At 38.2% G+C, this 144,179-nt stretch overlaps 1 protein-coding gene and 1 long non-coding RNA gene across 2 annotated transcripts; both read left to right on the top strand.

The window, feature by feature from the left end:
- Positions 1–24,469: 24,469 nt before the first annotated feature.
- Positions 24,470–27,631, top strand: LOC135731094 (uncharacterized). Its single transcript, XR_012335125.1, has 3 exons — positions 24,470–24,650; positions 26,183–26,239; positions 26,381–27,631. It is a non-coding gene; the product is annotated as an uncharacterized lncRNA (long non-coding RNA).
- A 30,216-nt stretch (positions 27,632–57,847) lies between these two features.
- Positions 57,848–133,574, top strand: znf804a (zinc finger protein 804A). The gene is made up of 4 exons (XM_065292817.2): positions 57,848–58,490; positions 123,432–123,575; positions 126,681–126,811; positions 127,153–133,574. Exons 1-4 carry the CDS (start codon positions 58,380–58,382, stop codon positions 130,211–130,213), a joined length of 3,447 nt encoding a protein of 1,148 aa, XP_065148889.2. The 5' UTR covers positions 57,848–58,379; the 3' UTR covers positions 130,214–133,574.
- Positions 133,575–144,179: the final 10,605 nt, after the last annotated feature.

Raw genomic sequence — 144,179 nt, 5'->3', positions numbered from 1 at the left:
TAGGCAGGCTTCTTTAATATGGGCAACATTTCCTTGCTTTAAGTAGTAGGCTAATAGGATGTACATTAATCAAGCAAGTGTTAATGCAATGTCGTTTTTTATTATTAGGCAATTGGCGGTTTTCATTTGTATTAGGCTACCTTGATTTAATTTAATTAAATTCACGACTTTTCTTTTATATATGCATTTCGATGGCATTACTATTATTATTTTGTATAGGACACAGACATATTTCGATATTGTAATTCCATGATTTGGTGCGTCTGTGTTATGTTACGCATGACAGCCCTGTCATCTAACAACCAATCACTGTGGTCATTGCGAGTCAGCTCGTGCATGAGAATTGACGTCATCCGTAGCAACGAAAACTCACTCTTAGTTTAGGAGTTATCATTTTTCCTTACTAAAAGTAGGTCTGAAAGGCGTTGTGAATAACTTTTAAGAGAAAACTCCTAGCTAAAATCTTTTAGTGCGATTTAGGAGTACTCTTAGTGATAAGATAAAATGCTTTGTGAATACGGCCCCTGATTTGATTTTGTTTGATTATTAACTGCGGTATATCACCCCTGAGTTCAGTTTCTCTAGCCACACCCAGGCCTGATTACTGCCACACCTGTTCGCAATCAAGAAATAACTTAAATAAGACCTGCCTGACAAAGCGAAGTAGACAAATTATGAGCATTTATCCCACCAGGAGGGCTGATTGTGGACGGATGAGCTGAACATGCAGCTCTGTGAAGACTCTCTGGTGGGATAACAGGTGGGTCGGTAGAGTAGGATTAGATAAGAAAGTATGATAAAACACCCATTTAGATAACAAGAAAACAGAATCATCACTCATGTAGGCAGTGATAACGCTTCAAAGGAGTCAGTTACCATTAAAGAAGAAGAAGTAAACAAAAGGATCCTCAAAAGCTACACATCATGTTGAGATCCAGAGAAATTAAGAATAAATGAGAAAGAAAGTAAGTGAGATCTATCAGTCTGGAAAAGGTTATGAAGCCATTTCTAAAGCCATTATCCACAAATGGCAAAAACATGGAGCCCAAGAGCGCAGTGACGACTTATTCAAGAGGTTACAAAAGACACCACAACAACACCTTACTTGCCTGCAGTCCACCATAAGAAAGAGACTGGCCTGCAAAATGGCCTGAGTTGTAAGACGAAAACCGCTGCTTAGCAAAAAGAACATAAAGGCTCATCTTAGTTTTGCCAGAAAACATCCTGATGATCCCCAAGACTGTTGACAAGATACTCTGTGGACTGACGAGACAAAAGTTGAACTTTTTGGAAGGTGTGTGTCCCATTATGTCTGGCGTAAAAGTAACACAGCATTTCAGAAAAAGAAAATCATACCAACAGTAAAATATGGTGGCATTATTGTGATAGTCTGGGTCTGTTTTTTTGCTTCAGGACCTGGAAGAATTGCTGTGATAAATGGAACCATAAATTCTGCTGTCTACCAAAAAATCCTGAAGGACAAAATCCGGCAATCTGTTTATCACCTCGAGCTGGAGCAAACTTGGGTTCTGCAGAAGGACAATGATCCAAAACACACCAGTAAGTCCACCTCTGAATGGCTAAAAAAAGAAGACTTTGGAGAGCCTAATCAAAGTCCTGACCTGAGTCTTATTGAGATGATGTAGCATGACATTAAAAATGCAGTTCATGCTTGAAAACCATCCAATGTGGCTGGATTACAACAAATCTGCAAAGATGAGTGGGACAAAATCACTCATTGCAAGTTATCGCAAACGCTTCATTGCTATTGTTGCTGATAAGGGTGGCCCAACCAGTTAATAGGATAAGTGGGCAAGCACTTTTTTTTACACAGGGCCATGTGTGTTTGGATTTTGTTTTTCCTTCATTATAAAAACCGTCATTTAAAATTGCATGTTGTGTTTACTTGTGTTATCTTTGATTAATATTTAAATTTTTTTCATGATATGAAACATTAAAGATCATGCAAAAACACAAAATCAGGAAGGGGGGCTAACACTTTTTCACACCACTGCATACATCAAACACAAATGCACTGTAAAAAAAATCCGTAGAAATTTCAATGTTATTGCAGCTGGGTTGCCGCTAATTTACCGTAGATTTACATTTATGTTATTTACTGGCAAGAGCTTGTTCAAAGTTAAATACATTTTAAATATTAACAAGTCTTTATCTTTACAGAATAAAACTATACAATAACAGCCTCATGCAAAGCATTCTGGGAACCAGAAATCATCATCAACCTTTTTCTGTTTTTTGCTTCAGATTTTGTTTCCCAGAATGTTTGGCTTGATGCTGTTTTTTTAGTTTTACTCTGTAAAGACAAAGACTTGTAAATGTTTAATGTTCATTTAACTTTGAACAAACTCTTGCCAGTAAATAACATAAATGTAAATCTATGGTAAATTACCGGCAACCCAGCTGCGATTTCTACGGATTTTTTTTACAGTGTGCATTAATAATGAAAATTTAAGCATGATGTAAAATTATATTTAGTATGTTAACAGTATATGACTGTGTACCAAAATGTTTATTTTAATTCATCTTTACCATCATAACAAAGTATGTAAATCCAGTTTAATTTCATGTATTGGGGGTCCCTGCTTCTTCTCTCTAGTCTATCCATTAAGGGGTCTTTGGCCTGAAAAAGGTTGAATACATCAGGTCTTACTGTAGGTATAGTTTTAATCTAGAAAAAAACTGTGATGTATTCCAGACCTATTCCATGAGTCAAAGGTCCGGCTAAACAATACTACCTTATAAAAGTGAAATATGATTTTTTTTAAAGCCTCTTACCTTTGCAATATTGGCTCTTGGATGATATAAGGACAAAGATAACCGTGAGAAATGATGATGTGAGAAATAAGAGACCCTTCGTCACTAACGCAGGCTAGCAAATCAAAACAAACTAAACAATAATCTATTGTTTAACAGTACAGTGACTGCTCAGACCCACAGTATTTCACCTCCGCTCTTGTATTTTACCATGGCTTTTACCCCAAGGATACATTTTCTTAGACTTTCCTCTGTAGTGCAGACAGTAACTGAGCACTTTTGTTTTTGTGGAAGCATTAAACTTGTTAGTGGGCAGTGAGGCTTGGCAAGATATATGTCCTAACATTCCTCTCTCTCTCTCTCTCTCTCTCTCTCTCTCTCTCTCTCTCTCTCTCTCTCTCTCTCTCTTTCTTCCCTTTCTGTTCAAACACTATGGCGAGCCGAATGGTTGTTTTCTGCCGCTGCTGTAAATATTTATAAAGCATGAATTCTGAGATCAACACAAATCAAGGAGAGACAGAGACGGAGAGCGAGCAAAAAAGAGAGAGGAGAGAAAAAACGTGAGTTTTCAAGGTATTAATATTTAAGTGTGTCCTGCTGCATTAGGCCATCTACACACTGGAGTTTATAAGGCATCAGAAAAAGCTATAAATCCTTTGATTCCAATGGGTGCATTGCAAGGGAAATACACTGTAAGGAAAAGTGACTTTGCATCAAATTACATCGCAATTTGAAAATGCGTGCACTGTGACAGGTGTCATTGACCAATGGCAATTCCAGAGGGGTGGGTTTACTTACATTTAGTGAATGAATGTGGACTGGACTGCATTTTTTATATAGCGCTTTTAACAGACCTATTGCCATCCAAAGCGCTTTACAGGTTGCCTCACATTCACCCATTCACTCACTCATTCATACACCGACGGCGGTGTCAGCCATGCAAGGCGCCATCCAGCTCGTCGGGAGCAGCTGGGGTTAGGTGTCTTGCTCAAGGACACCTTGACACTTGGTCCAGTGGAGCCGGGGATTGAACCACCAACCTTCCGACATATTACAGGAATACTACAGGCATGTTCTCTGTGGATCGAACCCATGACCTTTGCACTATTAAAACAATGCTCTACCAACCAAGCTACAGTAACACTCAGCTCTGACACAAAGTGTGCTTTCCGAAATTTAATGTTCTGTGTTTCCGCTTGATTTCTTACTAACTCGGCTCTTTCCACACCCTTAAAATGAATCTTGCGCATTACTATCCATCAAACACTCCATCAGAACGGCTTTTTTCAACTCCCCAACTCTGCGACAAATCGAACAACCCTATCAATGTTCTTACTATTCATGTAAATCTGTTTAGTTCAGGAGTTCTGGAAATAACAATGTGCATTTCGGCATGTCTGGAAACACAACAACAATGTGAAGCACTATCATTTGGTTGCTAGCTGTGATGTTTTATATAATTGTTTGCCTTTCTTGGGTAATCTGTCATCGGAGTTGTGGGCTGAGATTGATGATATTCTGCAGGCTGTGAGAAGCCCATTCTGTGATCATTAGGATATTACTTGCCGCATGTCGTCATGCTACATTTGCCAAATTACACTGACGTCTTAATGAGGAAGAGGAGGGCCGAGTCTTCAGTGAATCCCTGCAGTTACAACATGGCTTGTAATGTAATGTATCATTTCTCCATTTGTTCCCCTCAGATTTTGCTCTGCCTTTCTGTTTCTCTCACCCACAGATGCACATACGAACTCACTCTCTCTTTTTTCTCCTCTTGCGGGCTCGCACACAAAGATGTGCCATTTGACTCCTACATCACATAACAGACAGCTTGTGCGAGGTTCTCGGTTCGGCCAGAGAGCCTGAGCAATTACTCACTCGGAGAGCCGGGTCCTTCACTCGGCCCCGCAGCTACGCAGCCAGACCAGTTATCACTCTCTTTGTGCTGTTTGTGGAAACTCTTTCGGCTGAATTGTCTTGACTTTTCATACCTCTGCTCTAAAAGCCTGTGAAGTGAGAGGAACAGAGATCGAAAAACAGCAGTACAATACTCTGGAAAAATACGAGCTTGCAGTGCGAAAACAACAGACTGCGCAAGGGAATGTGAGATTTTGGGTAAAAGGAGAAAGCTGGGGTGAGGAATAATGTACGGAGGGGAGAGAAAGCAAAAGAGATATTGTATAAATCGGCTGGGGATATAAATGCTGACAGAATGGCTGTATGAGACTATGGTGTCTAGCTGGAAGATGGTCACTATGGGAAATCTCAAACCGCTTTGAACTGTCCATCAGCGTGGTACAATTTAACAGGCCCTGAAAGATGAACCTCTACAGATTACAGCAGTCAAAGTTCAGAGGTCATCATTAAGTCTGACCATTGCTTATAACTCTGTAAACTGGACTGTTTTGGATGATATTACTAAAGTGGGTCTGTATTAAGATGTCTCTCACTGAGCATGCTCAGTGGAAACTTCTCCACTGTCATCAAATTCTTCTTAATGAAGCCCATTTTGCATCAAGCACTTGTGAATCTTGATTAGGGTGCAAAACTTCAAAGAGTGTGCCAGAAATAGCTTCAAAGACTTGTGAAAGAATCATTATAGCGGTAAAGCAACACAAGCATGTACTGACCAACATTTTAGCTATGCGTCCTAGAAAGGAATCAGACCGCTAGTGTCAATGTAATCCCAAAATTAACATCACTATAACTTAGAGCAGGGTTTCCCCAAAGTTTGCGGAGGAATTGCAGGAGGTGTGTGAGTTACATTTAATTAATTTATTGGACGATGCAAACTGTTAGTCAGTTTGTATACTGCATTGACTCTTCAGACTTTAACACATACGAGTATGAATGATGAACTATTGTTTAATGTAATGCTAGAGTCTGACTTTTTTAATGTACTGTATCTCATTTCCTTTTGATAAATTGTAAAAAAAAATGGGAGGGTATTCCTTTATGGGACGATACTAATTATGCATTATGTCAGTGATTGTGGTTGGTAATAATGTGTCATTTTGGTCATGTGCTGAGTTTGTGTATAGTTTTAACATCATGAAACATTGTTAATAAATACATTTTTGAAATTGTTGCAAGACTAATATTGTGCAAAATCTTTCTGTTTTTCAATTACGATTAAGTCATAAGATGCAAATAACTAATTTTAGAATAAAAAAAATCTCAATAAAACACTTAAAAACAAAATATATATGCGAATGTGTTTAAACTGCATGTCACTTGTCTGTTTTCCTTACCGTCTAACCCAATTATTCTCATCTGGACTATGGCTGAATCCGAAATACTGCCATACTATGCAGTAGGCAGAAAGCAGTAGGCGAACGAATAGTATGTCTGAAACCTCAGTATACGTAAAAGAGTAGGCGAGAATTTTCCGGGATTTTGGACTATTTCTCGCGAGATTCAGGGGCACATGTACTTAAGTATCGTCCGAAACCGCCTACTTTCCTAAAATGTAGTAGTGGAAACAGTACGTGAACAGAGTAGTATGTTCGAATCCTCAGTAGTCATTAAATCAGTAGAAGAGAAATCCTCAGATGCCCTACTGAGTTCACCCAGATTTGGAAGCAAGCATCGGACGGACACTTCTATTCCAGCTTTCCCATGATGCCACAGGAAAGCAAAGCAATCAACCGGAGACCATCCAATCAGGTGATTTCCATACACACACAGGGCTGTTCCAGCCATAGACATTATATACGTAGACAACTCATGACGTGCTGGAACGCATCAAGCGCCGGCGCCATATTGGATGGGTCTCCTCACTGTACGATAGCATCAGAGTCAATGGGAGTTCACGGAAAGAAAGCCATACTATGGCCGTATTTTGTGCAGCTTACGGTTGCAATAACCGGCGCAGTATTGATTCCAGATCACATGGGATTACATTTCACTAGTAAGATTGAACAATCATTTTGGTTATTTTACGTTATTATTTATAATATTATGTCAATGTTCAGCAGGAACGGGTACTCTCTCTCATGATCCCTCGCTGTTTTTTCTTCACATTTGAAGGTTTCCCAGTGATACAGGCATGAGGAGGCAATGGGACGTTGCTATAAACGGGAGGGTTTTGTTGTGACAAAGCTCATAGAAAAACAAGAGGGGAAACTCTGATTCGTTTTTGGAAACAGCCACTAGATGGCGCTTCAGTAGCGCAACCGCCATAGGAATGAAAATTCTCACAGCCAATTCATCCTCAATTCATTCAAATTAAAATTAATTTAATACCTAATTACATAAAATACCCAAATACGTAAAAATTACATAAACATTTTGTACTGAAGTATATTTTACTTAAGTAAAAGTAAAAAAAGTAGATGTTTAATGTACTTAAATATTAAATATAAACCAAAAAATTGAAATTATGAAATGTAGTGGAGTAAAAATTATGATAATATGCTTTGGAATATAAGTTTTCCAAAATAAACACTGATAAAATACAGATACTTGAAAATTTACTTTTATGTAGAAAGTAAAACACTTAAGTAGTGTCATAACTAAATCTCTGCCGCTTATAACAACTTAAACCGTGTGAAAATCCGGTAAAAATTAGGGGAGTTATGATTATTCCTCATTAGAAATGAATGCAAGAGAGCGCACTGGAGACCCATTCAAGATGGCGGCCGCCCGATACGTCAGCTCCAATAGGCAGCTCAGTCTACGAAGTGTCTACGTATATAATGTCTATGGTTCCAGCACCCTGACTTCACGCACAGACCCAGGATTTACCACAAAGTGCTCAGCTGATTCATGAAAATAAAGCTGCAGAATTGTCACAGCTGTGTTGAGATGGCAGTAAATATGTGATAGTTTGCTAGAAAAATACATTTGAATACAGTTTTGTTTCATATGGTATACACTTCTATATGTTTTCATTTATTGTGATGGTTTTATTCATTCATTTTTTTATTCATGTTTCCTGTTGTTTTAAGTAAATAAAAGAGCATAATTGCTTCACTAAAATGTATATCACATGGCCTGGATTGTCTAGTTTGTATTCAAGCACAGCTGTCATCTGACAATACATAGTAAATTACAATATGCTTGTTTTACTTATTTTTGTCCACTACAAAATAATGTGTATATAATATCTGTAACATTGACAGAGACCGTAGTACAGTTGTCAAATTACTGATGCAATCAGGTGTTAGTGCACCTGTCCCTCATAAAAAAGCATACATTTTTATGCCTGTTATTAGGTTTGTTCGAGTTTATGCACCGTTGCAAGAACCAACAGGTGGATGACATCAAAGTACCGTGAGAGCGATTCCAGAAATCATATGGAGAAGTCTGATTTCGAGTCGCTTGCAGTATTGTGATGTCATCCTCCTGTCAGTTCTTGTGGTTCCGCATGAACGCGAACAAGTCTACTACATCATAGGTCACATGATAACGTCAACATGGCCATAACGCGAACGTATGTATAGTACTGCTAAGTGAAATTCAGTACCTACTCAGTAAGTATGCGATTTCGGATTCAGCCATTATCCTCCATCATCCTCTTCAATCCTTAACTGAACTGTGTTTGTAATTATCCTCACCTGCAATCAATAATCATCATCATCATGTCTATATAAAGGGGAGAGCGGGGCACAACCTAATGCTTTTTGGTTTTGGCTCAATCATTCAAAAATATTTGAGTTTGATTAATTATGTTGTTACACAAGCAACACACACATCTCTGCTACTAATGAACATTTGAAGTTTGTTTCTATTGCTTGCCATTCTTAGACAATTACACCAAACATGACAGCAGTGAAAAAGTTACAACTTGCCCCTTAGATGGGGTTAATTGTAAGAGGCAGGGGGTTAGATGTAAAACTTATTTGTTGCAAATATTTCAATACTTTTTTGTCTACACTGTAAAAAAAAATACTTTGCTGCCTTAACATTTTTTGTTGAATCAACTCGGATTTACAAGTCATTTCAACTTACTATTATTTATCTTGACTTTGAGTTGTTATAACTACAGGTGAGTTGTTATAACTTATAAAATTAAGTTGACTTTTCTCAACTATATTTTTTAAGTTGTGACAACTCATCTCTGTTCACATGACTTGTAAATCTGAGTTGATTTAACAATAAATTTTAAGGCAGCAAAGTATTTTTTACAGTGTATATAATTGAAGTGGATATCGTTTATATATCTGTCCATAATAGACACGTATCTACACTATTCATACAGTACCTCATCTAACCATAGTTCAATTACAAATGGATACAAATGTCTAAATATGTAAGAAAACAAAGCACAAAAAAAACATTTTTATATGTGACCCAATCTGTAAAAAACATACCAAATTCCCAACATCAAATTATGAGATAATGAAAATCAAAGTCTGATTTTATTTTAATCTTTGACGTGACCTTAATCAATAAATATTAAAAATATAAACAAAAATACATTTTGACACACAATTTTTGAAAAGACAGCACATTTATTTTGTTGGCAGCCCGCAATCATTAGTTTGTAGCTGATTTAAAACAAATGCAAAAATTAGGCTAACATTTTCATATCGTGCTGAGGGGTTAGTTCTAACACAGCATTACAACTTACCTGTTGGGTGAAAATATTTTCAAGCCTACCAAAAAAGTTGCTAAGAGCTGCAGACATATTTTAAAATGATGCTATGTTTTAGTCAACAAGACACTGATTAATATGACATAACATTGGTTTTGGTATCTTACACACCCAACTCAGAAACCAAAAAAAAAAAAAAAAACCATATGTAATTACATGCCACCAAAACACTCATTTATCAATAACTCTCTGGAAAAACATTAAACCCTTCCATAAATTTGTGCGAGTGCGCCTTTTGGCGGCGTGAAAACAATACCAGAAAAACAACTTGCTTAAAGGAACACTTCACCCATTTGCATAAAGCTTTGTAACCCCAGTTATGTTTTTGAATGGTCATGATTCATTTTCTCAGTTTCCGCTGAGACAGGAGAAAAACAGATGTCAGTGTTGCACTTCCTTCTTTCAATGATGTAAAAATCATCATTTTGCATCATTGAAGAAGGAAGTCCAATATCTTTGTTGAGGGAGTGAGACTACAAACACCCCTTTTCTCTGTCAAATAGGCACCAAATTCCAAATGTATGTTACATTTCGACTACAAATATGATACACTTTCAATAAAGATTAATGTTTCCACGGGTGAAATGCTCCTTTAACCCCGTGCAACAATGTAAATGGTCCGTGTTACAACTAACACTCCTACTCTGTCTGTTCTCCCCATTGTTGTTTGTGATTGTCTAAAGCCCTTTTCATACAGAAATTCCGTAAAATACACGTAAAATGATTCCTGGATTTTTCCGGAATAGTTAGAGTTTTTGTTCGTTCACACTGCCAAGATTACACGGCATCTGATGGTCCCGGAAAGACACGTGACATGTTGAAAGTCCCGCCCTCTCTTCTACGCAGCGTCTGAAGTTTGCATATTATTTATTATTTCTCTCTCCAGAAACAACTCGCGTGCATTTTTGTTTATGATAAGACTACAAAGGAGCGCGTGAATGCACAGTTCTATTCTGGTGAATGATCTCAGCTTCAGAGTGTATATTTGACAAGCTCCCTGATTTCTGCTTTGATACAGTTTTCAGACATTTCTCATCGTGATTGTTTATATGCATTTAAAACCCGCATTTTGAGGAGCTGAACAATATATCTCGTTGGGATGACATGCGGGTATTTTCGTTTATTATAGCTCAAATGAGCACGTGACGCGATATTCTTTTATGCTGCTGAATGATCTCCGTTTCAACGCAGTAAGTAACGAGCTAACTTACCTGATATCCGCTTCAGTCCAGTTTGCTGACATTTCTCGTAGTGAATGTTGTAAATCCCTGATTTTAAAGAGTTGAACCAACTTCATGTTGCCATGACACGCGCGTCCTCACTACGGCACGTGCGTCATTGTTTATGCGTCTCATATATCATTTCCTGATAACTGCTTCAATCTAGTTTGCAACATTTCTCGTGGTGAATGTTTATATACATGTTATCTCTCGTTGTAAGGAGCTGAACCATAACTTGTGTTGTGATGATGACGCGCGCGTCCTCACTTCGACACGCCCTTTATGGCATTCTTGTTCACACAGAGGGTTACCCGCGTATCTTACTAGGTCCTCTTTCCGGCAACGATCCCAGAAGATTAACGGAACGAGTTTTTGTTCACACAGACGCTTGTCCGGCAATTTTACGGGTATTTTCTGGGACCAGAGGTCTGTGTGAATGAGGTTTAATGTTGCTTTATGTTAGTGTTTATAGTCATTGACTGTAGTTTATTTTATATATCCTCCTCTTCTTCTTCGTCCAACACCAGCATATCACTCTTAAAATAAATGTGTTAAATTAACACATCTTGTGTCTAGTTAAGGACAACACATCTAGTGTGTTGTCCTTAATTTACCACATCTCTGTGTTATTTTTGGAACAACACACTTTGTGTTGTTTTAACACATCTTGTGTTGTCCCTTTTATTTATATGAACTCAAAATCAACACGAAATGACACATAATGTGTTAAAAATAACACATAATGTGTTAAATAGTTTAACACAAAACAGTGTGTTAAAATTAACACATCCAGGATGTGTTGATTTTAACACATTATTTTGTGTTAAAATATTTAACACATTATGTGTTGTTTTTAACACATTATGTGTCATTTAAGTTCATAAAAAATAAAAGGGACAACACAAGATGTGTTAAAACAACACAACGTGTGTTGTTCCAAAAATAACACAGAGATGTGTTAAATTAAGGACAACACACTAGATGTGTTGTCCTTAACTAGACACAAGATGTGTTAATTTAACACATTCATTTTATGGGAACATTACACAACAGTACAATATATCAGAAAACTGAGAACAAAATGGACAGACATGTTTGTACCAATAACAGAAAATTACCAGATGATGGTCCAATAAGTAAGGGATAATGTAGAGGCAGCCGGTAGTTATTGGGAAATAAGCCCCGACAGTGTGATCAGGACCCGACGCGAAGCGGAGTGTCTTGTATCACACTGAAGGGGCTTATTTCCCGATAACTACCGGCTGCCTCTACATTATCCCGCTTATTACACGGCTACTTGTCACACAAGAAAAAAACCGGACATGAATATGATTTTGAAACATTTTATTGGCATATTGGTTTCAATTAATATTTTTATCCTTCCGCGAAACTTTGCACAGATGCATAAAATGATCGTAATACCTTATTAAGATCCTCTGCTTCATACTTGTCTGTCTCCATTTTTTTCTCTTTTAGCCAGTCTTTGAGAAGTTTTAATGCCCATTCTGTCTTTTTTTGTGTGTTGGCTTCGTAGCTGTAGTTTGTCAAGTTCAGTCTCAGTAAGCTCTCTGTGTCTTGTCGTTGTTCGTTCTTCTATCCACTGTTTAAATGTTTTGTTTTTTTCGTACATGTTAAAATTAATGTCAACATTTTCCATTCTTATTTGTGGTTGTCCAGTGTTTGTCACAAGATGGCGCCAAACAGTAATCTTTATTGGCGCGGAGCGATTTTAATCGTACAATTAGTACCGGCTATGCGTTATTACTTTGGAGCGGTTATTATTTGAAAAGAAAGAACCTGCAAATGTCTCAACTGACCAATCAGAATCAAGCATTCCAGAGAGCCGTGTAATAATAGGTAATAACAACAACAAGTTAAACATTCAAATGTGCTATTAAATGATTGAAATATTTACCATCGCCGGGGGAATTTCACTTAAAAATTTATTTCAAGGTGGTTCGACTGACAAAAAGTTTAGAGATACATTAAAGCAGTGGTTTTTAAACTGTGATCTGTTTATTATATTTTATAAAATACATTAATTTATCATAAAATCAGTGTAACTAAATCTCAATTATATACGGCTACCAACCAACAGCACTACATTGTATAATTTCATTTTTTTTATGATTAAGTTTAAGTTAATATGTTTTAGAATGTTTTGTGTCATCATTTTTCTCCGGTGGAGCCACAAGAGGATGCACCCTTCACACGGGGACACATGCACAACCACTGAATTAAAGCAAAGCCAATCAATGTCTTCTGTTGGAATCTGATAAAGGTACCTTTAAAATATCAAAGAAAGTGTGTACTGTATATTTTTCCTGTACATTTTAATTAACTACCTTTAATATCATGCTTGTGTTAGAGTGAAAATCAATGCTTTCCTTTATGTATGCATTTTAGATGGTTTTGATCATACTGAAGTCAGATCTGGGCTGTGCCTCTGTGCCTGAATCTGCTTAAATGCATGCCAGTATGAACAGATCTTGGCATCACACCAGGTTTGATGTTGTTTTGCCGCCCACATTGTGACTCTATCCTCTTTTGTGTCAGAAGGGGAAGCAGAGATAAAACAGAAAGCAACAGTTGAGGAAATCTTGTTTAAGAAGTGTATTGATTAAAAAATTAGAAATAAATACATGAATTCTCCCTTAGCTCAAAGTAGTCAATATGACCCGGCTCTCATCATGGTAAAAATAAAGCTGTATCTTGACCAGAGGGCACTGCGATGTGAAAATTTTAAGGATTTATGTTTCCTGATGAGAGGAAATATCTTGGAGAGTTCAAGTTCACGCTGAATATTGAATAAGTTCATCTTAACAGGCGGTAGCTGATAACACATACAGTAACAAAATATGGGAATCCAGAAATTCACATTTAGATGCAATCAAAATGTTTTCTTTTTCTGAGAATGATTAGTCCGACTTGCTGCCTCACCCGCTTGCAAAAATCCATCATGTTAAGTTTCATCAGTGACACTTCATTTGCTGAAGCCATAAAATCAAAGCTGTGTGTTAACCATTGATCATTACCATCAATCAATGGCTTTTATTAATTAAATCAGGACATGCACTGGCCCTCTGCGGGTCATTGGAGGAATTTCCTCTCTTAGCCGTTGCTTTAAGCCCCAAAACCGACATGCTGCTTTTAGCAGGTGTCACCGAAATGGATGATCTCGCTAAATAGGGACTTCATTAGCACTCTACCGAGAAGCAGGGGGAGGAACTCGGTGTAAACTTAATCTCAAAAGGAATGGATGTGTTTTAAGTGTCCGCACCTTGCCAATCTGCCTGAGTCGCTGGAGGCAGGATAACCTTTGGTCCTGTTAAAACTTAATGATGTGTCTGCCGCAGCCCACCTCCCGAATAATTAGCACATGTACAGAAATATAAACCGCTTCCATCTTGAACTCAGATGGGTTTGATATCATCGCAGGAGTTAAAGAGCACCTATTACGTTGCTTAAAACAACAATATTTGTGTATTTGCTGAATACCTATGACGTCAGCCGAAAATGTGACGCTTCTTGCCATGTTTGGAAGATTAGCTCCCAATGCATGTTGAAAACGACAACTCACGTACTAATATACACTTACACGCCAAAGTAAATATAAAATCATGAATTGGATAATAGGTGCTCTTTAGCTCTGAGTGCAACAACCACATTTTGCAAAGTGATGGAAATTATTGCTATTGACTAGGGATGGGATGATTACCGGTTTCACGATTAATCGTGATAAAATGTCCTGGCGGTTAGTATTATTGTTTAAAATTTAATTATCATAACAACCGTGTTTGATTACCGTGATTTTGACAACTCGCGGTAAATCCTGTCCAGCCAGAATCAGTTTGACGCAGGCGCGCGCATGCAACATTGTTTTTTGCAGGAGAAGGCGTGGCGGAAGCAGGGTCGTTGCTAGACATAAAGCTCTACTGGGGCACAGGCCCCCCATTTTTTGCTGACTTTTTTTTGAAAGCCTGCTGTGTGAAAGAGGTGTGCAACACTTCTATACAATGTCCTTTGCTTAACCCACTATTCTACAGTGCAACAGTTACTGCGAAAGATATATACAAGTGTATTCTTCATCATACCTAACATTATTAACATGTTTGGAGGCATAAATGGCATAACATGTTTGGAAATAATGACAGCAGAGAAATATTTTCTACATTATACAATGATAGCAATGATTAATTACTTATTTTTACAAGAATATTTTAAGAAACCAGTCATTTTATGACTGCTATACTATATAATCTCAGTCACAGTTACTGCTAACTGTTTGTGTTAGTGTCCTAGAGTTAAATATTAGTAAACTAAATATTAATTTCATATCTGAAAATACAGAACAGTATATCACATACATCTGTTGATTTTCTCAGCAACAATGCAATTCTTTAGACTTGACAAGAGGTTTTCCTGAGATTTTTCCTCTAATGTTTGAGACCTGACAGGGTCAGGATGTAGTTTGTCTAACCTCCCTTAAACGTTTCATCTCTCCTTTCTTCTTCTCTTTCCCTGCTTTGCACAAAACATTTCTGATGTCCATCTACAAAAGCCAATAATGATCGAGTCAAAATAATATTAGCATTATTATTTAGAAACTTACTTTAGTTTCGTTATGCTTTCATAAGCACTCGCGTGGCGTCACCTTTGAATGCGGTTGTGCGCGGTGAACGCAAACGCGCGCGGCCATGGATACGTGCGTGCACGCGTCAATGCGAATGCTTCGTCGCTTTTACAAGCCTAAATTGAATAACTACTTTGCATAAAGATCCGTTTTTGCCGCGATTGTCTTTGTAAAGGATTGCACTAGTTAACTGCTAAAATTTAAACTTGAGATTTACACCGGGGCACAAAAGATTTACACTGGGGCACGTGCCCCATTAAAAGGGGTCTAGCGACGCCCCTGGGCGGAAGGCAGTACCAGGTGCACTGTGTTTTATTGTTGCTACTATGTGTGCATTTGATGGTCTTATTTAAGGTACTGTTCATTAAAACAGGTTCATACATCTCAGGGCTCCATGTTAATGTTCATTTAATGCAGGGCTGTCCAATACGACCAGTCGATCGCAAATGCAATGCCGGTAGATCGCACATAAGTTAATAACTGTGTATGCTGCTCCACGCCTCCACGAGCTTCGGAAAACAAAGCGCTAAATTGGTATTATGGTCTTAGAAGCAAGTCTTTTGAGGTGCTGCGCATTTCTTCTCAAGTGTGTTTTTATAAATCTTATGCCTGCCCGCTGCAGCGGAGTCATCTAACTTCAGAAATTTGGATGCACATTCTTGCCTTCATGCAGGAGTTGAGCCACACACACGATGTATGTGCGCGCGATCGATCGACCGACCGAACGAGAGAGAGAGAGAGATGCTTCTGATAATGTTGTCATTTTCTAGTTTATTTCATCAAAACCGCATCTCCGCTATAAGGAGTACTCGGCATGTACTCAAGGATTTTTTTTTACTCCTCAAAAAGAATGGAGTAATGGTGACAGCCCTAAATTCAACGTAGATATAAATGCAGTATAGTCCTTACACGCATTTAAAGTGTTATTAAAAAATGTATTCAGTGTTTTGTTAAAAAATGTTTTTTAGCAGGTAGGTCTTGTCTGCGTTATCATTTTTAAAGTAGATTAGATTACCACACAAAAAGTCTGGACACCCCTGATTTAATGTTTATGCTTAATAAAGTGCATATAGCTGCTAATTGTATTTGTTGTTTGCTGACTTTCAAAAATAAAACTTGTAAAATGTTTTCAGTGTGTGTTTCAGTTCTTTTTCCAACATTTCCATCTCATTTTAAGAAAACCATGATAATATTGATAACCGTGATAACTTTGGTCACTATAATCATGATATGAAATTTTCTAACCGTCCCATCCCTACTACTGACATTCACCTAATCTGACTAAATGAGCCACTTTTTGAAGGGTGGCTGTAGGTGAGGGCATATTGGATCCTAAGACTGCTATTATACTGCGTTACATCATAAGCTTATAGCACCGTTGCTCCAAGCTATCATTTTCCGGTTGCGTTTTCGAATCGGTTATGGTTAGGTGCGGTATGATTGACACACACTGGAATTGCAATAGAGTAAAATAAGTAATGCACTGGCCTATAAATGAAAAGTTTCAGCACAGATAGCACATTTTATGCTAGCAACATGTTGATTAGCGAAGACAGGCTCCCTGGTGAGCAGCCTGGTACGATTTTTCTCGCACCTAAATCTCAAGGTGTCTCGGCTTGATGTAATGTGTGCAGAAGCCCCACTGAGTTTTCTCAAGCACTGCGCTGCAATGAACATACAGTAATTAGATTAAATCGTTCGGCCACGTCGCCCTGTTTCCTCCTCAGAAATGACCTTCTTTTAAAGCGCAACATGTACCCATGATTAAGACTCATTAAAATGCATTTAACCTCGACTGTAATTCTCATACATTCCCATTCACTTCTGTCTCAGGCCCCACAGATCTGCAGAAGTTGATGTACGCTGCTCCGAAGAAGGCGGACGCTTTTACAGTCACTTAATCACGCCGTTTTGTGAACGACACAAACTCATATTCGGGAGTGCAAATTGCTCATGCTTGGAGTTTACTACAAACCGGCCACTTTGCTCGAAATGAAAAACGGCCCGGCGTCTCCGGGGTGATTTATATGGCACTGATGGTTACTTGTGCAGCGGCAGGAGTGCGGGGGTGTGGATGCGCCAGCTGCTGATAGATCATGTGACCAGCTCTCATTTCTGTCTCCAAGAGATGATACCTGATAAATTGCTGTTATGCAATTTTGTGCCACACACCAGGAGCCTCTCGTATGAATTCAAAGTGCCTCACCTTCTTCCGCTGAGTTCAACTGAAGTGAAAAGGAGAACACGCTAGTCAATTTTCGCGAACTGCTTGAAAGCCTTTTGGAATGGCAGCGGAGCGCCACGTCTGTCACATCGTGATGTGTAAGAGGCTGAAAATAATACAAACTCATGTAGATGGATGTTCAGAAGCGGAACTGTTTCGCCTCACCTCAGAAACATACTCATGCAGCATTTATTTGGACAGGATTGTCACTTGCTCGGTTTTGATAGCTTTTCCTGTAGATTAGGTGGAAAAGCTTTCCTGTATTACAGCAAACACAAGATTTATGTTCAAATGGAGCCACAGAAAGGCTTTTGTTGTGCTGGAACACTTTGGCGAGTTTGTCATTGTAAAAATGTGCTTTACAAGGACTGAGAAAGCTTTCTGCATTGTCATTCATCTCAGTGACGCTTGCTTTCCCCTCCGAATAAACATGTGTATATATACATATATTTATGAACAAGCACATACGTATGTAAATGCAAATTTGTTCTTTACAACTATCATTTACAACAAAATTGTGTTTTTACAATAGCAACTACACTGAGCTTGAATCTGCATGGTCGTGGGTGAAATGGGATCAATAAAAGAGCAATATGCATTTATACTACACTGGTTTTCTGAACAGTTTTTCAGGTGTTACAAAGAGAAATGTCATTGGGGAGACAGTGCATTGATACCAGGTTATTGAATGCTGAAGAAATACATCATTTTAATGAAAAGAAGATGGAGGCAATGCAAGGCACAGACATTAAGTACTTCATCGGACTGTTTTATATCTTGAGAAAGTGTAATGGATCAGACTGCTTTACAGTCTGGATGACATCTTAACTGTGATCAAACTGTAGGGTATCTGGCTCTTTAGCCCGTGGGAACAAGGTAGGAAGATCATTTGCCCTGTTATCTTCTGAAAATGTTTTTATGATGGTTACACTATATGCACAGTTGGTTCATGTGTACGTTAATGAGTATTTATATTTTCATTTTTGCAGCTGCAAATGGATGGATGCTCTTAAAACACTTATGGTAGTTCCTGTAAATGGCAAGGAGATATATGAAAGAAGCTTCATCATCTCAAGAGCGCTGCATCAATAATAGACAATAATTGAAATAATTTTGAAAGTAATTGCTTAAGTGAAGATTTAAAGAGCCCCTATGACATCGCTACAAAGAGCGTTATTTTGTGTATTTGATGTAAGGCAATGTGGTTTATTTAAACACTTTATTTAAGCACATACCATACATTATTGTTGCTCCCCTATGTCCCACCTTTCTGACACACTTTGATTTGTACAAAGTTCTGAAAAGCACAGTGTGCTCTGATTGGCCAACTATTCAGAGGATTATGATTGGCCAATTACCTCAAGCGTGTGCTGGAAATGTGACACTCCTTAACATATTTGAAAGATCAGCTCCCAAAAGCAATACTTACAGGATTACTTACAATCTTATCAATACGTGCACGAATCTGATCTAGAAATGCAGATGACCAAGCTGATCGATCAACTTTGCCAGTGAGGCTTGAGCAAAACGTAACACATTGGTATGATAAGTATACTTTTTTATTTTTTTATTTATTTTGCAAACGGATTTTACATCATACTATTTACAGATTAGAAGTGAAATGCAAAATACAAATACATAGATCCACAAAACATACATAACAACCAGTAAGATGTGTGTGTGTGTGTGCGTGCATGCGTGCGTGCGTGCGTGCTGCGTGCGTGCGTGTGTGTGTATAACTGTAAATGTAATTGGATTTAAGAGTGGAATTTTTTTTAATAAAGGAGCATAAGTACAACAGACATAATTAGATGTAAATAAATAAACAAAATGGATAAGGTAAGTATACTAAAACATAAAACCATTTGTGATTAGATAAATAACAAACAACAAGCGCTACGCCGTTCAAAACTCGCATTTGAAAAGTCATATAGACAGCATAGGATTACTTATGTACTTCCCATTACAGGCTGTGAGTCAGAAGCGAACAAAATTATGATAATCAAGTCCATGTCGACTTGTTAAGGAAGTAAACTGTTGACTACAATCTTTGCGTTTATTGTAATACGAGAAAAGAGATTTCAGTTGTAGACGATAATTTGCATCAGCGTAGAGATTTGTAACTTTGCAGATTGTTAACATGTAATATCACACACACACACACACACACACACACACACACACACACACACACACACACACACACACACACACACACACACACACACACACACACACACACACACACCAAAAGAATTGTAAAATTCTTTTGTAAATTTTAATAAATTTTATTTTAATAAAAGTTGCTATTTTTGTTAAATTGGGGTAAGAAAAAGCACTGCTCTCTCACACAAATAAACCATTATAACATAAGATCTTTACACACTCTGTGTTGAAACCAACATGATTTCACGGTTAAGTTTTGTTATAGTCATGAAAAATTTTATTAATTTATTCGTGTCCATGGCACAAAATTCTGCTTTTTTGTGCCATGAGCACAAATGTCTTTTTCTTGTCACTTGCACGAATTTCTATAAATCATTTTTCGTGTTCGTTGGCACGACTTTCTTTTTTGTGTTATTTTATGTTTTGTTTTCTAATTTTTTCCCCCCTATTTTTAAAACATTGTCCAATGGGGTTAGATTTGGGGTTTTGGATAGGATGTACTTTTATGTATTTGTTTCTACATGTTTTTCTTCTGCTTTTAAAACTATTCTCGCCTGGAGTTGGAGTTAGAGTCGGGGTTTGGGTTAAGATGTATAAAAATGTAACAGAAAGCGATTATAACCCCAACCCCAAGTGAAAAGATTGGAAGAAACAATGAGAAAACAATACATAAACTGACACGCAAAAGAAAGTTGTGAGAGTGACAAAAAAAAGACATTCGAGCTCAAGGCACAAAAAAGATGAATTTTGTGCCATGGAAATGAATAAATGTATATATTTTTTGTGACTATAACACAACTTCAGTCTGGTTGAAACAGCTAGAAAACACACTGGTTAAGTTAAAATGAACACAGAATGTGTTGTACACAACAGTTTGTCAACAAATAACACAGATTGTGCATCTGTCTTCAACTTGGCAATCGTTTTGGACTTACACTGACTCCCAGTGATGGGAATAATGAAAAATAGTGTCTAATAATGGGGGGGGGGGCTAGTATTTAATGACCACCATCATGAGTTTACCCACTCCACGGGGTCGGATTACCAATAGAAATGCTTGCGGCACATCCATACTTTGACTAAACATTTTTACAGTTACTCATGCATGTGCTACCTGCAAATTTGGAATTTCTTCATTGTTAATTCATGTTAAAAGATGACTAGATTGCAAGCCCACAAGTGTACAGTGGTGGATTTAGGCATGCGCGACAGAGGTTTTACAACTCATTTGCCCGATACGTCAATCATTTTATGTGACCATACGCTCAGTAAACCCCCTGGGGTCCACTGACAGAGGTTCTGATATGCTATTAACGGCTTATATCACATAACACTGTATTCAGAACAAACTGTGCTAAAATAACATGTGAGTAACATGTGTGTACATGTTTGTATTTTTAAGTACAGTAAATTATGTTTATGTGTGGTTAGTAAAAATAATTTAAAAGTTGCTATAAGGCCAAAGAACACATACTAAACATTTTTTTCACCAACAAAAAAGTAATGGACCATGTAGAGTTGGGAATTTGCTACAAAAGATGTAAAAACCATTGTACCCACTTATTCACATGAAACAATATATTGATTTAACTTTTGTAAGACACCTTTTCTTGTGAAAAGGTAATATGCAAGGGAGGGACAATGGTCATGAATACCGATGTGATTCACACCTGGAGATAAAGACTCAACCCCCTAATGCCTCAATGAGTAGTGTTGTGCCAGAATGAATTTGAGGAGACTTAAAGAGAAAATGTTTTGCTTGTAGTTTAATCTACCATTTGGTCTATGCAGCCCAGCGTAAAGTCCAACACATCTTAACATTGACGAGATGAGATATAGAGAGAGCATTAGCAAGAATAAATATCTAAAACATTATAGATTAAAATAAAAGTCTTAGACATCAGGTGCCCTGGCCAGGAAAACTGGATTGAAGATGAAAAACATGTACAGTAAAGGATATCTGTATGTAGCCATGACACTCATCTCATTACAGTATGCTAACCGGATAACACTGTGTATATCTTTTGTATATATAGTTTAATAAAATCAGGCATGTTACCTGCCACAAATCAATTACAACCTAATTATAGTGGTTTTATACTAACAGTAGCTGCTGACCTAAGATCAGCAGGAAATCTCTATAGCTAATTTAAAAGACATCTATATTTTGCTGATACTGTATGTTGTAGGCTACAGTTTGTTGTAAATTAAGTCTTTTGGGGTATCTTATGGCTAGAATTACTGACTTTTATTCCTATTCTGAAAGTTGTATAAATTGTACGTATGGACATGTGCAATTAATGCACAAAGAGTTAAGTCTATTTATTATCAAAGTATTTGTAAGTACAGTTATTTTGGGGGGACATGTGACAGCATTGCAGTACATTGTGTTAATCCACTGCATGTAATAAAACATTTAACAACTTACAATAAAGTTGTATTTTTTAACATTAGCCAAAATGAATTAACAACGCACAATACATCTATTCTACAACATTTTTTATTTTTTTAGCATTTACTTATGCATTTGTAACATTAGTTAACATGATTAATTGTATTGGCATTAACAAAGATAAATAATTGCTGAAAAAACAGTATATTGCTCGTTGTTAGTTCATGCTCGCTAATGCATTTACTTGTAATAAAAACAAATTAAACCTTATCAAGAGTTTCCAGAATTTCTTTTAGCACACTGTTTCAAATGAAAAAATACTGAGTGCATCTTTAATGTTCGTGATCTCATCTAGTGCTGATGAGATTCAGTTTTTTGATCTGCATCTAAAAACCTGCAAAACACTTCAGTTAGCAAGTCAAGTAGAGAACAGATTGGTGTTGCAGATGCTGCTGAAACAGCGTTGTCAGGCATAGATCGGTGAGATCTATAGGGCCCAGTGCAGTACACACCAAAGAGCTAACTGATCCAACCCTGGTGGTCTCAGGATAAAACGGCCTTTTGTTTAGAACTCACAGATAACAAGACAGCAAGTAAAGCCTTTGAAAATCAATATGGTATAAAACAGCTTTTTAGAAGCCTGAAAGTATGTCCAGGAGCTACCTCGCTACATTTCACCTTAGCGCATTGAATCCTGTCTGTTTTATGGTTCTGTGTTTCTCTGAATGTCTTTGATTACCGTCTTTCTCTTTAGTCTTGCAGTGCTTCGGGCCAACGGGCCCCGACGGCCCAATCTTAATTCGGAAGCCACGCTCTTATTCGTCAAGATTCCTGACAGTTCCATACACCTTGCCAGTAAAGTGTTGAAAATGAGGCGCACTGATGATACACAGAGACAGTATTTCACAGCCCTTCACTCTTTGTTTCTGTCACTCTATCTCTCTCCTGATGCTTTTGCATGCGCTCAGTCTTACCTGTCAGATTGTAGTATAAAAGTTGCTCTTATCACTGTAGTCGACCACACAGAAGATGCAGCTCTGGGCAGAGGAGAGCTGACTGATGTTCCACAGTACCAACATCATTTCCTATTTAACCCCGTAGATGCCTCTTTGTAAGCGCTGCATAAATTACACACCGTCGTGGAGCCGTGTATCTGCTTTGGCAGTCCATGGGTTCATAACCACACATGATTATATCGATTTTTTTAAAGTTTCATTTTTTACACATCAGTGGATTTTCTCCCAGGGCTTCTGCTCTTTAAATGACACAATAACATGCTGACATGATTTGATGGAAGTCAGTGGTGCAAAGCTCAATGGTGCTTTCTTGCTTTGGTCTAGCTTAATATACCAAAGAAACATTTTACTGGTCAGAGGTTGCTCTAATGGCTCTGGAGAATTAAGGGGTCATAAAAGCCCCCTCTTGTATTTGAAGTATTCTTGAGAGTCATTTTGAAAAAAAATATTTAAATGGGTGTAGAGAGGTGCGAGAAGAAGGGAGGGGATTGGGTGGGACGGGCAGCTGTCATCTCACTGACCAGCTTGGTAATTAGGTATGAAAAATATTATGATTTTTAGCAGACAAAGTTTGGATATAATATAGTATAATATAATATAATATAATATAATATAATATAATATAATATAATATAATATAATATAATATAATATAATAAGTAAGGGATAATCCAAGGCTAGCCATGAATTAAAGGACGTAGAGGTGAAGAACCACCCGACGCATAGCAGTTTTAAACGGTTTTAATGCACACCTTCCAACCAATCACAATCGAGTATTTAAACACATGGTATAAAATAAAATAAAATAAAATAAAATAAAATAAAATAAAATAAAATAAAATAAAATATTATATTATATTATATTATATTATATTATATAGTTTAGATAAGTTTAGATTAATTACAATTTTAATGATTTTACCGTCAAGCCAGCACAATGCAAATTTAAAGAATGAATCCCACCACATGTATTGAAAGAGTAATTCAATGTTTAAACTTATCTAAAAATAAAATAAAATAAAAAATAAAAAAATAAACTGTCTGCACACTTGATTTTTTTAAAGCAAATTTAATCACCAAATTCAATCACCAAGCTTTCAGTCAAAAGACCATCCTCAGGACCATGGATTCAAGTGTGCAGACAGTTTATTTATTTTTTGAGATTTTCAGTCTTGTTTGTCTGGCACCTTGGTGATTGTGAGTGCGGTGTAGCTCCTTCAAATGTTTGCACTTATAAAAGCATTTCTGAGCCTCCATTGTAGTTTCAATTTGTGCTTTTTGCTGGGATTTCTGTACATTGTGAATTACAAACAGTTGTAATCCACACTGTTAGATGTCGCTGTAGATTTAGCAGCACTGTACTGTAAAAATCCACAGTACTATACTGTATGTGTACATTACAGTACAGTACTGCAGTTCATAATGCATTCTGGGTAAATTTGTTTGAGCGGGAAAATTTTACAGTATATTTTGGTCTTGATGTAACGTTGCTGTAGCCATTGCTGTAATGTGCCAGGTGTACTTGCAATAATCAGTGAAAGTGCGCCAACGTCAAATCACACAGACAGAGGGAGAGCACAACTCTTGGCTGCAGCTGAAGGAGGACGATTGATTTCTGGCAGTTCGGTAAGTTTGAAATATTTCTGTTTCATGAAAACTTAATTTTTAGTTTAAGAATGTTGTCAATAGTTTGTCACAATATTGTTTTAAACGTGCAATGAGAGAGAAAAACGGTCGCCAACAAAGTTTCAATCTCCCTCAGAAAGTAAGCTAACGTAAACGTTACACACAGATGTCTACCGCTGCTTTAACTCGCTTTACACCTTTTTAAATGAATATAGGGTTGTTTTAACTAAATTATGACGGTTTGGTGAGTTTATATTGTGTTGAAAGTGTGGTGACAATGAAACTATTTTTAACGAAATGGACAAAGACAACCCGCCAGCGCGGTCTTGCGGTCCCAGCATAACGGTCGTTGACGGCGTTTCATCCGTTCAGTTAGCGTCAGAGAAAAGTATGAAGTTCGACTGTTTGGTAAGGCTGACTCGTGGTTGTAAACAGATAGGACTTGACACCCCGTACACAGCATAGTACCGAACTACTCCACAGAAGTGAAAACAAGAAACCTCATATTTAACTGGATACATGCATCGAACTCATCGCAGCTTTAACTTCGACCAAATATAATTCAGACCTGGGCTCATCTTAATATCGGATGAACGAAAGGGATTGCCGCGCTTATTGTTGTTGTTATTATATTACGGTAACTTATATCAGCAAAAGCAGAGAATATCTTCTCTTAAGCGTTTTACACGCCCAGTAAGTTGTCCAATACATTTTTATGGCATATTGTTTCCACCACTTCAGATGCATTACACGCTGTATATATAAGTTTCCAAAACACATCAAATCAATGCTCGAAAAGAGAATGGGCTCCGCATTTACGTACCTTTGTCTTCTCGTCTCTGTCATCTGATCCTTCATCTCTTGATGTAAAAATAGTCCATTATAACATCGTGTAGGAAACTGGCATCACCAGGATTGCTCAGATTTAGGCGATCATGTTTATCTTTAAAGTGAGCAGCTAGCTACTAACTTGTTAAAAAACTTTGCGTGAAATAGTGTTACACCGCAGCCGTCCGGGTAAAACATTAAAGGGACAGTCTTTTTACCTTGTCACTATAAATCGCTATTTTCTGCACTAAACGAGACATTTTCAGAGATTTTCTGTAGACAAGATGTTATAGAATAATAATTTAAAAAAGACTTATTTAGATATTTATATATAATATATAATATAACAACTAATATATATATATATATATATATATATATATATATATATATATATATTTGTTTTACAACTGACTTAACACTTACAGTAATGTTTTATTTGTTAGCATAGCATGATATTAGATTTAAACACTTAATACATTTTTAAATCAATCACTTTGTCTCTGCACAATGAACATTATCAAATATTATTAATGTTGTAAAATATATTGTTCATTGTTAGTTCATATTAGCTAAGGCATTACCAAATGTTAAGGAATAAACTCTTATAGTAAAGTGTTACTAAATTTTCTTTTACCATTTCCTTCACAATGTCTACTTATTTCTATGGCTAACAGATTTTGTAACATTTGTCTTTTTTACAGTCTTACCATTGCTTGTAAGCTGGATTGGGTAAGATGGATCATCTTTAAAGGCACCAGGCAAGTACATGATGTACAGTTACAAGTCATGTATTTTTTCGACTGCAATATTAAATGCTTTCACGTCACATGTAAAAGTACACAGGAATGTGCTGATCACTTTTTATTTGTAGTTTACATGAGTGTCATTGCACTTTTCAGGAGTTAAGGCAGATGTGGAGGCACAATGGGTGACACCAGACACACACCAAGCACATTATGTTCGGTAAGTTTGCACTTTACCACTACAGTTTCTTTAAATACCCATGTATACACTCATTCACAATTCCCACACACAACACTGTAACACGACCATACACAACATGTACACAATTGTCTTAGTTTGCCATGTAGAAATATACAAACAGAAATATTCAGACTTTGGTTATAAGAAATTTAATTTAATAATTGTATTTATTTAGCAGAGGTGTCCCTGGACTTTATTGACAAAAGATTTTGTTTTCAGAATAAAAAGTTGTGTCCAAATCAGTAACAATTGTACTTTCTGTTCAGGACATTCAATCATGACAGGATCCAGGTGGATGCTGTCCATTGATGAAAGAGTTTGTTCCGAGGTAAGTGAATCTTCTGTATTTTAATGTAATTAGGTGTGGAACAGTAGAATAAGAGCAAAAGGTTTCAGAATAGGGGTAAATTCAAGGCTGAGTTAAATTTTTTAAGAATCTTTTTCTATCTTATATTTGTTGACTTAATGTTTATGATATTTCTAACAGGTTTCTGGATAGAATTAATTCCAAAGATGGGAAAAAATGCACATCCAGACAAGGAGCAAGCAAAAAGACAAGGAACTTGGTGCAGAGAAAAGCTGTGGCCATTAACCCCCATGTGAACAGCTTCATGCAGTCCCTGATTGAGTTCGAATGGACGACTTCAAAGTAAAGGCCACTGTGGTCTGTCTGCCAGTTTAATGCATTTATTTTTAGTGTTAAATGAAATTCAAGTAGAATATTTAAAACTATGGGCCAGTGTTCTTTTTACCACAGTGAAATGTTACCTTTTAGTCGATGATGGACTTTAAACTGAAAACTTCAAACTATGGAACAGTGTTCTATTTGCCAGAGTTAAATATGTTACAGCAGGGGTCTCCAAACTTGTTTATACTTGTTGATTTTATTTTATGTTACTTGATTATATGTTTATTATTGTTTAAAATCTTGTTTTAAATGTTTTGTTTCAATTAAATGTTTTTTTAAATAAAATTTTGATACAAACATTGCTTGGATTGCCTTTTAATTCATTATGTCATGTCAAGGATAGCATTTTTACCATATTAATAACTATAGATTTAAACCTAAATCTCTATCTATTTTATATAATATTATTGTATTAACTGTAATAAGTAATAAATAGTATTTATGGGTCAATATAGACATTACAGTAAATTACTGTAAAAATAGACTACTGTAATTGTAAAATTACAGTACAGTACTGCTTTGTAACTATACAGTACTAGTTTGTGTACTGTAAAATGGTATTACAGTACAGTACTGTAAACCCAAAATACAGTAACTTACTGGCAACCGTGCTGCCAGTACCGTACTGTAAAAATACAGGGAAATCGTTAACAGTGCAGTTATGAAAGGATTTAAAGCATTGTAGATTAAACAAAATGGTGAAGACAATGCAAATGTACCTATTTCCCTTCTCAGCACAAATACATATATTAACATAAGCATCTTTATCAAAACGTCTCATTGCATTGCTGTTATATCTGTTTGCATGAAAAACACTCTTGTGCAATTTGCTGTACACATACAGTATGTAAAAAGGCTCAAAAAGAAATGTTTCAGTGTACTGTTTTTGAGCCGAACCCAGTGAAACACCTATTTTTCATGTGTGTGCTCATAAAGGTTTCATTTGCAGTAAGACGTAGCACAACAATGCACCGCCACAAATGGAGATTATCAATTCAGTCAATTGCCATAAAATCATATCCATTTCCTGCGCATTCAGCAGTCAGCTGCGTAGAATGCGGTGAATGAAACATCCACACGAGCCCATTACTAAAGCAAAATCCGAATGAGAAAAGAGCGCGCCAGGCCATCAAGACGAGAATAATCTAATATCTGCTTGCAATTGAAAATTCCTCCGTTCAGCAAAACATCTCTGTTTAAATTTGAGGCCATCTATCTGACTAGATAGATTAACAAAGTAGTTTACGGTGGTAATTTGCGAGCAAAGTAAAAGCTTTACCTAGATCTATTACCAAGACAAATGGGGGCTGACGCATTTTGCACCAGGAGGGTGGTGCTCGGGGTTGTGAAGGCATTGGGGCTGTTGGAAAAAAGCGAGATATTGAACCGAGGAGCGAATTTATCAAGCCTGTTGAGTCTGCTTTGCTTATAGCAGATGATGATATTTTCAGTACATGCAAAAAGGTGTTATGTAGAGTGTTATGCATTCGGCAGTTGTCACTGCAACAGCATGGTGACTGGAGTGTGTAATTACTTTGTAATGCGAATGTGTATCAAACTATTATTTTTCCTCATACCCTCCTTTTTCTTACACTTTTTATGATGGTTAACTGCGGGCGAAACATTTTAATGTTCGGCGGCGAGGGAGACGAGGAATACGTTCACCCTGGCATTATCGCCATAAAGCTCCATTTGCTTCCTTGAGATCCGACGTGACAACGCAGGCTGGACGCAGGTCGTTATAATTATACGATACATAGATGATTCCACTCAGGCTGTGAATTGCCAGCAACGGCAAAGCTGGAGAGCATGACACCCACTAGAATGAGATCATTAAATGAGATGTATTCTGGGAGGGGAACCATCTGTCTTGTGCGCTCTGGCTGGCTGTTTCTTCCACCATTAACAGCAATGGGTCGGTGCCACATCGCTCTGCTGTGGCTTTACATACGAATGGTTGTGTGGCCTGGGTGTGTCATTGGCACAGCAATATTATCTCTTTTTTTCATTTTAATATCATTTTTATATAGTCTCAATTGAGGCGCTTGTGTTCTGCCAAGAATCTATAATTATTCTATACTATAATAATCTATAATTAGTAGAGTATGTGTGGGTGTGCTTCCAAAGTATCACTTGATTTTGTATCATGTTTTTTTTTTTTTTAAGAAAGTTATTCTAAATACAGATATTTTCCAATTACAGTTTAAGTCAAGGTCTCTTTTAGCAAAGCAATTATGTCCCTGCCTTTAGAAAAAAAGCTGTTTTATACATAAAAACATCCTATATAACATAAAGAACATTCTGTGAAATATAACCTTGATAATTTTGACTGAGTGAGGTCATGAAAACGATTACACACCATATAACTGTTCTCCACCATTTTCGGACACTTAAAATGAAGCAGGAATGACCTCTGTAAAGACAGGACAATTGTTTTGCATGCTGAATGAGTAAAATAGTCCATGCCAGTACATGTAGGTGGTTATGTAGGTGGTCATATGTTAATGTGCTGGTGATTCTGACATCATAACACATGCAGCGTTCTTTGCAGCTTATGCCAGGCGCACAAATGAAGCTTGTCACCCTGCAAACACAGTTTTACACAGAAAAAGCAACAGGAGAGTTTATTCCTGACATGTCATGATGAAAGGCCTGCTGTCATTTTTGCACTGCATTGCAGAGAATAGGAAAAAGGCGATGAGTTCAGGCTATCAAGGTTATTTTTTGCGTGTATCTGTCTTTATTGGACAGGACTAGGGGTGTAAGATTTAAAAAAATGTTTGGCATATAGCAGATGTCAACATGATCTCAAGGAAAGTTGTGTTATAGTCACGCAAAATTTTATCAATTTATTCATGTCCATGGCATGAAATTCAACTTTTTTACTTGCCTTGAGCACGAATGTCTTTTTCGTGACACTCTCACGAATTTCTCTAAATAGTTTCTGGTGTCCGCGCCACAACTTTCTTTTTCATGTCATTTTATGTATTGCTTTCTCATGTTTTCCACTATTTTGTCGCTTGGTGTTGTGGTTGGATTTGGGGTTTGGGTTAGGATGTACTTTTATGTATTGGTTTCTACATGTTTTTCTTCCGCTTTTAAAGCTGTTCTCACCTGGTGTTAGAGTTTTGGGGTTCGGGTTAGGATGTCTAAAAATGTAACAGAAAGTGATTCTAACTCCAACCCCAAGCAACAATGGTAAGAAAATAGGAAAAAACAACGAGAAAACAATACATAAAATGAAACGAAAAAGAAAGTCGTGCAACGCACACGAAAAAACTATTTATAGAAATTCGAGTGTCACGAAAAAGACATTCATGCTCAAGGCACGGAAAAAAGTTGAATTTTGTGCCATGGACATGAATAAATTAATCACATTTGCGTGACTATAACATGACTTTCTGTGAGATCAGTCTGCAGATGTGCATTATTTGGAAAAAATATGATTTATTTGATATTACAAACGTATCAAATTGCATATTGTATATCAAATTTTTAGCTAGTTACCACACAACACATTTTACTTCAATATTGTGCACCCTTAGACAGGAAAGTCTAAAGGGGATCGCACACCGGCCACGCAGCTCAGGATCGCGCCGCGTCGAGTCGGACATCTCGGAGGTATTGTAAACCGGAGGTTCACCTTAAATAGCGCAAGCTTCATCGGATAGCGTCTACTTCAAAATGCAAAATATACATTAGCAGCCAATGTAAATCGTTAATGATTTGGGACAAATATGATGTTATTTAATGTTAAACTATGTGAGTGGCGCTGTGTGGCGCGACAGGGATTTGAGCAACTTCCTGAGTCACAGCTGGGCGGCGCGGACAGGCGCCACCTGGCGGTGCGGGTGTGTGTATACTCATAGAAAACAATGTGTTTGATTTTTTTTAGAACGGCACTGCGCGGCGCGGACGGTGTGCGATCCCCTTAAGGCTGCACAAAAACAAACAAACGAACAAACATGACATCAGGGGAACTGAATAAGGAAAGGACCTTAAGCCCAGAATACACTGCAGGATTTTTGCACTCCTATAAGATCATTATCTTATCACAATGTGCGACATGGATCGTTTAAATTTAGGTACGACAAGCATGTAGACTGTACGATGATGACACGGAGGCTTCGGCGCCTGCGTCAAACATTAGTGCAACGTCACCTGCATGCGCTAGTGGTAAACAAATACCAGTATGCACGTCATAGCAGCAAACACACTGTGCGTTTATCATGCTGAATTTCTGACACTGTCAGAAAACTATCGTAGGCCATCTTTGGATGCAAGACCGGAAAACGGCCGTCTTTGAACCTCTATCACTGTAAGACATAGGACCACCGATAAAGAGCAATGATGACAGAAATCGTGACGATTGTTTCACAATGTCCAGGACTCAAACATAGGTCACTCATAATGATTCTCTATGATAGGGTGGAGCGCTGACCAGGCTACATCTCTGACAAAGTATGTTGAGAGTCAGTTGCAGTGTTCTATTTGTAAAAAACAACAGAGTGCACTAAACCTTCAAGAAACCTCTCCGTGAAAGAGTTATGAGGGAAACCATGTCTAGACTGCTAAAATATCAGGCTTTGGAATCTCAGGATCAAACATTTCATTGTAGGTGAATGATCAGATAAAATTCTCACCACAGAGTATCATATTAAGTCTGGCAAAAAAACCTGGATCCTTGAGTTAATGCAGGACACCAGCCATCGATCAGTCTGGGATCTGGGACTGCAGCCCGAGTGTTGGCTATCACTTTAGGTATTGGTTGCATCAGGAGGAGGTAGTGAGTAGCTTCCTGTTTTTTTCCAGGTTGTCATCCATTGATTTCTTTGCCTCTCCTCTGCTTGATTTTGTCGCAGGATTGGAGTGTGACGCTTACTCTCTGCATTTAAATGCAATATCTCTTGGCCGCTAAGCACTGAGAGCAGAAGAAGGGGGAAGTTTTCCAGCCAGATCAGGTTCATCTTTGAACATTAACCTTAACATCAGCGTTTTGTTGTATTGTTTTTATCTGCATATACCCTATGCACGACCACAGACACTGATCTGCTGTCAATACCAGGGAAAGTACTCGATCCTGGATATGCTGCCATCTGATGCCTTTTCTCCTATTCTTTCTCTGTCTCCCCATTATGGCACTGTCATTCTCCTGTGACCTCTGATTATGTCACTAGCTTTTTTAATCATCTGCTGAGTCCCAAGTACTAGATGGTGTATTGAAAACACAGTAAAGAGCTCTGTGTGTACTTAATGAAATAACATTTGAAGTGGCTATTCTGCAAAATCATATTGCAGGCATAGAACAGTAACCACTCCACAGATATCGGTCTACCTCCATACACAGTGCTTGAACTGGATAAAAATAGGTGCCAGTGCTCACATACCATGTTGTTTAGGTATATAATAATTCATACTTGATTAAATAAACCTTTAAATAATGAGCATTTTATATGAGTTTAATTTTTCATTAAAACGTTTTCAGTTTCGTCAGCACATAAGATCAAAAAACATAAGAATTTAAAAATATAGACATTACGAAATATTTTAATATCCATTTTTCGTTACTACTACTATAGACATATTGTTTTGATAACAATTTAACACATTGTTTTACTGTTAGTACATATTTTTGTCATAATATATATATATATATATATATATATATATATATATATATGGTCATATAATTAGAATATCATCAAAAAGTTGATTTATTTCACTAATTCTATTCAAAAAGTGAAACTTGTATATTATATCATTCATTACACACAGACTGATATATTTCAAATGTTTATTTCTTTTAATTTTGATGGTTATAAGTGACAACTAAGGAAAATCCCAAATTCAGTATCTCAGAAAATTTGAATATTACTTAAGACCAATACAAAGAAAGGATTTTTAGAAATCTTGGCCAACTGAAAAGTATAAACTTGAAAAGTACTCAATACTTAGTTGGGGCTCCTTTTGCCTGAATTACTGCAGCAATGCAGCATGTCATGGAGTCGATCAGTCTGTGGCAACGCTCAGGTGTTATGAGAGCCCAGGTTGTCTGATAGTGGCTTTCAGCTATTCCGTATTGTTGGGTCTGGCATATCGCATCTTCCTCTTCACAATACCCCATAGATTTTCAATGGGGTTAGGGTCAGGCGGATTTGCAGGCAATTTCAGAACAGAGATACCATGGTCCTTAAACCAGGTACTGGTAGATTCGGCACTGTGTGCAGGTGCCAAGTCCTTTTGGAAAATGAAATCAGCATCACCATAAAGTTGGTCAGCAGCAGGAAGTGCTCTAAAACTTCCTTGTATACGGCTGCGTTGACCTTGGACCTGAAAAAACACAATGGACCAACACCAGCAGATGACATGGCACCCTAAACCATCACTGACTGTGGAAACTTTACACTGGACCTCAAGCAACATGGATTAGGTGCCTCTCCCCTCTTCCTCCAGACTCTGGAACCCTGAATTCCAAAGGAAATAAACATTTATTTTCATCACAGAACATAACGTTGGACCACTCAGCAGCAGTCCAGAAGCAAGACGCTTTTGATGCTGTCTGTTGTTCAAGAGTGGCTTGACACAAGGAATGTGACAGCTGAAACCCAGGTCTTGTTTACGTCTGTGCATAGTGGTTCTTGAAGCACTGACTCCAGCTACAGTCCACTCTTTGTGAATCTCCCCCATACTTTTAAATGTATTTTTTTTGTTTCACAATCCTCTCCAGGGTGCAGTTAACCCTATTGCTTGTACACTTTTCTCTACCACATCTTTTCCTTCCCTTCGCTTCTCTATTAATGTGCTTGGACACAGAGCTCTGTGAACAGCCTGCCTCTTTTGTAATTACTTTTTGTGTCTTGCCATCCTTGTGCAAGGTATCAATGGTAGTCTGTGAAGTCAGCAGTCTTCCCTATGATTGTGCAGCCTACAGAACTAGACTAAGAGACCATTTACAGGTGTTTTGGGCATTTGCAGGTGTTTTGAGTTAATTGGATGATTACAGTATGGCACCAGGTGTCTTTCACCTTTTCACAATATTCAAATTTTCTGAAATACAGAATTTGGGATTATCCTTAGTTGTCAGTTACAATCATCAAAATTAAAAGATATAAACTTGTGCAATATATCAGTCTGTGTTTAATGAATGAATATAATATACAAGTTTCACTTTTTGAATGGAAGTAGTGAGAAAAAAATAATAATAATAAAAAATATATATATATATATATATATTTTACCTCCTATATATAAAACTTTGGAGACGCTTTTGACGTTGTCTATTGTTCAAGAGTGGCTTGACACAAGGAATGCGACAGCTGAAACCCAGATGTTGCATACGTCTGTGCATAGTGGCTCTTGAAGCACTTACTCCAGCTGCAGTCCACTCTTTGTGAATCTCCCTCACATTTTTGAATGGGTTTTGATTCACAATCCGCTCCAGGGTGATTCCCTATTGCGTACATTGCGTTTTTTCTACCACATCTTTTCCTTCCCTTTGCCTCTCTATTAATATACTTGGACACAGAGCTCTGTGAACAGTCTCTTTTGCAATAAAGTCTCTAGTCACCCTAAATTGTCCTTTCTGAATAAAGATAAAACAATTAAAAAATATGGTCAGTATCCTAAAATATTTGGAAAACCTCCTTTAACCATCCAAAAAACTCTTGCACATTAATATACGCGCGTCGTCAATCATCCAGTTCTTCTTCCGTGAGAACTTTGCTGAAAAACTGCTGTGGTGGTTAACAGATTTAAACTGGTATTTCTGAATTCAATTATGCACATGCTTGTTTGTTACTGCAACAGTATAAATGTAACAGCCAGATTGGAAACCTACATTGTTGTATATGTTTTTTGCAATATTTCAATGTATTCTATATATCTACCTTTGCTGTATGCTACCTTACACTGTCAACACACATTTATGTCCAAACACCTTGCGAAAGTGTTTTTTATAATAGGTGCCCTTTAAGCACTGTAGTTTCATACACTGGCAAAATAATCTTTATTCTCCTGCCGATGCATGTTTTTGTTAGAGGCGTGTGCACAGTTCCCCCTTCAGTGTTGCATTTGTGTCCATAGGGATCTTTTAGTGATGATTTCATTAACGTAGTGGTAAATGTCATATGAAAAGACACCATGACAATTATGAAACTGATTTGTTGTGCCACATTCACAAGTGGGGATTTTTCCAGCTCTCCTGGGTTTTTCAGGTAATTGCCAGTTTACTTAGTTGCCTGGCATAATCGGAGCTACAGCTCACAATATGTTCATAAAGGGATGATTTGCTCTCAGCGTAGCGACTGTTGCTGTTTTTGTATCAACATGGGTCTCCACACATAACAATGAATTTTAAAACTTGTCAGCTGAACTAAATGTTTAAAACACACAAAAAATATTTACTACAGAATTGTTTACTTCTTTTTACTACTAATAATTGTCCTCGTATTTCAGTAAAATGTATAATCTAAGGATGATTATTTTGTTAAACTGGAAACCAATTACAAAATATTCATTAAGTATATGATTTTTTCCAGGATTGCCATTTGATATAACTTCCCTGTATCTGCATTTGGCTTTTTTAAATGTGAAAGGTCATAGTAAGTGCTGTTTGAATTGGAGTAAAATCATATGTGGCACTGTATTGGACACAGTTGATCATCTTGCATATTGAATTCTCCTAAGTGCTTTTACTCTGCAGTCAATTCATTTTATTGACCCACACATATGTGCCGTATTCACAGCTGCTGGTGTTTCATTTAAGAGCAGGCACATGGAGTTTAAAGAGGCAGGCAATTGGAGCTGTTTCATCTTTAATATAGCTATTTTCTCACGTCCTGTCGCCTGATATTTCTCTCTGTCATATGCACATTTTCCTCAGGGATCTTAATACTGCTCCTGTTAGACCTTACATGTTAGTTGCTATATAACTATGACCCAGTCATACTTCAAATGTATTTGGATATTTATAGAATTTCTGTGCTCATATAGACAGTTTTTTATAGACATTTTTATTCAGTTTCATTTGCAATGCACAAAGAGGACAAACCTCCAAATGTAAACCAGTTCCATAGTTCATATACAGAATCAATCCTTGAGTTTTAATGTGAGTATCTAACCCAAGTCTTTACTTGATTTAATGCCACGCTTCAAAGAAATTCATATGGTTCATAAAACAAAATTAAGTGAATTAAGCGAGCTGCTATAGTAAGTTGTTTTGATTTTTGACCTGGGAAAGGTTATCCAATAAACGAAAAGTGTTACCTAACACCAACGTCCTGAATTAATTATTTACCGAAACAGCTGCCAATCCTTTGAATGGATACCAGAATCAGCTTTGTTGGCAAAGATCTTTTAAGGGATGAAATCCAACAAGAATTATATATGGGCTACATAAAATATTTACATCTTACACTGTGTAAGGCATATTTAAAGACAGCACTCTTGCATGAGCATTTCAGAATAATTTTGTATAATAAAATATGATGTTATGACTAAATATCACAAAAAAAGCATCTCATTTTAGCTGATATTGATCTATCATAATTTGTAAAAAGCCATTTGTACCCTGAAAGAGATGCATTTAAGTACCATTAAAAGTAATGATATCTTTCAGCAGCATGTCTGTCACTGATGGATGCTATTGTTTGGTACAGGCTTCTCAGATGTCTGCTCTCGGTTCTGCAGTATACATGTCTGTGGTCAATTTATTTGTTTTTGGGAGGTGCTGATATTCCATTACCCACATCCATGTATGAACACCTCAAACTGTCCGGCTGGGAGGATCAATGCTTTTTTCACTGGTAGATGCATGAGATAAACTGTGATAGCAGAGAGTTCTGGGGTAGATGTTATCATATAGATGATGGAGAAATGATCCCCACAGTTTCAAAGGAAGGGAATATGTTTAACCCTGGAATCGTGCCAGGAAACCTAAATAACAGCCAGTAAGGATGTTCAGGCTAAATCCCAGCACAGCCAAGTATGTTTACTTACAAGCACAGATTTGATTAATTGGCAAGATGTAACCGACTTTTCTTTCTGTGTTGTGACGTATTTCCAATTGGAACAGAATATCATGTGAGGAAAATAGTGGGTGAGGTTTGTGTTTTTCACTGTGCTTTGATTGGATATAGAAAAGTAGACGGAAGAAGACATAAACATCTTGGATGACATGGGGGTGACTAAATATCTGGATTTTTTTATGAAAGTGGAGTAATCCTTTAAAAAGAACACATACATATCCTATAGCTTTGCATTGGATTACTGCGTCTTACATCACAGTCTGTTCTAAAAATGCATTCTGAAAATATTTACTGAATCAGACAATTCGGTACAATTTGAATTTCAAATTACTTGAAAGGATTTAGGGTTTCTTTAGGGATCTTAGGGTTGTCATGTTTTCTGTGGTGGCAATGCTCAAGGTGTATGGATGTTAAAAAGCGACCAAGCAAATGCACTGTAAGAACAAATCCGGATCATGAAAAGAGAAAAGGTGTTGTGGACCTATTCCACACCTGTTCCACCTCTATAATTATTGATGAAACCCCTGAGGACTTGGAAATTGATGTACCTAAAAAAGCAAGAATAAATTTGAGAGAAACCCTAAGACATCTTGACTGAAGGTTATTCTTGTTCGATCAAGGTTATGGGGTTTAATAGGGAGTTGAATCTTTACTGAATAGCATGCAATGTAAGCAAAAATTCATCAGCATGATGCATATTTTATATATAGTGTATTTAATGTTCATAATGCAAATTTACCAGTATCTGATAATTGAACCTGTAACCTTGACAACCTATTCTCCAACCCATATGATTACTTTGGTTGTTTGTCCATTTAAAGGCGCTGTATGTAATTTACAGCAGCCTCTAGGGGTGATGTTTCAGATTGCAACCAATAAGTTTACAAGCGCGTGCTCAAACTCATGAGCGACGGCCAGACTGAGATGTAACACACCGGAGAAAGCATCACACAACATGCTGGAAACTCAGGTAAACTCCCACTGCAACGTTTAATTGACTGCATTTAGCCTATGTTACATTGTGTTATGTAGGTAAATTTACGTTAAGATAACGAAAACGATTAGTGAACTACACTGCACAATTGCAGTATAACAGTAAAGCCCGGTATATACTGTGCTATTTTAAATAGTCCTTTAGGGTTGTTGCTTGCCACAATGTGCAATCAATATCGTAGTTAAGTCCATGTTACACTGTATAATCTCAGTTTCCATCAATGTCAGACTGTAAGAGTTTAAAGACTTTTAAAAAGCGGACGCACGCAAACAACCGCGTCCGCAGTTTTACGTCATCTATCGACAACGGCTGGGCAAACACGCTAAAGCGAAGGCTAGCAAACCGAAATAACATCTAAAAAACTAAAGCACATAATCGAAATTTATTTGACATGCTTTGTAGTAATGTTAGCTTACCTGTCCAAAAGGATGAAAGCCAACTCCGGATCCATTTTTATACCCAAAACAAAGCGGAGGTTTCTCCATAATTAAAATGCCCTACCAATGTTAATCCGTGTTTTTGTACGAAGTTGATCCGATTCACGTTTGGCCTTACGAGCTTAAGCAGATAACTTTTTTCTTCACAATATGTGGAGTCTGTGTTGTGCTGGGAGCAGGTCGTTTCAGTCTGTTATCAGACAGTGTCGTGTCGTCGCTGTTGAGCGCAAAGTCAGTAGACGAGGCGAGAGGGTCGGGAGCGCACATGCAGGTGCCGTCACTGGATTTCGCGCCAAATCCGGCCCGGTACTTTCACATAAAAATAATATTTTTTTTTTTCAGAGGTAATAGCAAAACCCGCAAAGTGGATCATTTTAATGTGAGATTACAACCCCTTCACACAAAGGCAATTGAAAAGGGATTAGTTTAAGTAGAAACACTGCGGACAGCTCCTTTAACCAAATACGACCAATAAATGCATACGTCATTTATGATTGTGAAAAGGCATTGGCTCTCGTATGTCTCGTGACCGATTGCATTATTACATTAGCTAAGAATGTCAAGCGCTATTGGCTCTTGTGACCGATTACGTAATGCTGGTTTTTCATCACAGAGTTCTTCATAAAGTATTCATATGGATTCAATTTGCAAGGTTTGCAACGCGAATGGTTTGCAATACTTTTATACTGTTTTGTGCAATAAATGACTGTACTTTTACTTGCGTGTTGTGTTTTATACATACCTGTCAAGTATCCCGTTTTGGCCGGGAAAGTCCCGTATTTTACCCTTCTTTCCCGCCGTCCTCCCGTATTAGTATTTTCCCGTAAATCTCCCGTATTTTAACCTGCGTTATTACAAAAATAATAATGCCCGGGCAGAGTAATAAAAAAACATTCCCAATCCCAGATCGCTAAAGATCCACTAATTCCGCTAATCCACTTCGTGTTTTCCCACCCGCTCCACAGCATCTCTGTGTGCACTCTCTGCCTGGAGAGCGAAGATGACAGTTTCTGTCTGAAGTTTGTTGCATTAACAGGTAGATTTATTACATAATATATCAGTTGTTAAACCGCAGAATTACTAATTTGGAAGTTTGTTTATGTATTTCTTTGGTTAATGATTTGCTGTCGGTGTTCTAAAAGTGCTAACAAGTTAGCAAGCAAACAGCAACAAAATATCCAGATTATTATCGTTACAATGCATTAAATGTTCCCGGTCAGATCTAAGTTAACATAAACACTACATTTGCTGTTGTTGGCACACTTTGTAGACAAAAAATACCAAAAACACCAATGGCTTCACAAAATAAAGACAGAGAACGGAAAGAGAGGCTGCTAAAGGCAGTTCAACATTGCAAACATTAATTCAAAGCTCCATCAAGCCAGCAGGTAAATCATATTGAATATCTATTGTCACACTTTAATTCTTGTTATTATATTTTCCCATTATAATCACTTGTCTAAATTGATGCTAGTAATATAGTAACACATCATTTATTTATAATACTTTATTAAAACCATACTAATAGTACCACCCCCTGTAGTGCCCTTTTTGGTTTGGGCCACTGCCCCATCTAGCATTTTCATTTTCTAAATGACTGTTCTCATTACAAAGAAACGTGAATGGTTTATAAATAATTTTGGCATTAAGGTATAATGCAAAAGAAGTTAAAATAAGGCTTTTCAAACTAATGCCAGTGGGTTTTGTACAGATGCAAATTTGTGTGTATAGTATGTACAGTATGAGTGTGACTTAAGAAATGTAGTTTTCACAGAGCTGTGTGTTTCACTAGTTTTCTTGCTAATGAATTAGTTTGTTTAGTTAATTTTAACACAATTATCAGCACTAAGGTTTAAAAAATATTATCCGGCCCTCACCAGTCTTAAAATGTAAGGAATACTGGAGCTTGTTTGGGTTGGTGGTGGGACTGTTCGCGGTGGGCGCCGGAAAATTTCCCTTATTTTCAAATCCAAAACTTGACAGGTATGGTTTTATATGGTTAAGAAGTGGTTGGGTTAAGGGTAAGGGTGAGGGTGAGGTTAGATGCTCCAAAATATCTTTAAAACCATAAATGTTTATGAAATCGTTCATAAAATTAAATGTGTCTAATCTGATGTATAAGGCAAAAAACCTTAAAACGTAACAACAGGTTGTATAAACTACTGCCGCTAGAGGACACTAATCCCTTAATACGTCACTTTACGTCGTAATAAGGTGCTTGCACAAACGACCAATGAGGTCGTTATTTTTGGAGGACAGTCTCAACCTTGGTGTTTCAAGCACATTTCTCTAATAATTTGGAAAGTTAGATTTGTGCTATGCTGTAATGCTTTTAAAATAAAAATTAAATGTATGTCATATTCATAAAAACTCAAATTACTACAGGTTGAAAGTGTAACAGTGTGAAGGAAGTTAGCGTAATAGCATCATAGCGATTTTAGTTTAGGGCAAGAGATTGATTGAAAGGTTTTTAACCTGAGGGACTGTCTGCCTGTGTGTGAGTTTTATGAAATGGCTTTTAGACGGTCAATATTGTTGATTAATTTGGTGTCTCCCTTCCCATTTATTATTAATCGGTGTCACAACGTTTTTTTTTTTTTTTTTTTTTTTTCGTTTTTTTTTAAGCAGCAAAACATTAATCCCCAACTTTGACATAGCCACTTTGAATATTGATATAGATTAAACTATATCTGTTCCCCCTCAGGTGAACATTCCTCTAGTGATAAATGACAGGTCTTAAAATAAATTATAAATCACTTTTATCCTTTACCTTAGCAAAATTGCATCACTTTTCATCATAATTTATGATCAAAACCGGCTGCTGAATTTTCAGGGTGCTCAGTGTCTGTTATTATTAAGAGTTTGATCCGACTTCCTCCAGATTCACGAACCTTGACATGGCACCATAAACTCCCTGTTTCAGAATGAGGTGATGTATTTTTAACATACATGTTTTCTCTCCCTAGAGAGTCTTGGTGGAAGCACAATATGTATGCTAATGTGGGTTGTCTGCTGTGATAAGAATGATATAACTTGAATATAAGAAAATCTGCAAAAAAATATGCCTTCACTCTGCAAGAATTCAGTATTTTCAATATTTTCAGCTTCTTTCAACTGTTTTGTAACATCATTCATGTCAATTTATCCTCAGATCACATATATGTGATATTGTGTAATTTGTTGTATATGTGAAGCTCATAAGTTATTCCCTCTTGGCAATGTAATTATGTGTTTTCACCATTGCAAAACTGCCTTGAAAAAATGTCCAGTCATCAGCTTGCCAAAAACTAGGAAGAATGGTGCAAATGCATGCAAACAACATGGATATTATGTTGTGTTTATCTGGTCACATGCTCAAATAGAGCAATGTTGTGTTGGTGCCACAGAGCTGCATTGTGTATACAGTATATTGATTTTTTCTTTTAATCTTTGCAGTCTCAAATCAAAACATGCACCAAGATGGACAAGTCCAAGTTGAGTAGCAGGTCCTTTAAGCTTCAAGTCCTAAAAAGTCATTAGGACTCTTTTTCTAAATTACTCTTAAAGGGAACATTTCACAATACTTTTTTTAAGATGTAAAATAAATATTTTGTGTCCCCAAAGTGCGTATGTGAAGTTTTATCTCAAAAATACCATGTAGATAATTTATTATAACATTTTAAAAAATTTTACTTTGTAGTTGTGACATCACAAGGGGAGCAAAATTACAATAACCTATTTTTCACATGCTTGCAGAGAATGGTTTACCAAACCTAAGTTACTGGGTTCTTCTTCTTTACATTTTCTAGGTTGATAGAAGCACTGGGGACCCAAAAATAGCACTTAAACATAGAAAAAGTCAGATTTTCATAATACGTCCCCTTTAAAGTATTAATTACTAAAGTAAGCTTATATTAATTTATGTGAAAAGTCCCACACACCTATTATTCAGGGTGGATTCTAACAAACCTGGTGTTTGGCCTGGTCTAATATGATATTATACTCAGGTGGTCTTATGCAGACGGCATCATTATCACTATTACTAGTAGATTGAATTAAGAGTCTTTAGTGACCCACTAACCTTCTGCACAGCAATAACCAGGCCAGTGGTGTATTTCAGAAAGATCATAACCTTAAAATTGAATCTTATCTGTTAGGTAACCATGGCAATTGCAGTAAGGACCTCATTTAAGACCCTTTATTACAGAAAAAGATTTCCTAAGTTGAGTATCTTTACTGCAGTATTACTAAAGCATCATAACTTGGCAAACAATCCTAAAAAAAAAAACTTTGAATACCTCCATTGGCATCCTAACTAAAAAATATCTGAAAGCCAGTGATATCAATCATATTTCAACAGCCCTCTTGGAGAATGGTGTTACATTTAATAATGATACAAGATGAAGAACATTAATGTTTAATGGTGGAAATACTCTTGGAAATTCAAAAAGATATGCTGCGCTTTGACAACAAAACACTAATAAATAATTAAATAATCCCACTAAACATGATACAACAGATTAGTTTATAAAAAATTCTGCTTCTGCTCTATTGAAATAAAAAGTTTTTTATTAATCTATTTTTTCTCCCTGCGTGTTGTTGGTTGCTTGGTATTTTCAAAATAGAAAAGATTACCTAACTGGTAGAGATGCAACAATATATATTTTTCCACCGATACCAATAGCCGATTATTCAAAGTGAAATTTGCCAATGCAGATAGTTTGGTGGTTATATTTACTTGCATTAATGTAACAATACTTTGAAGATTATCCATTAATGACCATTAAAGGCGTTCTAAGCGAATCTATGTGTTAATTTTTGAAATGTGTTTTCAAACAGACGGAGCGTAGCTAACTCCTCCCCCTCCCCCTCCGTTCCGTGCTTTCATGAACGCGCCCAAACCCAACCCCCAAATCCTTCTTGGCGTTTATTGGCTGGAACAATTTGTTTTGTTTTGTGGTGCAGGTTTGGCCACTGTGTTTATATTGAAGTTTGTAGAGCCTGGGCTGTCTACAGAGATCGCGTTTTTTTACAGTTTGATCAGCGGACAGGCAGCAAGCAGAGTGATGAGATGTTTGCTGTGTGTAACAAAAAAATGTTTTATGGTCTAAAACGCGTGAATTCGCTTAGAGCGCCTTTAATATTGAACATTAAACTATTGGGGGCAGTTTCCCGGACATCTTATCCTAGTCCCAGACTAAAATGCATGTTTAAGTTGCCTTAATTTAAAATTACTTTGACATATCTTAACATACTGTACAGTATATCAGTGTCATTGTTTTGTCTCAAGATGCACACCAGTATTGCTTTTTGTAAGGTTTGTTTGTATAAACTACTGAAATGTCCTAATATAACTAAGGCCTAGTCCTGGAATAATCCAAACCCTGTCCAAAAATTCGCACCTTGATGTTTCTTTAAATTTTCTATAGCTACACAAAGCTCAAATTCATTGCATTTTCCTGTTCTCTTTTGATTGACAGTATATCGATCACGACTATCGGCTATTTTTATAATATTGTCCGATAACCATTTGTGTGAAATATTGCTTTTATCGATGATACCAATTATTAGTGCAGATATGTATCGGTGTATCTCTGCTACCTAGAGATACGTTTTTAACAATAATAACAATCAAAAAGATTTGCTTCTGAAATTATCCTAATTTATTGTACACTAGTCAACATATGAAGTGGATCAAAAAATGTCATCAAAGTTGTCCTAAGACAACAATGGCCATTGGTATTAAAAAAAGGTTTTAATCCACTTCAAATGTATTTATGTATTTATCAGCTAGATTGTGATATATCTGATGTTCAGATTCTCAAATTTATGTAGGTAAATCCTTTTTTCATTTGAAATGACTTTATAATGACCAAAGTTGATTGTTCAGTTGTCATGGCCATGTGCGCTGCCAAGCAGTCTGAGCCTGTCAGATTTACAACACATTTACTCATCCACTTCTCTCGACATGAAAGTGAAAGGCTGGAAGAGAAGTGTGCATTTGATGTGAATAAAACATGTCTTTAAATTTATGGTTGAAAGGTTTTTAATGCGTTATTACTGAAATTAATGTTTTTTACAGATTACAAATGGTTTTCTAGTATTTATATGCATTCAGAGTAAATGTCTAAAAAATAACATGTGGTTGAAATCACTGAACAGCTCTAATATATGACAAGCGTTCACCGAGGGTGAGTTCATCTCTGGCTCAGCGCCAGTCAAAGAGTGAATGCACCTCCAATCATACTGGTGTGATCGGATGCAGAGAAGAAAGATCACAATGCAGAAAGGCCTGATGCTTGGTTTGAGAAAGTAGCCTATACAGTAAATGCTTCCAAATCAGAGGGCTCAAATCGCTGTGTTCAAAGTTTGGGCTGCCAAGTCTTCATAATGTCGAGTCACAAATCATTAAAGCGGACATTTCTGACTTTTTTAAGATGTCATATAAATCTTTGGTGTCCCCAGAATATATGGGTTTTAGCTCAAAATATCATATAGATAATTTATTATAGCATGTTAAAATTGTCATTTTGTAGGTGTGTGCAAATGAGCTGATTTCTGTACAAAATTGCAGTGGCGTGGCTGGATAGTGCAGATTAAAGGGTCTATGACATGAAAATCTGACATTTTCCATGTTTAAGTGTTATGATTGGGTCCCCAGTGCTTCTATAAACCCAGTAACTTAGTTTCGGTAAACCATTCTCTACAAGCACATGAAAAAAGGTTGTTAAATTTGGCTCTCCTTATAATGTCATACGGAGCTCTTATTATAATAATACCGCACCTTAATCTGCACTATCCAATCACAGCACTGCCATTTAGTGTAGAGAAAAAGAGACAGAGAGAAAGAGAGAGAGAAAAAATAATTCACAGCACAATTGAGTTTCAATTGCAACAAACCACCATCATTGTGATCAGTGTTTGCACTTCAGCCGCTCATTTGCATTTTAAAGGACACACCCAAAACGGCACTTTTTGCTCACACCTAAAGTGGCAGTTTTAACATTCTAAAATAAATTATCTATATGATATTTTAAACTAAAACTTCACAGATGTGCTCTGGGGACACCAAAGATTTATTTGACATCTTAAAAATGTCTTGTGCCATGGCCCCTTTAAGGGGCGGTATTATCCCCTTCTGACATCACCAGAGAAGCCAAATTTCAATGACCTTTTTTCCACATGCTTGTGGAGAATGGTTTAGTTACTGGGTTGATCTTTTTCACATTTTCTAGGTTGAAAAAAGCACTGGGGAGCCAATTTTAGCACTTAAAAGGGATAGTTCGGCCAAAAATTATATTAAACCCATGATTTACTCACCCCCAAGCTGTCCGAGTTGCATATGTCCATCGTTTTTCAGACAAACACATTTTTGGATATTTTAGAAAATGTTTTAGATCTTTCAGTTGATTAAATGTAATGTTACGGAGTCCACCCATAGTCCACGACCTTCAAGTCCAAAAATGTGCGTCCATCCTTCACAAATTAAATCCAAACGGCTTCAGGATGATAAACAAAGGTTTTCTGAGAGTAATCCGCGCGGTGTTGTTGTAGAAATATCCATATTTAAAACTTTATAAACGAAAATAAATACCTTCCGATAGCGCCGTCATAGTCGCATCCGCATTCAGGATGAGAGCTTACGCAGCCTACGGAGGCTACTCTGCTGCTGCTCTGTGCCCCCGCCCTCCGAATTTGTCATACGTCACTAAGAAAAGTGCGTACACTACGCTAATACTCTCTCCTGAATACAGAGGAGTCTAAGATGGCGGCGCTACCGGAAGGTATTTATTTTCGTTAATAAAGTTTTAAATATGGATGTTTCTACAACAACACCGAGCGGATTACCCTCAGAAGACCTTTGTTTATCATCCTTTAATCGTTTGGATTTAATTTGTAAAGGATGGACGCACTTTTTTGGACTTGAAGGTCGTGGACTATGGGTGGACCCCGTAACATTACATTTAATCAAGTGAAAGATCTAAACAGGCACGTGCAGAGGGGGGGGGCGGCGGGTGCCCAAGCACCTGCCCCTTTACCCCTGGATGACCAAAGTGCCCTTTTTGACAAGGCATTTTTTTGTAATTAAATGCCCTTTTGTGAAGGCCTGCCCAATCTAACTATTAGTAAAATTAATAAAAAATAATTTAGACGCAAATAAAATTAGTCACATGATGACGTATTGACCTTTCATTGGACAATCTCTTTAGGGACGATCATCACTAGCTAGCTCACAGCGCTAGTAGGCAGCGCCCACACACGTGCACGACACGGTGCCCAGTACAGGGAGGATCCCCCTCGAGCCGGCATTGAACCGAAGCGATATGCTTGTTATATTATTATTATTTTACAAGAACAACGTGAGGAGAGCATGCACAGCTTTTGTTTATTGCTGTCTGTGTGTATTAACATCTCTACAACGTTAGATGCAAACAGGGCTCTCAAGTCTCACGCATTCGGCGGGAGACACATGCATTTCAGCCAGTTTACACGCCAGTGACGCCACACCTTGCATTTCTCACGCTGAAAATAAAACATTCTTCCCATATAAAAACAATGGATGAGGCAAAGGCAGGGACGTTCTCTGCCGGGAGTTCATACAGGTAGCTGTCTCGAGTTTTTAGGTGTGCTCAACTTCACGCAGCAATGCAAGAACCGAAACGCATATGACATCAAAGTACCGCGAGAAATATTCGGGAAATCATACGGAGGAGTTTGATTTCAAATCGCTCTCATGCTGTTCTAATGTCATCCACCTGTCACGCGGAGTTTGTTGGAGGAGCAAGATCCGATGAATACGGTAAAAAAAAACTCGTTTAATTTTTGTATCAGTCAAAAACTCTCCAGCTTTGCAACCAGTTTTAGTTTACCTGAAAATAAAGAAAGTACTAGAGGCTTCATAAAATGAATGAAAGGAGAGATGAATGTCATTATTTTATTGCCAAGTCATCAAGGCATCAAAGTGTGCAAAAACACAACACAAACACGATTCAAAACTATAGGCTACTCTCTTTGTATACAAATTTCGAACAGGATTAGAATAGAATAGATTTATATTTTAAATATGACAACAAAAACACAAGACTGTAAACGTAATAATATCTTAATGTCACAATGCAATAATATCATATAATTTCAAAACTGCATATACTGTTGACACACACAAACACAAAATGAAATGCACTGTAAGTCGTTTTGGATAAAAGTGGCTGCCAAATGCATAAATATATAGATATAAAACTCAGTCTATATAGATTTTTCTCTCTCACTCTATTTGCAAGGAAAATAAAGGAAAACGTTAGACTTAAAATCATCTTTCTATTCTGTATTACTTTATTATTTGTTTCAGTTGTGTCTGCTTGCGTGTCAGCGAGCAAAGTGCCCTTTTTATTTTTTGAGCACCTGCCTCTCCAATTGTCTCTGCACGGCCCTGGATCTAAAACATTTTCTAAAATATCCGAAAATGTGTTTGTCTGAAAAAGATGGACATATGCAACTCGGACAGCTTGGGGGTGAGTAAATCATGGGTTTTATATCATTTTTGTCCGAACTATCCCTTTAACATGAAAAAAGTTACATTTTCATGGTATTTGCCCTTCACATTTCAAGTCATGTGACTAGAATACACAACCCTGGTTACTATGTATGAAAGTGTACACAAAGCTGTACCATATAAAAGTGTTATAAAGTGGTAGTTATAGGTTAAAGTGTGAAACATATTTGCAGTCCTGTCATTGTCTTGGTTTTAATATAGATTTTTTTAATTAGACTTTCCACACTTTCAAAATCCCCGTTTAACCCTTAGTGTAGTACTAATAATTTATGCTTGTTTATGAACATAGAAACTGCAATCGAGTGTGCCCCATTTAATATGTTTTTAGGCCACTATAAAAAGCGAAAGTTGGATTAACTTAAAAAATACTTTAATTTATTTTTTTAAGTGAACTTAAATGTTCTTAAGGGAATAGTCAATTTTCTTAAAAAAGATAATTTACTCACCACCATGTCAACCAAAATGTCAATGTCTTTCTTTGTTCAGTTGAGAAGAGATTATGTTTTTTGAGGAAAACATTGCAGGATTTTTCTGATTTTAACGGATTTTAATAGAACCCAACACTTAATACTTAACTCAACACTTAACAGTTTTTTTTCAACAGAGTTTCAAAGGACTCTAAACGACCCCAAACGAGGCATAAGGGTCTTATCTAGTGAAATGATTGTCATTTTTGACAAGAAAAATAAAAAAGATGCACTTTTAAACCACAACTTCTCGTCTAGGTCCGGTCCTGTGGTGCGCCAGCGTGACCTCACGTAAATGCATAAGGACGTAGAGAGGTCACGTGTTACATATATGAAACGCACATTTGCGGACCATTGTAAACAATAAATGTATGACCAAAATGTAACACACTGCTTTTTAAAATGTTTCTCAGTGCATACTGCTTCTCATACTCTATAAAGCAGGCAGTATGCAGTATTCTAGTATCCCTATCAGCATATATTTCAGTAATTGACATCACGCTGAGCAGCAGAGCTCACCATACTGCTTACACACATATCACACGTTGTGCTGAGGTATGGAAGGTAAAAACTGCCACAATATCTGTGATACTGTGCCAGAGATACTCAAAGCCTCTCTTTGTTAGCCTTCAACTCATCATTCCCGAATCACTGTGTCGTTGGAGAAGGTCCCAAGTACTGTGAAGTGTCATTTACAGATTTCTTTCATGCAGAGGGAAGTGTGCTTTGTACAGCCACTGCTGAGTATTTTTAGTATCCACCTTTGTAGTTGCCGTGGAAGCTGTGCTAATAAACCGCTTGTCTCTGAAACCTGTCAACTTTTATGCTCAGAAATGAAGCGAAAGCGGCTTCGATAATGCTAGAGTAGCAGCCATAGAAATATCAGTCTCTGATACCAAGTCAGGCAGAGACGACTACGTCCAGATCAATAGTTTTCGAAAGGGTAAAGTGATTACTGTGGAGTTATTGAATTTTAGTTGCAACCGCAAAACAGAAGTCCATTTACGCGCTGACTGTAAAACTGGGTTAGAAATGACAATATTCCGATATGCTTCCACCTCAGATGTGGGCCCATCCATTTAAGTAATTAGTTTCTCTCTGTGCTTTTTGGTTTAGTCTTTCTTTTTTATAAATCTCAATGCTGGCACAGACGTATGCGGCATCAAGTTTCTTAGGGATTTCTCAGGGATTCATCACAGCTGTAGATAAGCTTCCAGAACCATGCTTTATTGAAACACAGTCAGAGTTGTTTCACGGACTGTCACAACCCATTATGTCTGACTTGTGTGATGGTATTACATTGACAGACATGTACAAATAAACCTGAATTACGACAGACTGTGACACGAGCTAAATAAGTTTCAACTGTTCCCTTGTGTTCCAAATTAACGGCTTAATTAATTTGGGAGCGGGCTACGGATCAGAACGCCACAGCCTGATGTCCATATGGCACAGCAATAGGAAAGCTTCAGTACTTATCTACTATGATGTCTGAAACCAATTCTGCATTCCAAATACGTTAGATAAAACAACATTTTTTATCTTCTACTGTAAGCATTTATTGGATAGTTCAAACTGACTAATAGAGCACATTGCTGAAAAATGGCTACAAGGTTTCATTTGTTGCCCTGGTTCTCAGATCTTTACCTCAGCACCTCAGGAGACCTTCTCCAAATATGTCTAAGATTAAGCGGGGCAGAATCTTCCAGCTGGTCAGACACTCTGACATGGTCTGTTCTGCTGTCAGCCGGGTGAGGTTTGAGTAGTTTTCCCAGAGCAGCGGCCGGCTCATTGCTCCATATGTACTCTTGAGCTCAAAGCTTTGAGTCTGTTGCAGTGAGTGGTTGTTGCCAGAAAGTTCTCTTGTTTAACAAAGCTCTCTGTGTGTTATCCCTTTAGATTCATTTACCTCACTTTGCCAACACGAGCTACCGTAGCGAAACAACACGCCATGGCTGCTGTTCGATTCGGAGGGAGAGAAAAGACAACGGTTTTACAGATTTAGCTCAGTGTATGTATATTTAGACTAGTTGCATACGCCAACATAAACCTAGCACACTGCACTACTGAAGTTTTATGCTATGCAAAAGATAACTGATTTGTTTAAAGGGGTGTCTAGTGGTATTTCATGCATTCTGATTTATTAACACAGATAAAGAGTTGTATTCCTTATGCAAAAAATGGGCATAAGTTCAAAAAACCATTTGGATGTATAGCAGAGTATTTTTGTGCCGAATGCACTTTGTCAGGGTTCGTACAAGTTTTGAAAAAAAAAAAATTCCAACCACTGAATCTGTTGCTAAAGCATTGAAGTAAGTACAGGGGATGTCCTTATATGGGCACATCACCCGGAATAGCGCGCACACACACACCAACCAAGAACTGAGATGAAATCAATGCCACCAATGAAGTATGTTGTTGTTTGTGAGGGAAATATACGATTGTTCAGCTTTCCAAAGAACCAGCATTATGGGAACAATGGATGTAGTTTGTTTATACGTAGTAGAAGTGGAGTGCAAATGGGTGATTCTCAAAAAACCCAGATTTAGAAGTGGTCCAGCATCAGAAAGCCCTTGAAGCCAATTGTTTTTTTTTTTGAACAAATATGATTAAGGTCTGAATTTACTTTAACCATTATTTGTAGAGGATTTAAAAAATATATTTCCTATAGAATTATTTAAAATTTTTTGATCATTATCATTATCAAAAATTATCATTACCGCAACATGATATGACATTAAATAAATGCATTTACAAACTCATGTTTCAGTAATGAGAACTAAAAAGTTGTCTAGGTACTATAACAAAAAAAATCAACTTTTATCGCAGAGAAAAAATAAAAACTGCTTACCTGGTAGCCATCTTGAGTGTCACAGTCAATTATGTCCCTTCCAACTATTTTTTTGGGGAAATGTTAGTTCCTTGAGGCCTTAAACTATGATTGAAGTTTGTTGCGGAGGATGAGAAAATTAGTCTTGGACACATTTATATTCCTTATTATTGTCTCTACATTTACCGATGATCACCAAATACCACATGTTTCTTTACTGGAAATGTTTATAACATGCACTGAAGCTTTTTATTTTTTTGATTTTTTTAATTATAAATATTTCCATGTCAAAGAACCCAAATCCAGTCATGGACATGTTGCGGTAATGAAAAATTACCCCTTAAAAGTGGATAGAACAACCAATTTTTTATATGATGTAATTTGAAATCATGTGCAAATTAGCACATGAATAGATGTTAATAACTGTATGCTGCTTATTTTGATACTCTTACTTCGCATTTACTTTTTTTATCAAAATGTTTCATGACACCTCATAAGTCTAATTTCGTGAGTCTCACCCAAATGTGTTTGTTTAACACTGGAATTTGTTGAAATGTTGGCAATTGATGTGCAACAGGGGTGGAACGGTACACAGAAATCGGTTCAGGAACCAGGAACGGTTCAGACGCCACGGTTCGGTTCACTTTCGGTACAATGGAGGGAAAAGCAAAACAAAAATGCAGAAGGCAATTTTTTTTAGTACTAAAGATAATCTTAAAAACATAGGTGTCCTTATCTGTGTTATTTTGAGATGTCATGAATATGAACTGAAATGCATTTAACATACTATCTCGTATAACAAAAATGTATAAACTTGTACTCATCTTTCATACAAAGATGGGTTTCAAATGTATTGCAAGTTACCTAAATACATTTTTAAATTACATTTTAGCACATTTATTTCATATTAAATGTACTAAAGAAAAAAAAAATGTAGGCTTGTGAGATGCATTAATAGGTGTGTACGACTTCATGAGGCGCTGCAAGAAACGACAAGTGGATGATGTCAGAGTAACGCGAGAGCGATTTGAAATCAGCCTCCTCCGCAAGATTTCTTGCCTTACTCTGACGCTGATGGCGCTACGTAAAGTTGAGCACACTTAAAAAACTGAAAGCAGCTGAACTTGACAGAACTGCCCTGCGTATGCCTGCACTTCGTCCATTAATTGTATATTAGCAGGACAATTTATCTCCTACTTCTCAGCGTGAGAAATACAAGGTGTGGCGTGTGAACTGACTGAAATGCGTGTGTCTCATGGTGAATGCGTGAGACTTGAGAGCCCTGATTAGATGTACTTCCACTCACATAACCAACAACTGCTGAAAACGCCGACACACAGTCCTCGTCTTTTCCACCACTCTCTCGCCTGTACTACTGTAACTGACTGGAAAAGTGAAGTTTTGCCAAACTTGCGATCTTAAAGAGGCCTGCGGATCCTCACCACCATTTGCCATACTCGCTGTTGCTGCTATGTCACTCACTCTCTCTCTCTAGACCGTCAACCTGACAAAAAAACTGCAGAGTGCCAGAATGTAGACGGGCTCTGATAGAGCGCATACATAGGCGGAGCTCGGCTGCATCGGCGCCAATCAGAGCTTCAGAGCTAAAGCGGGGCTACAGATTAGCTGTCCCTAAAGAACCCGCGTATCTAACAGTAGTTCCGCATTACATTAATTATTTTGCACGCAAGTTTTTTTTATTTTTATACCGTGTATTCTCCGTTTAAATTCATGCACCGAACCGTAACCCCCGTACCGATTCGGTTCGAAATGAATACATGTACCATTCCACCCCTAATGTGCAAGTGCATATAATGAAAAAGACAGTGGGATAATGTTTTGTGTGTGTTGCGTGCTCGCTTTGTCAGCGCATCCATGATCTCGTCTTTTATCGGAAAGTAGCGTTACAGCTGATCTGTCTTTTATAAATCTGATAAGGCTTAAGACCCTTCAGAGATATGAATGAGGCATTACTACTCGATAGGTTCAAGGTATACTCAAGATTAACATGAGATTATCATAAACAACGTAGTCGTATCATGTGAGCTTTAATTGCAATGTTTACAGTCTTTGGAGCCATTGCATGCTAACACATAAGATAAATGAGGTTGTTGCATTCATTGCTGTGTGTTATTGAAGAATAATAGGGTTTTGTAATTTCCTGGTTTACGAAATGTCGCATGTTAGGTGGGAGGCGATCGAACAGGTAGCAATCAGTCAAAGTTAATTTCGTGTTTGGGCACTCGGCTCATTGTTCAGGTCTGAATGGCATTATTATGAAGAACAAAGGCTGTCTGTTCCGACAATGGAGCTTTATCAATAGACCATGGCACAGCTCTGTATTTACAAAATTTGGCAGAATAGCTTTGGGGAGGACTTTGTTAAGGAGCAACTAGAGAAAATATGTCGAGCTGTGTCTGTGTGCGTATAGCGGATGATAAACTAAAAAAAGCTTTTTGCAGGTTGTCGATAATGAACAGACACTTTTGGCCCTGCAGCATACAGTCATCGTAAGACTGCTGATTGCAGAATACATTAACATTGTTTTGCGAGAAGAATCAAACCACCCACGTCAAAGTTATTTCTAATACCTTTACCGGATCCGCACTGTCTTGAACTGCAGAGGTTGGTGGGCAGCCGGAAGAGTATTGACAGAGAGACAGATACAAATGAGACTCCAATCCGGCATATCTACATTCAGTTAACTGAAAACCGCTGAATACTGCATAAAAAAAACACTCATATTTAGATTTTTACTCAGGATGACTCTCAAAACATGCTTTAGAGCTGACAGGTCAAACTGTAGTAGTTCAGAGGAAAACTTTCTTCCTCCTCTTGCTTATTGTTGTGGTTATTATTTAATGATATTTCTCTCCACAGAATTGGTTGTTACTGCAAGGTAAATCAGTTCAAGCAATGTTGCTTCCATTACTTTACGGGTAATGGTCTCTTTGCGGTTGCAGTTATCGGCTGGTTAAGGGGAAGAGATTCTTCTTTATTGGAAACGCATTTGATGTTTTCTCTCGGTGCATCCACAAGCAAAATGGTCCGCACCACACTCATTACAAACCTAATGATTTAGTGGTCAATAAATGCATTTAGATAAATAATGAATGATGATTTGTTTGATGATTTAGAGGCCGTAACAAAATTTGTTGCAAATGACCCGAAAGTCGTTCGTTTTTGTCGGTTACAGACGAAGATATTGCTGAATTTGTGCAAAGCTGTATCAGTGCTATTTTCTCTGGGGAGCCAAGAGAGGCTGTGATGAGAAAATAATTCAGAGTATAAAAAAACCCTAAACAAATATTAGGAAACATAAGCTTTTAAAATAACAGTAAAGTGTTTTACAGGGAGGCTGCTTCTTCGGGGCTCTTTGAGTTTGTCTTGAAATTTTGAAGCATGGTGTAAATGTGACAGCACATTGGCAAAATACAGGCCTCTCTATCATTTTCACAACCATTCATAAATCATGATGACAACAATTTATTTTTTTGGGTGAACTCTTTAAAGTCTCAATGTAGTTGAAAATTTTATCATGTAAAACTCATCTTTGAGCATCATAATAGCATACAGTATGTAACAGTTGTTCCTGTGACAGTAATCTCTTCTTTAAAACAGCTTGAATGCAATTCCCCCGTTTAGTATAGGCGGATCACTGAATATACAAATTAGTCTCCGCCTCTACTCAATCGCACAGCTTGGACCATAGTTATGAATCTGCGCGTTAGTCCCCTCCTCCACCCTTTTCCATTTCTGTAGTTTCAGACACATAACTGCCAAGTCCGGTGTCACAATGCATACGTGATTTGCACGTCTGCAGCACTAATTGTTTTTAGCGCTAATGCTAACAGGTAAGACTATTACACACTGTACATGAGTTTAGCACAATGTGATGATGTGATAGGCAGTGGCGGTTCTAGGGAGGGGCCAGCGGGGGCCAGTGCCCCTGTGACAACAAGCTTGGACCCCTTGTGGTCCCCCTAAGTGTGGGGTGTGAAAATATTTTTACAATTTTTTTGCGATTGTTGCTTTTTACATCCGTAATTAGACAGTGTCATAAACATGGTATTTGGCCCGTTAATGCCTTTAGTGCAGAAAATGATATGACAAGAATAAGGTTTAAATGTAACTGGCCCCTCTAACAGTACAACTGGCCCCAAATTGCCCCCCCCCCCCCAGTTGAAATGTTCTAGATCCGCCACTGGTAATAGGTTACATGTTTGTGACATAGCAAACCAAGGCGATTTCAAACCACAGGAAAAAGATGTCTTTGGAAAACACAAATATATGGATGAAATACTAAGCAATGGTGTTAAATGAGGAATTTGCACATGGTTTGTCTTAAAGCATCTTAAAAACACCACATAGTCATATAAACAACAATAAAAACTTGATTTTACCACAGTGGGACTTTAAATGTATACACTCAAAAAATGTTGGGTTGTTTCAAGCCATAGTTGGATAACAACAACCAAGCATATATAGGGTTATTTACATTTAGTCATTAAGCAGGAGAAATTAAAATACCAAAACAAGAACAGCAATACATAAGTGCAATAAAACTAGTCTTACCAAGCCTAACACAGTACACATAGCTCAGTTTTTTTTTTTAGAATAGAAAAGAAAAACATAGAAAAAGATATTGAACTCTATATAAGTAAGTCAGGTGTTGCGGAAGAGATGGGTTATTGTAAGAGATGGTTATTTATAACCCAACAGTGGGTTTTCCATATTTGACCCAATTATGGATTGACAATACAAGCATATTTAGAATGTACATTGTAACAAGGACACATTTTTACTGTATTGTACCTAGTGTTTAATCAGTTCAAAAATACTTTGATAAGACTTAAATATGATTAACATTTCATCAAAAGTAGTTGCCGTTTGATAGTAGAGTGAGTGTAAATGGTATTCCATATGCATTTGACCCAACTGCTTAAAAATGAAATGTATCTGGGACATACATTTATTTCGGTCTGGGATAAAACACAACATAGCAGCATAATAATAGAAAAAAGCATTTTGTGTTTTTGTTGTAAGTCTCTAGAGCCAGTTATCTGTAGACCTCCTCTCTGTAGCTTGTCTCCTCCTGCTGTTCTTGTTATATAAATTGTATGGTGGTGTTCCTGAGAAATACAACTCCGACTTTACCGCGGTCTCTGGGATCAATTTGTTTTTAATGGCATCTAGACTCGCCCCTGCATGAAGGAATCATTTTCGAGAGCCGGTTCAGAAACTCATAAAATGAAGAACGGCATTTGTTCTCCCATTTCAGATCAGCCCCTGATGGTTCATTTTAATTGGCAGTTGGTCAGAGTGCTTTCCAACATATCTGTCTTCCACTCCGCTCAATTATGCTGTAGGTTCGAACATGCCAAGACGTCTTCTTGTAACTGTAGCTTTCCTTAATATGGTCTGTGAATGACATACAGTACTTTAGAGCTTTCTGTCTGTTTTTTGAAAAGTTACCACGTACAATTAATCTTACCATATTGTAAGACACCAATCTACATGTGTGCACCCACTCATCTTGCCCCTTACATCTGCCTCCTCTACTGTATGCAATTTAGAATTGATTCAGAAACTGCGTTGCTTAGTTACGAGGCATTATTGCTCTTCTAAAATTGGGGGGTGGGAGGGGACCTCTCTCTCTCTCTCTCTCTCTCTCTCTCTCTCTCTCTCTCTCTCTCTCTCTCTCTCTCTCTCTCTTTCTCTCTCTCTAAGCACACATACATACACACGCTCTGTAGGAGCTTGTAGGGATCTATCTGTCTTTCTTTTTATCTTGCTCTCTCTCTCTATTTAGTGCTGTAGTCTGTGTAGTCCTTACTCAGACATGCAATACTTGCACTGACTCTGACACCGGATTCCAGATACATTCTTTTCTAAAATTCCCAATATTTTTTTTCCAAATGTTTCTTATATTATTTAATAATAAATAAGTAAAAAAATCACATGTAATCAATAATGTAATTTCTTTTTAAAAGTCATAAATCTTTCATTCTATATATCAGCGTGCAAATCAATTCTCTAGCAATTGCTTTATGGATTTGTTCATTTTCTCATTAGGAAATATCCCATGCATTTAAATCACACCTGGGACGTTTGATTTCCATGTATCTGTGTCCACAGAACACATAAATCTTTTTATATCTTATCTCGAGCAGATTAAGGTGATGAAAGATGGATGCGAATGAACGTAACAAGTACTGAAGCATCTGAAGTGTGTCTCAGCCTCTTTTACCTGCTCTGGACTGCTGCCTCAGCTCCTTACAGAGAAAGAATGAGAGAGAGCGAGAGTGAGAGAGAGACTAATGAGAGAGAGAGAGGGGGTGTGCGAGAGCTAAAGATGCTGAATCCTGGTTGGCTGGTGGGTAGGGGCTGACTCAGTGGATCTGAACGAGTAGCGTGTGACAGATGCAATTCTCATCCCAGTCCTCACCATCAGACCAGGGGCTTGTTCGCCATTGGCCCCGTTCACTGGACCGGCAATGCACGGCGCACTATAACACCATGCTTTCCTTCGTCAGACCCAGCGGAGCTCTCTCACTAGCGCATATCACTTGTGTGCCGAGCTGTAGACTCAGTCCAGACACGCTTCAGATCGGCACAGAGAGGCGCCACTGAGATGAGCAAAGAACCAGAGAGCACCGTGTTACTTTAACTGCAGCCGTACTGAAGACGAAAGAGTGGGATAACGCATCTTGATAACCAGGAGAAAACAAAGCGGCACAAAGCGATTGTAAAAGACTGAACTGAAATGAGGCTCTGATGTTTAAAGATCCCAGAGGATGAGGAAACACGCTCCTGACTAAGAGGAAAGTAAGCTCATGCCAGTCATCTGAAAGAAACATAGAGTAAGCAAACAAAAACAAGAGGCTTGTTGACTGGACTTGTTTTGCTTGGACTCTGTGCATGGAAGCTTCAGGTCCTCCATGGCGTGTTACTATATTGTTATCAGCTCCACGCACCTCAGCAATGGACACTTTCGAAACATCAAAGGAGTTTTTCGAGGTCCCCTGAGCAAGAATGGCAACAAACATTTGGTAACTATCACATTTATTTTTGGATATTGGGTTTTGGAGAGTTTGCAAAGAAAAACTTTCAATTAGTGTGGTTATACATGTGACGTTATTACAAACCAATGATATACTTGAGTTAAAATAAGAATTATAAGCAAATTACATGCTATTACATGTTAATTACATGAGCATTACATTGTAACAGGAACATTGATGTGAAATGTGAACTAATCCATAGTTCTGCCATCTGGTAAAAGTATGTTGCAATGAGTAAAATCAATTACTTTAACATACTTCCTGAGTCGCAGATGGAGAAAGTAAATGCGGCTTTAACCAGGAGCCATTACTAAATTTCTAACAGATGGATAAGGATAAAATTAATCTCTACACCCAGTCATGGCCTGGGATTTATTCTGTCTTTGCTCAAAATAATCCTCTTTTTCTGCTAGCACAAAACTGCCTCTATTTCCGCGTAAACACTTCTAAAGCCACTATATCTAGGGCACCGCAAAAAGGGAATTTTATATTAAAACCAGGGTAAGTAAAATATACATTTTTCATAATTACTCTAGAGCAGTCTAAAGCCTGTTTCCTTAATTTGTTGCCAAGTTAAGCAGGATTATACAATGAATGATGCCGCCATACAGTGTAATTGAATTAAAGCACTCAGTTACAGAAAGGATGCATCTTTCAAAGCTGTTAAATGAAGAGAAGCATCTTTCAAAGCTTTTAACTGCGCAATACTCTGCTTTTCTCTCATGCCTGCTCGTGTCATCTCTGTCAGTCGGGGGAACAGAGCTTTCTTGACAGCAGTCTCCTACTCTCAAAAGAATCAGAAATGATTGGAGATGAAATATTGAGGCTCTTGGCTAAGGATCAAGAGTCAATGCCGCTCATCTGCCTCCTGCTTCCAGCTGAAGGGCTAATGCTAAGAGAACGTTCATAACTGTGAATGCAGCAACAGATTGTTTCTTCAGTATGGAGGGAAAGTAGAATGACTTTTCGCACCCGTTGGCGGCTCGATCTCAATGCAATTACCGGGTTCAGCGGAGAAAACCTGCTGCCATTGAATGTAGAATTACCGTGGAGCATTGTGTGCATGCATGCATCACTGTCCGGGCTCAAGAACGCTGTAAATTTCAGCCAATACTTTCTCGGCTGCATAAAGCAGCTGTAAATCTCTCTCTCTCGCACACACATACAAGCGTGCACACTTAGTTGTGTAAGAATGAAAGACAGCGTATGAAGCTGTGCTTATCCCAGCGCTGGTGCACTGCCATCTGGCTCTCTCTCCTGGTGCAGTGATATTTTAGTCCAAACGGAAAGCTTTGTGCCGTAGAACATTTGTTCAAAGTGGCTCCGACACAGAGACAGGGAGAGGAGGTGAGACGCTTGTGCATAATAGGAGGCTAATAACAGTACCACTCCAACAGTCACTCTCATGCTACAGTGGACTTCTGCTTTATACAGTCAAATAGAGAACCATTCAGGGAAAACTGTCTCTGTAAATAGATGTACTGTACGTGCTTTCCATGTGCCTAGACTTTTTTCATGCACCGGAGAGCTTGGTTCATACGTGCAAATTCACCTGTTGTTAATGTTTCAGAGAAAGAAAACTAAATAAATTGTGCTTAAGTGTCAAAATTATGTCTGCTTGAAAGATCCTGGCCGTAAACATTTTTTAGTCTTGACAGATGTAATCAACGTGATATATCTTTTACATCAAAGCAGATATAAATGAATAACTGAGATAATTAAAAGAAAATGACACAAAACAGTGCATGTTACAGTGTTTAACAATTTGATGTAGTTACTTTTGTCATATAGTATTAATTTTAATAATGTATACAGTCATTAAAAGTTTAATTATATGTTTTCTTATATTTTTATATAGTTTTAGATTGATAAATAATATAATAACACACTCTTTGTGCGTCAAGCTTTTAACACATTATGTGTAATTTTGTGTTGATTTTGTGTTAAAATATAACACAAGTTGTGTTAAAAATAACACAAAATGTGTTGTTTCAATAACAACACAGAGGTGGGACAACACATTTCGTGTGCTGTTCCAGAATCAACACTAATGTGTTGTTTTTAACACATTCATTCTAAGAGTGCAGTAGAATATGTACAAAATATATTTATGCAACATGATCTTTACATAATAAAATAATGATTTTGCCATAAAAGTAAAATCAATCATTTCAACCCAATATATTTTTGGCTTTTTCTACAAATATACCTGTGCGACTTACGACTGTTTTTGTGGTCCAGGGTCACAAATGTTTTATTACGACTATGCTGAAAAAAAGTTTTATAAAAGCTTTTTTTTTAATAGTTTTAATTAAATAATGTCGATTTTTTTGTAATAAAAGTTAAAATAATGAAATACATTTAAATAAAGACTCTGTGTCTCTTTAAAAAAGTGGGAACAAATAAAGAAAATTTCAAAGTTTAATAGACTTATTATTATTATTTTTCTTTTTTAATATTAAGTATTGTATTGTATATTTTTTGCTTTAAATTCCAACATTTTCATTATCATTGTTTTTATTTCTTTTGTTCTGTTCATGCACTGTAAAATTGATAAATTTGTTACCTGACCAGGGGTCTCTCATTTATAAAACTGTTCGTAGTTTTCTTACTAAAAGTCTACATACGCACAAAAGCCAAAAATGGCAAATGCCAAAAAATATTTAGACTCATAAAACAAAGCAATGTTCCCTTTATAAATCACAGATCACTTGCAAGTGTGCGTACATGAATCATCATCAGATCCCACCCTTCAAGCCCATTCCTCCATAAAGTTTGTTTTTATAGTTATCACAACCTTTGCGTAGGAAATGTATTTATAAAAACCCAATGTATCACCTTGATTGTCATATTAAATATTTTTTGGCTACAATAAAACCAGTTATTTGAAATGTTACCATACACCACCTATTTTAAAGTCTGTCAAGTCACTTTTTTTATATACACTCCTACTGTAGTAAATTCACTGAGAATCTGTGTAAAGCTAAGCCATGTCAGTGGACTAAAGTGAGCACCGGTTTCTGAGTGGAATTTTCCCTCAGCTTTAGCCTCCATGAATATGCATATCAATAGGGTTATTTCAGCACTCATATCGATTTCCTCACAGTCGCTGCTAAGTCAGCCCATCTCCCCACTGAGCCGTGATGTGAGCATCCATAGAAGCGACTGCATCCATTTCCACTCAGTGATGCCACTTTCAGACGCTATTGTGCTCTGTGAAAGGAACCTAACGCTGAATGCTTTCACATATATATGGCCACAATGCCTCTATTGGCAGATTCGTGCGGTCTAGCAGTATAAGCAGGTGTGATGGTCAGTCCTGCGCTGATTGCGCAGAGGTTACAGACATTCAATTGGTTGCTAAATTGTAAGGCTAATGAAACTGCAGTGGGATTTTTTGTGTTTTTTGTGTCTTTGTACCTTGTGATATGCCCAGTTTACTACACTGCCTCTGGCATTTCTGTGCCACCGTCCAAAGCACATAGCTCATCATGCACAGTCCACAAAGCTGTAATCACAGTCGCCTCTATGTGCTTGTGTGCAGAGCTGAGGCAGCAGCAGACTTACTTAATCACAGAGCAAAAGAGAGAGAGAGAGAGAGAAGGTTATGAGAGAGAGAGAAAAAGGCCAAAATGTTATTATGTTCCTCTTACCCTTTGTCTTTTCCTGCTCATCTGGCAATTTGCGTTATGGGGCACGAGGCACGGATGCTCTGCTCTGAATTCCTTCCTAATTGAGAATTATAGCAGAAATTCGGGTCGTGCCGTCACCCGGCCCTGTGCACCGGGGTAATTAATGTAGTAGCGAGGACGATTAGCCTCGCAACCTTTCGTTGAGCTGCCCCGTCCAGGTGTGCATGGGGTAGAATCGAGCGTTTAGATATCGCCAGCATGCATTATTTACAGACATGAAAAAGCCTGTGCTTGTCATCGCTGCTGAATGCAGACAGATGCAGTTAACTTTACACACGCCAGAGACAAATGTTTGGCACGCGTACACGCTCACACTTAGCTGATTAAAATTCGCTCCATTCATGGCCTTCTGTTTCTCATAAACGCCAGGTTCATTTAAATACCCCGAATGTGGCGTTTTGCTTCTAGTGCTGCATCAATTTCATTTCACAGCGCTGTTAACTTTATAACAATGGAATCAGTCTCTCCAAAACCCTGCAGTATTTGTTTTTCTCTGTGTGTGTGTGTTTTGAAGGTATTCACTGTGACAAATCAAATCTTTTGCCCTGGTTGTGTTGTTCTCCTCCTTTCTTTGGAGGGCAGATTCTAGGGGCCTTATAAAAGTGCTAATCCCATGTTTTCAGTTGACGGTGAACCCATTTTCACACTGATTCCCTGAAAATACCCCATTGAATAAACTGTGTACTTAGATAGCACAAAGGCACAGCTGGGTTTCACTGTAGGCTGACTGCTGAGGTATAATAGCACAATTACACAGTGGCATGGCAGTTTTACCCTCTTCCCATTCTGTATCCAGCTCACCTGATGTTAGGGGATGAAACGTTTGCCGTAATCTTACGCAGACAACCCTACTGTTGTCTTTTACCCTCATAAATATTTAATCCAGACTGGTCGTGAATCAGAGGATCTATAATTTACCTGCTGTTTTGGTGCAACTTTGCGAGACAATCCCCTGCTCTCAACTGTCTCCGTATGATCGCTTGAACTTTGACAGGCATTTTCCAAACGTCGGAAGGTTTTGCTCTCGTAAGCAGTGGAGTAAAAATACCCTCCCGGCCCTGAGCCCCGGCCTTGTACAGTAAGACCGAAGGACAATGAACAGAAGCTTGCTTCCAGCGTTTCATACCTCCTAGGGGATGTTTCACGTCGTACCATATACTGTATTCAATATACCCCGTGACAGATCCACTTTGACCCTGAAAAACTGTGATGTTTAAGTCTTTCTATGGTCGGCCACTGTGCTGCAGTTCAAAGACATGTTATTTTGTTCAAAAATATCAATACGAATGCAGAACGCATGGGTCTTGCAATGCACTTTTGTATTGAATGAGTTATTGTTGACTCAATAAAAACCAAAAACAACCAAAGATGTCTATCTCAAAGTGTTTTTGCAGTAGTGGCCAAAAGTGGCCAACTTTAAACATTTGAGATCTTTGCTCTTTATTCAAATATTTTATTAAAGATGCATTAAAAAGTTTGTAATGTATGCATATTGGTGTGTTTGGAGTATAACACATGTGCAAAGTTTATATAGACAGCCCAGGACAATGACTACAAAATGCTACCAACAAAAGAGGTTTAACAAACATTAATAACAGATGACATTTTAGTCAATGTATGATTTATTACCCTGTGAGCTTTTTGCTTTTTTATGTAGATTCCTTAATGCGCTGTGCTTTGACTTTTTGACAACTTATTTTGTCCAATAAACATCTTAAGGGATGTTTCCCGGACAGGGCTTATCCTAGTCTCAAACTAAAATGCATGTTTGAGCTGACTTAATTTAAAGAGCCCCCATGGTCCAAATCACGATTTTACATTTCCTTTGGTGTAAGTGTGTATTAGTACATGTTAACGATATGCAAAAGGTACAAACCCCAAAGTAAACCATGACGCGAGTTATCATCTTCAACGTAAATCTCTTTTCTTGGCTACAACAAACACACAGATTTTAGGTAAAAGTTTACTTCCTGGGATTGGTGATGTAGACAAGACCGACATTATCACATAATTCCTCCCGTTTCGGACTCCTGTAAGTTAACTCCTGTTAGCATTGCATTGTGAGCGAATCTTTCAAAGATGGTAAGGAGCGTCACATTTCCGGCTGACATCGGAGGTATTCAGGCCAATCACAACGTACAGATTAGCTGGCCAATCAGGGACAGTTTTGTACAAAATCTGTGCTTTTCAGGAAAAGGGAAATCTGAAGCTACAAGAATGTATGGTATGTGGTAAATAATGTGTGTGTTTTTTTACCATAAACCACACAAACACGTATTATACCAAATATACAAAATAACATTGTTTTTTTTTTTGCAATGGAATAGGTGCACTTTAAAAACACATTGTCCTGGATTAATCTAAACCCTGTCCGAGAAACTACTCCTATAAGTGTAGTGTTGTCCAATTTGTACCATACACTTCATATTTTGATGGTTTAATCCAGTGGTCTTAAACTTTGTGGAGAGTGCATCCCTTCGCCCCAAAACCAAAGAAAATGTATGACATAAAACAATCTCAAACCTCCCGTTCTTTCTGTGTTTTTTAAGCTTTGATTGTGTTTACAGTGTGCCATATAACATGTGTTCATGTTTCGCACAATTTACTTATCTCTATAGCGTTGTTTTCACTGTCCTAAAAACGGGCTGATGTCTTCCTTGTTTTTTGAAGTCCCTCCTTCAGAAATACATAACAAGTTGTGATTGTGTAGCTTGTTTGTGTTGTTATTTGACAGAAGCTTAGCTTAGCAGAGCCGTTTGAGCCAAAGCTGGCGACTGACGTATTCCTGTGGGCGGAGTTTAGTTAAAAACTGTTTTATTGACGTCATTCATTTGGGAAGTCGAGGGCTGTTGTCCAAACCGGCCGTTCGCTGTACCTGTAGGCTTTAAAAGGCAAATTCTGTTAAAGAAAATTATTTGCCTGGCGGTGAACTTTGAGTTTAATCATTTTACAGGTATTATTTATGCTATTATAGCAACATTACACACTAACTAGGTTTTAAAAAACGGTATAAGAAAGAATGTGACCAAATATTGTACAAATTTCCGGCCCTGGTTATATTAGTGTGTTTATATTAGCCACTACTGTAAATGGACTACTGATTGGGAAGCATTGTGTTACCAGTGCAAAAGTGCTGGGTTCGATTCCCAAGGGGGCAATATGCAAAAACGTGGAGCTTAACCCTCTAGGCGCCACGGTCGACTTTTGTCGACAAGATGCGTCACTGAATGTAACTGCCGATTTTGTCACATAGGGTGTCAAATTTCGTTCATCCGCCCCCTCCACTAGATGGCAGACATGTCATACTTTATACCGGACTCAGAAAAACAGCATGCTTTTATACAAACTCTTAGAGCAAGAGCGCATTGAAGTGCGCAACAGCATAGCTAGTGTGCAAGTGAGTCATTTTATCAGAGCGATAACCTCAGCGAGTTTTTTCAATACATGATCATATAATGGCATCAAAAAAGCTTACCTGCAATGAAGTGTTGGGTCTTATATTCGCTGACAATGATTCTGAAGGGGAATATCTGCCTTCAGAAGATGCTGGTGATTCATTTAGTGACCACGATTCAGACGCGCCCCTGCTTTGCAATCATGCAGCTGGCAAAGTGAAAGTGTAGCTATACACCAAGCACAAATGATAAATCCTTTGCCCAATGTCAGTGGTGGGAATGTTACACGGGGTCGGAGAATTCATCGGGTAAGCAAGCGTGTTACAGGTGTGGGGAATGAGGCTGGAGGTAATATGCGCGTCCAGTCTTTTTACTGTGCAAGCAATGTAGAGCGAGCTGCGTCTTCCCGAGCGGGCCCTGGGAGTCTGTCGGGCGAGCGGCCGACTTCCAGTGCTCCGTCCCGTGTACCTCATCACAATCACGGCGACAGTAAAGGCAATAGTCCCAGCTGTGCAAATTCTCTCCACTCGGGGCGCATGCGAGGCAGATCTGGCCATGCGGCTCGTAGCAGGAGCAGAGGCGGTGTTACACGGGGCAGAGGAGGAGCCATTATGCATAACGTTAGTCTATCGACGCGCAGATCAGTTTGTTTACTACTTAGTATTTACCTGAGCATTCAGTATTGTGCAATATAGCATACAGAAGGTTAGGGACATTTTTGGGGGGAAGAAGTGCTGCATTTTATCATTCAAACATGTGACTTTTCATAAAAATTCAAGATGGCTGCCACATATGACGTCATAATATGCAAATTTAATGGGACATTTTATTCCCCTCCATAAAGTGTGTCATCCTTAATATTTCTCTAATTTACATAAAGTCTCTATCTCTTATCACGTTTAAGATATAGCCTTTTGAAAGTAACATGTCAAAATTAAACGTTTTAGGAAAAAACCTCTGGCGCCTAAAGGGTTAATTGCAAATGTAAGTTGCTATCTAAGTGTCTGCTTAAAGCATGAATGAAATAAATTTAAAGACAATTTAACCTGATTTAATTTTACACAGCAAACTGTCTAATAGTTTGTTAGGACGCTCTTTATCGCATCATGGCTAAAAATAGCAAAAGAACAGAAAATACGGGGAAAGATTTCTGTAGATGTAGTACGCTACTCACCTGCATTGATTGCCAGGTTGGTTGTTGGATAGTAGATTAGTTAACCATCATCACCCACCATCTCTAATATAGAGGTAGGGTGAAATATGCAACATGTAAAGGAAAGTACAGGTTAAGGGCTGGAAAGAGAGCCCTGCGGTATTGCCTGTAATTGAACGAGTCCCATCGTTGCTCATAACCACTCACCGCAATATGAGTGCTGAGAGCCTTTTAATGTTCTCCATTCCTTTGAGTGATATTATAATGCTGAGCATCCCAGCTGCCTCGTCTCTCTTGATTGGATGCTTGATACAAGTGAAGCATTTCTTGAAAAAACCGTGTCGCAGGCTAAGTGAGCTTGTAAACACTGAGTAACGCAGCATCAGGCCCTCAGCTCATCGAGGCGTCGCTGTTGCCCACCCCTCTGTTTACCGAATCTGTTTTCCTCAGCACCGAGAGCAGGGTGAGGAACACGAGCATTAGCGATTGAGCACAGATGGAGAGGTGCAGAGAGGAACAGCAAAGAACCCTCCAGGTGATCGCAGTGTTTCTGATGAGCGCTGGGTTAAACGTGTGGGTGTTCACTGAACGTATACCTCTGTTTCCTTTCTAGTGTTCAGATAATTCAAGCTTCAAGCAACGATTTTATCAGGAGCGGTGAATAGACACTGGGTCTTTGACTCTAGTCAATTAACTTCTGTGCCGCTTTTGGTTGTCGTCTGCTGCTTCTCACTCCACCTCTTATAACTTTCTCTCTGAATTACCATGGCTAGTTGTCACTTTTTGACTCCAGTTTTCTTTATATAAAATCTATTTATGTGTTTGGCTATTAAAATCTATAGAACTTTGTATAGCCCGACAAATGCATGTGGGGTATGTTGTCACAATAAAACTTGCCATTTAAGAACATAATATAGGATTTCCAAAAAAATTCAAAGAGTTAGGGCTTAAAAAACACAATTTTTTACTATTTATTTACAGCAAAAATGTAAAACGTATTAGAGTGTTTAAGTTACTGGCAGGTTAAGTGATCTTCTGGTTTGCAAAAGTAATTTCTTGTACTGTGAAAGTACAGCACAGATTCACCAGTATTGTAAACATTACCCATACTCACATACACACTATCATGCTTTTGCTCTAATAATAGTAGCTAGATGGCTGGATTAAACTCCTCATCTCTGAAAAGTATGCTGGTATTCTTTTGAGTGGATCTTCTTATATTTTTCCTCTAAACCAAGGAGACTGATTTGAGGTCTCTATTTGCGGTTGATAATTTTTCCAGCATCATCACCTTCATCTCTGGGCAACACAGATTCAGGCTGGTGTGGTGACGCCTGTGCGGTCTCCTGCCAGTCACCTTTTAATCGGAAATCATTTTGATCTGGGAGACACAGTCAGACTTGCGGTTATAGGATTGATTTGTGTTCATATGTGCAATGCAACTTCAGAAGTGACAGGACACACTAAGCACCATGTAGACTACATATTTCATAGACCAGTGTCTAAAATTGTGATAATAACTGATATTTCAGCCTTGGCCACTGAATAATAAACAAATACAGTACTGTACACAGGCTGTGTTGTGATCGCACTTTTAAATAGTTATAAAAATCCCTAACAAAGCATGCAGATTTTTCTATTCGTCTTTTTTTATATTTATCTTTGATGTTTTTTACACTAGAGACATTTATGGGAAAACAAATGGCTTTTTTATGAATTTCTCATCTCCATTTTTTTTTTAGACTCAATCATTGTGGTGGGTCTGTAGTCAGTGCTAAATGTACATGATTATTTTTTATATATAAAAACACTTTCAATATCAAGTATGTGCTATTATTATTATAATGGTAATGCCTTAAATGTTTTATAGGCCCAAGAGGAAGGTAATTTTTATTGGATGTCTTTGCTTGAATAGTAGATAGGGTATACATAATGTTTACTCAGACTACAACAAAGTCTGTCCCAATTTGCATTTTATTTTGGTGGAAAAACAACACATTTAAAAAGAAAGTGTCTGACAGAGAGATAAAACAACTTACCGAAATGAGTTTTTTTATGTGTAGAGGTGGAATCAATGATCCATAGTGATAACACACAATAAAGTGATAATGCATTCAAATGATTCCACTGCAATCTCCTTAAATGTTGTAGACAACATCTGAGGACATTTGTAGGTTCCCTTTCAATACGGTTCACTTCGCATTGCGTCAGTTAGCTGACGCTATGGGGGAAACTCCTGTTTACTCCGTGACTGAAGCCTATTGGTTAACGTCTGTACAAAGTACAGACCAATGACGTTTGAACCCGCGCGCGGGAGGAACGCGTCCCTATATAAGTGCGGTTCAATCGTCAGGAGCTCATTATTTTCTCCTTCAGCGCGAACCTCTCGCTGCTCCGAAGAAAAAGAAGAAGCCTTACCTCGCCGTTGACAAAAGCCCTGCAGCGGAGTCCAGGCCTAGCGTCTTCCCCTGCCGTTTTCCGGCTGAGAACCGAAGATAGCAGAGTCCAGGTCTAGCGTCTTCCCCTGCCGCTTTCCGGCCGAGAACCGAAGATAGCCTTCGCTTGCCGTGGTACGAGCCCTGTGCAGCGGACACACGCCTGACGAGGTCTCCCCTGCGGCCGCCCGGTAAGATCAATATTTTTAATATAAAGCTATAAGCTAAAAGAGCAGGCGCTGTTGTAATAGCGTCCAGCACAGCGGCTCGGTGAGCCTCTCTGCTATGAATTTCCTCCGAGCGCGTTACCGGTCTGGCACCTCCCACGCCGGGACCGCGCTTATGCTTTGGTTGTCTTATCCATGTTTCGTGCTCCCCCTGCTGTTCCTCTCTCGCCGGGATGAACACACGGCGAGCCATGAGACTAGATGGATGCATAGACAAGCACACACGGACTAACCCCCCCTGTGTTCTGTCACACCGCAACCGTTCATGCTTACAGAGTCCCTTCGCTCCTCTCACATTCAGTGGCGAGATCTCTGGCACATATATTAATCCCCCGAGTGCATCGGGTGATACCGTCACGACGCATGGCTGTTCTGTCTGTGTTGCTGCTCCCCTCTGCCGTTCCTCTCTTGTTGAGATGAACAAGCGGGGAACCGTAGACCTGGATAGATGCATACGACAAGCAAACACGGGCGGTCTGCCCCTGCCTCTGTCATAGCACAGCCACTCGTGCTCCACGCTCGCGGAGTCCCTCGCTCCTTTCCCCACAGTGGTGAGGTCTCTTAACGGCTTAGCTAGCACGCGGTATTACGGCTCGCTGCCTCTAAATGCAGCTGTCCAGTGTTCAACGATTACAGAGCTTCATGCCCCTCCCATCCTGGAGCGGCGCGATCTCATTCGTCTGCTCGATAGGGCCAATTCGCCGCTATTGGAGCACCAAGAACACTCATTATAAGAGAGCTTCATGCCCCTCCCCTCCTGGAGCGGCACGATCTCATTCGTCTGCTCGATAAGGCGGACACGCCTCTATTGGAGCGCTAAAACACTTATTATAGAGCTTTACTGGCCTGAGCCGATCTCACTTCAGATAGCTCATTTTTCGTCTGCCTGGTAATTTCTCTCTGGTTTAGACGGAATCAGAGGCAGAACGAATTTGTTTATAATATACTGAGGCCCGAATACCTCCCTTTATTCAGTCCCGTCCTATATCAGTGCGCTGAATATTGGTACATTCTTATATATATATACCCGGTTTTTCTGCCCTTTTAATAAACGGCAAAACCGCGGGCCTCGCGGCAGACTTCCTCTCTGCGATGGGTTCAGTCTGACATTAAACTACCTAGACATACTACCCTGCTCCGTGAGCCGTTCGGTCACCGTCACTACTGAGGCTTGTGCACCTGAACGGCTGAGCTCTGGTCTCCGCAGCATAGCTGCATCAACAGAGAACGAAACTGTCTGGGAAAAAGGGGTTATGTCGCGCCTCGGCTGGACTGCCCTGAAATGTTTTCTGTGTGCTGTTTATCCAAACATACTGTGTAATACTGTCGGCTATGCGACCTCACTATAGTGGCGAACGGTATTTAATTCCTCTAAAAAGAGTAATTTCCGTGCTTACTATACTGTGTATTGACACCCACGGTTGTACGGTGTCTCTAAACACTTTATCGCCTTACTGACAAGCAATCAGTAATACGCACACACGGCCCGCTGTCCATAATTCTATCGACGCTAGCCGAAAAAACCCCCGTTTGGCCATATACTGTGTATTGACACCCCACGACTGTACGGTGTCTCTAACACCTTTCCGCCAAATTCGCTCGCAGCCCACCTCAGTTTCTCCGCTACGATGCTGATGGCGCAAACGAGCACGGTCTTACGGCTGTTATTCTCTCTTCCTAGAGGAAGGACAGCCTCAGACTTTTGCATGGCTCCAAGCGTTTGAATCGCGCCCTCTCCGGACGGCCACTCAAAGGCTTACAGCCAAGCGGTTTATGACGTTTTTCGGCCATATAGCTGATTTATATTAGCGGATCCGAAGACGCTCACACCTCCGCTCCAATACTCGGAGATATTAAGGGTAATATCAACCTCAAGTGAGCTTGCTACCCGCCACAATAAGTTTCAAAGCTTAAAGCGCGCGCACAGTCAGACGCGCGCGGCATCTCGTTTAAGACGGGCGCACGTACCCCTCTAACGAGCCTCAGAAAGCTGAATATCGTGGCATTCTGTTCATAAGTCCACTTCAGTTTGACTAAGCAAAGGTCCCGCCCCGAGCTGACGGCCGGGAAGCTTGCTTAAGTTACACACTGCTGCATGAAGTGCTGTCATTACGAGCTAGCCCAGCATTTGCTGTGGGTTGAACACGCTTTACGACGGCAATCAGCCTTCGGCGCGTGGAACGCCGTTTGTCTCATATAAATCACCTTGTACTGTGAATACGGTACATTAAGAGGATGATTTAGCACTGCAGCACTCTCGACCGTGTTATTGTGATAATGCGGTCGGGCAATCTACGGTGGTTTCATTATTTACCGAACCAGACTGAGATCTCGCCCCCTGAACAAGCTGACGAGTCATCTCCTTTATAAACTCATTGCATCGCTTTATAAGCTATGTTCAATCAGAGTGATATGCATCTCATGCTCAAACTACCAATATTAACCCATTACGATGGGCGTGCGGAGATGGCATCCGTGGGACACGACCTACATTACGTGCCTTATGACACATTGACACAAGCTGCTAGGACCCCTTTCACGAGGCGTCCTTATGCAAAGTCTGATCCATTCTGTCTAGTGACATTTGAAAGTCAATACCCCCCGCGAATCGTGGGTGGAACACTTTTCTCCTCACTACAGAGGCACGGCGGCTCTCTCCCCTACCTACATCTATGTGGCCGTGATAACAGCGAACCACGCTTTTACGACCGACCATTCATTTCATTCACAAGCCTGTCATCTCTCAGATGCGGACGGCGGCGGTAACAGCGAACCATGCTTTTACGGCTGGCCATTCACTTTGTTCATAAGCCTGTCATTTCTCAGATGCGGACGGTGCCCGAGGCACAGCGCTCTGGAACTGTCCAAGGTCCTGGATGACACATACGTCTGACGTACATCAGACGATCAGCTGTTCATCTGCGTCACAGATCACTCAAGCACCTGTCAATACAGGCTATTTATGGATCGTTGACGTTATCACCTCCCGTGACAATTATGCTCACTTGTCTTAGAGCATGGGCATGGTCTTAGAGGTTTCTCATTTGACAATTGTGACACGGCCGGCTGGTCCCCGCCGTCCACGTTGTCAGTTTACAGCTTCGACATCCCTGCTTCGCACTACTGAGGTTTGTTGCATTAAAGGTGCGCCCATTAGCTCACCTGTATGCACGATATGGTTTTTAATTATATGCGTCCACCGTGCGCTTAGAGAAGCTCACATGTACACGCTATAACATTTTGGTATACAATAAGATGCGCTTGGGAAAGCTCACCTGTATACACAGCTGTGTTATGATTTGTGACACATACATTGTTGTTCATCTGTGTACGTTCACGGTGCGTTGGGTGCCCACCGTTACGTTCATCAATCATATTTGTACACATTCACGGCGCGTTCTGTGCACTGATTTATCTATACGCATTCACGGTGCACTGAAGAGTTCACCCGTGTGCGCACAATTTATTATCAGAACACATGACGGCGCGCTCGAGAATCTTGCCGGCCTGTGCATTATAACACTCTGATTCATCTATATGCATTCACGATGTATTCAAGTGTTCACCTGTGCCCGTGCAATTTATAGTCAATACACATTTACGGCGCGCTTGGAAAGCTCACCGATCTGTGCACTATAATACTACCTATATGCATCCCGATGCGCTCGAGGGTGCACCTGGGTTCACACTATTGTGGTATCTGTATAATCCCACGCTGCGAACCGTTCTGCCGCATATTATAGTCAGATCGGCCGTTCGTGAGCTTCGCAGATCACTCACTACGTATGTCTGTTGCTAACAGTGGTTATTTAGATGGATTGTTGAAACCATCGCACTGGCTCACGCCCCTCTATGAGCTATGTCCTATATAGAGCCCACTCTCTGCGAGTTTGGCTTCTTCATGAACTTGGTCTACAGGGGTATCTATATCTATATTTGATATCTGCTACGCGGCCGGCTGGTCTTCGCCGTCTACGTTGTCAGATTGTACAGCTTAGACGTCCCTGCCCTACGAGCGCAGGTTCTCTCGGCTCAATCATGCACGCTCATGCGTTTTATGTGTACACCACGGTGCGCTCAGCGAGCTCACCAACGTGACTCTGAATTTACTTATCTCGCACAGCCGCGGCGCGCTCGGTACCTCGCCGTCTTGTGCTATGTTATGTGCCCCCGGTGCGTTTAAAACCCCACCGTGTGCGCGTCAACAATTTATATGGTGCTTACACATTTGCTTTTTAAGCTGTGAATATGCCGGGTATAGGGCCACACGCAGTGTCTCTCCGGTAAGGCACTTCAGTACGTTGTGTATGCACGGCGTGATGGGATTACGTTCCCCCATAGCGTCAGCTAACTGACGCAATGCGAAGTGAACCGTATTGAAAGGGAACGCTTAGGTTACTCACGTAACCCCGGTTCCCTGAAATAACGGGAACGAAGCATTGCGTCTCTTGCCGTGCTACAAACGTCTACGCAGCGAGTGTTATTCGGCTGCGCGCTTCAGTCGAATAATAATGAGCTCCTGACGATTGAACCGCACTTATATAGGGACGCGTTCCTCCCGCGCGCGGGTTCAAACGTCATTGGTCTGTACTTTGTACAGACGTTAACCAATAGGCTTCAGTCACGGAGTAAACAGGAGTTTCCCCCATAGCGTCAGCTAACTGACGCAATGCTTCGTTCCCGTTATTTCAGGGAACCGGGGTTACGTGAGTAACCTAAGCGAAATGTGTGTAGAATATATTTTTATTTTGTGGACATAGTTTAGCAAACTGGATTCATCCCATGGGTCTCGTTCAAATAACTCCGTGTAAAAGTGGTTTCCAAAACCATCATGTCAGTTTTGCATTTGATTAATATGGCCATTTATGTAAGAATGTTTTCTTCCAAAAACAGTCAATGTTTACAGTAGAAATTTATTCCTATGGACTTATAAAACCTGTGTCAGTCAATCAGATAAAATTTTAGAAACCTCTGATTTTTTACAGTATTTTGTTTTTTTCCTTGATGTCTTTTGTGTTTTTAAGCATTCACTTACTACATCTGCTAGTTACGTCAATTAATCAATTAACTGATTCATTACATTTTTGTAATTAGTTTTTTAATTTGTAAATTGTTTTTTATTGTTGCTCAACTTTTCCATATGATTACATCTTTTCACTCCGTAAAGGCTATGATCTGAACTTCTGAAAAGAGAAAACCACCAGTCTTTCATGTGGTAGCCATGGCGATTATTGACATTTAAATCCCTGTTTCAAAGCTGTAGTAAATACCCAAGCAGATAACAAAGTGATCCTCGTCAAGGTTTGATGCAGGAAAACACTTGACATCCGACCTTGAGTTCAAACGTTGTTGGCATGTTGTGTGTTTACTGTCTGTTGGGCTTCACATTATGCATTGCAAGTGCATGCGATTATACTAATGTAATGCATTTCTGCCCCAAGTGCAAAACTGTTTGTCTCCTTGTTTGCACGGTGAGTTGAAAGTTTAACAAACAAACAAACAAAGAGGACCAAATTAGAAGAGTGCTGTGACAAGGTTTCAGACTGACTTAATCTCAGTGAACAAAGCTTTTATTTCCAACATAAATAATAATCACAGTAGTAAAGCTACAAGTTACTCAAAATTAAGTACATGTAACAACCCATTCTCATGAAGAGCGTATAAATTGCACGCAGTGTGAAAGTTACATACGCGATACATACGCCAAATTCCAATTTTATGTGCATTTGATACTCCAGTCCTTCACATTCACCTTTATGTATTGGTTTTAAACTAATTTTGTTTTTTAAACCATTGTCGCTTGGGGTTGGTGCTAGATTTCGGATTTGCTTTAGTATGTCATTTAATATATAGGTTTCTCCATGTTTTGTTTTTTTCCGTTTTTTTTTTTTTTTAAACCATTGTTGCTTGGGGTTGGTGTTTGAATTGGGGTTTGGGTTAGTAGGGGTGTGGTGATATTTCACGATACACAATATCGATTCTGAATCGCGAGGCGGTATTATGCACAACTCTTTTATGTACTACATCTATTGATAACTAAAAAGTCACTATTAAGGACTCATTTATAACATGCATTTGAAAAGGCAACACTTAGCAATCATTATAAATATTCTTTGTCATCATGAAAATACCTAGATTTTTTTTTAAAGAAAAGCGACATAAATATGCTTATACAATTACTGGAGCTGCCTGTGTAATGCATAGACAGTAAAAGAAATGGACACAGCGACCCCGTTGGATTCAACGGAGACAAGTGAAGCCAATTAGAAGCTCACACTTTCCGGGGGGTCGAGCGTACTGCGCAGACTCAAACTGAGCTTGGTGACGTGAGCAACCTGCCGGACAATTGTAAGTCTTCTAATAGCGGTGCCAAGAGAAATCTGAATCACCCACCGAATCTTGCAGAAACGGCGAGCGTGAACAGGAGTACATTTTGTATTAAGTATATTTAGTATTCTGATTAAATACTTTGTCATTTTGCATAGTATTTATTTATTTTAATGTTTAACGCCAGTACGCCATATTCTACATGCGCTTCTCCTCCTGTCCATATGGTAATTTCTCTACTGTGCGACAGAGAGTCGCGTGGTTATGACGCAATCGTTAGCATAGTTTTACTAAAACTGCTTCTACTGGGCCATAACGTAAGATACAAGGTAATGGAGCCTTTTATACATTTTCGTGTTTCTTTAGAAATAATTGATGCACAAATTGAGTCTTTAAACGCCTCAGATGTAAAGTTATTCACTGTCAAAGTGACGCCAAAATGAATGGGAGTCAATGGAATGCTAAGAGCAGGTGGGGGTCCGCTAGCTAATGGCGGTGCCCAGGGCTGCTTCAATAAAATATGAAACCCTGCCCCCCTGGTGTAATGGTACTTCTTCTGTGGCGCATATTGACTTTCTGCATGAGAGCGCCATCTGCCTTTTGGATGTAGCAACATTTTACCATAATTCATTGAGAAGCATAGCAAGCAGAATCGCATGATGTATCGTTACATCCCTATTGGTTAGAATGTCATTTTATGTAAAAGTTTTCTAACCCCCAACCCAAGCCACAAAGGTAAAAAACAGAAAACATAAAAAAAACAATGCATGAAAAGATACAACATATTAAGTGAATGGTAAGGACTGGCGTATTATATCCAAACAAAATTGGAATTTTGTGTTATGTAATGCACAACTTTTAAAAAATATATCATTAGCTAATCCACAAACTACAAACTTTTGATATTCAATTTTGCAATAATAGCAATACTTATAAAGCAAAAAAACTCCTAAACAAAACAACTCTCAGGTGGGCATGGAAAAAGTTTAAACAAACCATGTTTTAGCATTTTTACAAAGAGGAATTTTACAAATCTAAATAAAACTAATTAAGTCAGAGAACAGCCTTTTAACTAAATGAAAAAAGTTAATAACAGATTAAAACTGAATATGTCCCTGTACAGTTCACTCTTAATCCACTGTTTCTGTAGATCGACTGGCAGAGCAGTCCATTAGCATAGCAAAGCTTATGGGTTTGAGGCCAGGGAACACAGATATTGATGAAATAAAGTGTCACTTTGGATAAAAACATCTGCCACATGCATAATCCCAAGGTAAAATGTAGCACAGGGACATTTGAAAAAGTTTATTTGCTTGAACTATAAGGAAATGCCCCTCTTCCACATATTTATACTGTTTAGTAGCATGTCTTTCGCATATCAAAATGTATTGCTGCATTTGTTGTAGTTTGCAGTGTTTGGGAAAGTTACTTTTAAAAGTAATGCATTAAAATATTTAGTAACTCCCCCAAAAAAGTAACTAATTGCGTTTCTTCATTACTTTCTATGAAAAGTAACTCTTACGTTACTTTTAAGTTACTTTTGCGTTACTTTTTCTTACTTGGCTAAGGCTTGATCTCTTTCAGGTGTTTTTTATGATCGCAAAAATGTCAAGCTCTGGCCTGCCATCTCCGTTTCTGACTCAAACTGTTCCCGCTCATGTGCGTAATTCTACGTTAATATGTTCAGTTTAATTTAGTACATTATTTTATTTTTAAATTGAATTAATTAAACTTTAAAGTAACTCGCATTACTTTAAAAAAAAAGTAACTTAAATATTAATGTGTACATTTATAAAGTAATGCGTTACTTTACTCGTTACTTCAGAAAAGTTATATTATTACGTAATGCACGTTACTTGCAATGCGTTACCCCCAACACTGGTAGTTTGCATGTTTACGTTGAGTTTCTTCAAATATTTTACATGTCTGTGACTTACAAAGAGACAAGCTGTAAGATAAAAGATTGCAAGAGTGTGGCAGTATGCAGGAGTTAAGCTCATGTGTGAGCCAAGTTCAGCCAATTTTTGTTAATTTCAAAGCAGTCCTATTTGTCTTCACGCAAACAAACATGTGGACTTGTGTAACAGCTACCTAACATATTTATTAAAATGAATCAAACTTGCCAATGCTGAGAGAAAACATTGTAAGAGTGAATGTTTGATCATGGAATACAAAATCCTGAAATGCTGCTTTGTGATGCTACACTGCTACTCGGAAAATGTGTTTTGTGACTGGAAGTGCAATTCTCTTTTGAAGACAGCAGAGCTGTCAGTAGTTGTCACATTGAGAAATGTAGTAAAAGGGATAGTTTACCCAAAAAATTAACTTCTGTCATTTACATACATTCATGTTGATTATAAAAAGAAATTGTTTTAGGCAGAAATTAAGATCTGACAACGTTTTTGCTATTAACTTTCCTTAAAAAAATTGTTTCATGAAACAAAGTCATATAGGTTCTAAACCCTAAATATATAAAGTATAACATGTTTTTTGATTAGTTACTGCTGAATAGGACATTTTTATCACAACACAGAGGCTTAGTTAAAGACGGACCAAGAAGAAGTTTTTAGTGTGTGCATATTTAAAAGCACAGAGACACACATTGCATCAGGTACAGTTGAAAGGTCTCTCTGATTTGGGACACTGAAGATCCAGCAATGCATGATCTCTGTGCATGATCTCTGAGGTTTGCATATGTAAAACACCTCTGACCATCATATGTACTTTATCCCATTATTCCCCCTTTAGCTTCGCCAAGCCAAGCTAGTCGCCAAAGCAACCTCTGGATGACCTCTCAAATCTCTGTCCTCTACTCACATCACCAAACTTTTTCCCATACCCCTAGTGTTTTTATTTTAGACAATGTTGACAGCGCCGGGACAATAGTCAATATCAAGCAGACTCTCTTTTTCGATATCCGAGCGGGGCTTTAAATCAGAAGATTGATGTGTTTGAGAGCTGAGAAATAAGATTAAGGAGCTGCATTCGTGAATGAGACGTTCCTATGCCACCGGAGACTGATGACAGCGACGAACCCTCGCATATTTCAGTTCTGACCATTAATCCCGCATCTCGTGTCAACGTAAGCTATTCACCTAATGCAAATATTTCATCTGACTGACAAACAGATGTCTTAAAAGTGCCTGCCCGAGGTATTAGCATGAAAGGCTTATTTATTTTCCCCAGCATCCTCAATTAGTTTTCCCTTTAGCTTTACACAGAGATCACATGGTGCTTCAAACGGTCCAAACCTGATGGTGATTTGTAAGGCTAGTTCTTGGCCTTCATTAGAATTCTCCCATAGAAAAACCATTGATTTTTTTGGGGTGTCTGGCAGGTCCAGCAGATCTTCAGAATTTATCTTCCTCCGGCCTCTCATTTAATCTCTGCTTGAAACAACTGGAGCCGTAATGGCAGCGGAAGGATCCCGGGGAATGTGCACGGTCAGCGTGGAGAGAGATAGAGTTTGTGCTGGCTGTGTAATTTAAAGCAGCACAGCTCAAAGAGACAGCTTTATGGAGCAGGTTGTGTTCTCACTGCATGTGTGTGTTTGCGTGTATCGATTTGTGCGTGTGCGGTGATGGTTATCAGAATGTAAATATCATTTCACTTATTCTCGCATGTTTCCACATGATCTGCTTTGTAGTTTTCCAGCATCACCGCTTGTTCTCTTTTATTCTGCGCGATGGAGAATTTGACCCTGTTTCTATACCTCTTTTATTTTAATAAGTATTCAGAGCTGATTTAAAGGTATTCCCGGCCTCCAGAAACTCTCAATAAACGGATCATGGTTTTAAAGACTGCCTCACCGCAGTGCCGTGTTATTAAGAGCAGACCACCTTGAGATTGCTTTAACATATTGGGATACATTTAATACATTGGTTCAGTTCATTTGCACTTCGTGCTGCAGTGTTTATCTGTGTTGTTAGGGAGTGTAGTTTTGTTCAAGGGCTCTGCTGTGCTTGTAGGATAGTGGGCTAAGATTACATGGATGGATACACAGAGGGGTGCAGGGACCCAGGGGAGGGTTTGGGTTCAGTGCCTGGGCTGGTGCCAGGGGTTGGCTTGTGTTCTCACAGCATAAGCACAGAGTTCAGACAAGGTACCTAGAGATCAAACTTGCAGGGAGGGCTGTTATTTACCCTGCTGATGTGAGCGGTTGTAGCCTAGTGGTTAAAGAGTCCGGATTGTAACACGAAAGTTGCTGGTTTGAGGCATACGGCCAGCAGGTTGCGACTTTGAGGGATGCGCCTTGAGCAAGGCACCTGTCCTCCGCTGCAGTGATAGCTGTCCAGGTGTGTGTGTGTGTGTGTGTGTGTGTGTTTATTACTCACTGGATGGGTTAAATGCAGAAGTCACATTCCAAGTATGGGTTACCATACGTTGGCAAATGTTTCACTTTCACATGATGTTTCCCTTAGAAAAGTGAAGAAGCAATGGTAGTTAAAACATACAACAAGGGTCCTGATTGTTTGCAGTGACATCATTGATCACTGTTAATGGGGGAAATGGGCACAGGACAGATAACGATGAGTATGATCCACTGTATGTTATGTAAATGATAATGTTTAGACATCTGACAGTGTGATCCTGGCCCGATGCGAAGCTGATTATTTTGCGGCTTATTTTGCGATAACAAAAGATCTGCATGCATGTACATTATCTCGCTTTTTACACTGCTTTTTACCTCATAAGTAAGGTAAGGAACATCAAGAATATTTTTTATTAGCTAATTTTTAACGAATGCAGACTTTACGTGAGAAAACAATTTTACTTTTTAAAAATAGGATGCTCAAATGCCACAAACACAATATTTGGTTTAATAATTTGTAAATATAATGTCATATATGTAATTAAAAGACATATTTATATATTTATATTTATTTTTTTGTGTAATATTAAACTGTACGTGTTTAATCAAAAATGATTTGCAGCATCCGAGTTACCGTGTGTTACAGTATCAGTTTTAAGCGGCTGCTATCTAGGAATTACGGAGCCCCTAAGGGGATATGGAGCAAAAATTAAATCAAGTTTAGAAACTATCGCGTGTGCATGTCAAACTCTTGCATGCACATGTCAAACTTTTGTGTGCACACATGAAAGTTTCACATGAGCTCATGGAACTAAACATTAGATTTTTTTTACTCCAATGTCAACTTAGGGGCTCGGTAAGGAATAACAAACCTGCACTTTGCAACTGGCCAATCAGAATCAAGCATTCCAATGAGCCATGTAATTATAATAATAATTTATTTATCACCTTAACATTTCAGTTAATTGTCATATAGAACCCTACTTCAGCAAGCATGTTCAGTACCATCACATTATACCATGTTACTGTTTTCATCACTGGTAGGGTTTGACCAATCAATGCTGCTTGCAATTACAAGGTTACAAGACTATTGGCCATTTGTTGAATCATTTTATGGATTTTCAGTTATATCTCAGGTACCAATCCTTGAAATGAATTCAATAAATAACAAGCATAATTTCTTGCTACAAACCTCTCCAGTCAGAAAAAAACATCCTAAAATATGAATGCGGCCCATTGAGGAACTCCGCTCTTGAAAGCTGGTAAGGGCCCTCTTGACCTGACGTTGTTTCTGCTAGGGAACAGTTATTCACCGAAAACATTCGCTCAATGAATGCTTTGCACTTCTGCTACCCCGATGGCTTGTTGTCTTCCAGATTCCCTCACACTTCCACACCATCACGCATTATTTAAAGAAAATACCGTCCACTGCCGCTGCCGGGTTCTTGGAGAATACGCAATCCCAACAGTATGACAGCTGTCATTGTCTACATAATGAGTACAGGGCAGCTTTGTGTGTTTTATCAAGTCGTTACTGGCGGCTCTATCTTTGTTGGACTTCCCACGCAGCTCCCTCTCCACCTACCCACTCCCTCCTCTTCTGTCAAAGTACTGCCCACATATCAGGTCACTTTCTTCTTTAATGAAATTCATTAGCTAGAGCATCTTAAAAGCTGGAAGACTAATGAAGTTTCGTTTTGAATTCATGACAGAGGGAACATGTACAGTACTGGGATTGCTGCCTGAGGCGTGATTCTTTGCACTGTAGTAGTCAAGAAGAAAGGGAAGTTTTGAAGCAAAAAGGAAACAAAATGTTGTTTTAAAGATGTTATTAAGCAAACAATTATTGCCTCTGAGGTTTTGAAGGGAATTTCACCTCTTTATTGCAGTCCGGAGGAATACAGAACCTCAGGGATTTGTGTTGGCCATTGTCCTCACGATGCTTTTGTAAATATTGCTGTGTTTGCCAGAACTCACTGCTCCCATGGTCTTTGCTTTAAATAACACAATGACTACAGCTGTCAAGTGTAAAGTGAGACCACATTCACGCTTCAATTTCTGACTATCCAGCCACTATTTGCCTCAAAAATAACCAGAAAACAAGCTGCTGCAATTTAATGGAGATGTGCAATCATTCAGTACCTCGCTGTGAGATATGAACAAGCCCTTCGATTGGCCAAATTTATCTCGGGTACGGAGGCACTTAAGAGATCTATTTGTGAGGTTCAGATGGCATCTTGCTGCTTGTGAGGTGTATCTGCAGTGTACATTTATAAGCCCGATATCCCTGTGCTTAATAATTAATGCGCGGTCAGTGTTTCTCCAGCACTTACAGCCGTCTGCTGTAAAAGCTGATTTGATTTGTTGCTCTCGATCGGGCCAATCAGAACCTCGGCGAGCCAATCACACGCTGCCTCTGACATATGTGATGTGGAGCTAATGTTAGCGCTGCCACCGGCTGGCATGGGGCCAGGTAGCGTTTGGTTATTGTATCGGTCTGAGTGCATTCGTCGCTAATGCAATTCATCATTGAAGAGATGCAGTAATAAACAGAGGCATTGAGGCTATGAAGTGACTTAAAACTCACACAAATGAAAACAGAGCTCAGGTAATAAAGGGGCCACTTGTACAGGTTGTGGTATTATGAGACTGTGTACAAGTGAATCTCACACCACGCCTGAATCCAAACGATTGGAAATGAAAGTTGAAAATAAAATTTTAACCCTGCAGTGCACAGATGGTATACAAGTACAATTTAGTTTTTACATCTAGTGCTTCTTTTTTTGACAGTTTGTAACTAGTGCCTCTCTATCGCCATCTCTGTTTGAAACATAAAGTTGCAGTTTTAGTGAAGTATTGCATGCTGCTCTGTGCAGATGAATCTAATGTCTGTAATCACCGAATAAGAGCAGATCTGTCATTATACATCGGCATGAAAGAAGTCCACACAGTGGACTCCGCCCAGTGCTTTAAGTGGCCCAAAAGAGGTGCCGGTACTCTAGATTTTTTTTTTTTTTGCTGACTCGACTCATATTGAAGGGGTTTTATATTCAGCAGTCAACAGACGACCTTTTAAAAATAATAAATCCTTTTATAAATTTGTGGATTATCTGTGCAAAAGGTAGATCTGTGAGTAAAATTTTCAGCATGGTTAAAGATAGAAAGAGCTTGAAAAAAACCTTAAAATGACACTAAGACCATGTCCATGGGTTCAAGAATAACAAAATACTGGCCATTTGAAACTAGAAAGTCATCACTTTATTTTGTCCCATTGTTTTCCATTTTGCAGGTGTTAAAACTCCTGTTGTCGTTCAAATTAATAGAAATTTCATTCACTTGTACTGTAGTTTAGCAATTAAACTAAATGTCTATTACAATTTCAAGAATTTTTTTACTCTGCACATTGCCTGAGGAAATCCGAAGGTGCTTAAACCAAACTGACAGCCGTGACACAGCGGAGATTGTCACATACCTACAAAAGGGTATTGGATAAAGCTTGCGTCTGACCTGTAGCTGTCATTCTGGCTTGGTGGGATGTCAGCCAGCACTCGCTCTGATTCTGACCTTGTTCTTTTACTAGCCTACTCAGAGTCTAAAACAAGGAGGGCATATTAAGTGGTCATTGTACTTTCATTTTAACCAAGCAGCTATGGTTGCGCGTTTCACACACAAACACACACCTCTCCAGTCCAGACCACACTGACTGACAGCCAGGGGCAAAAGCGACGCATGCGCTTTTAACTTTTAAATGCAAGGGTGTATGGGTAATGTAGTCTCTGCTCTCGGTGGGACGAATTAGGAAGCGTACATTGTGAAGGGCGCTCTGAAAAGCGGCAGCGCAGCCAAAGGATTAAATTAAACCTCTGATTTTTAAACAGATGTGCAAATGAGCGTTCCAGTACGCTAAAAGCACGTTCTGGGCGCACGGAGAGGTGGTGGTACGCTCAACAGCTATATTTAGAAGTGCCGGTACTGAGTACCGGCGCGTTCCGGCCCACTTAAAGCACTGACTCCGCCCAAAACAGCAGCTCATTGCGGATCCGGTGCAGATTCGGCCAAGAGTCGTCTGCTGACAAATCATTTAAATCAAGTCAATCTGAGCAAGAATATATATGTAGTGTTTGTTCTGACCAAATGAAAACATAAATGTTTGGGAAATTGAAGGATAGGGTTGTTTTAATACCCCTAATGTTTTTCTAATTTAACTTATTTATTTATTTGTTAATGTGTTCATGTAATTTAGCTGCCAAGGTTTTATACCCAGGGAATGCATGTCAGTAGAAAACGTACTGCTTGAATGCACTGCAAGTTTCTTTGGATAAAAGCATCTGTCAGTATGTGTAAATGTACATCTATATATGTAAAGGCCATGTTAAATACCATCACATGCAAATTTAGTAGGAAAATAACTTGTCACTGCAAATCATTGTCATGTGAACAGCCCACGCACACTGCAAATTATCATCTAACCTATTATTAACACCTATATTAACGAAACAAGCAGTGCTATAATAAATATGCATGTATTCTGTATATATAGTATAATGTACAGTACATGTGCATTTAGGGGGGTTCTGAGGTTTTAGCTACTAAATTAGTTTGCAATATGGTAGGGGATAGGTTGTAAGCCCAACATCTTGACTTAAATGTTTTACTTGAACTGCCCTTTGAGATTTTTAAGTAAATATTTAAATAATTTAATAGTTCAATTGTATGTTTAACTTCAAAGACATTTATTTTTATTTGCAACATATCTGTCCATTTTGCATGAGTTCTCAGTTTTCTGATATATTGTAGTGTTGTGTGATGGTCACATGATAAACTAAAAATATATATTTTTGTTAGTATTTTAATTTAATTTTATTTATTTTTTAAATAAATTTTTAATCTTAATTGTACGTTTTTCATCAACTCACAAACCCCCTGTTATTCCCCGCGAATCCCAGTTTGGGAAACCCTGTGGTAGGGTTAAGGTTGTGAATACTCAACCTGATCATAATCTACCTATTTCACATTGTGGCAATTCATACCAATTCGAACTATGTGAATCGTACAAAAACATTTGATTATCCAAAAAACAACAACGCCTACTCCCAAAGTCACAGTGGCAAAAGCAGATTGTAATAAAACATAAAAATCTATACAATCCAGCCACCTCGTAAATAAGTACAGTATTATTGTCTAATTGACCTTATTGTTGATAAATCATTTGGTCTTCGTCCTGTCAAATGGCCTTTCTGTCAATCTTTCCCCTGTTATTTCCTGATTTGATACGATCTTTCCCTCTGCTAGGCAACAGCTCAGAGATGTCTCTGTCAGAGCTGATTTCAGACAGATATACACCAGATTAGCGTCAACCTCCAACTTAATGTCCTTCTGCTCTCTGATGTCATATGCTAATCAAAGCCTTCAGTTCCAGCTTATCCGGCCTATCGGATCCTTTTTCTGATTTTCTGCAGGCTCAAGGGGTGCAGCGAGTGAACCCAAGCCACTACCGCACACAAACCTAATTAATGCAGGACGTGTTTGTACCTGACAGCGTGATCTATTATTGATCAAAGCGCTTATTACTGTTGATTTTAGGTCTTGTGACATTTGCAACCGCAGTTATTTTTCTCTGCAGAAATTAATGACATTTGCGCGCTTGTTTATAAGGAAAAGACACTTGGCTGAAGACTGATTATGAGAGTTGCTCAATAACAACCATCTGACTCTCTGAAAATTGCTAAAAATAGCCCCCTTTGGTTTGTATAAAAAACTGCACAAAACACCAATTAGGGTTGCAACAATACTGTTTAAATATTGTGATTATTTTGAAAGATTTAGCAATTTGAACTATGATATGGTTGCAGAGTTATGATGAAAAATGTAAATGGCCTCATTATAGCGCCCAACTTAGTTCCTGACTGTTGTGGACCTTCCCGCCAAGTTTGCGGTCTCTGTGATTTACAGTCTATGATGCAGTGTTATTGTTGAAAATAGAAAGAAAATGAGAGCAAACACAATAGCTACGCTTACATGCAACCAAATAATCCGTTTGTAATCGGATTGATTGCTCAATCAGATTGAAAAGCCTTCATGTAAACACCTTAATCAATACGATTGAGGTCGATCGGATGCAAATTTAGTTTAAATTGAAAGGGACGGTGTAGTCCAATCTGTGATCCGATTATCAGGAAAAAAGTACGCATGTAAACCAGTGGTGGCCAGTGGTTTCTTTTTTCAAAGGCGCTCGATGCAAAGTTTGTCACAACATGTATGTAGCCCGTAATGTGTGTGGTTCGTAATTTCAAAATATGTGTTCTGCGTGTCGAGTAATCCTATGTGCATCAAGTGTCTTGTCAAAACAAATGCCTGCTGCAGAAAGGGTTTATGATAAAAGAGACGCTTGCGTTTGCCAGATACTCGCATAATCTCATGCGTAATCAGAGTTTACTGTTAAGTGAGTGTCTTGCGTGTATTTTGTGAACGTAAGCGTCTCTTTTATCATAAATGGTTTTGACGCGTGTGCAGCAGGCACTTATTTTGACAAAACACCTGATGCACATAACAATGACATAACAAACACATATTTTGAAAACACGAGCAACACATGTGACACTCTGAACACTTATTTTGAATTTGGGCCCTGATGAGCAGTCACGAGCCACTGATGTAAAAGCGTGAATCGTAGTATTTTCTCAATGGGATGCAAAAATTTTGCATATGCGCAGAAAGATTTGTGCTCAAGTTCACGTTTTATATTTAACCTGTTATATACATATAACATGATAATAAACATGCAAAAGCAAGGCAATGGCAACACGCATTATTAAGGTAGTGGGGTCAAGCGCTGTATATTCTGCAGTATTCATCTGTACTTTCATAACATTAGGCTACATAAAGCAATAAAAGTGTGTTGAAAATTGTCTTCATTACCTATATCTAAAAACTTCTTAAGAACAAATTTTATTAACTCAACTTTGATAAAGCGTGAAATCGCCGAAAGATGCTGTCCCCTGCTTTTTTCTATTTAAATTTGGGATACTTTTGAAACTGTTTCCACCTGTTGTTTTTCTGCGGTTTAAAGATTAAGGATTTTGTTGATAAGTTATTAGTATTCGGGCTGTGAATAGTCTTTTGAGCTAGTTTTGAATGTCATGGGATTGTTTTGATAAAAAACACTTACTGTGTGCTTGCGCAGACATTCAGTTCAGTTTATATATAATCTACATATAAACGATCATTTTAATCAGATTACAATTTTTAGGGTACATCTTGTCTTGTCATAACATTCAACCAGATTAAATTCAGTCAGATTGACAACAGTTTGTGCATGTAAACATAGTTTTTCAGCACCATTGTTTCATGGACTGCTAATAATAACAGTAATACAATTCAGTATGATTATATTAAATTGTACACTCTATGATAAACACAACCTTTAAACACCTTTTAAATATTTAAATCTGCCAATGTCTTTTGCGATTATTCTGGGCAAATGCTTTCACAGAGGCTAAAAATGCCTTTTTTTTTCAAGAAGGGTGTCTCTTGTTTGTTGCCAACCCTTCGATCAGACATGTAGTGAAATAAAATTGCAGAGTACAATATCTGCAGCAGTTGTTCAGCCGCTGTCAGCCGAAGGCCTGATATAGAAGAGAAATGGGTTTCCCAAGATCCAGCTTCGCGTCTGCAACCTATCAATTCACTCCTTTCATTCCGCATCCACTGTCCTGTATCTAAATAATGTGTATTATATACTTCCTCATACGTGAGGGGGAAAAGCAATCCTCCTCCTGTTGATAGATTTTTCTGGTCACAACACTAACACCTTCCTTCTGTCTAGTGGTACACTAGACACAATTTACTGATTAAACCCAACTGGTAGGAGCCTGTGCAGGTGCCATGGGAATTTGAAAGCCGCAGAATAAGTGTGAATAATTTGCAGAGAGCAAGAAAAAAGTGTCAGGGTTCCGTTCACAAGACAAATGACTGCGTGAAAAGAAAGAGGTTACAATGAGTATTGATTTCTTTTGTGATGGGAATTCATTTTGTCACAACTACTGTAGAAACAGATTGGCATATTGTCTCAGTGCAGACTGGCTTTTCATTAAAAATCACCTTGTCTGACCTTTCGTCCATTGTTCTTCTGCACGGCCGGTTGCCTTTTCGCCACATTTGTGTCGGGTCGTACGAATGCGATGGAGGTTAAGCCATACGCACTTGCTGCTGTACAACCAGATACGTCCATTCATTTACTTACATTACTTCGCTATTGAAAATGGTGATATGTGACCCTCTGTCAGCTCAACTGAGGGATGACAGATTTCTATAGGCTTTACCACGCTGCGAGGTACAGTACTTCTCCAGAAGGCAGGAGACACCCTCAGCGTGTGCCCCAGTCATGGTGCTTTATCATCCCATTTCGACCGTTTCCCAGCATACACCACTGTGAACGAAACACACAGTGGACAAAAAGTATATATCCAATGCACAAAAACACAGAAATTTTCTAAAAATGTTTTCTTGACATCAGAGACCTGAAAATGTTTCGAAGTGGATAAAACCTATGATGCAATCTTATCAGTACTATTGCAGCACAAGTAGAGACTACCAATTAAAATAGTGCCGGCCTCTTCACTCATTTCTCTTCTCGCTCTCTCTTCAAATGTCGCACGTTCTTGTCGAGCAAGCTGTGGAGAGTTCACAGCACAGTGAATAAAAAGTGCCTCTATCTCACAGAAAGGGCTTTGGGGAACATCTCACGCCTCCGTCACACGCTAGCAGTCCTGGACAGATTAGATACGGTAACCCTACCGAAACTCGCTTTTATCCAATTATCTCTGTTGTTTTGCTGCTATCTTGGCCAACAACAGCCGCTCTCTCCTTTCCCTTTCAATCAGCGTATCTCTTTATCTCTTTCTCTCTCTCTTTCTCTACCTCTGATTCTGTTACACCCATGTATTGCTGGATCTTTGTAGTGTGTCTCTACAGAGGCAGGGTGTGCGACTATGACCGTATTAAATATGCTGGAGCTGTAGCATATTCACTCTGATCATCTTCGCCACATCACAAGACAGAAATACACTCCCTCGCTCTGCTATGGCAACCCCACATTCAGGCTTCTTTTGATTGCTATCCTTTTTAGAATGACGGCACTTGTAATGCGGTCCCCGCTGACTCGCAGCAGAGCGGAGTAGGTTAGTTACAAAGGCATTAGTGTATTTTTAGTGCTCAGTCCTCCAGAATTTAATCTTTTGCACTTGCGTGAATGTGCTCCATGCTGTTTGAAGCTCCTAATGGAAGTATAGTGCTTTTGCAATATCTGTTGCATGTGCAACGGGCTGCGGGAATGCACAGGGTGGAATTGTTTGGCTTGTTTGCATAGGCTTTGTGTTTGGGTGTGGACTGTCATTGTTTATGAGTCTTCACTTTGTGCTCCTGTGGGTCCGATAGAAGAGGACCACTAATTGGGGGGCTGTCTGTATAGACGGAAAGATTGTGGTTACAGATGAGCGGAGTGAGAGAGGAGAGGGATTGAGAGAGATGGATCCAGACGTTCAGGGTTGGAAACCCGAAGTCATTATCAGTCAGTTTGGAAACTAGCTAAGAGGAACAACTAAATCACACTAACGCCAATAGTAATGTTACACAAGGGTATTTTTTAAATGCATTAAAATGAATTGAAATGAGATACTGAACTGTAGTTTGTAACTGGGCATGGGATTGCAATATTTTAGCCTCTTGTGGTACTTGCAACATTTAATCGTAGCATTATTACATTTTGTATTACCCCAAACCTTACCCTAAACCCAAACCATTTCTATACACAATGCTTACTTAATGTATTGTTTTTATTTCATGCAATGTAACGGACAGATATGTGAAGGAAAATTTTAGTAACAATACAGCATTTAAAAGGTGTTTTAAGCCACTAATACAACACTACTCCTTAACCTACCAAAACGGTTATTAAAAATCATGTAGAAATATAAAGCATAACAGACAGACAAATGTAACCACAATAACTTATTTATTGTGAAATTTCAAAAGCAGTACCAAAGTAGTTAAAATGACGATGTGCTGCAGCCGCGGTCCTCTCTGGAGTACAGCGAAGTATACAAGTTATTAATCCACAAAAACATTAATCTGGCTTCTCTTTGTCAAGGCACGCATTTCAAATTTTAAATGGCGCAAATCTGTCGTGTGGCATGCAAGAGCCAATGAGCATTTGATATCACTGCCATAAAACAATGTGTCGTAAAGCTTCGTAAAGGCGCAATATTTGAATAAAAATTCATAACGAACGCGTAATTTGACTTTTACGGTCATTAATGAGAATTCAGATCAAGATCGCTAGAAGGGCTGAATTTGGATCTTTTTCTCTAATCGCATGAATTTTAAAGATCTTATGTGAATTTATGTTGTGTTTTTGTGTATTTATTATTGCATAGAAGAAAACGGGTTTTCGTGTGTCATGGCAAACAAACTAAATATTACAAAATGGTTAAATGATTTCAGGTTTTAAAGTGTAATTCTCTGAAAGTCATGAACATCTCATTAGGTAAATAAGTAGACTGTCTTAAATAAATAAGTCAGAAAATACGACTGAAAACAAGTCATTAATATGAGTTAAAAACGCTAATGCCCGCCATTTTAGTATTTATGAATAGGAATATGTACAAATTTGTACGTCTTTAAAGCTGAAAATCCGTAAATAATCAACGTATTAGTGCTGTCAAAACGTAGATATTATACATTTCAGTGTGTTTAAAACGTAAGTAAATGTATGTGTGGTACAACCACACTTTACATAAAAATACACATGTATTCTCATGAGAACACATTGCACTATGATACTAGTGTAGTTGGTTTTATGTTTTTAAAACGAATTATTTTGGCTTGGATAAGCCATGTTTTAAATAAGGGACTAATGTTGCGCAGAAACCAGACAACCTTGTGCATAAAACATGTTGTGATTAGTACTACTGTAAATAAATCTTTATTGACATTACAGTGTTTTTATTTTTGTTTATTATGTTTTTTTTCCACTTCCCTTTGTGCCTGCTCAACAATACCCATCAACCTCTGTAAAAACGCTCTAATGCATGGCCTCTCGAGGCCCATTAATTAAATTTAAAATCATGGAAGATTATTATTATAGCAATGACATGGAAGCAGAATCAAGACCATACTGTATCATCTCCTTAAGTCATCCAAGCCCATTATAATAAACCCAATGACATGAGGTATGCTCACCTTCATTCGTCTATGTACAGCACAAATCATTCTCATCAGGATTGTTTTTATAACATTAGCCCCTGGGAAATATTCTATTATATTGCATTTTACTATGGAGACCCACAAATAATCAATATGTTATCATGTAATTAGGGTCGGTGACAGCAGGAGTACAGTGCATGGGAATATTTTAGTGCACAATTGTTGGATATGCAGTAAGCATGCGAACATTATATATTTGGGTGTTCTGTAATCAACATGGTAAGCAAAAAATAACTATGTTCACAGATACATTATGTTAGCAATATAATCATTTGGCTTGCTTTTATCCAAAGGCACTTACATGGGAAAGGCCTAGGCATTCACCAAACTGGGTGGGTGTTTTTATTTTAACTTCAAGGTAAATTTGGGATTTTTTGGACCTATTGTATGCTCCCAGCTGATTAGAATGGAATAAGATGGAATCCACAGCGGGACTGTGAACATGTGAAGCATCTGTTTATCAATTACATTTGCTGGATTCGTGGATCTTTATTGGCTGATATTGTTTTCTGTTCCTTCAAGTTTACGTTTCATTGTGGGAAAATTGCAGAAACAAGACAAAATTGCAAGGTGCTGCAAATAACAGGAGGGGGGAGCAGCTAATCGCGAAATCCTGGAGGGACTTTGTAATGACCAACCTGTGTGTCCTTTCAGTTTTGAAAGCTCACTCTTTCTCCACACAGTCATGATAATGTAAAAGGTTTAAGGCAAATATTAAAATAAATTCTTATGTATTACTACAAGGCCATAGCAGGAAACATAGTGAGTGCCGTCAACTGTGTGTTTACCTTCATTTATCAAAATATCTTCTTTTGTGTGCAACAGAATAAAGAAACTTACAGAGGTTTTAAGCAACATTAGAGTGAGTACATGATGACAGAACTTTCATTTTGGGGTGAACTATCCCTTTAAGTACTGTGGTCTATGATAAAGTATTGTTCAAAGACCTACCCTGAAATATAATTAGATTAAAAAAATATTAGATAGAGACGAAGAGGGTGGTCATAAAAGAACTATTACGAACGCTAGATTCAAATGGCTTGGAGCGTCTTGTAAAAACCCAATCATGATATGGCTCACACAAGAGCAGCAGCACTCACATCAGGATGAGAAAAAAATCCATAAAGCAAAATGAGATCAGATTAAGAGAAAGAATACTGTTGTGTTGTTGGCCCTATAGCACAGGACTCGAGGGAGTCGGATAATTCCTGTGCGTTCGGATCTTAAATCCGCTTCTGTAGCTTGTGGAATAACACCAGCTCCCCCGCAACAAAACGAAATCTTAGTTGAGAAATGCTATTAAAACTGTTGACACCAGCGACATAAAAAGTATCCACCCTTGGCTGCGTGTAACTGGATGAATAGTCTCTAAAACTCACTGACCTTTTGAAACTGGCATGTGGTTCTGCTCTCTGGTCGTGAGTTTGCAACATTGCCATTCAGTTCAGTCTTAAAGCAAGCAGAGATTGCAAGCTCAATATCAAAGTGGCTGCAAAAAAAAAAAAACATGCCAGCCTTTGATCACTTTTGCTGCATGCATGGAAAAGGGAACTATAAACTAGATTCATTCTTCATCTTTCACAGAGTTGTATTAATATTTAAGCATTAACCAAAAAAAAATTTGTATTTATAGGTTTGTTTGCTAGATGAGATTCCTCTCTCTGACGAAAAAAAGGAAAGCCAGTTTACAACCCGCTATGAATTCACACTCTTACGTGTTACTTTATATGACTGAACACATTGATGGTGTAGAATCAAATACCCTCAATGGGAGGATTTTAAAAGCAGATGAATAATTAGTTGCTACATACTGCACCTTTTCACTCAGTCAGACTGTTTGTATCATGTGAATAAATTCATTGTCATGGTGCCCAGTGTAAAGTGGAACAAACACGTCTTCAGTGCCCAGTGCCAGTTTTTTCACACATACGGATAGAAAAGCACATTTTCATTGATTGCTTTGAAGTCACTTGGATACAGTATAAAACAGGGGTTTTCAAACTTTTTGTGTGTGTGTGGACCACTATTTGTAATCAAGAATTTTCGCGGACCACCTCATAATACTTATTATAAAATATGTCTACACAAAGTCCTGAATTAATCTGCACATCAAAATAGGCTTACTAGCACTAAAACTATAACTGGTCATCACATCAGTACAGGTTTCTTAACCTTATATCATAATTATTTATATACATATTCTCAGTGTTGGGAAAGTTCACTTTCTACATGAACTAGTTTAGTTCACAGTTCACAAATTTTAAAATGAACTAGTTCAGTTCATAGTTCATATTTGAAAATGTTAAACTAGGTCACAGTTCCAAAAATGAACAAATTTATAGTTATTTTTTCCCATATTATTATTTTTAAATGATTGCCATTATAGCCCATATAGAACCACCACAGACAGCAATTATTTGATCAGTTTTAACACTGAAGCTAAATGCGTCAGATTTCATCTTCATGTCCAACTTTAAATCCTTATCCAACCAGTGTTTACATTAGCATTGACTGTCTTTTAATTTTTGTATTTGCTTGCACATACCTTGAAAGGCTAGCTGGGTGGGGGTCGCACCCCGGGCGAGAAGCGCTGCGAGGCATTGCGTGTTTGACAACTCGCAGGTATTGCACACCACACGTGCACGTTAAATAGCATGAGCTTATTCAAAGTATATTTCAAGATGCGGAATATGCGTTAGCAGCCTATGTTAATCGTTAACGATTTAGGACAAATATGATGTTATTTAATGTTAAACTATTTGATTTGTGCGGCAGGAATTCCACCAGCGTCTGTGTTGTTGTGATGACGCATGCAGCGTGACTGGTGAACGCCGAGTGGTGGCGGTGTTGCCAGATTGGGTGTTTTTTCCGCTACACATTAAGGCTTGTTTACAGTGTGTTTTAGTCGGGTTTTCGCCTGGAAGAATATACAAATCTGGCACCCTATTGAACGACGTTAAACTGAGAGAGCGTGCCGTTCACAGGCACCAGAATGAATGAGTTCACAGTAACGTTTATTTGGCAGCAGTACACGTTCGCCCAAAATATGAACGAGTTTGTATATTAAAATATACATATTCTTATTTTGCCTTTTCACGGACCACCTGCAGTACCCTCACGGACCACTAGTGGTCCGCGGACCACAGTTTGGGAATGGCTGGTATAAAATACTGCATTAAGTTCAACCTAAATAGTTGCTCTACACTGATCTTAAAGGTATAGCAGAAGATTTTCTTTTTCTGGGTGGATCATAAAGACTATTGGTCATCCCAGTTGTCAATCATTCTGGTGATATGTTGACGTAAGGCCGTCACAGTGCTCGTCCCTGTGTTCACTTTCTGCACTTGCGCATTTTAAGGTGTATATGTGTGGTGGTCTACAGTTTCAAAAAGTGTAATTTATGTGTAAATTAAATTAATATTAATAATAATTAATACATTACACATATTTGATAGCATACATTTACAGAACAGCTACTGTCAGAAATAAAGGTACTGTATGAAAGCTGTCACTGGGATGGTACTCTTTAAAAAAATGTCTTAATATGTACCATTTTGGCACAGATATCCTTTGAGGTACCAATATGTACTTTTGAGGTACAGTACCAATATGCACCCTTTAGGTACCAATACGCACTTTTTAAAATGGCATCACCCCAGTGACCACTTATGTACCTTTATTTTTGACAGTGTACTATATATTAAATTGCACCTATTTCATTGCTAAAACAATGTAATTTTGTGTATTTGGTATAATAAAATGTGTTCCTGTGGTTTATGGTTAAAAAAACACATTATTTTCCCCATTCAGTAAATTTTTTAGCTCCAGATATACTGCTTTCCTCAAACGCTTTGATTTCGTACAAAGCTCATCGATCTGAAAAACACTGTGTCCCTGATTGGCCAGCATTGTGATTGGCCTGAATAACTCTGACATCACCCGGAAATGTGACGCTCCTTACCATGTTTGAAAGGTTCACTCACAATGCAATGCTTAACTCTTTCACCGCCATTGACGAGATATCTCGTCAATTAAGAGAAAACGCTTCCCCGCCAATGACGAGATTTTCAGTCTTTCCGCAATACCGCTATTATCCACCAGGTGGCGCCCTTCCGCAACTTTTTAAACCCGGAAGTATTGCCCTATGGCAAGCTGCTGCATGTCCGTGTCTGTTTTAAAGATCGCTCTGAATGGGATCTCTATGAAAAGTCCGTCAAAAAAATGGAATTATCTCTGCTTTTTGCTCAAAATGTGGTGTTTTGCAGAAACCTACCCATATTCAAAAGCTGATTACAAAAGAACCACTGAAGGTAGGATGAAACGTTTTTTTTGTTGTTGTTTGAAAGCAGAGGGTCTATTCTTTCATTTGGTATATTGTATGTTTATATATTTAAAGGAACAGTATGTAAGAAATTTATATCAATTAATCATTAAATGGCCCTGAAATGTCACTAGACATTAAGAAATAATTTTCATTTCAAATACTTATATCACTCACAACAGCGGTCTGGCCAGGATATTGTCATTTAAAAAGTGGAGTTGCAGCCCTCAACTGATGTTTATGTTGTCGTTTGGTATATTGGCCACCAGCTGTGTGATTGCAGTACCAGTTTTAGCCACACGTTTTGTGATTGCAATACCAGTTTTGGCCACAATCCTACATACTGTTCCTTTAAACAAGAACATTTTCTGGAAGGCATTAAACTTTGGTGAAAATCATGAAAACCGCTGGCTGGCAACTTTTTTTAAAAACACTGGCGGTGAAAGAGTTAAACAAACTTACAGGCTGATTCCAAAGTGGGAGGAATTATGATAATGTCGGTCTTGTCCACGTTAACCAGCCCAGGAAGTAAAATTGCCTACAATCCGTGTGTTGGTTGTGGTCCAAGAAAAGAGACTTAAGTTGGAGATGATAACTCGCGACATCGTTTACAGTACTTTGGGGTTGGTACCTTTTCATATCATTAACATGTACTAATGCACTTATACACCAAAGGAAATATAAAATGGTGAATCAGACCATAGTTGCTCTTTAATTCAACCGCCATTGTTGTTTTATTTTATTGCCAGCATTCATACACATACTGTACAGCGTTCTCTTAAAGTCTTGTATCTTTTCCTCAAGCCTCACATACAGTACTGTAAATCCACTTGCAGCCTCTTACAGTTTAAAATCGAGTTTCAGTACCTAAACCATCTCAAACAGTTCATCTTCTGCACTCCCATCTTAACCCATTTTTCTTAGGTCAGTAAAGGTCATATTAAAAGGAGATTTTGAGAGCGTTCACCTTTTATTTCCCCTCGGAACGGCGTAGATGCCCATATCGGTGGCTGTGATTGTAGCAGTGAAAACAGAGCTGACATTTCGAAATGAACCGCGGACTGAAACCGTTGCAGTCAAAAGGGGCCAACACTTTTATGTGCAGAGGTATTCTGCTTTAGACATTTCACACACATCGGCTCTGGACCTCTGTACTCTGTGTGTCCATAACACATTCACCCTTAATCTGAGCACATACTGTATCATGACCTGATGTGATGACTGTTGAGTTTCTATAGCTCAACTTGTAGAGAATGGAGCTAGCAACACCAAGGTCATGGGTTTGTTTCCAATGGAATGCAAAAGGTGATCAAAATATGTACCCCAGCCATCGCTGGGAGCGGTATAAGGTACAAAACTGTACAATACCTTATCTGTCGCTGGGGTGACACCTTCAAAGATTCATTTTTGTACCTTTATGGGTATACGACACATTGAAATGTTGTACCTTTTGGGGTACATTATTATACCCTAAGTACTCATTGTGTACCTTAAGGAACAATATTGTACCAGTTAAATTTTAGGGGTACAAAACCACTAACTGTATCTTTAAAGGCACACAATACATCAGTAATATGCCCAAAGAGGTACCACATTGTACTATATTTAGTATACCTTTAAAGGTACACAATGGAACCTTAGGGTACCACCCCAGCAACAACAGAGTACAGAAAAGTAGGAACAGCATGTATACAGTAAATTTGCCACAAAAATGAGATACTAATATGTATCTTTGAGGTACTAATAAGCACTTTTTAGGTACAAACTGTACTTTTTGAAATGGTACAGTCCCAGTGACAGCTAGCGTGTGTATTTTGACCTTTTTTTTTTTTGACAGTGCAGATAGTGGTAACATGTATTTCTTTATTGCACTACAATTCGTTTTGGATAAAGGTGTCTGTCAAATTTGGATTATAAACAATATTTGCAATTTATCTACTTAATCCAGCACAGATTTTAATTATCTGACAATATCTCTGATTTACAGTGAAGATCTATTAACTTTGGGGCAATCATTTAAACATCAATCACGTCCAAGTCCAAAGCTCTCATTTCAGCTGCATTATTAATAATATTGCTGCTTACATGCTGGAAGATGCACACTTTTCTCGTGTGGCAGATTGAGTCACTGTTGTCAGTAGAGCACCATGTGATATCAGTGATGTACAGATGTACCCCACATCCCCAGAGATCTCCAGCCCAGATGCCTCATCTTCTTCCCCTGACCGCCCGTACACAGCTGCCTGATCCTGCGCAACCAACGGACCCTGCTGCTGCTAATAATCAGCGACAGGACTCCAAACAACAGACTGTTTGCCCTGCTAGCGCCTGGGCTGTAATGTTTATAGCACCTGACACTTGAGTCCTGTTGTCCTTGGGACTTATCAGTCGTCGCTGATTCACTCTGTTGTCTTTTTCGTATCACCTAAACCTCTGTGTCTCCCTGACATCCTCTTAAAAAAAACCTCAGATTTGCCTATGATTAAAAGTCTGCCACAATAATCTAATTCCCCCAAGCAGTGCTATTTCATTAACTCGATATAAGAGAACAAGGGGAGCCCGGATGCATTGTGTGCAAACTAGGCTGTGGGTATTCATCATCGTTCAGTCCTGTAGTGAACATCTGAAAACATCTGGAGATGTTGGTTGTTGTTGCTGTTAAAGGACCAGGTGGAAAGTTGTTCACTGACTAAGCAGTGCTTGTGATGTGGTGCTGGCGTTCGACTGATTTAAATTTCCTGTGATGGCTTCTAATGATGCATAATTTGTGAGCTTGGCTCAAGACGCTCCTGCTTCTGCTTGGACAGATATGTGGAATGAGTCCTTGTGAATAAATTATCAAGCGTTCCTCTTGATCGTGTGCATTGAGTGCACTGAAAAAACGTGGCTCAGTTTAAAGGGACGTTTCTACGTTTTTTACAAATTTCCATTAACATGTAATCAATAGGGTAATGAGATAATGCATATTTGCGTGCTGTCAAAAGGGAGGGCTGTGAGGTTGGAATATTAACCTTTGTGCCGATTAGTTGGATTACATGCTCCACCTGAATTTAGTTAAATAATCTTGTGTGTAAACTACCTAAATGTAAACTTTGTAAAAGTGATGTAATTTGCATGCATAGTGCATGTTTAAACATCATGTGATAATGGTATACTGGCCTGCCATGCATACACTCTTAAAAATAAAGGTGCTTTAAAAATAAAGCTGTAAAGGTCATTCACAGCGATGCCATGGAAGTACCGTTTTTGGTTCCTTAAAGAACCATTCAGTTAACCATTCATTTCAGTTATTTTATAACTTTTAAAATCTTAAAGAGTAACTAAACTCCAAACCAAATTTTTTTTGTTAATAATCTGTAAGAATGGGGCTTTAGTAGTGCTGTTCATTGATTTGAGTAACTTTTTTGACATTTGGGTATAAAGTGTTTCAATGCTACAATATATGGTGTAAAAACGTCTTCAGGTTGAATGGTGGTTACTGCGGTAGAATTATGCGGTACTGCGTAATGTAAGCAGTACGACCCTACACAAGCAGGTTCAAGCTCACCTTGTTACAATCTCACCACACCCTTGGTACGAGCTCAGTTCATCCCTTCTATCTCCGTTGGGATCTGCCCACTTTTCTTGCATTTTTCAAATATTGCCAGTGGGTGGAGTCAGGCTCTGACCAGGGGTTTAGTTACGCTTTAAGAACCTTTATTCACTACAGAGAACCTTTTTTGAAGGTTCTTCAGATGTTAAAGGTGCATTGTGTAGCTTTTAGGAGGATCTCTTGACAGACATGCACTATAATATTAAGGGTGTCACAATTTCGATTTTAAATCGAAATCGATCGAAATTAAGTCACAGCTTCGAACTTAAAATTAAAAAATGGGATCGTCAATGCTGCCACGCCCCGATGTCACGTCCGGTCGGCTTGCCAAGAGAGGGAAAAAACTCTCAGAGATGCCTTTAAAAACATCTGTCCAGCGGAACGCGATCATATTTTAAACACGAGGGATGCTACAACTCCTTGAAATGCATATCATAAACAGGATTACTACCTAGTGATCTGCCTTTGGACAGAGCGCAGCTCTCTGCACGTGCGCGCGAGAGAGAGAGGCGCAAAGATGCAGCGGATTATTTTTGAAAAAAAAAGGGATATTTTGCCTCAGCTCGCATGAAACGCATAAAACTGAACAAATACATAAGGATTACTACTTTAGTTTATGTTTAGACTTCGGACAGATGCGCGAGCGCGTGCACGTGAGACAGAGAGAAGCGCAGCAGCTTATGATGCTGGATTTATTTCAGATGCTATGAGTCCAAGACACGCGCATTAAGTCCATGTGCGTGCAAGAAGGAATCCTCTCTCTGCAAGCTCTCGCGTTAAGTGAAGCCTACAAACCCCCATGCGAGTTGTGCAATGTGCATGTTAATGTTAAAACTATAATAATAATTATAAATAATGGCATATCATTTTTGTCTTCAAAAAAATTATGTAAAAATCGAGAATCGGATCGAATCGTGACCTTAGAATCGAAAATGTAATCGAATCAAAGATTTGGAGAATCGTGACACCCCTATATAATATACATATCTATATTTTCAGCAGTGAATAAAGACCTTACGTAATAAACTGTTATGTTTAATTACCTTAGAATGAGCCGTTTAAATCTACTAGGATCCCGAATAGCTCAGTGATAAAGCATTGCGTTAGCAGTGCAAAAGGTCAGGGAACACACAATCTGATAAAAATTGTATACCTTGTAATGCACTGTAAGTTGCTTTCAATAAAAGCATCTATGCATAAATGATTAACTGTTTCCCCCGCCAGCTGTTTTTTTAAAGTTGCCCGTCAGCGGCAGCATTTTTCATGATTTTCACAAAAGTTTAATGCCTTCCAGAAAATGTTCTTCTTTAAATATATAAACATTCAATATATCAAATGAAAGAACAGACCCTCTGCTTTAAAAACAAACAAACAAAAAACTTTCATCCCACCTTCAGTAGTTATCTTTGTTTTACCTCTCAAATATGGGTAGATTTCTTCAAAAACAGCAGCATTTGAGCAAAAAGCTGAGATAATTCAATTTTTGCGAAGGACTTTTGATAGAGATCAGATTCAGAGTGATCCTCAAAACATACACGGACATACAGCTGATTTATAAGTTGGCAATAATAGCGGTATTACAGATTGCCGGAAATACTTGTCTAGGGCTGAAACGATTCATCGAGTTACTCGATTAACTCGATTAAAAAAATTCTGCCTCGAAGCCTCATTAAATTACTATGGCACGCATTATATGCACGGGGATCTGTTTCACATGGACCGTTGTTCAATGTTCAGGAAGCACACCATAGCGCGCAACACATTTTGAATTTAGTTGGCGCGATGGCGGAGAGTAAAGATGTCTACAAACGGAAGAGAATGTCTAAAGTTTGGGATCACATTCTTATCATTACATTACATTCAGCATCTAAACCGAAAACATCCACTGCTGTTTCACCAACCCTCGCTGAAACAAGGTAACAAAGCCTATTGATGTTCGCTGATTTTAATCCCATACTGTATTTGTAGCGATGACGTTATGCGGTTTGACTAGATATGATGTTTAGCTTTGATGAATGTATGTATTTCTGCCGTACCAAACTGCAATGAAGCAACTGGTCTGACTTCACCCCAAAAATTATATAGTAGCCTAATGGTAAATGTTGCAGGTGTAGAAATCTACATGAAACAGATATTTACTTTAATGTCAGGGCTAGATTAAAACATAAAACCTGTTGTGGACATTAATAAATTAAACTGCTTAATTGTTGTCAAATACTTTTTTTTTTTTAGAAATAAAAGCCAAATGCTTAAGCATTTTACAGCCACATAATTTTCGTTATGCATTATTTGTTTTGGTTGTTTAAAAACACACACAAAAATGTATCCGATTAATCAATCGATTAAGTGGTAGATTAATCGCTTACAAAAAGAATAGATAGCTGCAGCCCTATACTCGTCATTGGCAGGGAAAGAGTTAAATGAAAATGACATACATTACACGCAAGTTCCCTAACATGGAATTCACCATTTTGCACTGTTATCTTTCTACAGTAGCCCTAAACGTTGTCACAGACGACGATGTGTTTGTTTTGTGGATTTTGTCCTAAAATCTACACACAACAACTTTAAAGTTTATTTATGAAACCATTCAGCTAAAAATTATTCTCTTATGGCCTCGCGAAGCACCTTTATTTTTAAGAATGTACTATACAGTGTTATTAGTCAGTGTCATAGATCTAAAGTAGGCTATGTAAACTGGGATTAGTTCAACAAACAAAAAACATTATGACTTCGATTTGTTTAAATTATACTTTTGATGACTCATTTCGTTGTTGTTATTATTAGCAATTAACTGAGCTCATTGCTTTTCCACTGGTACATTAAAAATTCACCAGTTTGTATCATGTTGATATAGCGGTGGCTTGCGGCATGGAGCTCGAGAAGACTTTAGTTGGTACGTAGAGAGTTGAACACTTTCTTCAATCCTCAGATCACATCTATATACAGTTCTAACAAAACCACTTCAGATGCTTTGTTTGCTGTTTTACGTGAACACAGGTCTTGTGTTGAAGACAGTGTACTCGTTTCTGTTTCCATGGTTGCTTGTCTTAAGTCTGGTTTTGAAGCGAACGCTACCCCAAGAGATTGAGACAGAGAGAATTAAAAGAATGAATAGAGGAACATAAAATTTCTCTGTGAATCTGAACTGCATGATGAGAGTTGGGACCTGTTACCATTGTTTCAGCCTATGACATTAATTTTATTAACTACCCAGAATTATTCCTCCATCTACCATTTCCAACGTACTGCGGGATGTGAATAGCAGCCACTTGCTTAATTGCTTCTCTCTCCCAAACAAAGGGAGATCGCTTACAATCAGTTATACTAAAAGAAGAATATACGCCTTTTTGTCAAATCGGTGAAGGTTCTGTTTAAAACGCAGACACACGTGTTCATTCTGAAGTTGGACGAGAATACTGCAGGGAAGAAAATGAGGCTTCCAGCATGGCTAATTGATTCATATGACAATCAGAATGATTCATGTCCGGGTGATTTCTTTCGAAGGTTAGTACGGGCCTTCAGTTGAGATTTGATTATAGTTCATCTACAGTATCCTGAGAACGCATGCTATAACAAATATTCATTTTGTATAGCTGTGATGTAATGCTTATGCAATTTATTAATTATTTTTGCACGCTACGGTAGCTTCCATGGTCTACGTAGTGTGTTCTCATTACTTGGTGAGAATAAAAATTTAAATTCCCGTTGGAATTATTGTTGGGGAATTTCGGTTATTTCCCGTCTAATGATACTCTTGACGTGTAATTTACTTTAGTATCTTGTCTGAGACTGCCTTTGAGAGAACCTGCCTTCAGTTCAAAGGGAAGCCTGGCGTAATTACTCCACAGTGAAAAGCTTTGAACATTCTCATTGATGGGGACAAAATTTTTATGCATGGAACAGATAAACATGGAAAGGAAAAAAGAAAAGTAAACAAGCAGAAAATAAATCAGATTCATCTAAACCCTTGAAATTTGACTAATTGTATTCAAGTTTCAGCCCAAAATTATTAATTTTTATTGCTACTAATGAGGTCATGCCATGCATCCTTGAAGTTTTTTTATGTAAATTTTACATTTTAGTACTATTTTCAGCCAGCAAAGGTTATGAGTCACCATATAAGGCCTCACAGCTTAATCACACCTGTCAGCCATGTCACAGTAATCGTTTGCAGAGGCTATATGAAAGTCATTCATTACCGGATCACTGATCATTCATTAACTGCTTTATGGTGATCCCATGCCTTCTGACAGCTTGTAATCCAGTGCCAATTGCATAATCTATTCCTTATTCCCAAACTTATTCTTTATAAAAATCCACTTTTACAGAAGCCAGTGTTGAATTTCGTTAAACACTGATTTTTCTTCACATTTTCTAAAGAGAAGTTATAATATTATTATTAGTTTCATCAGTGTTGTTTACCTCAGAGCAAGGCTTAATTTTTGCAGGAACAAGGCAGTTTTGTGCCGGCACCTCCTTAATTGGATTCGGCACCTATTTTAATGGATGCTTCACCTCATACACCTCTGCATGAAATGTATGCTATTACCTGTTCATATGTTTCATCTCAAATCAAGAAAATAGATAATAATGCTGTCAGTTCATCACAGCATCCTTGTTAAAATGTAAAACAAGTAGCAGCAATGCATTATTTATTTATTTATTTAATTTCGTTAACTATGTGCAGTTCTATGTCGAGTGACAAGCTCAGGGCAATAATCTTCTTTGCACACAAAATATTATTTACAAACCCTAATACACCCTAATTATTTACACACCTTGCTAAAGTTATTAGGAAAGCACCATTATTGTAGTACCACTGTCAACGCGTATTGCCATTTTGCATTATAAGTGGCAGAAATGAATCGCTCGCACCCGAATCAACAAATCTGCCCAATCCGTCACCACTCTTTGTTCTGCGACCTCATACATGACAAATTAAGCACCGCCTGTGCCCATGCATACACTCTTCAGATATTAAATGTGATTCTGAGATAATGATGACAACAGAAATATGAAATCCCATTGATCTCAGCCCACTGATCTTGAAGTTGTTTTCCATATTTCATCTCAGTCGTACACTCTTCTGTACCTAGAGCTGTGTTATTATGATCCTGCACACAGCTTCTTGTAAAGGAGCTCTGGGGGAACAGAGTAGAAGTAGGTCATTAGAATTATTTTACATATTTTCTCCCCCGGTTTTTGCTCATTTTGGTCTCTGCTCTAGTTTTTTTTTTTTTTTTGGGGGGGGGGGGTTGGAAAGAAATTGGGCCTCAGGATATTTAAAGGCTAATCACATATCATTTAATCAAAGCCAAGGCATTGTTTAAGTTCTTTGAAGTATATTACCGGCTGTTGTAGGAATTTTAATTCATTTTTTGGCAAATATCTGTTATGGTGTTTGCATTTGGATTTGAGTGCTTGGCCTTAAAGTCACATGCTCGACACAAGAAACAGGTAGTGATAACTAGCTAGTTTGCTAAATGTTAATTAGTAGTTTTATTTGAACTCTTTTCCCAACAGCATTTTTCACGATTTTCACCAAAGTTTAATGCCTCCCAGAAAATGCTCTTCTTTAAATATATAAACATACAACAACATACAATAAATGAAAGAACAGACCCTCTGTTTAAAAAAACTTTCATCCTATACTTCATTCGTTTTTCTTTTTATAACCTCTCAAATATGGGTAGGTTTCTTCAAAATAAAAAAAATTTGAGCAATTTTTGTAAAGGACTTTTGATAGAGATCAGATGCAGAGCGCTCCTCAAAACTTACACGGACATACAGTTATACTGTTTGTCCTAGGGCGATACTTCCAGGTTTTATAAGTCGCAGAAGTGCGCACCTGGTGGATAATAGCAGTATTGCGGATTTACGAGATTACTCGTCAATGGCGGGGAAAGAGTTAATGTTGTGTGAGGAATGCATGATGCTGAAGTTGTGTGAGGAATGCATGATGTCCTCTTCCTCTCTTCTTACGTCATCTCTCTCTCTCTCTCTCTCACACGCATCCATTCAGGTTGTAGCCGTATTTGAAAGTTGAGAGAGATTGCAAGTGGGCGTGGTTTCAGTGCCGACAGTGGACACGCCCTCACTGCCTGAGAGCAGAATGCTCCCTATTTTTGCCAATTATTATTTCCTTATTTTATTTTTTTCATCATTCAAATTTGGTTGGGTGGTAATTAGTTACATATGTTTCTGTGGTGTGACAAACTCATTTAAAGCCCCCCAACTTAAAAAATGCACTTTTTAATGTGTTTCTATCAGAAAATGAGTTACCAGTGTGTGTGCAGAAACATCCTGTTATTATACAAATCCATCTATTCTTCTTTGTGTAATCTCCTTTAGACCGCAACAGTCACACAAAACAGGCTGTTGGGATGTCCTAGCAATGTGATGTCACATTGATTATGCCCCAACCATAACCACTCACAGACTCCACCTTATAAGCGCGTAGTTCAAGCTTATGCCAGAGACTCATGTTTTGATGTAGTCCAAAGCACGTGTGTAAGCACTTTACCCCCTATTTTGCATACAGGGAGGGGAACAGAAGCTTTCTTTGCATTTAAAGAGACAAACACAAAAACAGCGCAGGAAATGGGCCCTTTAAAATTTTCGAGCTAGTGGACAAAAAGGTAATGCAGGTAAAAAATGTATTTTCTACACACCACCAACTTTATTTACCCTGCTAATTTCAGCGTTCTAAGCCCCAGAAAAGTAAAAAGCTTCCATAATTTTACGGGAACTACATTTCAGTCCATTTGATTGCAGATTAAACAGACTGAAAGCATTTTCTGAATGCCCCTCAGACCTTTGTGTTTTCCCCTTGGCCTCTATATGATGTGTGTGGCATATGTGTCTCCTGGCCCGTTTCTCTGTGTCACGCTGTGATTAAATGGTTGTTTCAGTGGCTGGGTCATAGGGCCTTTCGACATTATTAAGACAGAAGTGGCTGGCAGGGGCCGGCTGGCGCGATTGGGAGGATTAATTACAGCCTGTCTCATTTCGACAGAGTCTCTCTTATTATTATCGATTGAGGTGGTGGAGATGAGACTTCGAAGATGCTGCTCATTTGAAGCAGAACGTTGATGCATAAGCAGCGCTAGCAGCTATCAGACGGGAGCTACCCATTCATTACAGAGTGACTGCGGCACCCAGCCTGAGATTAAACCCCCTTGCATCACGTGCATGTGCGCTAAACTAAATATTGTAGCATTAGATGAGGGATAAAAGGAAAATACAGTTTCTTCTGTCGGCCTCTCTCAGTCACCATCAGCCATCTTAGCAAATTTAAAGCTCACAGGGGATTCATCACATCGCTTTGAGGATTAAGACGCTTATTGAAGTTGAAGAAGATAAGGGAAAGATGTATTATTGCTTACATGTTGCTGAAACACACCTTAATTTATAGTGTATGTGCTTTAACCCATAAAGGGGTGAATAGGCCAACCTATAACGTGTGACTTCATGTGGTGCCTCAAGAACCAACAGGCGGATGACATCAAATTACCACAAGGAATAATATAGACACTTTAATCGGATGCATGCGCATAGCGGATTTAGTTAACTTCTGTAGCCGGTTGCATAAAACTTTAAGACTAGTCTTAAAAGTTAGTCATGAATTTTTTTCTTCAAGACCGATCATAACTGTTTTAAGTATGTTACATAGAAAGGTAGATTGGTCTAATTTAAATCCAAATACTAAGACTGATTAGCATTAACTAATTTCTAGTTAGTTAGAATCATTCTTAAGACGCAGTCTTAATGTCACCGCTATGTTTATGCAACTGGCCACAGGTCTGTGTTTGTTTAATGGTCTGCCCAGTGACAAAACCAGACTGATCTCACAGAAAGTCTTGTTATTTAATATTTTATTTTTAATTTATTTGTCTCCATGGCACAAATTCAGATTTATTTTCGTGCCTTAAGCACGAATGTCTTTTTTGTGACACTCAACAAATTTATATAATATTTCGCGAGTGTCACGAAAAAGACATTCTTGCTCAAGGCACGAAAAAAGCTGAATTTTGTGGCATGAATACGAATAGATTTATAAAATTTTGAATGACTATAACACGACTTTCTGAGAGATCATGTTGGGCTAAACAGACCTTTGGAACAAATACCTTGACGAAAAAAAAATTAGGGCTGGGCATAGATTAATCTAGATTAACCTCATACAAAATAAAAGTACTTTTTGCATTACATATGAGTTTGTGCTGTGTGTAATTATTATGTATATATAAATACACACGCATTCATGTATGTATTTAAGAAACATTTACATGTGTATAAACACTTATTTATATTTGTATAAATTCTATATTATATATATAAATAAAAAAACTATATATAAATAAAACATTTCTAAAATGTATATATATGTATGTGTGTGTGTGTTTAAATATACATAATATTTACACACAGCACAAACTCATATAGGCTATCATCCAAAAATAATAGTTTTATTTTGTACGAGATTAATTTAGATTAATCTATGCCCAGCCCTAATAAAAATGTTTAGGTTTCCTAAAGACAAAAGGATACGGCGACCATGGATCACCACTGTGCGAAGAGAGGTTTGGCAGGCGATCTTTAGTTAACATTGTATACATTAAATTTACACAGTAACGTTTGGGGATGGACATTCTCAAAACATTTAAAAATAAATGTATTAATGTCCAGAAAGTTCAGGCCAAAATGTAAAATTGATAATTTTGTTAAGGCATTTACATTCTTTCATAAATAAACATGACCTACATGTATTTTCTAGTTACATGAATGCATATTGTGTTTTAGGCACTTTGGGAACGTTTGACTAAAGCAAGTGGACAAGTTTATATTGTTCTGCTGATTCAAGACAACAGTCTCGCAAACTACATGCTCAGCTCTGTGAACTCTAAGGACATTTGCAGCACTTCCTTTCTTTGGTATCTCACATGGACATTGTGTGAAAGTAATGTCATCAACACAGTAAAACATGATAATAAATCATATATAACTTTACACAGAGAAGATCTTAACATCTGGCTATAAACAGAATTTGTTTTAATGCCTTGTATTTGCATGGCCTATTTACTACAATTAGACCCTTACTGTTACTTAAAAAAAGAAAAAGCGTATTTTCTTTGGTAAACAGCATTATGCTAGAATTGCTGCTGTTAGAGTTTATCTAGCATTAAACCAGGAACATTTGTTTAAGAGAGATTTCAACAGCGGAGTGGGGAACACGTAAAATGAAATGATGCACCAGTAATGGCCTCGTTTACATGAATCTGTAAGGATGCGGCAGTTCACTGTAAGTGCTGTAATTCACACTCATGCTACCCACCATGCCAATAGAGGAATTAGCAAATTAGTCATCTTTCAAAATAAATGTCACTGTCATCCGTGGGTAGCTTTTAATCTTATTTGTTCCAGCTCACATTCTATTGCCGTTTTTACAAGCGTGCCACTGAATGAAAGCAAGCGCTACAAACTCACAGTGCGCACATGGTTTAGTGTTGATTTATTCTTGGACTTATTTACTCACCACAATGTGATTGTACAACAGCTACATCATGCTGCTTTTTAATGAATGTTGCGTATGCCGGTTCTGATTTTAGTAATCTGGGAAAAAAAAATCAGCATCTTGGCTTTAGTGCAATAATAACAACAATACCCGCATGTAATGTGTATACGAAAATGTATGGTTGAAATGAATATGCATGCATGAGATGACTTTGATTTTCTGGCCACGCTTAAGATCAATGTTCAGCACACAAAAGATCAATAAAAGCCGAAGATCATGAATCAGACCTGTGAATCAGGTTCAGCATGAAATTAGTCTCTGAACGTGTTACTTTACTTTTGACAGGTTGCATTAGGACTCTGTCTGCTGTGCTCATCCACAACTTGCAGAGCACCTGACTAAAGCTGGGGTTTTTTTCAAGACATTTGGGAAGGGCTTATCAAGCTCAGCTTCATCAAGCAGAAAAACGTCCCTCTAATTGCCGCACGCTCCCTGTGATTTATCCAAGCTCCCGTGTCGTGTCTCTGAAAAGCCAAAGAAAAACATACGCTGTTCCCTTCATAACCTCACCTGATTGCAGATGATAATTATCACATCTCCCCCTCCCTCACAATAGGAGGGCAACCTTAGGAAAATTAGCAGCTGTCAAACGGAGACACGTCTCCTGTGACTGCTTGTCAGTGGAGTCCAACACCCGTTTTACTTCTCCTACCTTGCCTTGTATCTTTCGTTTTGTCAATGGGAGCTTTGCTGCTTCCCTGAAGGAATTTGCAGCCTCGGGTCAAGATCATTTGATAGTAGGTTTTACAAGAGAGGACTTTTTTAAACTCCTTGCCCCAAATCTGTGGATGGAAAGCAGCTTTTAACTCAGCTCTGTGTGTAAATGTGTGTGAGATCTAACCTTTCTTGTATTAATTCAACCGCTTCTTCTCCCAGTGCTGGCCAGGGATTCACGCTCATAGAGGTGAATTTATAATGGGGATCACTTTGGTACTGTACCTCGCATGAGATGCTTATAAATCTCAGGTGTATTAAGCGCAGAGGATAAGGCAAAATTTCCATCCTTGTCCCAGTCAACTGATTTACTCAAATTCTTCCCTCCACAGTCTTTTGTGTCTACAGTCTACACAACACTTTTGTATAGTTTGGTATAGTGACCATATATAAATATTTCTCAGTCTCTTCATTGGAATACAACAAGAAAATATTGGAAGTTTGCATGCATAATAATGTTATGCATATGTATTGAATATAAAGAAAAATATCAGCTTTCTGTATTTGCCCTTAAAGAAAAGTCACATGTGCAAATTCACGTGTGAAATGTGTGTTTTTTTGGAACATTTTTGTGTGAATCCCATGTGAAACATATATAAAACACATGTGAATCCCATGTGAAACACATGTGAAATCAGTGGATCACATTTGGCACAGGTTGTCCACATGTCAAAAATTGTCACCACATTACGCACATGTAATCATATGTGTTACACATGGGATTCACACAAAAATGTTCCAAAAACACACATTTCAAATGTGATCACATGTGTTTTTTCACATGTGAAATTCATGTGGTTTTTCTGTAAGGCTGGTGTGACCTCCTCTTATGAGGTGTACACACCAAACGTGAATTTGCGAGAGTAGATTACATACAAAGTCAATGCAAAGACGCAAACAGACGTGAACTCGCACGGGGGATGCGAATGATGTCAATTGGGTGGACCGCTTGCCATTAAAACACGTGTATTCATCTTAAAAACATATTTGCGCAAGTTAAAAATATTAAACTCTCAAATCTTTCATCAAAAACACAAATGTCCTCAAAACAATCTTTTTTTACTTGCGGTCATATGGTATGGAGTTGTTATTTAGCATGAATAGATCATAACAGTGATTTTGCCTATAAATTTGTTTTCCAAGCTCTCTCGGGTTGCTCTGACACATGCATCTGAAATTATAATGAAAGTCTTATTTTAAATATGCTTAATTGCCAAGCACATCACGGTGCAGTGCTTGACCTCCCAAAAGAATATCCAAGTTAACATGTTTTTAAAGTTTTCTTCTGTTTGAAGAAATGTGTTGCATTCCTAAAGACACATACACAAGCAATAATAGCACTGTGTGTTTGTTTTATGTATGCACAGTACATTTACAGCTTATGAATATGAATAGTATTCAGTGTTATACTGTATGCAATGCTATCGTGTGGTATTATATTTCCTTTCAGCAATGTTTTATTTCATATGCTTCAGATGTTTCCCTAATAAAATGCGACTAAAGGCTGAAACCCAGTGTTGCCTTTAATAGAATAAATAAATTCAGTCAAGTTACAACATTCCTGACTAAATTTATTGTGATTTATGTTAGACTGCTAAAAGCAGATTCTTGCTTTACCATCTTAATTTAAGGCACAATGAGGTGGATCAATGAAGACCGCAGAAAAGAAGCTGAGATGACTTCCTAGCTTTGCACAATATTGTATGCAACACTTCATTTAGTATATAGCAGCCAAACTAACTCACAGCAAAAATCAATACATGTGAAACAGGCTCCACTGCGGGAATTACAGCCTTTGTTTATAGATATTAGAATAAAAATGTGATTTGTAGTGTTTGCATGATTCCTATTGCGATGAGTAACTAAAGTTAAAATCTTTCATTAGAATCCAATTTGTTCACACTTTACTATAAAAATTGGATAAAGATGTTTTGCAATTTGAGTAGATATTTTTCATTAAATGTCAAGAAGGATGCAGTGTTACAGTCTCAAAGCACAATTTATTCTAACAGCAAGACATAATGTTCAATCGTCAGTCAGATAGCATACCGAAGTAATACAGAAATGTTTTAAGACTGTGTTTATCCACAGATCGCTACTGTATAAAGAGTAATACGGTATCATCCTGTTGGTAGAAAATCTTAACAAATGTGTTGCTCCCTAGACAAACACAACACTTTTTCTTAATCCTCATGCAATTATGCATTCTAATCAGGTTGGTTGTCGGAAGAGCACATTACGGCAAGGCGAGATTCAGAGACGAATTCGGGAGCTCCCATCATGCCCTCTAGAGGAGACGCTTCAGTCAATAATGGAGATGGATTCCGTGTGTGTCAGCAATTTAGAAACAACAGGCAACAGAAATCCCACCAGAAGGGATACAATTAATCACAACAGGCGAGATGCGAGCGCTGAGAGGGCTGCAGTCCGCCGCGTGAACTACCGCTGCATCATTATTACAACCGGAGCCGGTTAGGTTATTGCAGTGTTTCAAAGTCAAAGTGTAGAGTTGCTGGAAATGGCTTCGCGTTACATTGCCTTGAAGCGTGACCTGAACATGCTTTGTCTTGCTTATAAACTGTAGTGGTTGTAGTAGTGAGTGCTTTGCTTTGCTATTAGTTGAGAACTGTGTAGTGTGAAGCATAAAGTCAGTTTTCCATCAGAAACAATCTGCTCGAGGAACAGTAAAATCACTCCTTTATAAAAGTGAATTGAGTGAGAAGAAACAACTGGATCGTGTCAAAATACATTGAAGGAGATGGTACTGCCAGACAGCAGGGTCGGTGTTGTGGTTTTACTGTAGCTTGAAGTGGAACCGTTTACACGGTGTATGTAATAAAGATATGATACTGATTCACAAGCAAATTTATTCAAAGTCCTTTGTTGATTGATGTTGTTTTAACAGAACGAAGAATGAAATTTGGTACAGAATGAAGTGTGTGAAAAATAGCACATTACTGGTACTTTTCTTATCCTTTTTCTGTCCTATTCAATAAAATTAAAATGTGCACCTTTTATAAAGGTTAACTGCACCAAATAGAGTCATAAAAATAATCATTTGGGACTAATAGTAGGCTACTACTTATAGTACTGTACTGTATACCTTTGGTAATACTTTACAATAAGGTTGTATTTATTAAAGGAAAACACCACCGTTTTTCAATATTTTACTATGTTCTTATCTCAACTTAGACAAATTAATACATACCTATCTTTTTTCAATGCGTGCACTTTAAATCTTTGTACAACACGTTGTGAATGTGTTAGCATTTAGCCTAGTCCCATTCATTCCTATGGCTCCAGACAGGGATGAATTTAGAAGCCACCAAACACTTCCATGTTTTCCCTATTTAAAGACATGAGTAGTTACACGGATAAGTATGGTGGCACAAAATAAAACATTTGTTCGGAACCATAGGAATGAATGGGGCTAGGCAAAATATAGAAAAACTGTTTTTTCCCTTTAAATGTGCCACAGAATGTAAAACTGTATTTACCTAGGCATAGATGAATAATAAGAGATCTGTAAATGTAACCCGTCACGGAAACCAGTGACACAAGTTGGCAGCGCAAGTTTCGAGAAAATGAGAAACAAAGGGTTTTTTTTCAAAATTTGTGATTTTCTTTTTATTGCAGAATCTGTTAGTTGAGATCATGAAGAAGCCTCTCCATGTTTGAGATAGCAGTTTTTGTATATTTAAAAGCGTACATTTGCGGTTGAAATCGGCCTGTTTTTCCAGAGATTCTAGATTGTAGCGGGGGGCGTCATTGTCTGTGTGTATATTTACATACTGTATAAGCTTGTGTTTTCGCCTCCGCCCCCAAAGGGAACAGCGTGACTACTAAATAAAGATAGTTCGCCCAAAAATGAAAATAATGTCATTAATGACCTACCCTTATGTCGTTCTAAACTCGGAAGACCTCTGTTCATCTTCGGGACACAGTTTAAGATGTTTTAACGTTAGATTTAGTCCGAGAGCTTTCTGTCCCCTTCATTGAAAATCTATGTATGGTTTCCATGTCCAGAAAGGTAATAAAAACATAATCAAAGTAGTCCATGTGACATCAGTGGGTCAGTAAGAATATGTTGAAGCATCAAAATAACAGTTGGGTCCAAAAATAGCAAGAATTACGACTTTATTCAGCATTGTCTTCTCTTCCAGCTCGAGCGTGAAGTCACGTGACTGTAGTGACGCGGCTGCCCTGTTCCTCAGACATGTTTGCTAAGTTTTTTTTTTTTTCAAACTTACACCGTGCGTCTCCACAGACTTTAAACGAAGCTTGGGCGCACAAAACAAAATAAAAATAAAAGAAGCTGGGGTGGAATAAATAACAGTCAGCCGCATCGTACGTCAGCCGCGTCACTGACTTTATGGGGGCACCGCAGTCGGATGACGTCAAAGTACTGCGAGAGCTCTTAAGAAATCTTATGGAGTAGTTTAATTTCGTATCGCTCTCGTGGTACTTTGACGTCATCTCTCTGTCAGTTCTTGCAGCGCAGCATGAAGTCATGTAAGTTACACAGATATAGTTGAATTCTTTATATAATTGGCTACATGTTTTGTCTATCAATATTTTCCATGAAGTCATTGGCTGATGGAGGAACGAGCGAGCGATTGGTAACATCTCTAAAGAACGTCACGTTTTCGATGGTGCTGTTTGGATTATCTATTATACTACTTCCCTATATTAAATACAAACTTTGAAGGCGGGTTCATGTGTTTAATGGAACGTACCGGAGTGTAATCTCATATACCCTTACTTGTTACAATGTAAATAGTCCTCAGATTTTATATTCTATTCTATTACCAGATGGTCATGCGAAATCCAATGTAAACAATAGACTATACATCACGGATTATACGCATTTGTGGACAAAAATGGTCATTGGATTATTCACACATTTGAAACAGACTGGATTCGACTTGTGATCCCCACAAAGGTAAAAAGAGTCATGTTAATTTTGCATGTTGTCATTTGGTCATAAAATACTACATATGATGCTAGAACATCTGTAACTCAAAACGGCTTTACAGGGGGTATGGCTTGGCTAAATGAGATGTAAATGAGCCCTATTGTCTATCCAGCCAGGGAAAAGTGCTAACTCTTCTTTATCAAATTTCTCGGCATTCTCTTTTTTGAATCTGTCATATTCAAATGGCCACAACTTCTCCAAATCTTATCAGATTTCCAGAATCTGTCAATAACTCAAAATGCCCCAGATCCGACTTGTGTCACTACTTTCCGTGACTGGTCACAAATAGTAATGACATATTGTGAGCTTCAAACACCATTGTTTCCTTCTTCTAATGCAAAGACCTCAGAGCAGAGATCAACATTATTATTCATGACCCTTTTAAATAAGGTAATAATAGACAATTTCATTCCAAAGGCAAATCCTAGGGTTGTAAATGAACATGTAAAACCGTCTCGGCACATACCTTCTATGTAGATCAGAAAACAATGTAACATATTATTTCAATGTCTTCTTTGGCACCCTTGGCATGCATTAGCTCAGTGGTCTCCAACATGGCGCCTGTGGCCTCATGGTTGTGATAACTGTTTTACAGTTTAGTTTTCATAAATGATCTGAGGAAAGAAGGGTTTTGCATTGTGAATTTCTACGAAGGACAACCCCTTCAAATGCATAATACAAGAATTGCTTAGACAGGAATTATAAAGGGAGCCACAGAATTATGAAGTGGTTAGACTTAAATGACTGCATTGCATTTCTTTATAGCTTACAGTATGTGATAGGAGTCAATAAAGAAAAGTCCCAATGTTTCGGAGTCAGGTAAGAAAGGGATTTTTTTAATGGAACAGAGGAAAAATATGCATGCAATTCACGGCAGCTGTGCCTACGAGCAATATGCAAAGCTAATATTTTCTATTTCCTCATAAATTATGAGAGAATCTGTGAAAATGAAATAATCCTGGACGAAATTGCGTTTTTGACTTGGATTTTTACTAGATATTGTTTAAAGGCTTCTTAAAATGTGCATGAATTAATCAGTATGTTGTTTTTAATTAATTTTATTTGAGACCGATTTTAATTTACTGTTTAATTCATGAAGCTCTTGATTCTTTTTGAAGGACCGTCTTTATCTTCTCTATTTGCACCCAAATGCGCTCTCTAAATCCTTTGCTCTTTGTTTTGGAAATCGCCTCTTTTCAACACAACATAAAAGACAAAATAACCCAGGTGTGCTATAGAAAGTGCAATCACAGGCTCTCTGATCACCACTCATGTATCCTAATGTCAATCATATTTTCTCTTTATGTTTCTATAATTTTCCGCAGCGAAAAGGCTGTGGGGTTCCCACCTCTGTGCTTGACCTTGTTAGGCAGTCCCATAAAGACATAAAAGCCACATGATCTTCAACAGTTTGTGTTCCTTCGCTTGATGTTCAGTAAAAAGGAAAACCGTGTAAAGCGGTACTCCAGATTTCAGAGATGCGATGCTTCCGATGTGTTCTATTTATATGAACACCCCCTGTGTGTCAACCAATGCAGGATTTGTTTTAAGTCTGACAGTAATCCACTGTATGTAAATACCCTTGCTTTTGATGTTTTAATAGTATGCCAGATTGAAGACTGCTGCTACAAAAATTAAACAAAAGACAAATGTTTAGTTTGCAAAACGTTTCTAAATGCAGCCCACATTAAATTTGTCTTGAAATGAGGATACAGGGATTGGATAAGCTTTTGTCCAATAAGAAGGAAACGTTTATTGGACTAGGATTAAGATCCACAAATGCATATAAATACAACACAGAATACAGATGTAAACAAGGTCCATAACTAGACAGACATTTATTTTAATCACAATCTTGTCACAAAAGCCAAGAAGCAACCTCCGGTCTCTTTCGTGAAGCCAACACGGACTTAAAATGCAATTCATCGACTGGCCACTAGAGACTGGCTCCAAAAGAGAGTGAATCCCATAGACCCCCCCCCCCCATGTTAAAATACCCAACTTTATAGCAGAAATAAATATTGACGTGCGGTGATCCGCTGCAAAGAAGGCAATCGCAGACTCCACCATCTTTGGCCTTCAAAAATGCTCTTCAATACCTACGGATCGGTAGCGTAGCCAGAAAAGAGACTCTGGGTGTGCATATGAAAATCTGGGTGTGCCGCAAAATTATTAACCATAAGCATATAAGTTAACCATGCTATAACCATAACGTTATAAGTGAGAAGGCATAGGCAGATCCAAATGCAATTAGACAAGAAGTAAGCCAGGCAAAGATCAGTATCGGAATCAGAAATATTAAAACTGCTTTTGTGCGTTGGTTGGCGCTGAGCCAGAGACGGACGTGCTTAGCGCTTGTCATATATCACACTAATATGAGGTGTTTTCAACCAACCACAATGTTTATTTTATGTTTCAGACATTTGTAAAATACACATGGATGTCTATGGAAGAGAAGCAGAAAAAACAATCAATTTAAATGTAATTTGCCAACGTGTTTAATTCATATATCAGACACACATAGCGGAACTATAAAGTCTAGCGATACTCTGCTCTTTTCCCAGTTCAACAGCCACTTACTTTCATGTATTTTGGCAGAAACTGGGGAATTCAGGTGCCGTAAATCCGGTTGACACGACTCTTTGAACTGCAGCGCTCATCTCATTATAAATCAAGATAATTTATAAAGGTTTGTAAATGAAGAATCCGAATATCAGAAAGGTGACATGATAAGCAAGTTAGTGAATATTTTTAATAAAAAACGAAAAACAAACTAAAATGGATAGCATACATCTTGTTATTAGTCCCTTTCACACATACAGTCTTTACTGGTAATTTACTGGTAAATTGCAGTTAACATGTCATGTGTGAACAGAACCTTTCCGGTAAATCAGTGCTCCCAATTTACCAGTAAGAGAGGTTGTAAGATTACCAGTAATTTACCGGTAAGCGCTATGTGTGAACGAAAAATATAGGATTACCGGCATTTAGAACGGATGACGTCAGACTGCGCTGACAGATCGGGCCAATCAGAAAATTTTTATAAAGATGACGCGTTTACCCCCGCACTGTTTACGTTTCCACACACATGCTACTTAAACGTCGAGCACACCTGAAGTTAACATCCACATTTCTTCACCGAAGTTGTTTAAAAAACTTTACCATCTATTTGCCAAATTGCCGACGTCCTTAGCACACCCTCTGTGAAGCCTAATGTGCAAACGCAGGTTCCGTTTGACGGCAATGTTGTTTGGTCTCGAGAAACTCTGCGACCGTTTGCCACAGATGTGAAAACAACTAAATATGGACCGTGGATATTAAGTCATAACCCGCCATTGTTTACAAATACGACACGGAGCTTGCCGGCCGCGCGCCACAGGTAACTTCCGCTTTATGAGTTTACCGGTATTTTGATACTGATGTGTGAATGATGTCTTACTGGTAAAAAAAAGAAACGTCACTGCATGTGTGAACAGCACATTTTTGTATTTACTGGTAAATTCATTCTGGTAAATTAATTGTAATTTACCAGAATTACTGTGTGAAAGAGGTTATTGTAGCTGTGGTGTGTCACGTGACAATCATGACGCATTGCCATGGACACAAGGGGTGAGTTAAAATATTTTTAACTTACGCGTGAAAGGGTTGATTATAACTATATATATATATGTTTTTAAGACTATTAAAAAAATTTCTGCATCCATTTTTAGGTGTGCCAGCTGCCACTGTAGGTGGCACGGCACACCCTGGCACACCCGTGGCTACTGCTACAGATGATGTCTCGGACACTACATCCATATTTTTTACAGTCTATGGGAAAAGCACATGGTACATGCATTTTTATAAATAATTTGCTTATATATGTACTGCATAAACAGAACTGAAAATCTGAGTGAATACCATCTTTATAGGTGTGGTCTGATATAACTCTGTAAGTTAAAACAGACGTAAGCATGCCAGAAAACACTGTCCTTGAATTTTATTTTCATAATATGCTGTTTTAATAAAGGCGATTGTGACATGTCACAAGCCTTTGAATTTTGGTGAAAGTCGCCCAGCCCTAACTAAAATTAATTTGTATATGGCAGAAGCATGAAGGTTTTTTTCCACAATGTTTTCTATTTGTGCTTCATCACTAAGCAACACTCTGATACAGTATTAAGTGAGTAGCTATTAAAACGAGACCCTCCCTTTAAAATCCAAGAATTGGTGGTCTTGACATTTTGTACAAAAACAGTACCTACTGTTACATGCCCTTGAGAACAGCCTAATCTATACTGATACATTAAGATGAACTGAGAAAGATTTAAGGGGTTCCTCAGCTTGATACAAAGTTGTTCTTAAGTGACTGCTTTCCCTCATGTGGTGATTTGATTGATCTGCTGTGTAAATGAGTTCACATCACATCCTCATGTTTTTCTCTTTCCCACATATTAATTCGGTTGTTTAATTTTGCTCACAAACTCTTTAAAGCAAACAAACATTTTAATACGCTTGGGCTGACTTCAATGTTATCTTGAGATCCAAAAGTTGAAGAATGTCCGCCGTTTGACTTTGCCACTCTTTGAGACAAATAAGCGGTTTCGTCCTAACCTTGATATTGTGCTATTGGGCTAAATAAAATAAGGGTCACTTTCCAAGCACACCCAGGTAATCAAGCGATACTGTTTTCATTAGCTGCAAGCTAGCCACTTATTAAGTACAATTACATGCCAATTGTTTCACGCTGTCTCACGGTATGAGTGAACGGAAGGGATATTATTATTTTTGCTCAGCCGTGTGTTTAGCCCATCATGGTGGCACATTCTCACATACGATGAGGGAGAGAGGTACTATTTTTACAAAGCATCAGATCATGTGAATGGGCCTGGCTTCCCTGTTACTCAATGTAATGGGTTTGATGCATTTGCAAAGAGCTCAGGATCATGTCAGTAATAATCTTAGATTTGATGGAAGCATTTGTGTATTGCATTTCATGTTGACAAGTTTGAATGTTAACTTAAAAGTCCCTTTTTTTATTACGTGCTGCTGTGTACAGAAGCATCTGGATGACAGTGTGAGGTTTGACTCAGCAATGCGTTTTATGGTAAACTTAGTCCAATTAAAATGGCAGCGCTTTTCCCCTGCAGTTTTTCGAATTGGAGACCTTTTGGGAAAAGGGTTTTTTGTGTGTCTTGCTTTTAAATCTGCAAGTTTCCATACGACCTGAGCGATAAAGAAATTAGATCTGAAACGCAATCTGCCCCTGGTGAAACTATTCGCTTCTAAGATTTGTTGTAAATCAATATTTAATAAAGAGTATTAAAGAAGGAGAAAATGATGATGGCATCATGGGGGCTGAGTTGGATTTTATGAGCATCATTTTCAAAGAACAGCACAACAAATATTCAACCTCACAAATTATTAATATATATCAATATGGCAGAAACATGTGTACTGCATATATACTTTATGTCTGCTGATATTTGTATGTCATTATCTGTGTTTGAGTTTTTTTAACCAAATCTAGCATTTTAAGGGTAATATAAAGGGTTTCTGGAGGGGTAAGCACAAACAGCATTTCTCGCTTATGTCCAGGGTTGTGAATAGAATCCAAAGGGTCCAAGGCAAACCCCATATGATACTTTGGGTCCCTTTATCCAAGGGCTGGGACCACATGCCCAGTTGTTCCGGCCCTGTCTATAGAGTAGCTGTGTACAACAGACAAATAATATGTTAACAGACAAAATAATTTGGAAAAGATTATGTTGCAAGATATGTTTCGCAGATCTATTATGTTCTCTACATATGGGGCGCTTTCCCCGACATAGTGTAGACTAATCCAGGACTTGGCCTTGGTTATATTAGAACATTTAAGTTGTTTTTACAAACAAACCTTACAAAAACAAAACTCGCGTGCATCTTGAGACAAACATGGAACTGATTTATGTCAAGATACAGTATGTCAGTACAAGGTGTTTTCCCGGACAGGGATTAGCTAGTCCTAGACCAAAATAAATGTAAGAGCTGTCCAAACTGAAAACAACTTGCACTGACATAATTTCAAAATATATCTGTGCCCTTTGTTTCCTTAAAATTCACACAAGTAATATTTTAACCCTTGTGTGGTGTTCGTATTTTTGTTACTTAGACGATGTTTGTGGGTCTGGTGGACCCAGAGCATTATTAGTATCTTAAACCAATGCATTCATACAAATTTATGTTATATTGTTTACAGATGTTAACTTTAGCCTTATTGCAAGTAATATAGACAGAATTTATGGTTAATATTGGTCATTTACCACTGGTAGAGGACTTTTTATAAACTAAAGTGGCATTAGTTTTTGTGGTAATATGAAATAAAAGAAGAAAATTTTATTCTGATCCAGATATTGGGGGAAAAATCATATTTATCTTAAAAAAGTATAAATGAAACAAAGTTTTTCATCACTGTTGATGTTTAATTATTTGAACTTTTTGAAATTGTACACATTTGTGTCAGTCTACACAGCACAGGCCCCAAACTGAACAGATGCCGTATCATAAGACATCATCCACACTAAACACATAACCTGTTCATGTTAGCCAACACAACACATAAGAAGCAAATTTTTTATGTGTAGCTGTGTTGTGTATGCATTTCTTGCATTTTATACACATATACTGTGTCCATCTGGTCCACACACATTGAAGTACAATGTGTTGCTATTGGACACAACTTAGAATGATGAAAATACATGGATAATATTTTACTTTTTCTATTATTCACTCTCTCTCTCACACACACACATCTTTGTGGGACATTTGGTCCCCACAACGTGATAAATAGCAGGTACACACACCCTAGGTTTTGTGGTAAACCCATGGTTTTACAAATGGTAATCAATATACCAAATAACCATGATTACTACTCTTTTACTACAATAAAACTATGGATTTTTTATAATGGTTAAATGTAGAATGGTTCCTGTTAGACAGAAGGTAAAGTGTTTGGGACAGTAGGTACAGACAAATGTTCATGCACGGCATATAACATGTTGTATCCTTGCGGCATTACAGCAAAAGCAGAAGGAGAAAACTCTGACATGCATCCATCACATATGTACAGACATGTATACAAACACACTCATGCACTCACAGGAGTCCCAGATAAGAGAAAAACAGAGTAACGTTACATAGCACATTCAATTTTTACACTCTTATTACCCCCGGGTCCAGTGGACCCGAACACCACATATGTAATATAAATGTGTAGGGGGGGTGTACAGTGTACATTAATTATAAAGTTGTTTATTTTTATGTTCTTCATAGAAAATGAGCCAAGGCCAATGAATCTGAGGTTGAAACAACAATTAATTGCATAATTTTTCTTTCAGTAAACATTCAAAACGGGTCCCACAGACCCGAACACCACACAAGGGTTAAGTAATGCATGTTTGTTAAAACTATTTAACAAACTAATGAAACTAAGGCCTAGTCCTGGTTTGAGCTAATCCCTGTCTGGGAAACTGCCCCTAAAACAAGCAATTTAGTTTTAGACTAGGTTAAGCCCTGTTCATGAAACCGCCCCATACTGTACTATTTATTTAACGGTTTTCACTAGGTATGTGCTGATGCGATATTTGGTTACTTAACCCTTTTCCAGCCATTGACGAGTTATCTTGTAAATTAAGAGAAAACTTTTCCCTGCTTATGACGCTTTCATGACAAGTTTTTTACGGTAATCTTTAATTCTCTTAGTCAATTTTATAAAAAAAACTGCAGCAAAAACAAATTTCATTAATGTTGAACTGCATGTATATTTTGATAATCATTCTGAATCTGGGGCCTCATTTATAAAGCGTGCATACTCACAGATTTGATTGTAAAGTGTGGGTACGCAAAAATCCAAGGCAATTTCCATATTTATAAAAACTGGGGAATTGGAAAAGTGCTTAGCGCCACGTAAGGTTCTGGGCAGGCTTACGCAGTTTTGCTTGTCTGATTGCTGCAGGTTTTTGGAAATATAAGTCATTCTGGCAGCCCGAAATTGTGTTTAAACATTGACAAGCACACTTTTATATGTCTATGACATTAATTTAGGCATCATTTAAAGGTGGAGATCTGAAACTGCTCAGCTGCGCACAAGTTCAAGATCATTTGCGATTTACGAATTTCACTGAAAGAAAGGGGTACGCACGTTTCCTGCACGTGCGTTCGGTTTATGAATCACACAGACACATTTTTGATAAATGATCGTAAGATCAATTGTATGATGATTTCTATTAAACATTTTATAAATGAGGCCCCTGATCTCTAACAAAATTCCTTTACAGAAATGCAATTATTTCATCGTTTTGCTCAAAATGTGAAATTTTTGAAGAAACCTCCCCATATTCAAGAGGTTTTAAAAAGAGAACAAATGAAGAAATTACATGTTTTTTTTCCGTTTTGTTTGTTTGTTTGAGGGTCTGTTCTTTCATTTTAAATATATTGTATGTTTATATATTTATAGAAGAACATTTTCCTGGAAGGTATTTTGTGAAACCTTTGTGAAAATCACAAAAAATACTGGTGGGAAACTTTAAAAAAAAGGCTGGTGGGGAATGAGTTAAAATAACACCTACAAATACCAATAGTTTTGCTTTTTAGTCCTTGTTTCAAGTTCAAAATAATAAGTTCTGAATAATTTTTCTGCCCCTTTTGCCAGAATATAATCTTTCCTGATCATATGCTGTTTTTAAACAATCGGCAGATGTCCGATAGTGGATTAAAATGTTTTTATATACCAACACCGATTAGGCCGATTTATCAGTGCTTCACTGTAGTTTTCACTCATACGTTTTTGACCAAAAACATCTCTCAAGGACTTTGTGTAGGATGTCAAGACGAAACGGGGTGTCACTGTAAATGATGCGATTTCATAAATTGCTGGTAAAAACGTTGGAGGCAATAATTCTGATGCATTATGTTGTATTTTTTGCTTCAGGACTATGCCGAGAAAGAGAAAACCTTGGCCAAAGCCCTGGAAGACCTCAAGGCAAACTTCTACTGTCAGCTGTGTGACAAGCAGTACTACAAGCATCAAGAGTTTGACAACCATATCAACTCATATGACCACGCTCACAAACAGGTAATGAGCTTGTGTTTCTGCCCTTCGAGACTTTCACTGAAGGCAATGCATAGCTATAATGGACTGTTTTAGAAAATGACAACAAATAGATTTTGTCGCACATGTTTTGCGGCACAAAACAAATGGCTTTAGTCCCCCACCTGAAAGCAAATGGAGCAGTGGTGGTATTATAGCGTTTTAATTTAGGGGGCTATAGATCACAAACAGACAGGACAATTTGAAGCCCTAGTGTTTTGTTATTGTTTGTTCCTGATTTTTTTTACAGGAACAAAATGAAATTTCACAGCATGTTGTTAAAAACATGAAAAAGCTATTATTAAACCCAGCAAAGTCATTAAGCCATAAGCCAGAATACAGCATTGTGTGGCTGAAAAGACTTACATTTTCTAGGTTTAGTCTTTTGATGAGAATAGTCAGCCTGATCTCACAGGAATTCGTATGTTTTATACAAGTTGGCTAATTAGGGCTGCACAATGAATTGCATGTGATTTACTACTAATCAAGGAACCAGCATTACTGACAAAATGCGCATGACAATCGCATTCCATTTATTGTGCAGCCCTATGGCTAATTGATACATACAGAGCATCAAGAACCTGTGTTTCCAGAAATAGCAAATAAGAAAAAGAGATTCTGCCTCAGACAAAAGTACATTTAATGCAGTTTCACATCCCTATGTTGATTTAAGACCTGTCGGTGTTCAAAAATAGAAGGGTAACCTTTAATAGCAAGTTAAAGCTTTAATTCCACCACTTGTCCTGCTGTTTGATATCGGTCCTGACCTCTGTGCTCTGACTCACTCAGAAACTAAATGCATGGAGTCTCTGGGGCCTGCTGAGCTGTCAATAACAGGGCTCACTGAACTATTGACTGAACACCATCTACAAACCCTCCACCCGTGACCTTGCTATTGAACACCGCAACAGGACCGAAATGACGAATTATGAAGAGAAAAGCCGTTCCCCCTCGTTCACATGATACGGGTGCAACAGCGCTCATTTGTGTCAGTCAGACACGTCTTTGACGTAGTTTCGGCCCCTGCTTTCGATTTACACGGTTTCAAACAATTCCACAGCATGAGCAAACACTACCATTTGGCTTCTCAGCAAACTAGATTGATAGATGAAGAGCAAAATTTCCCTGCACCCCTCAGGAGCTGGCAGTGCACGTCTGCTGAGAATATAATGTAGTACGGAAAGCTCGCGGCCCCACAGGAAGCCCAGAGCTACAGAAAAAGCCTCATGTTCCTGTCTGTGTGTGAATCATCACTGCCAAGCCATCACTGTCTGTCTTGGACCGGTCTCACTGTTGCTTTTAATTAAGAATACATGTCCAGTCCAAAAATTACTGTGTTCAAATTTTCATTCATTCTCAAGTGGCTTGTCACTCACGTCCGCCCCCATCGCAAGTGAAAGGATTTCTCAAGGTATTAAGGGAGCATCTCTCTCCCATCATCTCCCATCCTACTATAAATGATGTAACCACCTCCCAGTCATGTGAAATACAGGCTACATGCATTAATGGCCCATTTCTGAGCGTCTCTCACCAGATACATTAACAATCAATGAATAACAGGTCCTCCAAGCAATGCACCTCAGAGTCTCGTAAATATAGCCCACGCCAACCTGTTTGCTATTTTCTGCAAGGCTAACTGACAATGAAGCGATGGATCAGGGCTGAGTTTGCTCATTCTGTGCCAGCAGAGAGCAACAAGGAGGATAGATGGCAGGTGCGCATAGAGACCCTATCCTGATGGGATCAAACTAGTTACCCCGGTGCGCCCACTTTGCACCAAGGGGCCCTTTAACTTGACAAAATGATATCTGATGTGATCGCTTTGCTTTCCCCTGACTATGAACCCAAGCCAGGGTAAATGCAATCACTGAAGCCTTTTCAAACAGGAGAGGTTACGGCAGCACTGAACTGTGTATAACAGTGTAACCTGAGTGGAATGCCTAATGTTGGGGCAGATGACTCTTCCTGGCTGCCTGGAGAAACATCACTATTTTTACTCCCAGCTGTTACTATCACATACAAGTTGACCTCTGAATCTACCTTGACAAAGTACAACACAGTCTGCCTTACTATAAAGATGCTTTTCTGAAAGACACTGTCATCTGTCTTAACGCTAAGCCAAGACTGAATCCCCGTGAAATGGGTAGCTTCGATGTGTTTTAACACTCAATGTGAGTGAAGCAGGATTTGAGGTTGGGATGTATTAAGTGGTCCTTACTATTTTAAAATTGCCAATGGCATTTTGTTCACCATACAGCTTGGAATCTGATGAGAAGCTTAGAATGATGTCATAAAAATGCTTTATAAGTATTGGCAAAGTAAAAGACAAAGTGTGTTTTAAATGCATTTATACACTTATTTTCTAAAGGAGAATTTTGTCATTGTTTTAATTCATAGATATCTTAACGCTAACGTACTGAAATCCAAATAACTTTAATTTTGATTTTATGGGGTCTTAAATGGATTATTGGATAAAAGCTCTCAGGATTAATTGGATGTGAAAACTGTGCTTAAGCTGGTTGTTGCCTGGAGACGTCTAGTGTGTTCTTTTAGTATCATATCTTTGTAAATTATTAATGAAAGTTAATTTAGATACAGGTATCTATAAGAGTGTATAATATACAGACGAAATCCCAATCAATAAGTCTCACTGTCTGGGCTGCACTCACAATCCAAGCATCAGACCAAGCATGGATCTTGCATTCAAGGCACGTGCATCTTTCAAACCAGGAAACAAATACAAATTAGCATCACTGAGATTTATCTAGAATAAATAGGACAATTTCATGGAGTTTAGCAACCTCATCCATAGCTCCTTTTCATTTGCACTGAAAATGGGTTTGATGAAACATAACATTGGTGTGCAAACACCTTAATTACCTTCCTTCTCTCTTGAAAAGATTTTTAATCTTTTTTTGCAGTGTATTCCTTAATGGCTGATATGCAGAGATACACACTCTTCATAATGAAAGTTTGTTAAAGCAGAAGGAAACATTCATGGTCTCAAAGAGGATTATTATTCAAATGGCTTTGGCGTAGTCGACATACTGAGATAGGTGAATGAATAAGAGGTTCTTTGTCACCCTACAGAGACTGAAGGAGCTGAAGCAGAGAGAGTTTGCCCGCAACGTGGCCTCCAAATCCAGGAAAGATGAGAGGAAACAGGAGAGAGCTCTTAGACGCCTGCATGAGCTCGCTGAACAGCGCAGGGAGGTGCAATGGTGGGGAACATTTTATTAAATGCTTTCCATTTTTACAGTGCATACAATGTTTTCAGATACATATTTACAGTATATATGGATTATATGTGGAAAAGCCTGAAAAAATGGTTTATATCATATTATATCATTTAACAAATGTAAGCAAATTTGTGAAACTGATCATGTTTGTATGAACTTTGTACAAAGGATCAAATTTGGACATAAGCACATAAGGTCAAGCTAAATAATGTTCACAAATCACATTGGGATTACATCAACAAACAGGATTTGGTTAAAGGTAAAAACATCACAAGAAAGCTGTTTTATGAGCCTGACATTTTTTTTCTCTTTTTTTGGTACAGTGCTCCAGGAAGTGGTCCAATGTTCAAATCTACCACAGTGGCAGTTGAAGGCACTTTCAGGGAGTCCTGCTGTGATGATAACCAAGAAGAGAACCAAAGCTTTGCGGCTCAGGACATAGGGGGTCAGATCCATTCCAGTGGCTGTGGTTTAGCTAGTAAGCAGTCACCATGGCCATACAATGGGAGGGCCAAAAAGCAAACTTTCAGACGCAAAATTGCATTCTCTTTTTCCTTTCCAAAGAAAGCATCTGTAAAGCTTGAGTCATCAGCTGCGGCTTTCTGCGAGAGCACAGAGGAAGGATTGATGGAGCGGAGAAACAGACAAAGACTCCGTACACCCCCTGTCGAGCTTGACCTTCCCAGTTCCCCCACAGAGGAGAAAGAACTAAATTGTGAGGAGGCAATTTACCACACTGGCACACAGCAGGGCCAGTCTGTCCAAAAAAGTGACAGCGCGGAAAGTCAGGGTTCATCAGATATGCCTGTGGGGGCGGAGAGCCCCTTATCAACTGCCTCAGATTTGTGTGCTTTGCTTGTTTATTCAGAAGAGGTGGCCAGTCCCTCAGTCTCGCTCTTAACAGCATCCCCTTGTCATTTAAACAGTACTGATAGTCTTCTTAATTTAGAGGACTCTGTTGAAAGCTTGAAAAGCAGTATTGCTGAAAGTAAACCTGAGACCACTCAGGAGGGGACAGTAGAGGAGAGCAGCATTACAGAGAAAGAGCACTCGATTATCAATGATCCTCCTGAAAAGAGTGTCTCAGATGTGTCAGAGAAGAATGATTCTCCTGAAAGCCAAGTGCGAGCTGTGGATGCAACTACAAAGACATCTTACTCTTTCACAAAGCCCAGTCAGCCTTTCTTCTCTGTCCTAAGCAGGGATGGTAACACCATCTTCCAGTGGCCCTCTGAGATGGTGACCTTTACAAGGACAGATCCGTCCCTCTCCTTCAGTTGCAACCCCCTCCATTTTGATTTCAAGAGGTCACGGATTAGAAAGCCTGTTGAGACTCAGGAGATGCCTGAGCCCAAAACTGATGAGGAATTACCTGTCTGCTCAAGTTTCAAATCTTGCCACTCTGACAAGCACATTGAGGAATTCACAGCCAGTCCCAGAAACAGTCCCAGCCGAGGACCTGAAAGCAAGGTCAGGCGGTGTCATCAGTATTCAAGTGACACAGAGAGTTGTGTTGGACTGAAAACATATGACAGGTGTAGACATTCCAAAGATTGGATCCACACAAGTAAGACAACGGAAAAGAAATTGCTGGCCAGGCATCAGCGTCATTACAGGAGCCACACAAAAAGAAAAAGGAGGCGGCGGAAGAGGAGAAGAGAGAGACACTGGAAAACTGAGAGCAAAATGGTAAAATGTAAGAAATTCTACAGACAACCTGAGTGTTTGGAAGAGCTAGATAGCCAATTTAGGGGGACCACTTCACAGCAAGTGCAGCCATTAGAGAAGTCAAAGCAATCAGCTCAAAATCAGGCTGAGGACAGCAGCACAGCTCCCTTAGTTGAGAATGGGGTGGGATGCAAGAGTCAGGAGGCAGCAGCTGATGTAAACGGCTCAGCGGGCTCTATCATTTCCTCTGATGAGTTCTGTGTCGATGGTGAAAAGGTGCTTGGGAACAGCGGGGTAAAGCCTGACAATCCAGCTGCAGGGGAGCTAACAATCATAGAACAGCCAAGTTTCTACAGCCAAGATGCATCTCACTCTCAAAGTGCCAGCACAGACCAGGGATGCCCAAAGGTGATGTCTGCACCAGAAGAGATCGACAGGCGTGGACTATATGAGGGACACATTTTTAAAAGGCAACGTACAGATTCTCTAAGCAGTGGAGATGAGGCCAGGCTAGATGAGTTCTGTAACCTCTGTCAATCATCAGCTGAGATTTCTGATCAGTGTTTATTAGAAGAAATTAGCTCTGCGGGCACCGAGCTTACTTGTTGTGAACATGGAATAAGAAAGAAAAGACTGAGACGGTCATGTGTCCAAGATCAAACACCATGCCTTGCAAATGATTGTCACAGTTTAAAGAACAGTCATTTGGAAGATCAGGAAAAGGCTACAGAGGAGTCAAGCATGAATTGCCTTGTTTTAAAAGGCGTGTGTGACAGCTCAAATGGGTCAGATCCAATCTCATGCAGTATTGATGATAGAGAAAGCAGTGAGGTTGATTCTCAGACATTTACTTCCATTAGCTGTGCCCTGGGTCATACTGTGGTGGATAGCAGTGACTGGCAGCAAAGCTCCTCCTCTCAGATCAATGCTTCATGCACCAAGGGCAGCCTAGCTTTACTTGAGACAGATTTAAAGCTCTCGAAGGAACTAACAAAAGAGAACAGCAACATCCACAGTAGCGAGTCTAAAGCAGTACAAACCCCTGTAAAGATCTGTAACAAGTATTCAGTGGCAGCACAGGCCTGCTTACTCAATGCCCTGCAAAGGACTGAAAAAAACACTCACGACAAATCATGTCAACATAGCATTCAAACCCCACCACAGAGATTTCACCTAGGCATTCAGACTGAGGAGATGTTGAGCAGGGAGTGCTTCCACACGACCAGCAACCTGTTTCAGCATTCTCCATCTTTCCAGCACCCCTCAGACGGCTTGGAGAGACACTGTCTCCTGCAGATACAGAGCCATGGACAGGTGCTACACCAGCAGGTGTTCCCCACCAAGCTCAAATCTGTTCTGCCCAGGCCACATCTGCCCATGTCATCTGGTGTTCTCCATCCAGTTCACTTGTCATCCTCTGTGCCTTCTGGCTCGATCACGATACGTCACACAATCCTCCAGCATCACACACCTTTCCTGGCCCCACAACCCCAACTTTTCCAGCAGGTTGTGCCTGTTTCTCGATTTCCCCTGGGACCGGAGATTTGTCCCCCAGCTGCTCCTCCCTTTGTGACCCCTCCACAAATGCCAGTCGTGGCAGCACCCCCCAGTATTCACCCTATGACTGTGACATTTCATGCCATGCCGCGACCTGCTATGTTTTCACCCATGCTACCCTCTCATCCTACTGTCATTCCCTTGCAGCCACTCTTCTAGTCTTTGTATGTTACAAAATGTATTTTGTACTGCAATGGTGAGGGCAACATTGGCAGTATTGCTTTCTGAGTAAGAATGTTGAGATTAGTCCCTGGGTAACATACAGTACGGTTGTCCTTAGAGTTTGGAAAGAATGCTGATTGTGTGCAATTTTGTCAGTAGAGATTTGTGCAGAGAACAACTGTGTAATACTTTATTAGAAAGTGTGCAGTATAATCTACCTACCTGATTCATTCTGATACCTATTTTATTAGAAATCGCTGGCCATAGTACAGATTTTAACTAATTTGTATTACCACAAAGACTGTAGTTTATCACAGGCAAAATGATTATTGAAATACGAATTTTAGAATCGCATCATAGTAGAAAGAAATTATTAAATATCATGAATACTTAATTATGTATGCATTAGTCTATATACTGTTAGAGATAATGACCAAATTTTCTTATTATAATAATAATAATACTATTTACAATGACAATAGTGAATATGATGGTTGCTATTGATTTGCAATCTGTAGTAAGTCCTTAATGATCATATGTAAAGATACAATATGTAAAGTTTACAGAGATAACAGTAAAACTGCAAAGAATTTACATAACACAGACCTTCATCAAATGTGTCAGTGTTTAAACCGAATCACCCTGGTACTAATGTAAGATAGTACTTTCTTTTAATATACAGCTGCTGTGCCTGTCAAAGGTTATAGTGGAATGCAGCAGAATAGCGCTATGCACCGTGTGCTATGACAGCACTGTGTTGAACACATACATAGTGCTCATTTATATGAGTAGTCTTTATGCAAATTTAAAAACCCATAGCATGTAATGGGAGCGCTGAATGTGACTGTTGAAAGCTGAGCTGATATGGACAAATTATATTTCTTATTTTGCTAATTACCGACAGTGTCAACCTCAGTACAGCGAATACACAAACATGCCGAGTGACAGTTTGGTTTAGGCTACAGAATGGGTTATGTGTGGATTTTACTTTAGATTTACATGCTATTATTATAACAATTTGAAAAGAAGCACAAAAAATTGCCAAGTGCAATTCAACACGTGAGTGTTTCATGTATCCCATATCATGTATCCTGCTTGGATTAAGACAACATAGTAGATCTATTGGATGAGTACATGCTCTTGAACATAGAGCACCCTGCCCTGTAGCATTTCTTTAGGAAATATTATTTTGCATTACCTTTTCCTTATGCTGTTTGGAAACCTGAATCTGCCAGATAAAGTTAAAGCAATTGTTGACGTTTTCAGTTTGATTGCCATATTACACATGGATATAAAGATTACAAGCCTTGGTGATAAAATTCTCATAATATGATCAATTGCACACATATTTGATCAGATTTTTCATGGAATCCCGCTGTAATTCCAAAACAGAAATTCAGTTTTGTTAGCAAAGGAATTAATTTCTCTTGCTTGCATCAGATGAAAGAGACTAAACTCAAGAGAAGGATTCATTTACTTATTTAAGACACTAACTACTTATATACTTGAATGAAAAGCAAGTCTAGTTAGTTCAAGAAGACCAGAGAAAATTCTGTGTGTGTTTGAATTTTCACAATCCTTTCATTTTTAAAGGAGATGTGTTCTGGAATTAATGATTTTCTCAATAGCCATATGGAAAGTAGACTGTACTAAATTCATTCTTAATATTTATGATCAACCATATGTTTTTACTTTTAATTTATTTTTGATATCGTTATTGTTTTAAAAGTAAGTAAAATATATACAGTTCCACAATTATATTGCACCACTCTTAGTAAACAATGTGAAAAAATTCCATAGAAATTACAATGTTATTGCAGCTGGGATGCCGGTAATTTACCGTAGATTTAAATTTATGTTATTTACTGGCAAGAGTTTGTTCAAAGTTAAATAAATGTTAAATATTAACAAGTCTTTATCTTTACAGAATAAAACTATACAATACCAGCCTCATGCAAAGCATTCTGGGAACCAGAAATCATCATCAACCTTTTTCGTTTTTTTGCTTTAGATTTTGTTTCCCAGAATGTTTTGCTTGATGCTGTTTTTTTTTTGTTTTACTCTGTAAAGACAAAGACTTGTAAATGTTTAATGTTCATTTAACTTTGAACAAAATGTTGCCAGTAAAAAACATAAATTTAAATCTACGGTAAGTTACCGGCAACCCAGCTGCAATTTTTACGGAATTTTTTTACAGTGAAGACTAAGAAATGAGGGTTATTAAACGTAAAAAATTTAAAAAAGATGACAGCCCAGCATGATCTCACAATAATTTTTACATATTTGACAAGTTGGCTAATTCGTATGAATTCATACAAAGTTAATCGTGCAAAAAACTATGAATTTCATGAAAAAATAATAATGAAAACCCACCCTCAACCCCAATGTCACAGGGGCAAAGGCAAATTGTACAAAAATAAATTATTACAAATTAGCCACCTTGTAAATTAGGTACGAATTGCCATGAGATAGCATTAGACAGCCTATAGAGTGCCGCAGTGATGAGGTATTGTTGTAGGCAAACCCAGAAGTTAGCAGGATACTGGTTCCCTAAAAAAAGCTCATTATTTTTTCCTTAAACTTTTGGATTATAACAAAAAATAAGCTTAGTGTTAAACAAAACTTTAAGACAGTTTAAGACTCACAAGTTTTGTCCAACATGTTAATCACAGATGAACACAACTTTTATGAATTTTGAAGTCAAAATTAAGCTATTTATATTTCTAGTAAACACATTTACACTTCAAAATTCATAAATTGTGTTCATCTGTGAAGATTTTCTTTTGTTGGACGAAACGCGTAAGTCTCATTAAATTTTGTTCAACACAGAGTTGTTTTTCTTTTGCGATAATCCAAAAGTGTATTGGAATACGAGTTACCAGTATCCTGCTAACTTCCGGGTTCAATGCACACAATAAAGAAAATCAAGAAAAATCTATTAAGTAGTTAAAAAGAGTACAGAGGACTTTTTTGCTAGTCTGAATATCCTAAAGGCATGTAACGTCTTTACATAGTATATGTGCTTTGAAAAGAGGTGGGATATTGTTATTTTAATATTTTGTTATAAAACCCCTCAGTTTCCTCTCTTTTAATTATGGTTAGTTTTGGAATCCGCCTTGAAAGTTATATAAATGCACAATGTTACTTTCCCTGCAGTTTACTTGCTTTAAAAACTGTATATGCTGTAAATCAATACTATTTATAAATCATGTAAGATGTACATATGTTTTATGTTTTTATTGTGCAAGGTACCTTGTATGTATGAATTATTTAGATAAGATAAAACAACTATGTTTTTTACGCCACTTTGCCAACTGAATGATGCTGAAGTAATATGTAATAAAACAAAGAAACAAGATCTTTCATGTCTGTCCATTCATGATGTTTTTCAGTCTCTTTTTAGCTTCCTCACACAGTCAGGTGAAGACGTCCACAGCATATCACTACAAACACACTGGGAACGAATGCTTTTTGAAGCCGGGGAAAATTCAGGGTTTTTTCGCTGTTGGGAAAGAACTGTTAAATATTTCATCTGAAGGTCTCACACAAGCGATACAGAGGTTATTGAGCAAGACAGCTATGGCCATTTTCAGGCAACTTTGAGGCATTGCATTGTAAGCTTGAACATATACGCAAGTACGATTTAAAATTCGCATTTTACCGCCTCTACTTTTCCACTCGGAAACTTCCTGCGGCGTCCTCACCTTTTTGTGTGAGTGACATCATTATGCAGAATTATTCTGACATCCTGTATCACACTGATTAGCTCACATGTTCTGCTATTATTCCCCCTCGAGTCCTTGAATCACAGCCTTCAAGGTTCCTCTGTTGTTAAACAGCATTACCTTCTTTCCGCTCGACTACAATCGCAACCTCTCAAAAGGCTTTTTGTGTATAGACCTTTTTAACACAGAGCACCGCTCTGCATTTCTTGGTAGTTTGTGACTCACAGGCCCAGTCACAGCACTGCCGTGTGCCATTTTGTTTCCCTGGAACGGATGTCTACGATTCCTACAAGAGCTACCTCTATCCCACTGAGCTGAAACATGGTCTTCCTGCTGTCCACAGTAGTGCTGGGTCACAGCGAAACAAGGATATATGTAATCGTCTCTCTGTGGACCCGGACAACCCTTGGATGGCTGTCGGGCTCGTGTCCTTGTGACAGATGAGCTAAACAACTAATCTCCATATTTATTTCCATTTACATAAAAATGATATGTATCATTTGCATAAATCCCTTGTTATATAAAACGTTTTGTAAGCTGGCACTTTGTGTTTTCTTGGAGCGTATCTTGCCTGCAGACCTATGGACCATCTTTTAACAAACACCCACATACAGCATTGCCTCTCACACCCAGAATAATGCAGGGATAAACAAATGCATGGCTAACCACAGACAAAAGCATTCTCTGCACCGGTCTCATATTCTTTACACTCCGTGTATGATCTCACTCATCCATTTGCCGATCAGTGTCGCGCATTCAGAAGGATGCGGCTACGCAATTAACAATCTAGGCATCTCGTTCATGTCGTCTTGTTATCCTTTTCGTTTGTTGCTTTTTATTTTCCTCACAAGGTCAAGGAAATACACAAGAGAGCGATGCAGGAAACTGCAAAACACACAAACGCACGCAGGCCTGTCAAGCTGTTAAATAAAGTTTAATTAACGCTTCCATTCTCTCAGAGCAGGGATTTTATTACCAAACCAAGATGAGCTCCTGGATAATTTCACCCTCATTATTATGAAATGAAAGGAAAGTATGTGTGGAGCATCTGAATTAGGGGCTAGAAGCTATTAAATCTGGCTTCAATTTGTATAAGACACTGTCTGTTGTGTGCATTAAAACCTGAACTCACGTGAGTCTCTCTGTGCCTTTTCTTCACTTGGACTATAAGCTTTCAATTATTTGCGTTACTGGCAAACTCATTTAAAAAAAGTTAGCATTAACATCAATTAAAGCAGATTTAACAGAAATACCAAGAACTGTAAACAAACTTTATTGCCTAAAAATTCGAGCTGGGAAAAGATTAACTACGATTAATCGCATTCAAAATAAAAGTGAATTTTTTCATAATATGTGTGTGTGTACTCATGTGTGTGTATATTCAACCACACACACATACATATAGTCATTTCAGATTTTGTTATTTATATATCATTTTTATTTATTTATATATAGAATATATAAAAATCAAGGCTTTGAACCGGTTCATGGACCGAAAACGAAAACCAGAAACTTTTGATGTTTTGCAAGGAACAGAAACGAAACCAGAAACTTTTCAAAAATATGTTCCGGAACAGAACCGTTTATTGAAAATAATGGTAACCAGTTAATACCGTTATTTTTTCTGTTTTTTTTTTTGACAAGATTTCTGTGTAATATGACTCTGTGAAGTTCACTTCCGGTCACCCTACCTATGATGCGGTATGCCCGTGCATGGTAGTAACAGCAACCATGTATTCTCTCATATTTCTAAATTTGCAACAAATTGTGACAATTGTGCAAATGTGACAGAAAGAGTAAAACACGATGCAATGACGTCACATATATGCTAATCAGTGTGTGACGTAATCACCGCCACAGTCTTTCCTAATGATCAGCCTACTTATTTGTATGTCCCACAGCTGACATGGAACGTTATTAACCGGATCGGGAACTTTATTTTTTGTTCTAACCGGTTCAGGAACGTTTAACAACGTTAAAATACTGTTTCTGTTCGGAACGAACCAATTGGGAAAAAATTCTGGTTCAAAGCCCTGATAAAAATATAAATATATATATATACACACATGTAAATGTTTCTTAAATACATACACGAATGTGTGTGTGTTTATATATACACAATAATTACACACAGCACACACTCATATATTATGCAAAAAAATCACTTTTATTTTGTATGAGATTAATCATGATTAATCTTTGCAACACTACTAAAAATAATAAAATAATACCTTATATAATAGCCAAATTATTGTTATATAAAGAAATGCAAAATGTTAATTAATGCAACTATTATAATTGCATGGCTTATGAATATGAAAGCAATAAGCTTACTGCTCTAAAAAAATTACAACTTACAGTACAATGGAGAGTCAAACGATGATTAGACTACTACTTTGTTCATTATACTACAAGACGTTTTTTTTTAAGAAACGTAATAGTTTCATAGTAACCATAGTAACAATTTCAGTGTTTTATAACAACTTTATTTAATTATTTATTTCGAACTGAGAAAAAAGTAAATTACAACACACACACACACACACACACACACATGAAAAAATATAATTTACAATAGCTCACCTCATTAGAAAAGGGATAGGTAGAAGGCTAGGCTTATCAAAAACCTATCCCCAGTCATCACAGTTCCTAAAGCTCACATCAAGCAATTTCAAATAAAAACACAGCTTTTAAAATAAGCACACAAAAAATTATCAAAAAAGAAAAAAAAATCAAAATCAGGCAGTAGCAGTTTTCCAACTCACCCCTCTCTTATCAAAAATAGATACTGTACTATAAACCTTTTTTTTATTGAAATATATGAGCACCTTCTTTTATCTTTTAACTTACAAGGTCACATATTAAAGTTTTATGAGTATTTAGTCAAATAGTCATATAAGAGGATCGGTGACAGTCTCCCCTGTGAGCCGAAAGAGGTCACAGTGTCTTAACACTCTGAATGGTTTGTGATAGCTATGAATTGCCTCATTGCTCTCACGACACAGGCTATCTTCATACTGGCCCCAATGACTGTCCTCTTAGATCACTTATTGATCCTGCTGTCACTGATCTAAATGCACTCTTCTGGCTATTGAGATGATTTCTGTCAAAACAGAGGTCAGGGGCCAGTAATTTCACTAAGCTTTTCAACAGAGATACCTCAAACTAGCATTCTGCTGTTGATAACTATACTTTTTGGATATCATGCAGCTTTTATTATTTGTATATCAAACATGAGGTGATTTTCTTTCAGATTTTGCAGATATTGTAAATAATCGAATGGTGTACAAATTATTAGCATGCAGAACACAAGCAGCCAAATTCAATTCAGATCTGTAATCGCTTGTGTCACCTGCCTGTTTCATTTGAATATTGAGCATTTTACAGCACTGCCAAATGTTAATTTCCTCATTCAAAACGTCAAAAATACAGCTGCATTTTGTCATTGATGGGTGAAAAAGTGACAGTTTATTAACAGTCAAAGGTTTCCTCTAAATGTAGTTTTCTCTGAATTAATTTCCATTAAGGACAGTCATCTGATTTCCATTTGTATGGGTTTAACAGTATAACGCTTTGATATCAATCAATTGCTGAAATGTTCACCACCCAAATTTGATTGCCCGTGATTATCTAAAAAACAGACAGAATATTAAAGTAACAGAGCTGTGTGAATTGAAACATAATATATGCATGTATGCATCTGGCAGACGCTTTTATCCAACGTGACTATAAATTTTTTTATCAGCATACGTTTTCCTTGGGTTCAAACCCATGGCCTTTTGCACTGCTAATACAAAGCTTTACCACTGAGCTAGGAGCACAGATACTGGTTGTTTTAACTTATTTACCTTTCCCTTATGTATCTAGTGCTAAACACATTTTCATATGCTGGCCCAAATAATGCAATCTTTAAAGGGGATGTATCATGAAAATACTTTTTTCATGTTCAAGTGCTATAACAGTGCCTGCATCAACCTAGAAAATGTAAAAAAGAACAACCCAGTAACTTTTTGGGTCATTGAAATTTGGCTCCCCTTGTGATGTCAGAAGGGAATCTTATGCTGCGTTCCAGGCAACCTGTAACCCGTAACTCACGACTTCAAAACCACGACTCACGACTCTGAACTGGGAGTACATCGATCTAGTACGAGTTCACGGGTGGGAAGTCACGGGTTTGACTGCCGTTCCAGTGCACTTTCACCGGTAGAAGGATGCAAAAACACGAGTTACAGTCTGCCTGGAACGCATAAGGCCGTGAGTCGTGCTTTTGAAGTCGTAACTCACGGGTTTAAAAACCTGCCTGGAACGCAGCATTATTATAATAATACCGCCCCTTAATGTACACCATCCAAATATGGCACTCCCATTTAGTGCAAGGATCAGCTCATTTGCATTTAAAAGGACACACGCAAAATGGCACATTTTTGCTCACACCTACAAATTGTGAAATGTCTTCTTAAAAATATTCACATTTAGAATTCAGTTTCAGACCCTAATTGATTATATTATTAAATTCAAATGACTTTTCAAATGACCCATAAACCTGTTATTGGCTTATTTCACCGTAAAATGCAGTACTTCATTATAATGTAAACACAACATTTAATTGTTTACCAATTTAACATACTCTTTTTGTGCATCTATGTGTGCATAAAATACACATATCTTTATGAATTTCAGATTACAACGACAATCTACTCAATTAATTTTAAGATATTTACATTAACAACCTGATGTCACTAACTAAGGATACAGTGGCATGACAGTTGACTTTGTACCTCAGGCTACATTTAATTAAATGCCACAATAATACCTAACTGTGAGATGAAATATGCAAGCATTCTCCAAATAGTGTTGCCTTAAGTAATACTATGACTCATTTACAAATGTGCCAATGACAGGCCATGGCAGCAACTCTTAACAATGTACAAGAGTTGTGAGGCTACCCCTTCTCTAGCTGAAAATTATGTCTCATAATTTTACTTTAAAGATCAAAAAGCTTTTTTTTTTTAAATAAAGTCACTTACTTATGTTTTTTTGTATTAGAAGCCCCTATTCATTTGCTAAAATAAACATACTTTAGGTATTCGGTGTAATGCAATGTGTTTGTGTGGTTTATGATTAATAAACACATTATTTTCCACATACCTGTACCATACATTGTTGTTGCTCCTCTATGCCCCGCCGTTTTGCAATGCATCAATTTTGTAAAGCTCATTGTTCTGAAAGTTGTGGGGTGCTCAGATTGGTCAGCTATCCAGGATATAATAAAGCAATAAACCCCGAGAAGCAGTGGGTTACCAGTGCATTTTATAACAGCTAAGGGGCGTTGTTAGGCACGACGCGAAGCGGAGTGCCTAAAACCCCCTTAGCTGTTATAAAATGCACTGGTAACCCAACGCTTCAAGGGGTTTATTACGTTTATAAAACGGTTACTTCATATGCATAACGTTAGCGGGATTTTATAAAATAAAACACAAATAAGTTGTAATTATATTAGAACAAATATTACTCTTCCGCCAAACAAAGTAGTTCCTCAGAATCAAGTGTGAGTGAAACAGAGCGCAGTTCCCAACCAACAGAGATGCAGCAAAGACACAATGAAAATATGATTTAAGACTGTGGTGTTTATTTTATAAATCAACATTCATCTAATTTATACATTAACATTTATATCGTGCAACTGTTGAAGTGATGATCAAATATGTTTGGAAGCATGCTGAACTCTTTCCCCGTCAGCGTTTTTTTTTTAAGTTGCCACCCAGTTTTAGTTTAATGCCTTGCAGAAAAATTATCTTCTTAAATAAACACAAAATATCAAATGAAAGAACAGACCATCCGCTTTCAAACAAAAAACAAACAAAAAAAACTTTCATTCATCCTACCTTCATTGTTCTCTTATCACCTCTCAATTTTTTTTTAGCTAAAAGCGGAGATAATTCCATATTTGTGAAGAACTTTAGTAAGAGATCAGATTCAAAGCCATCAAAACTTACACGCTGTGTTTTCAGTGTTGAATGAATGCGTCACTGTTTAAGTTGGGTAAGATCGCCACCCAGTGGATAATAGCGGACGTATGAACTTGACATATAAACTCCTCAGACAACGTTTTCTCTTTATCGACGAGATGACTCAACAATATTTATTGACATTTATCTGGATATCGCCATTAATTGTGCTATTGTAGACAAATTAAAAATATGATTATAGACTGTGGTTTTTATTTTAATAAATCAGTACGCAGCAACAGTGGCGCAGTGATACTAATGTAATGTGGTCTGAACCGTGAGGTTACCAGTGTATTTTATCACGGCTTAGAACGCGTTTCAACCAATCAGAATGAAGAACCAGAACTGCCCGTTTTATAATATCATCTTTACTATTTTATTAATCTGAGTCTGAATCTGTTCCAAAAAATGCAGATAACCAAGCTGATTGGAAGTAACAGATTGGTAAGGGAATGATACTAAAACATAAAACCATGTCTGCATTTGTGTTCTTAAAAACGACAAACAAGCGCAACTCTGCACTGCACAAAACTTGCATTTAAATCATGTTTTGAATAGTAAATTCTTTAAATATGAATACATAGGTGACTATCAGGCTGTGAGTCAGAGGCCGGTGGAGTTATGGTTATGTGCATTGAGTTCACATCAACTCGCTGCGGAAGTAAACTGTTGCCTAAAATCCTTGCGTTCATTGTAGTCCAAGAAAAGAGATTTCAGTTGGAGACGATATCATCATATGTGACCAGTCACGGAAAGTAGTGACACAAGTCGGATCTGGGCCATTTTGAGTTATTCACAGATTCTGAAAGTGCAGTTGCTAAGCTTTCCAATGATGAAAACATGGAAATCTGATAAGATTTTGAGAAGTTTTGGCCATTTGAATATAGGAACTCAGAAATACTCAAGCCGAGAAAATCGAGACGAAAGGGACTCTTCTTTCCAACTGAGGGAGAAAATAGGGCTCATTTACATCTCATTTAGCTAAGCCATACCTCCATATAAAGTAGTTTTGAGATACAGATGTTATAGCATCATATGTAGTATTTTGTGACAGAAGTCCAAATGACAACATGCAAAAATAAACATGACTCTTTTTACCTTTGTGGGGATCACAAGTTGAATCCAGTCTGTTTCAGATGTGTGAATCATCCAATGACCATTTTTGTCCACAAATGCATATAATCCGTGAAATATAGATATATAGTCTATTGTTTACATCAGATTTCGCCTGAATGTCTGGTAATACAATATAATATACAATCTGAGGACTATTTACATCATAACATGTAAGGGTATATCAGATTACGTTCCGTTAAACACATGAACCCGCCTTCAAAGTTTGTATTTAAAATAGGGAGGTAGTATAATAGATCATCAAAACAGCGCCGTCGAAGACGTGACTTCCTTTAGAGATGTTACCAATCGCTCGCTCGTTCCTCCATCAGCCAATGACTTCATGGAAAATATTGATAGACAAAACATGTAGCCAATTATATGAAGAATACAACGATATCTGTGTAACTTCTGTGTGTTTGGACTCATGCTGTGCTGCAAGAACTGACACAGAGATGACGTCAAAGTACAGCGAGAGCGAGTTGAAATTAAACTACTCCATAAGATTTCTTGAAGAGCTCTCGCGGTACTTTGATGTCATCCGAAAAAAAAACTTGTCTGAGGAACAGGGCAGCCGCGTCACTATACAGTCACGTGACTTCACGCTCGAGCTGGAAGAGAAGACAATGCTGAATAAAGTCGTAATTCTGCTATTTTTGGACCAAACTGTATTTTCGATGCTTCAACACAATCTTACTGACCCACTGATGTCACATGGACTACTTTGATGATGTTTTTATTACCTTTCTGGACATGGAAACCATACATAGATTTTCAATGAAGGGGACAGAAAGCTCTCGGACTAAATCTAACGTTAAAACATCTTAAACTGTGTTCTGAAAATGAACGGAGGTCTTCCGAGTTTAGAACGACATAAGGGTAAGTCATTAATGACATTATTTTCATTTTTGGGCGAACTATCCTTATTTAGTAGTCACGCTGTTCCCTTTGGGGACGGAGGCGAAAACACAAGCTTATCCAGTATGTAAATATACACACAGACAATGACGCCCCCCGCTGCACGCTATAATCTCCAGAAAAACAAGCCTATTTCAACCGCAAAATGTACGCTTTTAAATATACAAAAACTGCTATCTCAAACATGGAGAGGCTTCTTCGTGATCTCAACTAACAGATTCTGCAATAAAACGAAAATCACAAATTTTGAAAAAAAAACTTTGTTTCTCAATTTCTCGAAACTTGTGCTGCCGACTTGTGTCACTGGTTTTCGTGACGGGTCACATATACTTGAGGATTTGTCACTTTGCATATCGTTAGTGTACTAACACACACACCGAAGAAAATGTAAAATCATGAATTGGATAATAGTGGCAATTTAATATTCTAAAATAAGATGCAAATGCCGCTAAACGCCAATTCCATCAAAAATTGGATTATGATATTGACTGAATGCTCTCGGCACGTATTATATATTCATCAAATATTTTTGCTTCAAATTCGCTTAGTCCTTGGACGTGAATACAACCCGAATGTGGCAGCCACATGCATCACAGCTCCTTGCATGCACTTATAGGGTTTTGTAGCGAAACATACCAAAGTGACATTTGTGAAAATAAGGCAATTCAATTACTGATTAATAACATTTTCATTGTCATTAAAGTTAAATTAATGAACCCTAATTTAATAGCAAGAAAACAGAAAGCATGTCAGAGACACATATGTGAACTCTTCATGTGTGTATTTAACATAATGCATTGTCATCAGTTATAGTTATGCAGTTTACTGTACATAAAATTCTCCCAAAGATATTTGCATGCAAGGATATGCAAATATAATTACTAACAGTATTTGGCAAGTTTCAGTTGAAGCTCTTATAATTAAAAGTAATTTATTATGGTACAGTAGGTACTCAATTGCATGCAGGTGCTTAATGCATATATTATATTGAATTGTAGGCAGGCCAAATTATCCTTAACATAATGCTCTCACAAAGCAGCATATTGTCATATATTTTTACTGGAGTGAAAACCACTGCTGCCCCGATAAAGTGCAAGTCACATGACTGTGTTACAGTAAATGATCCACAAAAAAAACATGCATGCTAATGTGTCCACAGTATTCATCCGAAACAAAGCACAAATGCTTTAAAAAAAGTGCATTATACAATTAACCTTTACCCTTGTAATTGAGACGAAAACAAAAACGACTGCTTTCCAGTGCTTTAATATATTCACTCAGCGGACCAAGATCAAGCATCGTTCACCATTGTATGATGAGGGAAAGGGCAAGAGGTAGCTATTAACTGGGGATTGGCTGTTATCTCCCTCCCCTGCAAAACAGGCTCAGCGAAAATGGAAGTGGCTGAATGCATGTGTCATAAACGCAGACTCAGAGAAGACTGAATATGCTTAATGTCCTCTAATAGGGCCAATTGAACCTTAATAGAGACATTTCTGGGGATTGACAGCTATTTCCTTTATTGTCCTATATAGGAAATAGGCTCCCGCTGCTTGTAAATCACATCTTATAAGATGATGGCAATCTTAAGCACCACGTCGAATGAAATTCACATATGCAGCAAATATCTTTAATCTTACAGCGATGCTACCTTACAGCAAGGGGGTCGTATTGATTATTTACAGGTTATGTAGGGGTCATATTCTGTCTGGAGAACAGAACTGCCGAGGTATTTTTTTATTAATGACTTATAAAGTATTTATTCTATTTCCTAACATAACACAGTGTTTAACTATACAGGTCAATATAACTGCCCTTGATGCTCAGGTATTACATTAAGCATTTATATAGTTGAAAAGTAGCTAAATGACAAGGTCTCTCAAAATGCAATGTGAAGATCTTCCAGGCTTTAAGAAATTCTTTGTTGCATTTACAACTAATGCCGTAAGGGTGCCTTTCACCAATCTCTCTATTTCAGTAAAAGCATTTTGATCTAAATGGTCTCAGATAAGCCTGTGGATGTTTTGTGCTAATGTGTGATGGAAACAGGTAGAAGTGACAGGTGCAGGTTTACAATATCAGAACAGTATGAGTCAGTCTTTCCGCATGCCTTGCTAATGGCCTTCATTTAGTCCAATTGCTCCTGACAGCTGCAGAGATAAAAATGCTGTTGCAACTCAATAACATAAACTTCAAGAT

Source organism: Paramisgurnus dabryanus, chromosome 15 (genome assembly GCF_030506205.2).
Source record: "Paramisgurnus dabryanus chromosome 15, PD_genome_1.1, whole genome shotgun sequence".
In the NCBI taxonomy this organism is placed as follows: Eukaryota; Metazoa; Chordata; class Actinopteri; order Cypriniformes; family Cobitidae; genus Paramisgurnus; species Paramisgurnus dabryanus.
Note: the sequence above shows the minus strand (reverse complement) of the source record. Positions and strands in the feature narration are given on the sequence as shown.

Bases quoted from the DNA above. Each gene is read 5' to 3' on its own strand.
- znf804a (XM_065292817.2), top strand. From the start codon at position 58,380: ATGGCGTGTTACTATATTGTTATCAGCTCCACGCACCTCAGCAATGGA. The intron at 58,491-123,431 runs GTAACTATCACA...TTTTTGCTTCAG, and splicing joins AGAATGGCAACAAACATTTG to GACTATGCCGAGAAAGAGAA. The intron at 123,576-126,680 runs GTAATGAGCTTG...GTCACCCTACAG, and splicing joins ATGACCACGCTCACAAACAG to AGACTGAAGGAGCTGAAGCA.